This window comes from Diuraphis noxia, unplaced genomic scaffold (genome assembly GCF_037042655.1).
Source record: "Diuraphis noxia isolate RWA-SAM2 unplaced genomic scaffold, SU_Dnox_SAM2 contig0004, whole genome shotgun sequence".
NCBI classification, from domain to species: Eukaryota; Metazoa; Arthropoda; class Insecta; order Hemiptera; family Aphididae; genus Diuraphis; species Diuraphis noxia.
In genome coordinates, this window is record NW_028301714.1 from 56,359,547 (window position 1) to 56,503,725 (window position 144,179).

Consider the following 144,179-nt stretch of genomic DNA (forward strand, 5'->3'; position numbering starts at 1 on the left):
AAATATTCTGAAGATTTTATCAAATATAGAAAATGCCTATATAAACATTCAGTGAAAATTTCAAGTATCTGCGGTCATTTGTTTTAGAGTTACACCAAAATAAAGAAATCGCTAAAAGTGAAAATCCAATGTTGTAAAAATTTAAATTTCAAATGCTCATAAAAATTTAATTTGAATTTCCGGTGGACTTTTTATTTATGATAAAGATTGAAAAACTTTTAAGGAATCTTGTATTAAATTTTCAAATCTTAGAAAAGAAATTTTTTTATGAATTTCTAGCTTAAAATATTTTGCAAATTTTTGTGATTTTTACGTATTTTGTCAAAATTCAAACTTTGAATGCTTATAAAAAAAAATTGTGACTTTGAATTTCTTTTATTTTTCAATTGCTATTGTAACAATATGTTAAGAGCCTTGTATTAAATTTTCAAGTTTTTCTGCCAAACAAATAAATTTTTATCGATATTAATTTTAAAAAAACTAATAATAATCGAAAATTTCAAATGCTTATGAATAGTTAAACTTAAGTCGAAAATTTTTGAAAATTGCATAGTGGATATAATATACTTATGTAAACATTCGGTGAAAATTTCATGTATCTATGGTCATTTGTTTTAAAGTTACATCAAAAACCAAAATCGATTTTGTCGAAAAATGAGTGTGCGTAAAATTTCCCGTTTTTCCCTTAATTTTTAGTTTGTTTTTCTTGATTATTTAGAAAAGTATTAAGAATTTTTTACTTTTGACCCCCCAAAGTACCAACTAGATTCACTTTCTGATCGAACGAGGTATTGAAGTCAAAAATCGAAGCATTTTTACTGCCCCAAAACGTGATGACAGACACACACACACAAAAAAACAAATACACATCATGGTAAAATCAATACATTCATCGCTCCGCTCAGAATCTAAAACTAAGAATATCATTTATTGTACCTAGTAAATCGTATAGAATTTTTTGTATTTCAATTTTAAATAGCAAGTAGGTACCTACTATTAAATTTGCTGATTTTGTTTTCTAATAATGATATTGAATAATGGCATAATCTAAATATTGATGGTAACATGTAATGCTGGGACCTGGGGGTATTGTAGCAATTGTAATTAATAGCACCCCAAGATATTTGAACTCTACTACCTAATTTTACGATAATAGGTATTTACATCATATAGACACTACAGCACACAGACTTTTTCTTTAATAATTTAAAATTTGATTTGAAACTTGACATTTTAATAATTTCAAAATTCAGAATTTGAATAAACGGTGATGCGCATGATTGGTGAATCACCATTTATAAAAAAAAATATTTGAAATGTTTGTTTTTTTTATGAATTTTCTCACAATTTAGTTATTACACAGTTCACACTTTTTAATTGTGTACTTCACAACCAATTTTATATAACATGGTACACATTAAACACAAACAGTGTATTAGTGTAAAAACATGAAGTATACCGTAAAGTCGTTATTACACCTTAAAATAGGATAACATATTATTACAGATATGAGTTTAATATATTTTACCCGATAGATTTTTAACCATTTGTAGCACTGTTTGTTGGCTAAATATTTTAATTTTTGAATAATAGTATAATATGAGAGGGATGTATAGTGTATTGCCTCAGCCACCCTAAGCCTTCCCCCGTATTTCCATCTATGACTACCACCCTTAAAAATTTTTTTATCGTACATTTATAGGTTATTAATTATTATAGCAGGTAAAATATAAATAATTGATAAAGTATTTACATGTATTATAATTATATTAAAAAATTAATAGTTTTCCGTTTTTTTTTCTTTGTATTGGTAACTTTAAAAGTAATTAAGATAGCAAAATTTTAGTGTTATTTATCTTATTCAGCGTAAACATTAAATCAATTTTTTAATTATTATTTTGTGATTACCTACTTCAATAATTTTTTTCCTAGCTTTTTGATACAACTTGCAATGTAAAAAGAGTGACACAATTTTTAATATTACTTTCAGATTCAATAGGTACATTAAAAAACACTTTTTCAAAGAAAAAAATTAAAAATTAAAATATTAGTTGTTAAATATTCAACAATATATCTTCATAATTTATTTTTTATTTTTTGTCCTATAATGAATAAGTATATAGGTACAGTAATATTATAATTTATAATATTCCTGCACGTTATAGTATATATCAACCTAATTGTCATTACAGTTCACGCCCTTCCCTCCCTCTTCACCACGTGCGCTATTCAGAATGTTTCCTGTGGTTTCCCCCTGTAAAGTTATGTTCCCCTTCTTCGCCGCACGAGCGCTCGTCGACCATCAAGGGAAATGGTAAAAACAATAAATTTAAGAAAAAAACATATAGGTAATATAATAAGATACAAGATGAAAAATCTATAAACGCGATGCGTCTGTGGCGCGGACCGGTTGTGTCAGTCGGAGCGTAAACGTTAGATAGATCAGCGTAGACGGTCGAAGTCGTGTCCAGTTTTATTAATATAATAATATGAATAATAAGTTTTACAGTGTATGTACATTACATTATACTTCTCTAGTGTGAAATATTTTTAAAAATAAAATAATATAATACATCAGTGTGTGCTGTTCGACATCAACAGGCGCTTCGGCGAACGGTTATTTATTCATCATATCGATATAACATAATATAATACAATATAATATTATTAATACATAATTATTATATTTATGTTTGTGTTTGTGTGTGCGTGTGATACCATTGACCGGGGACGACGACGATGATTATTGCGATTCACTGCCGGTATAGCTACCCTACGCCGTCCACGTGTTACAATTAGGTACGTACAATTCGAGGACGAGTTTTATTATATTTTTACGTCACTAGACCTATACAGTTGTACCGTTAATATATATTATTATATTTAACCTAAGGTTGATTAGTGCCGAGTAACCATTTTAGGTGTATATAAAATATAAATACTACAATGATACAATATGATATTTGTCCTAATATATATTTTATCAATTATTATTAGAAATACCTATATTAATAATTTACGAATTTACGATGATTAAAGCTTACTTATTTTCAAATTTATTCTATGTGAACTGAACAATAAATGTTTATCTATATATATTATAATTGACTCAAGCGATCCATATAAAATAAAAATTAAAAATATTAAAAATATAATTTATGACTATTTTATGTGTATTTTTGATTTATCTCAATTAATATTAATTGTTTTATCTCTAGAAAAAAAAAAGATAGATGCTACATTATTAGAGATTTTTAATTTTGACCCCCTCCGGTTTATATTTCTGCGGGAGCCTTTACTATAAAATTATTTTATCTAAATATAAAATTGATAAAATATTGTGAATTTATTATACTCGAACAATTTTATATATTATAAAATGTTGATGGATTATAGAATCAGTTCGTAAAATGTTCAAATTATCATAGATTCCATCTTTCTAACTATTATAAATCCATCATAAATACAAAACATCTATAAAAGGACGTTTGTCATTAAAAAAAAGTAATTATCATACGAATCAATTAAATTGTATTTTGAAACTATTTGAAAATTTGGTCCTTATAGCTAATATGTTTACAAATTAAAAAATTATTATTTTGAATAATTTCGTTACTTCCCGAAAAAAATTGGGACGAGAATGCTTGGCGAATCACTTTAACATGGTACCTAATGTAATTTGTTACATGGAGTCGTTGTTACGAAAATAAGCAAGATTATTCAATGTACAGAATAAATGTGAATATAACTAATAAAATAATGTAAAAAAAAAAATAATAATAATAACACTAATAAATTTAATGTTAAAAAAAAAATGATTAGACTATTACTGGTAAACTTTTATTTTTGTTAAGGGAGGGAAAACTTATGGGGAATTTTGTAGATCTTTTTTAAATCTTTAATATAAATAGATAATATTTTTTCAATTTTTAACTCAAAATAATGTGCAAATTTTAGTAACTTTTAAAACTTTAGTCAAAATTCTAATCACAAAAGCTAATAAAAAAATGTAAGTTTACGCTCAACTTTTTTTAAATTTTCACTAAAAACTTATGAGAAACTTTTTATTATGTATTTTATTTTCAAATTTTTATCGACAATACTATTGAGTATAAGACATAAGTAGTATTATCAATGTGTTATGACAATACTTAACAAATAATATACCTATTAATAAAAAAAGATTTCTTTTGATCAAGAAGAGTCGAAATATATTCAAAACGGTATATTGGTATGGCGTATAGAAATTGCTAATAAAAACATGTTGTGAAAATGTTATATATCTGCGTTTACTTTTGTTTAGTGTTAATCCAAACACTAAAGTCGATTTTATTGATACGTACCTATAAAATTTATGTTTTCCTTTGCACATAGCCACAAAAAAAAAAAAAAACAATTATTATAAAATCAATACAGTTATAACTCCCTTCAAGAGAAACTCCCTTAATTTGTGTGTAATATAAATGTAGATTAAAGAGATCAAAATATATTTGACGAAAACTTTATTAATATTATAGTAGGTATTTAATTTACTGAACATTAAACGCAATTTTTGTAAAAGCTTGTATTTTTATTGTTATTTATGGTAATTAAATCTACATTTTTTAAAATCTAATTTCTAAGTTTTGAATATCTTAATCACCGTAGGTACTACAGACTACAGTAGAAGATATGGATCGGTATTATGTGTTATTAGATAATATGTCAAATATACGACTAATATTGATCGTTAAGATCTTTTGAACGATGGCATTTATACGGCATGTTTAATGTCAAGTTACGTGCCTGTAATTGTCTACTAAACAGTTAAAGATCATATAATATAATATGCAATAAAGTAGATCAATTACGAAAGTGATATCACATATGTCGAGCAAATAATACACTTAACACCGTGAGTTACATTAGAGATTGTCTTCTAAAATATACAGTTTAAGTAATAGTGTATTTAGTGCCTACTGTAACAATGTAGTTGTGTCACCGCATTCGTGTACATATTGTGGTATGTCTATATGTAATTTATTAGACCGTACTTCTAATCTACGTTTGGCCACCATCACTTTTAATAGAGTTAAATTATCAACGTGTTATTTAAGCTCATTATCTTATAAACTCCAGACATTATATTAAAATCAACAGTTAATAAAATACATTTAACCTATATTATGTTTTGCATGTCTTATACTCGAAAATGTTTGAGTTAGTCCAACATCAAAATAGACTTGGAACCAGTGCCGCAATAACCGGGTGTGTTGCGTGTGTCAAACACAAGGCCCCAACCCACAATGGGGGGCCAATGATAAAAATTAAAAAATATATAGAAATAAATAAAATAAAACTATTTTGTTATAATAATAATTAATAATACAGATTGAGCAATAGATCGGTTTTGTTCTGTACACAACATTATCGTACATTAACGTTTCTTATGCAGCTTGAATAACCGAAATTAAAAATAGTTTGGTAGTTTGGTTGCAATTGATTAAAGCGCATCATGCGAAGGAGTATTGAGTATTAATAGTAATAACTCAAAATTTCAAAGTATGTTTTCAAATTTGGAAAAATTAATTTTATAATAGTCAATAGGTTAATTTTTCAATTTTTAAGAGGGGTGAGGGCCCATTCATTTATTTACTTACAGGCCCAAAATGGTGTAGTTGCGGCGCTGCTTGGAACCATGGTGTAGTTTCTGAATATGTTTTAAAATCTAAGTTATTAAAATACATAATATACATTTGTAATATGTATATTGCATTCAGTTAAAATTAGTACTTAGTAGGTATAGGTATCAAATTGTACAGTGCTAGGTATACATTTTTGTGACACTTTTGTCGAGAAATGAGATTGAGGCAAAATTAATTTAATAGTTAGATACCTAGGTAGATCAAGATTATGACAATTCAAATGAAGAGATTGCAAATTAAAATTCAATTAGTGACAATTAACTTTGATACATTTGATTACCTAGAAAAAGTTATTATATAATATGTATTAGGTACCTACTAAACCTACTTATAATTGACGTTACTGGAGAGTGCACAGCCACATAGGAAACTTGCACACGCTTAGAAAATAAAAGCCTTTTTTCTATTTTATTTTGATTAAGTATGGAGTACTTAAGTATTATCAATAATTTTATCATAAGCCATTACTTACTGTATCTACTGCAAGAATATTGAGGAATCCTGCAGGTCGCAGGATATGTACTTTTTGTGTTACCAGGCTCCCAGCTAATAGCTATTACATAGGTAACATATAGATGTTCTATAATTAATAATGTTAAAGTTAATCAATAATAACTTTTAAGATTTTAAGATGTGAATTAAAAAAAATAAATAAAACAAATTCTCTCAAATTTTTCATTTTGTCACTCCTGAGAAATGATATAATGTTTTCTGATCGACAGTCGGCGGTCCGATTATTTCATATAGGTTCGTTGGTATTTTATGTTTTTCTCTTTCTTCATCATTTTATCTACATTCTGTCATTCAATGTTATACTTTAAGGGTAACCCCGCATGGCGCATGAGATGCATTATGTTAGCGGTTGTGGTCGATTTTCAATCGATTATTATTATTGCTGTTCTCCTTGAAGTTCTAAGTTGTAGTCCGCTCAATTTATAAAGTCCTTAGCAGAATAAATATAATATTTTAATGGCATAATTGATTTGTATAACCCAGAGAGTGGATCACGTTGTCTCGAACTACGAAAACAATGTTAAAATAGTTGTAACAATTTTATTTTGTTGTTCTGTAGCTGTTTTACTCATATTAATACAGTACATAAATAAATATTTGAAACATTGTTTATATATAAATACACTAATAAAATGGGTGGTGGTGGAGTCTAGAAATTGTTTACATTTATTCTTCAGCAATATTAATTTATATATCTATAACAGAATTAAAACCGACTGAACTTCAAAATAACTGTATATTATAATGCATTTTTTAGTATTATGCATTGTTTTAAAATAAGACGTAATATGATTATAAACAATTATAACAAATTAAGAATGACTGTATCAAAACAAAAAAAGTGAAGAATATAATATTATCAAGTTATGTCAAATGTGTGTATAGCACAATTGCATAAAGTTAAATTTATTAAGCTCTCTTGTCTTATAATTATAAACTAAAACGACCAAATATCGATTAACATTTGATTACAAGGACGGTATTTTGAGAAAAACGATATTGTAAATGTGTTAATTGCAGGAGTCGAAAGTAAAAAAAATCTATTTCGAATAAGATATGTCAGAAACGATGCATCTAATATAGTTATGTATTAATAATACACTACTATTATATTTTACCTATTATTAAAATTAAAATACTTTGGCACATAAAAATAAAACTATGTCGATGCACAGGCCATTGGAAATTGTTGTTGACGAATATTCAATTAAATGTATTATACTCGAAGAAGTCAAATGCAATATTATTTCAATTATTTGTTCATAGAGTTTGGTCCAATGGAATGTCGTGACGACCGGTTGTTAAAATTAAGCCGGAGTCGACGAGAAAAAGATATTAAGTTTGTTATGCCATTATAATTTATGATATATTTCCGCGTGTTTGTTGTTGAAAATAACATCTTTAGGTTGTATTATAATATAATATAGGTACCGGCTAAGACGTGTTCTGTACTATTTAAAATATGTAGACTACCGCATTAACATGCTTATTATACCTATCTAAATAAACTCGTATAAGTGTATAACCCCAGTGACCCACATTCGAATCATCTGGTCCATTGAAAACAGTATTATAGTATACCTATATACGTATAATTAAACACATAAAATATATTACCTACTACTATTACAGTGACTTGTACCGAATCCAGTGGTTCCAATACTGGTTACAACTCTGAACTCATATCAGTATAATAATTTTATATTATTATTAGCTGAGGCCAGGTACAGGTTTCGTTTATGTTCTGTAAGTTGGCTGTTGCAGAGCTTAACGCTTAACGTTTAAAATATATTAGACATGGGTTAGGTTTGCTATAGCTATAGATAAGTATTTCATATGCGAACTACTATTCATAATATTATATTAATATTACCTATTGTCAATTTGTCATACAATGGATAAAATCATACTTATGTGTTATGTTGTAATACTGCTGTCTTGTAAAAAATACTTTTAAAATCGTATTTAAATTTGGATACAAATTAAGATACACATAAATCTGTTCAGAAAATATTTAAAATACTTTTAAGAAAGTTTTAATGGAACAACTACAAATACAGGAAATACTTGACAAGTATTAAAATACTTTCAAACAATTGGGTTTACTTAATTGATTGTAAAAGTATGACCGTATGGGTAAGAAATATGATTTAATAATAATTATAACAATATTAATAATTTAAAGCTGCATTTTCGTGTTTATCCATTATTATAATTTTTTACTACCTACTTCATTTAATACCAAATAATGAAAAAAACATAAATTATATTTTAATTTTAAAACACTTTGTAATTAATTTAACAATAAATTATTTCCAATAAAATACAAAATAAATAATTGAAATTCAAATACATTTTTGATCATTTTATTTTAATTATAAATAAAATATTATTATAATTAGGTACCAAAATACAATTCGAAATGTGATGAATATAATTCTTTTGAATTTTGGAAAGTATTTTTATAAAAGTATTTGATTTTCAAATATAATCACATCCAACATGGTATACTTTAACATACTTAATTTTAAAAGTATTGTTAATAGTGCTCTAAATGTATTTAAATACATTTACTGAAATACTTTACAAGACATCTGTAGGGCTCATACAGCAATACGGATAGTTTCACGGAATTGCCTCTAAGTAAATAATTGTATAAAGTATATAAAATGTATAGGTATAATATTACGACTGCAACAATGATGATACGTGTGATGGGTACCGTTAGTGCTCTAAGCTATATTAAGTGAACGCGTGTGTATAATATGTCATTCTGTGCGACTGTACCTACGTCAGACATACGTCTATACCTTCTAGAGTTTTAGCTATAGTAATAATATTATTATACGGATATAAAAGGTATATAAAGGAATATACTCGTAATCCGGTATGAATGTATGATAATATTATGGTATTATGGTAGTTTAGCTGGTCTTGACTGGGTATATTTTGTCTATATAATACATACATTTTATGTACCTACAGTATGCGTACACGAGGATCCGCGATTCGGTGGAAAAACAAATAACAACAAATAAACAAACTTCATAATAAGTACCACCAGGATAATTTTGCTTTATGCCCATTTAAAATTACTTAGTATGGGGTTCATTAACCCCACAAAAAAAATTGCGATCTATTATATAGTTGATGTTTGAGTATAGAGTATAGACAGTAAATAAGTGTCTATATAGGTAGATATATTGTCACCAATTATGTGTTGAGTGACTTACTACTTAGACCTACCACCAGTCATCATCCAAATCAACTAGATATAGGTACATACTAATTGAATACTAATTAAATATCATTTTTTCTACAAGTTTGAAATCAAACCAAAATAACCAAGAGATATTTTTGAAAAAAAAAAATCAATTATTTTAAACACTATTTGAATTGAGTACATAATTGATGCTTAGTTCATTTGATAGGCATATAACTATATAATCTTAAGGAATAGTCAATAGTTATTGAGCAGATCGTATGATCTTCTTTTAAACCTGATAATTTATTTATTAGACTATATATTAACATTAGACTACGGTGCAGATTTTATTTTTATGTAGCCTATACGACCTAAATGTCTGTATCAGCGTATTGACATTTGTCACACACGGTCTTTACTCTTAATTTATAGTTATGAATATCGACAGGTTTTAAAGTATTTTATGAAATAGAATGAACATGTTCAAGATTTAAGAGCAAGTATATTTTACCATTAAAATAAATTAAAGAGCAGTAACACTTGTGGTATGCTTCCACAATTATTTAGACAAATATCACTGTACCATGACCTTAAGTGCCTTCTCCACGGCGGATGATCTCGATAGAAGGCTGCTGACCGCAGCCACCGGTTGAGTCAAATCTCCTTTCGACCAATACGCCATTTTATGGTGAATTACTTGACATAATTATAGCGTAGGTACTGTCAATTCTTTGGCCATTTTTTCATTCTGTTTACTTTTAATGTCACCACTCTACAAACACTCAGATATTTAAAAAAATGTTATCATAATTCGTATCTTCTTAACCTAAAAAAAATATATTATATAAACATAATTATAATAATATATCTATGTGACTATGCGTTCTCATTTAAAAAAAAAAAACAACAGTATTTTCGTACCTCGCATAAAATCATCAGTAATGATATCAAATTCTTGAATTTTGTTTTACATATTTTCTTATTTAGAATTAGTTAGCTCCACACTTGTTAAATCATCCATGCGATAATTACAATTATTAACGAATAATACCTATTATTTGAGCATGTTGTGTGATGTTTATTATTAGTATAATATTTTAATGGCAAGTCGCTTGCAGTTCGTGTATGGATATTAGTGCAAAATGTAAAATCTTTTATCAGGTTAGTTTTTTTTCTGAGTATTATTATTGATTATTGAATATAAATTGTACTACAATTGATACTCAATCGGTTTCAATGGTGTTATACAACAATAAAATAAAAATATAATGATTTTATAAAAGCAGAGAATGATAATTTCGTCGGAAACCGAATAGGAAAAATAAACAACGGAAAAAAATAGCGGGTAAGTGGGTACCGCTGTGTTGTACATTTGGGGTGGGGTGGACCTCTGACTAGGGTAGGTTAAATTTGAATGCAATGATAGGTATCGTTGTATACGAAAAACGATTCTGAACGGAGACGGTTTATCTGTCTAGGATATATTATAAATTATTAAAAATGTTCATATCTTAGATTTAAAAAGACAATTTTTTATGAATTTCTAGCTTAAAATAATTTGCGAATTTTCGTGATTTTTATGTGTGTTGTCAAAATTAAAATGTTTGTAAAAAAAAATGTGACTATGCATTTCTTTTATTTTTCAACTGCTATTGTAAAAATATATTATGAGCCTTGTATTAAATTCTCAAATCTTAGAATTAAAAAGAAAAACTTTAATGAATTTCTATCTAAGATAATTTGAACGTTGCCGTAATATTTTTACGTATTTAGTCAAAATTTGAACTGTAAATGCTTATAAAAAAAAAATCGTGCCTATATGTATTTTTATAATTTTTTAATCACTATAAGAATAACTTATGGGGAACTTTTAAATAAACTTTCAAGTATTTTGATAGGGCCAAAAAAATGTTATCGACACTTCAAAAGAAAATTTTCAGAAAAATTGAAAATTTCAGTTGTCTATAAATAACTCAAAAAAAGTCAAAATATTTTGAAAATTAAATCATGTAAAGAAAATGCCAATCTAAATAACTGGTGAAATTTTCCAGTATCTACGACTTATACTTTTTGAATAATAACAAATATTTAAAATCGTTTGAGGATAAATCGTTATTGTTACGCTATTTCGAAAAAATTTAAAATTCAAACGCACTTAAAATTTTTCCTATAATGATGCTTCGAGTTTTCTCTATAACTACTTGAAGGAAAACTTAGTGTTGTATTTTTAATTCTTAGTTATAAACACAAAAAATGTTATGATTTTTCAACTTCAAAATTACTTGCAAATTTTTGCGTTTTCGACAGATTTCGTAAAAATTAGAAATATAAACGCTTATAAAAAAAAATTGTGACTAACGATTTTTAATTTTTTTTAGCTACAATAAGAACAACTCATAAGGAACCTTGAATTAAATTTTTAAGTTTTTTTGGTCGTCCAACATTTTTTTACCGGCACTTCAAAAAAAAATTCTCAAAAAAATTTAAAATTTCAGTGGTCTATAAATAACTCAAAAAAAAGTCAAAAATTTGTGATTAGTTTTTGAATTACAACCATATCAAAAAATCTATTTGGTCGAAAACTGGTTTTGCGTAAAAATTCCCGTTTTTCTGTCATTTTTTTTTGTTTTTCTCGATTTTTTTGAAAACTGTTGGAAAATGTTTACTTTTGACCTCTATAATGCACCAAGGATATTCACTTTTACATCGGAAACCACCCCTAAAGTTTGAAATCGAAGCATTATTTCGACTAGTTATGCTGTACACAGACACACAAAAAAAAAAAAAAAACACACATCATTGTAAAATCAAGACATTCATTACTTCGTTCAGAATCTAAAAAAGTCAAATTACAATAATTAAATATATAAAAATTAAAATTAATGTATTAAATTAGGTATTATTTAAAAATTTTTTACACATTATTGGTCATATTGTATACTTATAAAATATGCATTATACATAGATATTTATACACAGTTTATATGTTATTATTTATTATTCATAGTAATAAATATATTTTAGATTCTAAACAGCAATGAATGTATTGATTTTATTAAACAAAAAATTTAAATTAAAATTTATTTCAAGATAGCATGCAGTTCATATTGCAACATGTACATTTAAATATAATAATATTTAATTATAATTATTTTTTATATATTTGACCAATAATGAGTAAAAATTTTTTAAATAATACATTAATACCTAATTTAATACTTTAATTTTAATTGTTGTATATTTAATTATTGTAATTTGACTTTTTTCCCGTTGTTGATTTTTCACATGGCTTTTTTTTCTGTGGATTATTTTTCCCGTGGCTTTTTTTCTGACTATCTTGGAAACCATCCAAATCCAATACTTGATTTTTATTTATTTATTAATTTTTTTTTTTTTGGTGGGGGCATGGGAGGACAGTCCTTTTTATTTTTCTTCTTATATTTTTGTGAAATGGAACGTTGGAAAAGCAACAGTTACTAATAAATTAGTAAATTGTCATTTTCCCCGATATAAGATATAATAGTTATTCTTATTATAGTTTTAATTGTACCTACGAAAAAAACGAATAATTAAAATGTCTTATAATTATTATGAAATACAGGGATACAATATTTTATCATGTAAGACGTAATAGTATTCATATCAACATTTATAATGGACCTTGTTGGCTTGTTTAATGCATTATTAATACCTAATTGACCAATTATATATATTTTTTTTTATAAAATAATTGATAAATAGGAGTTTTTTCTTACTTATATATACATATATATTAATATATATTTACAGAACAAATTTAATACTAGCTGTTTTGGTGTGATTATTGCTGGAAAGGGTGTGATGGGGACAAAGCCCCTACTGCGGTAACTTGATGGTTAATTTTGCGTGGAACACTAACATCCAACATCCGCTGAGACAGAGACAGAACATTGTATAGTACAACTACTAGTATGAGCAAGACTATTACGATAATTTACATTATACAGTATACACACTAGCTGTATATAACAATAATATCAACGAACACAGCCGGTCCATTTGCACGGGTACCCACCCATTTACTCACGGCCAATTAGTTCAATTTTCAATGTTCTCAAGACGATACATAGTCAAAATATTTTCCTAGGTATAGTACTATACGTGAACATGATATTTCAAAGGTAAAAACGGTGCATTATAATAATGTACCGATGCTATGGTCTTAGAAATTGTTTCCCTCTAAAATAAAAAAAAAATCCACCGTTTACCAAATAAGTATATATATATATATATATATATATTATGTGTGCGTGCGTGCGTGTGTGTGTGTGTGTGAGTTTGTATATAAATAATATCGTATTTATATGATAACTATATACATATATGATACATCTACTCTATAACGTAACTTTGTGTCCAATGTCTATAGATATAATAATGATAATAATAGTAATAATGATAATGATGATGTACAGTGCGCTGTATCGATATCGGAGACAAGGCCGTGGAAAATGTTTAATATTTTTTTGGTTACAATAAGCGGGTTTTTTTTTAAATTTTTTTTTTTTTTGACACGCATAATGTAACAACCACATAGCATAATATATACATACTATTATTCGCTATACTTACTCGTCCACGTTGTGTTTATTGTATAAACTGGTCAATAACAAATTGGTTAATATATTAATAATATGGTCACATATCGTGTGACATGTATGAAAATGCTGAATTCATAAATATTTTGTAAACGTAATAAGTAATAGTAATATTATAGGTACCGCAGTTAATGAGCTACATATCAGTATGAAAATGACTGTAAAATTATCGGGTAACATGTCGAGAAATAAATACACACCATATAGTAAAGCGGTATTATAGCAGTTGACTATCATTTTCTTTTGACGACTAGCTGTCACATAATATACAGCCCAGGTCCAATTATAGGTAGGTAGTAGGCACTATAATAATTTTAGGTTATTATATTATACGCCGTACAGCATTTGAAATTTTAACGATCATCTTGTCAATGTTGCTGTCACGAGGAATAAAAACGATCTTTGTTTGTATAAGATTTTAAATTCATTATTATTGAAATAAAAACAAATATAGGAATGTGACATATTATTTATTACATAAAAATCGGTATTAAAAACGAACCGGGTTTTAAACAACTTAAAAGTACAAGAAAATTCAAATAATTCTAGATGATATAACTAAATAGTAAATAACTAATGCAGCAAGGATTGCAATAAGCTAGGATTTTATTTTGCAGAGTAATAGGAGATGATCTTATACAACTTTTGTTTGGACTAAAAATTGTTTTCCTCAGTTCTTCAACTATTTTTTATATAATATTTTCCTATAATATAAATCTTAATCACGAGGAATATCTATAAATTAATTTTATAAACAATTACATTTAATATATTAGTTTATATTATTATAGATAGATATTATGTTATTTTAATTATTATATTATGCTTGACAGTTGCTATATAGTGCTGTTAGTTTTGATATTAGAGTAAATTGACCTATTATAAAATTCAAAGATAAGTGTATTATCTACGTCCCAACGTAGATTTTTATTGATAATATTGTTTTTAAGTAAGTATTATGAATTTTTGAAACTATTCATTTTTGATTATCATAACTTACTTAAAAATAAAAATATCAATAAAACTATAAAAGTCTACGTTTGGCCCTAGATAATAATCTTACTTTTAAATGTTATAATAACTAATAAATCAATTCATTCTAATATTAAAACTAACAGCACATTGTTGAAACTTGAAACTAGTGAAAAAAAAATTATAAAAATGAAATAAACATATAATTTAATTAGTAATTAGTAATTAACCAATGAAATTTTAATGTCGTACATTTGTAAGACGGAGACAACAGATGCCGGACCTACGTCTTCTTAAATATGAACCGCATAGATTTTAATAGAGTTATTTGAGATTGAGATGTGTTATGAAATATAAATCCTGGTCTAAACTTAGGTACCTATATCTATTATCTACTTATAATAAGTATTTTTATAATCTGTAACTTATAAGAATAATAAAATATAAATAAAAAATATTTAACAAAATGTCAAGTTTCCTTGTTTTTTTTGGCTTCTTTAAAAATTTATCAATAATACATTGACATGCAACTGAAAAATAATCTATTTATTGGCAAATTCACTAATCAATTAAATCCAGTCCGAGATCAAAAAAAAAAAAAATAATAATAAATTGTAAATAATTATGAATTAAATGAAGTTAAACTTAAAACCCGATTACATACTTTTATAGACTTTAGTATGTTATACAGTTATTATACTACATAACAAAACACAATTAAAATTGTATTTAAACCACTTTAAACTCGAAAATGTATGTTCAGTGGTTCTGTCGTTACACTAGAAGTGCACATAATTATTTTAGAAGGTAATTTATATTCTTTGTTGCAAAGAAAAAGATGTCCATTTCTGTCTTACAATTCAAATTATTTTACGTCACTTTTTCCGAATTTCAACTCTGTTATACCACATTCTTATAGATCTCGAACGAGTAAAACTAAGGATGACCTAATGCTAAATGTATTTACAATTAGTATTGACAATAATTAACTGCGTGAAAAAAATGGTTAGTGTGTACTCAAACTTACCACAAATCACAATTGCCCGCATATGTTGTTGCCTAACTTAACCTAACAAGTGCGTAACATACCAAATTTTACGCTTAGTAGTTCCAATTTAGCTCTGTTAGTTCAAAATTTTGAGTGAATTATACCTCTTACAAAAAGTAAAGGTAATTATTATCTAGGTTATCACAGAGGCTGTGTATTATATTTTTATTTTAAACAGCGCTTATAATTATTGTCTAATAAGTTGTTTTCTGTAGGTCATTTGATTTTCTTAGTTTTAAAAGTATTATTTTCTTATTATAACTAATACATATATTAAAATAATTAGAATTGTTTTATGAATGAAAACTTATGGTTTCATTGAATTAAAACTGTAAATTAATTTATATTTATGGTGCAATTTTGTAGGTTCGAAATCATTACCTTTTTTAAATTTTACAATCATTTTTCATGGTAAACGGCCACTTTGTATGGTCCATTGTTTAAACATGCATAACGCGGACAGTTTTTACTGTTATATACATTAAGTATATATTAAGTATATATAATGTAAATTATTTAAATGTAAAAATAAAATATAAAAAAAGTCAATTTATTAAAAACTTCATAAAATAGTATAGTATATTACTATTAGTCAAAAAAATAAAATTAAAAATGTGTATACTTAAGTAGCCTAGTAGATACTTACTGGTTCTATACGGGTTTTAGACATTTTTCCAATACACATAGTCATAGTAGTAGAACATTTCCAACGTATATCATCTAAATTTTTTCTTAATATTGTGTAGTCAAAACCATCTTTAAAAAGTTTTGGTCTTAATTTAGTAGACTTTGTTGTTGCCATCGTGACGATGTGACAGTCGTCGTCTTAATGAAATGCAGTTCAACGATAAACACAAACGATAATTTGATTAACTTCGAGCTTGGGAAATATATGTATACTTAGAATGTATAAGACACTTAGATTTACCAAATACTATTTAAACTTAAAAACATTTTTTATAAAATTGTATATATAATATATACATATGTATATACTTTCATACTTTATATATATTTATTAGTACAAAGTGTCCGCGTTCTGCAATCTAAAATTTTACCTGACCGTACAAAGTGTCCGCGTTTCGCACTTTTAATGCTCAACCGTACAAAGTGACCTAGAACCATTTTTCATTAGTCCTAAAATACTTTTCTCTGAGTGAAGCAAAAAAGATAATAGGGGATATAACCCTTAACCTCCCCCCTGAGTTCACCACTGGCTACTACCATTGATTGTATATACCTACTATTACTATGGTTAATGGTCTTATAAGTGATAACCAGGACTTATAGCGTTAAAAATCATTAAAATAAGCGCTTAAAAAAGCTCTTAAAAACATCAATAAGCACTCAAATAAGCATTTAAAAAACTTAAATCTTTGCAAAAATATTTATCAAAAAAAAAAAAAAACTAAAAAATCAAACAAAATAAAAATAAATCTTTATCTTTATATTATAAAATAAATTAAACTTCACTTTCAAGACTTTAAGGATTTTATGGATTTTCCGAGGGATTTTCTGAAAAATAAAATGTAAACGATATTTATAATAGTTAAAAATATTATAAAAACGTAGAAAAAGCAAAAATAATCAGAAAAACCGGAAATAAGCATTTCTTTGAAAAATCGCCGAAACAACTGAAAAAAAGCACTTTCAAACTTCATAATTAAACGTTTTATAACATGGCATACACTTCCATAGCACTATGCTACATTTTAAGTCAATCCAGAAATATAAGCAAATGCTTAAAGTCCCGAGTCCTGGTGATAACTTAATAGGTATTTTCAATTTTGTAGGTAGGTTGTAGCTAGGTATCCTACATAAATAGTCATTATATATTTATTATTATGAAGTTGCACGTAGTAAATAGATATATATTAGTATATATTACATTATAATATTATATACACAGTTGTAAATTGGTATGTAACGGAAAAAAAATAATGACAACGATGCATATAATATAATATTGTTTCGGTCACACAATCGTTTACATAAACCACCGGATTTATCCCGACTCCGGAATCTGCACTGCACCGTTATTCACGGACCAAATTCTGGTGGTTACTTAATTCGTACAACATCAAAAGGTTTTTCTAGTATTTTGTTCTTTTTCTCGTGGTATATTGTAATATTATTTTTATTGCATTGATGCAGCGAATAAAATAACGTTTTCTTCTGCATTTGTTCGTAAATGATTCGTTATAGTGATTGATAAAAATAATCTGCGAATAATAGACGATAGTACGTAGGTACGACAATATTATCGCTATAAGTGGCATAATTTACACAGCTGAACATTGTAGTAAATACGTCGTACATATTATATATTATTAAAATAATCATTTGTCTAGCACAGAGTTTAGTTCACATTATTTTTCATAAAATATAAATCGCATTTTAAATAAATAAATAAAATTTAATTCGTAACCACGGATATTACATTTTATTTCACCATCGTTTGTATCGTACATTTTAAATATCAAATTGCAACTATTAAATATATATATACATATATGAAAGTACTAGATACTAGAGGACACTTTGTTTCTGAAACAATTAAACGAATCGTTATAAGAGACTTTCGCCATTTTTTTAGATTTTGTCTGATTATAATGGTTATGACATGTGTCTTTTTTTTTGTCTGTAATCACTATAGGGTGTGGATTTAAATATTTTAAATAAAAAAGAAAAATTTTATTTAATGCATTTATAATAACAAGAGTCAAAAAATATTATTCGTACTTGACACTTTTTGTTTTTACTTCTATTATTATTTAATATTGCCTAAACAAAATACAATTTTTATTTTTCATTTTTTCAGAATAATTAGATTCATTTTCTACTTATATATTTAGTATATATACATACTACGAACCTATTAATATCAATCTACGGTACGAGTGTACGACGGCATTCACTTAGTTAAGAACAGCAATAGTAATATTATTATAATATTACTATATTTTAATACATGATGCTATTTTTATTTATTTTTTTTTTTTTTGGTAAAAAAAGAAAAATCGAAAAATAAATTGCTGATATAATTCTAATGTAAAAATATAAAATAAAATACATACCCTTAAAAATAATATAGGCCGTCTCTGCTCTAAATAAATTTTCATATGTAATGATTTATTATTGAATTCGAATTTTACTCAATATTTGTGATTATTGCTGCTAATTGCTATGATATACTCAATGACGAAGTACACTCGACACCTAGCTACTTTACAGAAGACCAACTTCCTTAGTGACCTTAGTTAAAATACCACTTCAATAAATAAAAACCAATATAAATGTTCAACAATTTTGTGTCATACACAATTAAATAACTATAAATGTAGTAAAATGATGTATTAGAATCATGAACTCCGATACGATAAAAAATAACTAGTTTTTATGTGTTAATTATAACTTGCATTGTAAATAGGTGCATTGAAGTTCACGGGCTTAAATCGGATTATTATAGAAGACGATATTTTTATTACATGTATAATAGGTATAAAAATATATATTTTGTGGATCCCGGAAGCCTCACTTTCTAAAAGATATTCTCGTATTATCCCATATTCCCATTTATATATAATTTCAGTACTTAGTAGTATATATTATAAAATAATTTAGTTGTTTTATTATATGCTATTAAACTTAAATTGTAAACGTAAAAACGGTCAAAGCGCTTTTGTACATTTATATTCATAAAAAAATTACGCTTAAAATATTAAATTTTACCATAATTGAATATTTTACAATCTGTATAGCGGTTATTATATTATGTACCTATTAAAATACTATATTATTAAACAAAAAAATGTATCATCACCTATGTGGCAGCTATGTAGGACCAGTAACTCCAAACTAGTTGTATTCCAACCGTTACTCTAGAAGATTTAATAATTATTACTACCTATTATAAAAGGACAGATGTAATAAATAATGTACCCAATGGTTGACTTGGGGGGGGGGGGGACGCGGGGGACTGAGTACCTCAACCAATTTTTTGGATACGCTAGCGTACCCCTACTTTTTTTTTAAAGGGGAACGCATGGGACGGATTTTTATGTAAACTTTTAACTTACGTATTAATTAAAATTATATACAAAATTGTATTTGAAAATGTGAATTGTAATTTTATTGTATTAATTTCTAATTCTAATATGAAGTATAGACCTTAAGTTACACGGTTACACCTAATAAATTATGATTTAAATGTTATGATTCATTGATACGTGTTTCTTAATAATTTATTATGCTTCTTAAAAGGGACCATAAAGGGAGGTGTGGGGTGACCCCCCACCACCATGGTTATGTAAGTTTTATTAAAATGCTAGAAACGCTACATTTTAAAAGTAGCTTAGGTAGCTAGAGTACTTCTACTACTTTATTTCCAAGTCAACCACTGAATGTACCTATTCTATAAACCAGGGATATACCAAGTAGGTTCTACTTAAAGATTTTGGTAGGTGTTCTGTTACAACAAATTAATATTGAACAATGTGCAATGCAATGGTTATAATATTATTATTTGTTACATATTTCATATAGAATCATTTTATTATCATAGACGTTTTGACTTTTGGTTATACCTTTTACGTATTTTATAAATTATAACAATTAACGGAAATTAAACATGTAAACACGTGTAATAAATTTTCTATACCTACCTAGTACCTATAATTTATTAATATATGTTAATAAAAGACAATGATTGTGTGTGTAAAAGATTCTTGGCCGAGTCTATCGCTGCAGCACTCATAGTAAAGACATTTGGGTAAGTACAATCGTATATGATCACTAATGCGATCGTAAAAAATATAATGTATAATATATAGGTACATAACTTATAATACGTATTCGATTGCCTAAAGCAGCGCCTCATATTAGTCAGATTTTAAACATTTACAAATAGGCGGCTCGTGGAAAACAAATATTTTGTTGTTTTGATAAAGTGGCCATTGGTCACGGAAAATGAAATGGTTATCATAATTAAATATTATTCTAGACCCGTGTTTTAAATTTAGTCAAAACCATACAAATGAACGTATTAACATAACTACATGCAGGTGTATTCAGTGACGTAATTAGGAATTTGGTTTGAGGGGAGGGATTATATGTTTTTAGTAAAATCTGTAAGCCTCATACAGTAAACCTACCCCACCAAATATAGAAGAAGTAAATGTTAGTAGTAAAACAAAAGTTTTGGTGGAATCTATCCCCCTTATCCTCCCTTGATTACGCCCCTGGGTGTAGCTAATATATAACGGATTTGAAATTATTAAATTTGTCACGGGCAACGGTATAATTAATAAATATATTATTATCTACTGTATCTAGTATTTAATATGGTAATTATATAATAAATATAAAGTAATATATCTTTTATAAAGTGAATAAGGACTAAGACGGATGACTCATTTGCAAATCCACAGTTTTGACCGATTTTTATAACATTTCAACAAGATCTGTCATGGTAGTCACAGTGCCATAGTATACCTACTTTTAAGTTTCTAAACATATGTGTAGAATACCTTATATCCCTGTTGTGTCTGTTGGTTAGTTACCAGTACAATCAGTACATAGTTAGATCGCTAAGATATACAGGTTAGATTAGGTATGTTTATATGGAATTACAATTTATTACGCTGTATTAGATTATTAAAATGCGTTTAGAAACTAAAGAATTCTGGAAAATGAGATTTCTTAACTTGTTTATTTTTAAATTTTAGAAATGTATGTATTTTTAAAAAAACAAATTGAAACCATTAATTAAATACACAATTATGAAAGATTGTTAATATTTTAAACAAATTAACTATAGAGCAAAAAGAAATTCAGAAGAAAATTGTAGATGGTGTTTATTTATAATAAATAAGTACGGTACCTGTGCAGTATTTATTGCACTTAAATACTTAAATAAACATCTTTATTGTTTATACACTAGAAAAATTTAAATTTAACAAATTATCACTTTAATTATTAAAGATAATTAAGGAATAAGACTAAAGACAATAATTAAAATATTTTATTTGTGTTAGAGAATCAAAATAGTCTATAAATATCATCAACAAATCTGAAAATATAAAGAATCTGATAATTCACACGATCGTTTTTTTTTTTTTTTTAATTTAAATAAATAAGCCTCTGCATCTATGGCCATTGGCATACAAGGAGCTTAAGGTTAACAATTTTTAAGAATACAGTATTTACATATTAAATAAACAAGAACAGATTATTAACTATTTGTAAGATTAGTTTTAATTAAAAGTGTCATAATGAGACTTATGGTATCTGGATGGAGAGCTTCCGACATGATATTTGATAACCCCAGCTTCTCGTTTGCCCGTTTCATAGAAATGGCATTCGAATACAATGTGTTCGATTGATAGGAGTGTACCGCAACTGTCGCATATGGGTGGGTCTTCTTGCTTCATTAAGAACTTGTGTGTTATCACACGATTGTATTCAGGAATTAATTACGCATTTGGTTTCATTCCGCTAAATTATCAATATTCCAAATACAAAATTGACAGTATTGAATGAGATTCAATAAATTACACCACAAATTCAAATATTAAAAGACTAGGAAATAGTAATTCTAGTTTTGATTGCAAGTACTTACCTCGGCATTAAGTATATCATCACTGTTATGAATGTGTTAATTTTTAATCCGATAATCAATTATTATTGCATGAAAAAATCGATTTATCAGAGGCCAATCTCTATTCCTAAAGATATTTTATAATTTACATATCATTTATTTTTATATTAGTAGTAAGTAGGTACATTGAACGTGTTTATACCAAAAACATCATATATATTATTAATTATAATTTATGAGGCATAATTTATCATAGTATATTGTTGTTATTAACTGTATACCGCATACCATAGAACGGCGTGATAAGTTCGTATTTCTTAGTATAAATATCTTAAAATTAATTAAAATATTTTGAAAATGTTATTGTGTCCCTATAGAAGATAATCATTATATTATACTACCTATCTTTATCATTTTTGACAATCAATAATAATCAGGTAGTTGGGAAATGTTAAAGAACATTTTAATTTTTAAATAAACTAATACTTAATAAAATGTATTACACTATTACCTATATTGTACATTTGTACCCATTTGTATTTTATATACACAATTTTTTAAACAGATTATATACTGTTATTAATCTTTCGGTTATTATTTATTTGAAAATATGATCATTGAAGATCTAACACGATGTGTGTAACAAAGCAAATATTCGAATGTTCAGGCCCTATTATTTGTAAAATGTCGAACTGCGCACTTAATGTTAGGTACTGCTTTAAAAGGAAATTTTATTCTTGCTACTGTCTTAGAATAAGCAATGCATTATATATTATAAATTATTTATGTATATAATAATTTAACAATGCAATAAAATAAAACAACAAAATTCAGGAAATACTAATATTTCCTAGTAGCTGGTATACTATTTAATTTTTGGTTTGTAGACTGTAGTGCACATACGTTAAAATCGTAGTATACACTTGTACATTCGTGGTGCACATAAAAATAGGACCAGCAAATGTGTATTTGAACTCAAAACTACTCGGACAACAGTTACACGGATGAGCCGATAATTATTATTTATTATTATAAGTTATAGCTATATACTATACAATATACATACAGTGCTCTACTTAAAAGTGAGTTATTAATAGAAATCTCGATAAAAGTAATACATTTAATAAGTATGAATGTTCTTTACGACTATGTAATATAATAAACTGCAGTTATATGTTAGGGCTTGATCATCATCATAATATAACCGTAGATCTGAGCTGGTTATAAATGGCGTAGAGGTGCTATAGCTTAGTCCACTCGATATTATAATGTTTTTAAAATTAAAAACCTAAGTTTTTATGGAATAGTTGTTATACATTGTACAGTATTTAGGTATAAGTAGGTAATGACTACTGTTATAGATTTTAATTTCGTAGTCATGAAGTGACTTTATAAAAACAATGCATACATTATTAACTATTAACGATTTATAAATATATTTTTCATGTTTTATTTATTTGGTTATTTTAGTTACCTGCATTTTCTGCTATAGTAATGCTAAATTATATCGATGACGATGCTGAATTTTATAACTGTACTCTAGTAATTAGTATATCATGTAACCACATGCTGGAGTGAAAAGCAGTATTTAAGCAACTTCTTTATCACTTTATTATGAGAAAAATGTCAACATTATTCATTCATTACATTGTATAAAAGCTTTTTGGAATTTATCGAGTAATTTTCAGTGTATTTTAGTAAAAATAAATAACTAGGTACTTAAAATATTTAATTCGTTTAGAATAAAACCAAAACACAAGACAATACTTAATTTTCCCAAAAGTTTTATATTTACAATTATTGCTTTTATTGTAGTAGCAGAACAGAATATATTATAAGTATTATCATTGCATGTACCTATATTGTATAGAATATATTAATATTAATTTAATAATCTTATTATTTAAGTAAATTCATTGTTAAATTCGTAGGTATATAATGTTATTGCCGTTTAACTTAATGATTATTTTTTGGTTAAACAAAATACAATATTTTATCTTATATTATACACTTATAGTAGTTAGGTAGTAATAATTGTTAATATAGGTAAGTAATTAATATTGTGTTTTATTTTTATATTAAATCATAACTATTATCTATATGATATCATTATTAACCAATATATATGTTTTGTATAGCATACTAAGTAATTATAAATTCAACAGGTTCCAAATAATATAATTAATGGTATAACATCTTAGCTTCTTTAATGTTGATAACCATCGCAGTAAATGCTTGTAAATTAATAATATTATAACCTGTTATTCCAACGACCCAAACACGTACGAAAAATGAATAGAATAATCGTTTACTTTTGCTATAAAACTGCAATGACTACTTATATACTACGGTTATATACCTCACGGCTTAAACAATAACGTTAATAATATGCATCATGCTGTCAATGGTTAAGCTTAAGATTTGGCTGCATGTTATTTGCGTCCAATGCGTCCCAAAAAAAGGTATATTTTACAGGTAGTAAATTTGACCGGGAACTTGCGTTATTAGTTGGCTATATAATAACTATCGATATTTACTACTAAAATCACTTAAGTCGAGAGTATCGTGTCACTAAAATCGATATTTTATAAACTATACTATATAATAAATCTCACTATTTGAATTGAATACATGAATTTTTTTATTATGCCAAAATGTAAAAAATAAGAATTGTGGAATTAAAATAAATAAAAAATAAATTTAAAATGTGTTTTTTACTAACTTATTGATATCGATTATATCGAAATTTTCAGGACACAATTAGGTTATAAAAAAGGGTATTACGGGACGCAAATAGGCTATGACCCTTTTTGAATCTTTTTTGCGGGACGCAACTAACCTACCTACTGATAATATTTTTGGACGCAAGTAGAATGCTCCCTAAGATTTACCTAGGTACCTACTATAAAATATGGGTTATCATGATATAATATAGTGTCTTACTGTCTTAGTGACAAGTTTTTTTCATGGTTTTTTAATACTTCAGTGTTATCATACTTTTAGACTTGAGAATGCAATAAAAAAATAAAAATAGTGATAAGAGTTTTATGGCAAGCGCGATTATTTTTATTTTTTTCGAAACTTCACCTCAGGTTATTCTATTTCGGTTGTATTTTATTCAAAAATTACAGTATATTACATAATATTTATGTAGGAATACATTATTTTTTTTTTACTGACACATATTTACCTTCGGCGACATAAGTCATTGGGTTACATTGGGTTATTATTTACAACAACAGATTTATTTTTTATACAGTGTTTATATTTTGTATTGCAGTTCTGCCTCTATGATAAATTTAAAGGTAGCTGAGAGCGATGAACTTTTGAGGTCAATCTTGGTTCGGAGTATAATCGACGTTCGGTCATTATGTGTTTTTTAAGTTTTATTGTGTTAGATCGGCGCCGCATGTTGGACATGCCTATAGGGATATCTGGAGATCATTTTTACTCATTAGATAGCAGCTATGTAGGAATAAATTATGTGGGTCTTACAGGCGACTAATTTAAATAAATTGTATAGAAATTATAAGGTGAATTATAGGTATAGGTATGATAATATAACTATATTAATATAATTCTAAGTTAAAATATTTCTATTAGTCCGGGAAATTATATTGATTAATTTGGTAAATGGCCGGTAGATATTTAAAAACTTGTTTTATAAATATATAATTATTATATTATAATATACAGTCAAGTCGTTGTGAGAAGTAGGTATATTATAATATTATGTTACAGTGTGTTTATAATATTTTCAACATAGTATATATATACGAGTATTATATAATACTGTAGTACGTTTATTTAATTGTTAGTATAAATTATAAATTATAATCTTTTTTTTTTTTTTTTGGACCGAATTTATTCTTTATTCAAACAATAATATTTATTATGTTCGTGCTATTATCCTGTCAATTAAATACCTTTAAATTGTAATCAATAGTTTAAGACTGGAAACTGCTTTATGTTAAAAAAACAAGAAACCTGTGTAAACTGTTTATCACAATAATAGGTATACTACCACCATAACATAATATCTACACATTTTCTAATATAACGCGCAGGTATAATATATGTATTACATTTTGTATAAAAAATAAAAATACTAAAAATAATATTCTTAGCGCATCTTAGACAAATGATTTCGAACAAAACCTCAGTAGCTATTCGATATAGTACAATCGTTAACATATGCATTTAATATATTATACATATATTATACCTATAAATATTATATTATCCATGAAAGTGATCTTTTTTTTTTTAATGCGTTTTATCCATTCGTTTTTTGACGGAAACGTGTTTAAATATCATTTGAAACCATCAAGGCCTGGTTTAATTTTGACAGCAAATTGATTTCATGGTTTAAAAATAATGGTAAATAAACGTACTATAATCAACGACTCGATTAATTCAATGTAATGCATGATGCATTCGAAACGGTTTTGTCTATAAGTAACGCGCTGACTCGTGTCAACGTCTTATTTTTTTATAAACAATGCCCACCGTTCTGCAGTATTCTCTATCTGGCACTATATTATATGTTAGCTCATCACTAACTAGGTAAGCTAATTAACAATATGATTAAAATATTATTGTATCATATTCGATATATTTATATTTCATATACCCATACGTTATATTGTACTACTTTCTAATAATGAAGAATGAGGCTCTGCCCTCTCTGCTCGAATTCTACCCCCTTGTGTTTCGAAATTTCGTATCTATATAATTTCATACTCCATAAATGGCGTTATATTATTTTAATTTACTTCTCTTTTAATCTTCTAATTCGTATAATTTTTAAATTTAATATTTACAGATCCATAGTTAGATCCTAACTTCTAAGTTCCAAGTATGTATATAATGGATACTATTAAAGATTACAACGACTAATTTGTCTTACTATATTACGAATATTTTTGATCTATTTTACAAGTTCAATTTGAAATGAACAAAAATTACAATAAATTATAAATTATTGTTTAAGAGTAATGGTGCCTTCGGAAAGTGCTCTCGATGCCCTCAAGAAGCACAGTTTGGGAACCGCTGTACTATAAAATACTGGTTAGAACTTAAGATGATATAGATCAATATTTAATCATTGTAATCATGTTAAGTTGAAACTTTTTTTTCTGCTTAAACTATTATAGGATAATTAAATATCAATAAAAACAAGTATTATATGGTTACAACTTTACAAGTGGTAATTAGTAGCTAATATATATTATTGATTGAAAGGTACCTACATAGAATTCGTAGGAATACAGTTGACGTAATGGACACCAACAAGTTTTTTTTATTGTTTTAATTACACTCAATAATTATAACGTATCATATTTGTTGTTTGAATTGGAGGATATGAATTGTTTTTTTACACATTATTTATTATAAATGTATTGGTATTTTATGCATCATTGGTATGTAAGACTATTGACCAAAGCAAAAAACTATTATTCTAACTTTCAACTTTTCAATTTTCAAATTTGCGTTATAATACTCATCTATACAGTGTCCCACAGAAAAATTGATAAATTTTTTTTTTGAAATATCCAATATAGTCAATTTGTAAATCTGATTTTTAGAAAAATTTATATGGTAAAAATACTTATTTAAGTCAAATGGCTGATTTTTTACAATTTTTTTAAATATCAATATTTTCGTTAAGTAATTAATTACGATCTAGTTTATGTTAGAAACCTTGTAATTTCAAATAATAATAAAGTTTTTTAAAAATATTTTATAAGAACATTTTTAAATAAGTGCATGTTAAAATCTAATTATTTATTTATTTTAATCATATGTGATGTATAAATTATAAATTACTATAATTTACCTAACCTAACCCTATATTTATAAGTCAATAACTAATAACCATTTCATCTTATACATCATGCACCGCGAATACATAAAATGCATGCGTATTTACTGCGAAGAAGAAAAAGTGACCAGACAAAAATACAATATTATAGTTTTGGCAATACATTATTTATGACAGCTATTATTATATTGTATATTAATTATAAATATAATTATACCTAAAAATATGATATAATATGGTCAATATGAGTGTATATTACAAATTTTTAAATAATAAATAATATTATCAGTTACCGTATCATTATCGTCAAGTTTCTTAACCTAGCTAGTGGAATTTTTTTTATCAATTTGTATTAAAAATAATAATAATAAAATTTCATGCGCCTATAAATACCTTAAAATCTATTAAAATGGCGCAGTGAAAATTTCATTTATAAACTGTTATTTTTTTAGAATGAAGCATAAAAACAAAATCGATTTTTTTCGAAAACTGAGTTTCTGTAAACATTTTAGTTTTTCCTGGAGCTTTTTCAAAAATATCGGGAATTTTTTACATTTGATCCCCTCAAAGTACCTACTAACTAATCACTTTCCAACTAGAAAAGATACTGTTGGAGAAAATTGTTACATTTTTGCAATTAGTACCTTTTATTTTTAACTATTTATAATTAGTAAAAAAACCTATCCTGTCATTACACAGGAAATATCCTTCTTTATAAAATCGTGTATCGGTCTCTTGGCCATATATTGAGCTCTTGCTGTCGTAATCGTGGATTACCTTTGATTCTATATCACATGTGAGAGACGGATAGTGAAAACAATATAAATGTAATGGTGTATTTAACAAAAATAAAAGAATAGCCACAAGACCGTATAATTAGCAAATGAATCCAAGGAGGTTTAGAGTGTAAATACGTTTTTTTAATATCCAATTTTCAAATTTCAAATGTAATTTTTAATTTTTAAAGGAGGCCTGATTATACACACTGGCTTTGACAACAGCTAATATTTTGTCATATTCACTCTCTCTACTCCGTCTATCCATTTTTTTCTTTGATTTTCTTCTTCTACCTCTCCCATCATAATAACCAGTGGCGCCGAAGTTAGTTTTTAGAGGTATTGCAAAGCATACCTGCAAAGCAAGACCCCCATCCACTTACATTAGGTTGAGCGACTGCCCCTAAATTTTTTTCCATTTATCTATCTATAATTTTAACAACTAAGAGTTATAAGTACATTTAAAGATTGCCAGCAGGGCCGTATTAAGGGGGATAGTAGAGTAGGTATATAAACCGGTAGCATAGTGGGCCGAAGCTCCCCCTCCCGGAAATTACTCAATTGTTAGCGTTTAGGTTTATGGTTTATCCTAATTCATAATGTTACCTAGGCATGATGATAAATAAAATAATTTATAACTTTCATAAATTAAAATAATTTTAGCCAGTGTATTTCGTTGGCTATTACACCCACCCACCTTTAATAGGTATTGTAGTTGCAATACCTGGACATAGGGATCGGCGCCACTGATAATAACATTAATAACTACTATCTCAATTATTTAACCATAATGATAATATATTATACGTTATAATCATTTGATAATATAGATATGGAATCTTGTTATTTTCACAGGTGAAATGCGAAATCAGAGCTGAAGTCAACGAAGTATCGACGACAACGACAAGGAGGAAATTTACGAGACATTAGAGAATATGGTATTACGCCCGTGTGAAGAATACGGTAGTTACACGATGGACAACTACCCGCAAAACGGCGGCGGTGGCCATCATTTTTACGAGAGCATCAAAACCGAAATGGAAAGTTTTCGGTTGCGTGGCATGGACGGAGATTTTCCGGCATCGGTGGCTGCGGTGTCCGACACACTGCTCAGTGACGACACTAGCTCGATAGCGTCAAAGAAACGAATAGACAGCATGTTCAAGACGACCGCTTCGGTTGCGGGTGACACAAAGCGAACGTACGGCCACCATGCCGGCCGTCAGACCAAATCGTTGGCCGATGACAACAACCACTACGGCGGCAGTGCAGGCGGTGGCTATTTCAATTACAGTTATACCGCCGGCACCAACGATAGAAACAATAACGGCCACAATAACAACAAGAATACGGTACAAGAGAAAATCGAAAAAATGTTTGCGGAAATCAGTTCTTCGGAACTTGATACGGACGTGTCGATGGACTCCTCAGCGGTGGGAGCGGAAACAACTAGTAGCAACAAATTCCACGTGCAGTACATAGGGTGTGCGGGGCTGTCGGGCAAGATATCCTCGTTGGAGGGTCTTCAGAAGCCCGTCCGAGACATGTACTTCGGTTATAGGGAAAACCAACACCATTACCGCGGCGGCGATATCTCGCACTGTGGTTATTACCGCAACGATAACGACAACGAGATCCGGACCGACGCGCGGCGCGATTTCTCCGGGCTCTTGGAGATATCGGCAGCCGGTCTAACCATCCGGTATAGAAACGAGCTGGGTGAAACGGAGCAGCGGACAAACGCATTCCCGTCGATCGCCGTTTGGGCAGCGCTGAAATACGTGTGCCGTCGCCGATCGCCGACTCCGAATCGGAGAATCGTCGGAGAAGCCGCCACCACTATCTTCGGTTACGAGTACGCTTTCCTGCCGCTGATCGCCGATCCGGATGGTTCAGACAAGGCGCCGTTGTTCCGGGACATGGACGCGGGTGACAGGGCCCGGCTGGACGCAGCAGGTGACCACGCTCCTGTCTTCGCAGTAGTCACGCGCGCGGCCGGAAAGCGGCTAGAATGTCACGGGTTTGCATGCGAGACAGAAAACGACGCGTTGCTCATGGCGGCCAACCTATACGGTGCCCTTGTAACAGCTATGTCTTCGGCCACTGCGGTGGCAGACGAAGGTACACCGACGGCTGGCGAGGTGGGCGAACGACGAGCAGCGCCCTCGGTCAGGCGGGTCATTCGACAGCGGAACGGATTCACGAGCATGAGCAGCACGGCCGGTTCGAGTGTAGCAGGTGGCGGCTTAGGCGAGGAGGCACCCGCGCTGCCACCACCTCGTCCACCACGCAGGAACAAAAAGTCCATATTATCATCCGCTAGCGCTGTGACGTCAGCCGGCGATGATGGTGAATGCGTTCCGTCGGCAATGACGTCAATGAAAACAGACGACTGTAGCGTTGGTGACGTGTGCAGCGGCGCTAAAACGTTCCGGTTGACCGTCAAACAGCCGCCATCGCTCCAGCGTGGTGTGTGTAACAGTAGCAGCGCTGTGGACTCTGCGGAAGTGACTGGCATGCAATCTCGTAGCACTAGAAAGCAACGTTTGGACCGCGGTGGTGACATACTCACCAAAGTGGCCATACCCAGGAGCAGGAGTTTTCTAAACTCCAACGGGTTGGCATCCACTAAATACTCGAGGCGGGCGGCGGGTTGCGGTATCGAGACAGCTGCGGCAGACAGGCGCCGCCGTCGGAGCAATGGTAGCAGTGTTATGGGCTTCTCGGACATGTTCAACGAACTACGCGCGCAAGAGGGCCTGAACAACATGGACGACATACTGAACGCCATCATCAACGTGGAGGGCATGTCATACAACGACCTGAAGCCCATTTACAAGGAGTTTCTTATGAAATTGGCGCTGACGCTTACCAAAGACGAGCTGTACCAGCGTACCAAGGCGATAATGACAGAACAGAAACGCAAGCGGAACAAGCGGCGTCCAGTGGTCACTACTCAGGCGGCGAGTCGAGGGCGTCGTTTCAATGAAAAGCTCCGCGATACGTTCAACTTGCGGGCGGCCAAGTCGAGAATCGGTGCCGTGTTATTGCCGGATTTTTGCAAGCGCAAAAACCGGAACAGAGCATCCCGGAAACAACAACTACTGCAGCAACAGCAACAGCAACAACAACGGCGTCGTCGATGTTCGTGTTTGGTGATCGCAGGATCGTCCGCCGATGCTCGACCACCAAACCGGAAACCGGAACGGAAGTTTCAACGGCGGATCGCTGCGAGCAAACGTTCGGCGGTCACATCGACAAGCAAAGGCCGCCGGACGTCAGCCACGTCGTCGTCGCCTATCTGTAGCACTTCCGACGACAGTGACTTTTTCGCGGCCGCAGTGATGCGGCAACGGCAACATCAACAACTCCAACAACAACTGCTGCAGCAACTGCCGCAGCTTTATAAGAAGACGTCAAAAAAGCGCAGCGATGGCGGACGAGGAACGACTACAACGTCTGAGGCTGGATGTCTGCACCGGGCGTCCAGCGGTTACTTTAGCTGTTCGGAGTGTAGCGCAGGCGGTGCAGCTGACGACGACGGTTGTAGTTGCTTTGGTGACGGTGCAGCGGAACCGACTACGTCGCTGGTATCGTGCAGCTGCGACTCGGACAGCTGTGCAGAGAGTAACAAGTGTTACTGCGGCCGGCCACGGCGCCCACGAAATATTTTTGACGAGCTCAAGAGTCGGGGGTTCGCGGCGTCCGAGTCGAGCGTGTCGAGGGCTGATTCGCCGGGAACTGCATGGAAGAAGAATGAGCTACTCATGCTGCTACAGCAACGACAAGATGGCGGTCCTCGTATTGGAGGCGAATCATCGCGGGCTACTACTAGCGGAGGCAGGTGCGGTATCGAACCATCCAAAAGCATCGAGTATCTACAGATGACGCACCGGCCGTGTGACGCTGGTGCTAACTCTACCGCGGTGGCGGGTTCGTCGTCTTCTCCGTCGTCGTCCTTGTCCGCGGCCACCGTGTACTCGTCGTCGTCCGCGGTACACCAACGTAGGCCACAACCACCCTGCGGTCCCAAACACCACCACCGTCGTTCTGGTTCAAGCGGTTCGGACAACTTTCGTGCTATCGATTACGCGTTATTTGCGGCCACCGCTGACGGTACTGCGGGTCCACGAAAGACACGCGGCTTTGGCGGTAGCAGACAAAATCACCACCGTTTGGATGGCTCTATGGCCGCCTCGTCATCGTCTGTCATGATGGACAGGCGGTCGTATAGTTCCGAAGCAGTGCACATGGCCGGCTGTCGGATACAGTACAGCGGACACACACGACAGCCTGCACTATCGCAGCAGAATAAGCGGACAGCCAGGCGACATTCTGTCCACGACGGAAGCGGCGATGACGTCCTGTCAACTTTTTTTAAATCGGGAATTGAAAATTCGTTGGGCTACTATCCTTGACGAAGCGCACTGCCGCGTTAAAGTGGCGCGGCACACATTCGTATTCGTAAGGTGTGGAGTGGAGGAGGGAGGTCGTTGACATTTTTTAACAAATAAAAATCAACCAAGTCTGCTCAATTATACTTAAACTATAAAGCATACATTATTAATTATATAAAAGCAATTTATTACTACTAATGTAGCGCAAGCAAACCGATTATTTTTAACGTGCATTTTTTCATCTTTATTGGTTTTATAAATTTATAAAATAAATTTCATTGAGTAAGAAAAGTTTAATTAAATCTATAACACTACCCTGTGCATATTTATTTAACAGTTACGCGTAAATTGTTTTTTTTTTGATATATTATGCTTTAAGCATTAAGTTTTGTTAAGCATTTGTCTCGTAGATTACAATATCGTTCTATAATCATATAACGAAGAAATCACATTAACTGAATAATATTCCGTTCAATATATTATGTCGAGTTTACCAGCATATTGTGTTGGTTGTCGTCGTGAATTCGTGAATTCGTGATAACCGATATAAGTACATATTTTCTATATATCATCATTATCATCTCATTAGTCATTATTAAATATTCCATCGGTCAATATTTACTATTTAGCAAACATTCACCACCCATTTCGATAGGCTTGTCATTAGTTGTCACCACTATTAAGATGAGGTTTTGATGCTTCATTGTTATCATCATCAATCATCATTATTATATATATTTATTATTATTAAATTATTGTATTGTTATATTATATTTGTTTCTCCGAGTTTAAATGAACGTTAGCACGTGATCACGAGTTAATTCAGTTTGTTCTCTAACAGCTAGAGTTGGTCAAATTTTTATCAAAATAATTATTGTTTTTTTTTCTTTTATCAGAATATCTAACTCCTTGTATTTTAAAATTATTTGAATAATTTTTATTAGATTAATATTGTATTTGAAATTTGAATAATGCTCTACTCTGTGACTGTAATAATATATATGATATTATAAGACATCCGATGTTAAAATATTATTTTTGTGCAATGTACAAAATGTTTATAATTTAGCAGTAAGTATAGTAAATACGTACCTACGTATATTATTTTGATTCTACGCGATTGTTGTCAAGAATTTCGAGTGCAATATTATAATGTTAATCAATAAACGATATAGGTATATATATAATACACACTATACAAACATATTGTTTTTTAGATAAGGATTAAAATTAGTAAAATATTCATAATTTTTAAATATATTATTTATTGTTCCGAGTATCATTTCTATCTTTTATAAATTATTCTTTTATGTAATATTTAAATAATTTATGATTAAGTTTTGTCGTAATTAATAATTCGTAAGAAATATTTTTTTAGAACTCCAAACATTTTTACTATATTTTAAGAGGACACAACCATTTGTTATTGTCTCCGTCTATGTGCATAACATTGCAAATATACGCTCAGCAGATCACGTTGAGCTCCGGTTAGTTTAAAAATTTTAGTGAATCGAACTATTAAAACATGATGATAAGAACATAATCTGTGTTACGATATTTTACGGATTTTACGATGGTTCAATTTTGTAGCAAGTTATGCCGTTATGCGTGTATAAAAAAGCGTAAATTAAAAATGCTCATAACTCATCTAAAATTTAAGGTATCGTAAAAAACTCAGATAATGTTATAAGTATAACCATCAAGTTTCATAATAGGCAAATTTACTATAATTTTTAAAATATCTGCTAAGCGTAAATTTGCCATGTTACGCACTTGTAAGACAGAGTCAACAAAAATGTGTGTAGCGTCCACTTAAGGTATTCTATTTTACATTATTCAGTATTCTTAAGGTTTTCACGTATAAATTTAAAAAATTTTAACCACCGTATATTTAGTTGTATAATGTGCTTTAAAATTTCGACTTTAAAGCCATTGATATTCTAAATTTCGACAAGAGTTAAGACATATATTATAATGTACTATGATTACCTTAATTCGGTGTTTGTTTTTCTTGAAAGATAACTGCTGATAAGGAACGTGATTCCATAAATTCAAGGAATGATTTATTTTATTAATGTAATAGGTAAACAGTTATTTTTTTTAGTCAATTTGTACGTTGTTGAAATTAATAAAATATAAAATTAAAATAATTTATTAACTTATGAAAATAAAATATTTTTATATACGTAAATTATTACTTTTATAACTTTGACTAATTCAAAGTATTGAATAAGAAGTAGTAGATAGGTACCTATAACCTATATAATATTTTAAAGCGTAACAATTGCTATAGCTATAGTATAATATATATATATAATATATAGCAATTTTTATAGGTGAAGCTTACCTATAATAATGGTAATCGGATAAAAAAGGCATGGACAAAAAAGCCACGGATAAAAAAGTCATGGATAAAAAATACATGGGATAAAAAAGCCACCGATAAAAAGCCATAGATAAAAAAGACACGGATTTATTTTTGTGCTAAAACAATTTAGGTACTACAATACATTATTATTTATTTTAAAATTGAATACAATTAATATAATTTAAAAATGTTATAACCAAAAAAGCGAAATATTTCGAAAATTAAGCTAAGTGAAGAAAATACCAAAATACGTGTATTTTTACTTTTTAATACAAATATATTACACATTTTAAATCCCCTTAAAATTATTAGTAGACTATACACTAAATAAGCTATAATATCGTCTGATTATTTTTCAATAATAATTGGACTAATCTTATCGCCGTATCGTAACGTAAATGTTTGAATGGCAATCGAACAATATATTGTGTAATTGTGTCTATACTCTATAATCCAATATTATATAGGTTTATATTTATATAATATATAATATTAATATAATTTAATATATATATATTATTAGGAATTGGGTAAAATTTTATCTTCTATGCGCTATTTGACATCGTTATACTCAGTCTGTGTCGTGAAAGTGTCGTGAAATAAAATAGTCTAAGGTGTTAAATTTGTGGTAATATATTTATTAGTTTATTACTAGTTTATTAATTATTAGTAATAATAAAGGAGACAATAAAATTTGTTATTAATTTGGTCATATGTACGTCATCAAGCTTTTGGGAAATTTATCTTGATCCTCTCATATGTAATGATGGCTTAACTCTATACGGACAACGGATGAGTATTTAACAGCCATTGCTTACACAATACGATTATTTTAATAGTTTTTTTATTTTTATATTAGCTATATTTTTAAATCCTACATTTTAAATTTTAACTTTTTTAAATAATTTTAAATTATATTGTATTCAATTTTAAAATAAATCCGTGTCTTTTTTATCCATGGCTTTTTTATCAGTGGCTTTTTTATCTAATGTATTTTTTACATAGACATATAAATATATTATATGTAATATATTTATATATGTCTATGATTTTTTATCCCCTAGCTTTTTTATCCATGACTTTTTTATCCGTGGATTTTTTGTCGGTGACTTTTTTATCTTAGATCCTTTAATAATACCAAGGTGGATTTATAAATGGATAAATGGATAAATCCACCTTGAATAATACATACTGTATTACCACAGAATATATGAAATCAGAATGGTCACATCCACAGATATATATTATATATCTGTGGTCACATCTCAAAAAATTACATTATTCTTATGGAAATCTGATAAGAATGTCCACCATATTGAATGCAAGCACCAGTGTTGCCCAAAAAAAAAACTTAAATTTACCTCTTACAATATAATAGTTCAGCTATTGATTAAATATACAATATAATATTAATAGTAAATTTTTGGTTCAGCTAAACATTTTATTTATTTATATTTATATTTTTAATTATAAATACAGTTTATATTGTAAAATAGGCTGAATAATAACATTATTAACTTTGCAGTAACATAAAATAAAACCCTATAGTTTTATATACTGGAAAAAATTCATTTTTTTCAAGAGCCATTATTAATGCCAATAGAATCTCCACAGTCTTGGATTTTTTTGTTTTGTCTCATTAAGTATTTAAAACTAAAACTTCGTTATTTTTAAATCATAGTGTCTAAATATTTATTTTATAGTTTTACTTAATACACTAAAATGTTTGTCTTTGTATTTCTTACTATTTTTACTTGTCTATTGTTTTCATATTGTGCCAATTCATACATGTTTTTCTTTCTTTGTTAAAGTGCTTTGGCTCGTTGATTTTTTATAAATAAATAAATAAATAAAACAGATAGAAACAGTGGTAGAGGTACTTCAACTTGAACATAAATTTAAGGTTTTAATCCTAGAAATAATCAATAAGTATTTATTTATAACAGGTTATTTAGTATTTTTCTTCTGAGCGCTGTTTTTGTTAGTAAAGTCAATTAAATCAATAGAACAACTAATGATTTTTATCAATTTATATAATAAAAATAATTTTCTTATTTAATTTAAAAGAATAATGCAATTCAGCAATTTAGGTACATTTAAAGTTAAGTTTTCACAATATATTCATAAAAAGTTATACCTAATGCAAAACCATATTTGGCAACTTTATTGAGAATTGAAGTAACTCATAAATATCCAACAAGATGTTACAATGATATACCAATTACACATAAATACATAATCTAAATAAATTCAATAGTTTATGAGGTGAAATAATGGTTTTCTTAGTACTTTATTTTGTATAAATACCAAATGTAACAATTTCATATATTCTGTGGTATTACTGTAGGTATTGTGTTTGTCTACTTTTATGTTTTCGGGTTTACCCAATGTGACTTTTAGAATTTTAGATTATATTATTATAATATAGTAATTTGTATTTTCGATCAGATACCTATTCAATAATTATTGTTTGTCAGCTGAGAGTTGTCAGCAGCTATGTATTTTTTAATAACAGTTTGTTATATCTACGTATAATGTATTTATGTAACTGTGGAAACTGTTGCAACGTTAACGCAAGAGTTTTCAAAAAAAAAAAAAATTATTATGTAAATAGTATGTCTAATAACAAAAATTGAAAAATAAAACAATTTACCGGGAAAATAAATGTCTTGAATGTTAAAAAAATTCTACTGTACATATATATTTGACATATTGTATATTTTGAAATTCTATACTATTATTTAAAATATTTTACTATTCGAAATGCTCAAATTGTTTCAAACAACTAAATTTTGTAATTGTACTTTACACCTATAGGCTCTTTTAGCATTTATATGTTTTTATACCTTCCTGCACAAATTGAATTATATAAAATCAAAATTGCTGTAATTATTGTAATTCATATTATTTGTATAAATAATTATTTTTAAATAAAGCAAAAAATTATTATAAACATTTTTTATTGATTTTATTCTTTGTTTTTATTTATGAAATATCGTATTTATTGGAGAAGATACAGCCACTATTCATAATGTGGTCACAATTTTATCTTCAAAGGGAGCACTTTCTAAAAGTTTTTAAGAATTAAATGAATTAATGATACGTATTAGGTAAAATTATTAAACGCTTAATAGTTAGTACACTAGTTAATTTTGCTTTAAAATCAATATTTATAAGAAGAAGGAAAGTAGGTATCGCTTGCCAAGTATACCTTATCACTGAGTCAGTCACTTTAATAGTGTAATATATGTATTAGGTTTGAATTCAATGATAAATCAGTATATTTGAAAACGATTTTAAACGAAGACGCGGTCTGTCAGCGTAATCGCCTATATAACTTAGTTAATTTTTTGATTTTGCTATTATTAAAGCAATTTATTTTTCTATTTTAGTATCTTATGAAAAAAATTCGGCACTATATTATTATAATGTTAACTTTAAAACTTAGTTTTTGACTTTTGGTTACTCACGTATTACGACTTCACGTAATCAATAGGTATTGGTAATAAATAGGGCTCGGATTTATTAAATATTAAAAAAAACCAAAATATGTAAATATATATGTAATAATAAATCATTTTATATGTGATTAAAAAATGAAAATATTGAATACGAAAAAATTACAAAAAAATATAAAAAATAGTTTTATAAATCACACAATTATCTAATTTACTTATTTTAGTATTTTACTACTATTATTCATCATGAAAGCAATGAGATATACATGCTCAAATTGTCAAAGTTAAATGATCTACGGTTTGGTCGTAACACAGATTTGTACCGACTGAAGGAGCGCTCGGATTCCACCGAGGTTATAGGTGCAAAATTCCTATTTGCAATGTCCAAAGCAGTGAGTTCAGCCAGAAATATTACCCCATTCATTTCACAATGTGTATCTCTAATTAATTTTAGGCAGTCTAAGACAGGATTTTATGTAATACGCTGTTTTGGTAATTGGTATTATTTTGTTTACGTACTTTTTGAAACATGGGAAATCGAATACATCGTATACAACTATTAATAAATCGTAAATTGTCGAAGTTTGTAGGGAAAAATGGAATTATTGAGAGATATGTAAAAATATGTAAAATAAAATATAGTTCATTACAATGGAAATCCCTTGAAACGAATTTATAACGCTTACCTAAATTAATTTATCAAGTCACAGTAAAAATATGTATTTACATATAAATCCGAGCCCTAGTAAATAAATGTTTTTAAAATTTAAATTTATTCGAGGTTTACTTAATTGTTTATTATTTAGGTGGATTGTTTTTTAAATTATAAATCATAGTTAAAATCTACAGTACAGAATATATGATCATGATGAATAGATGGACTGTTTCAATTAAATACATAATAATTAGTAAATAGTTAGGTTAGGATGTTATTAGTTTACACGCATAGAAATCTGAGATTAAATCAACTCCTAAAAGTGTCAAAATTATTAACATTTGAGGGTCGTTTTTGAGCTAAGGCTAATCTGTAGTTGATTTAACATTGATTTAGTTTAAAATTATTAACACTCATAAGAAATTACTAATAACATGTTCAATTAGTTGTTATAACATCAAATATTGCCAATTTAACTTCAGTCTATACTTAAAATCACAAACTCTAAGGTAAAATCAACATGACTATGAGTTTAATCAAATTCTTTTTAAGTAGTTGAAATTACTACATCTAGTGTTAAAACTAATACCTAATGATTTCATTCGGACATAAGCAACTTTCAATTTAACAATATTATCTTGTAATTCAAACCATAAGTATTTGCTAATTTAAAATAAAAAACTATTTGAATTGACTAACAATCATTAGCTTGAAACTAGTATTTATTGCTTTTATTTTGACCAAAAATAGTTTTCAAAATTAAAATAATAAATTATTCAAATTAACTAATAATCATTAGTTTGAAACTAGTACTTATTGCATGTAGGTAATTTGACAAAAAATGTATTCAAAATTAAAAAAGTTATTCTTATGTATTGTTGATACATTTTTGATAGGTACCTACCTGGTACATTCAATATTAATTGCCTAGTTACTATTTCATAATATATACACAATAAATAGCAAAATAAGACAATTGTGTTGAATTAATAAATTATTTTTAAAAAAATAAGTAAATAAATAAATACAAAACGCATGTACTAATAATTAAAAGAAAACATTTATTTGTTATAAATATATAGTAATTACATTTACAAATTGTATACATAATATTAATATTGATAATTATTACTTACATAAATATATAAGTTGTAGTACTTTTATATTAAAATATTTTATACTAATATAAACTAAAAAGAAACAATGTTTAGTAACAAATTGTATTTTGTACTTTGAATTTCAGTCATAAATATATTAAAAAATGTATTAATTACTTAAAAAATGGTTAAATTTAATTGTTATAAGGAAATTTAAGAAAAGCATATATACCTAACTTTTAATACATATCAAAGGGCATACCTTAGAGTTGCATATCTTTTATTGTTTCCTATAATACGTAATACTGTAGGTGTAGGATCACACAAATCATGAACATAATATCCAACTAAATTATTATTATCATTAAGGTTATCGCCTCCTATTTCATATGCATGATAATGGAAATCATAACCAATAGTATTTAGGGCTTTAATAAAAAAAAGGGAACTTTACTTTCTCCAACAAGTATAAATACAATTTCACCAAAGATGCTTCCATCCAGGTTTGTTTCCATAACAACCAAAACTTTTTTTTTATAATATATACCTTTAAACTCTAACCATGAAGCTAGAAAACAATTCATTTTTAATTCTTTAGGAAGTTGTGTAAATATTGTTGGAGAAAATTCTGAAGAAGAGTAAATACATTTTCCTAAGCCAAGTTTTAAGTTTTGATCTTTAAATGTATTATTTAATAGTAAACGATTAACCATTTGCAATTGTAATTTATATGCTATAGTATACCCAAGATTAATCCGACAAGTGATAACATTTGCTAATGACTTGAGAATTTTGTGTTTGGCTTCAAACCGAATACTAGATGTTAAAATAATTGGACCATTTTTTCTTAGAATATGACCATAATGAGTAAGCATGACGTGGAATTTAGGTTTTAAAGTACTTTTAGATAAAAGTAAATATAATTTGTTGTGTTCATAAACAATAGAGAATCTAATAAAAATGAACTATCTCTTTGTATTTTAAGAGTACAGCATAAATCAGTTATTCAATATAAAAGGAGGTAGAGTTTCCAAAAGTTTGATGATGTTGATATGGCAGATAGCTGGTCATATTCTGTTTTCAGTCCATAAACATGTTGTTGAAGATTGCGTAGTTTCAGATCAGGAAACTCAGTTTTTCTTATTTCATGGGTTAATATCCATTTTTCTTTTATATCTTCAAACAAAGCAGAACGTCCTTCATTTTTAAGCCACTCCTTTGCTTCTTGAATATCACCTAGGTTATTAAGTACAAAATATACAAAACAATCTCCATATGTGGATTTTTTTTTAAATTCTTAATCAAAATAAATACCGGAAAAAGTAATATTGCATTCAGTATTACGTAATGAATCAGACTTTTTTCTATTCAGATCAATAGCGCCAACACTCCTCAATCTTCTAGACACATTCTTTCATTCTTCTAACTATAGAGGTCTAGTGAGGTTGGTAACAAAACTATGTACCAACTCAGATTAATGATAAAATTAGTGACAATAACGAGGGTGAAAATATTTAAAACAGCGTTAGGTACAAATTATTATTCAATAACGTATGAACAAGTTGTAAATAATTTTATAGTAAATTAATTATTAGTTTACTTTGACGTAGTTTTGGAAATTCCAGAATTTTATTTAAGTTTCTTAAAATATATAAAATTTATCGAAGTTTTTTTCTTAATTGATGAATTCGGTTTTTCCATCTCATATTGCTACTAATTTCAATATCATGAATCTAGATGTTTGAAATTATATTAAATATTTATAAGCATTAATTGCACCTTCATAATTAATGGGTACCTACATCTCAACATTAAACTTTCAAGTCGATCTTGGCGCATAGTTGAACGCAACCTTGATTTAATTATCTTCACCTAAAAAGTAAGGTTAAAAAGTATACCTTAAAAAAAGACCTTTCAACTGATGATGATGAAACTGCTAATGTTCCTAATACCATAAATGCTATGTAAAGATTTTTAAATGCTACCTGTAAATCATAAGTTGATAAAATATATAAGACTTTATCAAATCCAATTTCTTCTTTTAATAATTTGTTTTGTTCAGTTTCGTCATCACTTGTAAGAGATTCGCTTTCAGAATTTGGTTCATTAGGAGATTCTTGATGTAACATTTAATGGTATATTGCCACCAGATATAAGTTCTTTATAAATTTTTGAAAATACTGTATACTTATTTTTTATTTGATCAAAATTAATACAAGATACTCAAGAAGTAAATTTAGAAAAACTATCTTTCGGTAGTGGTTTGTTATTTTCGCTATAATATCCCAACCGTTCTGGAGATAAAAGAGTTAAATCTTTAAGATATTTCTAGCTCCAGAAAATCTACTCTGTATTGATGTATAGACTTTATCTAACACTTTGAAATATGTTTCACATCTATACTTATTACTCAATGAAAGGTGAACTTATCACCTCATCAGCAGTTTCTTCACCAGACAATTTTTTTTTTGTCTAAAATCATTAAAGTATACTTCAGTAAGTTGATTTTCTTTAGCAAAATATTTTGCCTCATTCACTGTTTTTTCAAACTCTGAATCACATCGTAAACTGATTAGCTGTTTTTCTGACACATCAACCAAGCAAACAGCTTCAATAAAATCGAGTTACTTAGATTTTAAGTAATTTGAAAGTGGAAAGTGAAAATTTTCTTTAGTAGAATCATTGTTAAAACAAAATTGGAGTACTACGCAGTACTTTTGTGTACAGTGACCGTCATGAATTTGTATTTTTGTTTTAGTAGGTAATACATTATCTGTTAATTTTAAAGCAAATTGCGGTCGGTTGATGTAGTTGATGATCAAATTCAAAACGATATAATTTCGATTGAACCGGGAAACCGGTCTTAATTTCTACCTCTGCGATTAAAACTGGACAGTGTGTTTAGTCGAATCTAAGGTATATAAGATATAGCGTGGCTTCAATTTATTTCAAAACTACACCATTAGTATTTTACTGACAGACACTATTGAAAACTAAATAACGGACAATGAGGCCGTTACAGGAAATGACATGGTGGGTGGGTGACGGGGGACCACCCGCAAAAGGACAAAAGGACTATTCCTTTGTTGTTACCAATACCATCCATTCGGTTCCTAGAATGTTCTCTTTCAGAGCTACCTGTGGTTTTATTTGGAGTCACATTTATATTATATTGGTTCATGTTTTACCCAGAATATGGCGTTATATATCCTCAATGTATATAGTATATGCAGGGGTGGCCAACTTGCGGCTCACGTCTTATTAATAATAAAAAAACCAACATTTGCTTATTAACGATAAAATAATAAAAATATAAAATGTATTTATAAACATTTTGGCTCTTGATATCATTTTATTTATCCATGTGGACATGTAGTTCGTGGACATATTCATGTTGGCCACCCTTTGTTGCCCCCCCCCCCGCATTAGCCTCTTTTTTAGTCATTCTTTTGAGGCCACTGATGAACTGCTAGTTTCCAGTACATTATATCACAGTTATTACATCGACGGCTATATATATTTGATACTATCTTTACGTGTGGTTATTACTCGATTGCTCGTACGCACGGTAATATATTTCCATAGGTCTAATATTTATTTAATGTTTAATTGGTGTCCATACCAAATTGATATGTTAGGTGCGATATGTGTTCACTGTTCGGTCTGAAGATTAACTTCACAATAGTTATTGTAAATGTACACGCTTGTCGTCTGAAACAGCTTACATCACTGCGAGAAGTTTTTCTGTCACCTGTAACCCTGTTAGCTATAACCTGTAGCTGTACCGGCGTCCGGCTTGTACATTATTATTTATTTTTCAGTCGTCACTCGTCAGTGTTGTCAATTGTCAATAGTCAGTGTGTTGTTAATTGTCAGTACCTAGTCAGTGCTCAGACGAGAAGCATATTATCGCTAAATACCAAACGTTATGACTTGTTAAGTTGTAACCAGTTGTAAGTACCGATGAGTAGACAGAAGTAAATGTTGACAGTATACCACGCAACTCGGTCGTTGATCGTTATTATTCTCCAGGCACGCCGGTTTGATGCAGATCAGCTCCGCGACTCCAATTCGCCCTCGCATGTATACATCGAATGATCAGCACTGACGCCGCTAAACGTCTCCACTGACTTAAACATTGACCCGTCGACGTTCACTCATCAGTCATCAAGATAACCATTAACATGTTCCACTGCTCGTCTGATCCAGCGGCCCAGCCAGCCAATATGTCCAACGGTAAGACGTTCATTTTGGATATTAAAACTTCATGATATAAACAGTGGCGGTTTTGAGTTTCGGTTATGATCGTCTGTCCTTGATTATTTTATATATTTTTTTTTTGAATATCAAACAATTACACCTAATTTATGGCAATCATATTAACAATAGTAAATATTATAAAAGTTTAGTAATAGGTATATTAAGAATAAATAAATGTATGATTGGACAGTGTTCAACAAGAAAATGGTATGGTTGGCATTTATCTAACAATCATTTTTGCCATAAATGTGTGTGAGTGTTCAAGCTAAATAGCCAGATCGACTGCCTTGTAATAGTCAAGTCTGAACTAATTAGGGGGATTAATAAAAATCACACTTTTTTTTAGTTATTATTTTTCTGCATTTAGTTAAGAATTTGATGACATTCTTTAGGCCTAATATCATAATCAAAAACCAAGCAAATTGTTACCTATCTCACACTTCACAGTTGTACTCGTGTAATTGACAGCATGGACACAGCTGTGTATTTGTGTACGGCAATATGTAATATTGTTATTGTTTGGTACACAAGTTTTTTTTTTTAATAATTAAATTTATAAATTAGATAAATTTAATAAAAATCTGTTATTAGTACTTTAAATATTAAAATTAAAATTTGGATTGACCAGAAATGTTTATAGTTTAAAATGCCTGTAAGCCTGTTTTAACCTATTCAATTTTATATAAAATATAGTATCACATATCATATATTTTTCAGGTACAAATTCTAACGAGTATGAAGTGGAAAAAATAATCTTCCATCAAATATTAAATAAAAAAATTCTGTATTTTATTAAATGGAAAAACTGGGGGTTGAATGAGAATACATGGGAACCTGAAGAGAATCTGGTTAATTGTCCTAAGATTCTGAATGATTACAAGGCTAAAAATAATTTGTTTAAAAAAGAAAAATGATATATCTCTATTAAAATTGTGTTTTTAATGTTTTGAGAAATTTAAAAATGATGTATTACATTATATCAACATTCATTATATTTAATGTTACTACTAATTATATGATTTACCATTACATTTTAAAATAAACATTTATATGTATTTTATTATTTTGTACTTGTTATTAATATTTATAATTTAGTTCAAGTTATTCTACACACTTTTTTTTTCTTATAATTATTGATTTTAAGCATTGGCTAATATGACCATTAGCATTTTATATGGTGGCCATGGTTAGTTGAGGAACACTTGTATGTGGGGTAAGGAAGGTCACTAAAACCCACGTAGTCATTTATCTAGAATCTAGAGATTTTGGTCGATGCTTAACATCAGAACACATTTGTGACTGAGCAATGAGGCTAACCACTGAGTCATACTAGGCCTGTGCACAAATTTAAATACCTATCTAATTGATATTTTATGTATGCAGTGTATATTATTATGCAATGAAAGGCTTTTTGGGTTACATGGTATACTGTCACTGTACAACCAATTCACTTCTAGTTATTTAACATCTCAATTTTTAGTGATAGATTATTAATGATATGCATCATGCATTAAGTTACTTGTAGCCAATATTTAATAGAACACCATATAACTTACCTAAAAAATATTATTATATTATTCATAATATAGTTCTAAATAAAGTTTGTTAACACTTAATAGGTAATCAATTATCAGATACAGGTTGATCTTAGTATAAGGATAAACCGTTTTCTTTTTAATAATTATTTATAATCATTTCCTATTGTGCATGGTAAATTTAAGTATGGTTTAAGAATTTGAGACCACAGGTTTATCATTTCCAGAGCCTTCAATATGAAGAAAAAATTGTCTAAAATAATCTTTTATTCGCTGCGTCTAGACATCCGAGGCTCGACTATAGTTATAGTAAGATAAGGAATGCCTGTCCATAGTAACTTATGATGGAAGTTTTTTTCTCTTAATTATCTTAGTACTTTTTAGTTGATCACTTTTTATTTTCAAAAAATATTTATACTAATATAAGTAAGTATAATTAAAAAATATGTCCAGCTTGCTGAAGATCATTTTTGTATTATATCATTTAAATGTATATACTTTGAAAATTGATACAACTATTTATTTTTAAATTAAAATTATGAAAACCATATAAAACCAAATTGGTATTAACTATAAAACATAATGAGGAATACTCATTTTATACATCAAATAATATTTTATTGGATTGACCAAGTACAGAAGCCCCGAAATTTGATTTTTTTTTATATATTTACATGAATGGCTAAGTCCAGTCTGAAAGGTGGTATTATGCTCTTTATCTCTATATTTTAGAACTGAAATATTGTATAATATAAACATATATGACACTGTGTAGCTTTTTCACGTATTTTTAACCTATTATCAAAGATATGTTATTCAATATCTACTTCAATTAATTTTATTTAGTTTTTTTGACATTCTCGTCAATGAAACATTTGTTTCAATAGTTAGGTAATTATAATTACATATACATAGTGTTTAGTGTATATTAATATTTTATATTAGGTATTGAGAGATGTGTTAATTTAATTAATGACTGCTTTTAGATTAATTGAAATACACCATGAGACTAAAAGAACAAACAACCAACCGAACACCACTACAATAAGACTTATAAGTCTAGGACTTATGTTTTCATAATCTTGGCTTTGTCAAAATCTAGCTGATCAAATAATTACTAATTTTTCATTAACCATTCTTAATAGTAAGAAAAACTATTTGATACATTTTTTTAAGTTATGGAACACTAGAGCAAACATTTAATGGTCATAGAATATTTTGTCATAAAACCAATGAGGCAAGATCTAACTGGGATCCATTCTGCCCGATATTTGGAAAAAAAAATCAGCATTATACTATTACAAGATAACCTCAACTTTCAGACAGCACATTTGACTTATGACTACTCACAATTCACCAGTAATTATAACCAATAGGCTGATTATTTTTTATGAATTAATTTGAGGTTATATTATTATATTAATGGTTTGTTGTTTATATTTTACTTTAAATCACTAATCAAAGGTAAAACCTAGATCATAATATAATAGATAAATGAATTATTTTTAATTAATTTAATTTTAGTATAACATTCAAAATTATATGCATTATTAAATTAATAATTTAAGGAATAATTTATTGATCAATAACTAATAACTAATAAGTAAGTCTAACTCTTAGTAGATCTATTTACAGCTTTATTTATTTTTTGGTTACACTTGAGGCAACCCATCTTAATGATGATAGTTTTAGTCATTGGCAACAGCCATACATTTTTTTCTCAAATATTCAAGTGACAAATTTTATTTTTAATATTTGTAACCTTTTCATTTTGATAACTAGGGTTAGGATATTTATGACCTTATAAACAATAAAAATGCATTCAAATAAGCCCTAGAAAAATTAAATAAGTCATAAAATTGTATTACCTACTAATCAAAAATGTATTCTTAATCAATAAACCACTTTTTTTATTTACAAAACTATGAGATTGATCATATAATGAATCATTAAAAATATAGGTACTTACAGTAAATGAATAAAAAATTTTGTTTTTATCTAAAAGATACAAATAGGTTAGGTTAAGTTCGAGAGGCACCCTTCAAAAAACTACAAGTGGACTTTGATAACAGATAATTATGTACAGCACCAGGGGATTCGATCTACCAGGTGCTGACAGAAGTAGGTGGATCCGAGGTAAAATACGGCACCAGCGGAACGGGCCCACTTCGGTCGTCATCATAAAACTATGAAAGTGCAGGGGTGGACAGTCAGGCCCCTGTTACTTTACCAATTACTAGTGTTGAAACAGTTGGAACGCAAGTCTCCGATTGTCACCCTGCCCAAAACAGTAATGATGAGTCCAAACTTAAAGCTAAACTTGCATCCTTGAAGAAGAGAATGAAAGAGCCCGGCCTCATTTTCGGCGATGTCAAACATGAAGAACTTGGTTAAACAATTAACCAAAATACTAAACGTGCTTCTAGAGAGTAATTACTATTTTCAGGCAGTGAAGGAGAAATCTAAGTCACCGTGGGTGAGTGAAGCAATAATAGACGCAGTTGCCGAAGCTGTGGAAACATTAAGAATGAACAAGAATAGCCTCAACGTAGCCTTTAACGAAGTGGAAAAGGTGCAAGTCAAGGCAAGCACGGAACGTGGTCCAACCTTGCGAAACAAGAAACGATCCTGAAAGTCTGCTAGGGACTTAAGTTCTCTTTCGCTAAACAACAAGAGGACATCAAGCTGTTGAAGTCATCATTAGTCCCTTCTTACGCTTCACAGGCTAAAATGCAAACATCCACGTCGTGGGAATCGCCTTATTGCAACAAACCAGACGTCATGGAAGACACACATGGACTTTGACGGCGTGGACTTTCCAACTCCAAGCCGGACAAAAATGGAGAGAGAAAAAGCCAAAGGAAAGCTGTGGAAAAAAGAAGTAGGAGGAAGACCAAAAGACCACTCCCAAACTCCATCGCGGTTAAGCTCGGAAACGGCGAACCTAACCATGATATCCTGAGGGAAATTAAGCAGAGCGTCAATATAGAGGCTATCGGGGATCAGATGTCTTCCATCACCGAAAGCCGAAACAAGGGGATACTGATCAGGCTAAGCCACGAATACATGAAGAAAGCCGAGGAGCTGAATACAAAAATAGGAAGCAGCGTAGCTATACGGGACCTTGTTAATTATGACAACATCAGTATCCAAGATCTGGACAGTGTTATATCATATCGGATGCCGATGTTGAACTAAGCGTCTGAAACGCTCTAGGATTCACTCCTGACGATTAGTCAGTCAAGGTGAAAAATATCTGGCAGTCCATTTTGGGGACCCAACGAGCCACTGTCGGGCTGAAGAGCATTGATGCGCTTCACTTGGTCAAAACAGACGATTAAAGATTGGTTGGATCAACGCAAGAGTTTAAGCTAAAAGACACTGTTCCTAGATGCTTCCGTTATCTGGGGTACAGACTCACAAGTCATAAATGTGAAGGACCCGACCACAATAACGCTTGCAGCCTCTGTGCTTTGATAGCCCACATGGCATCCGACTGCAAACGCTCTCCAAATTGCTCTGCCTTCATTGATCTAAAGGAGGCATCCAACCACTACCAGGGCAGCAGAAAATGCCCAGCGTATCAGCTCACAAAGGTTAAGGGGAGACCGACTATAAACAGAGAGAATTAATCAGTAAAGGTCACTGACACCAAATACTCCAAAAAAATGACTAAATTTATCGAGATAAACCTGAACTGCTGTGAAGCGAGTCAGACCCTGATGCACCAGACTGCAGCATAAAAATCTGCAGACTGTGCTTGCCAGCGAATTCAACAGAGCGGAAGGCCCAAACTGGTACGCTGACTTTGGAATTGCTCTTCTGGACTTCCTGGCTAGAGACAGGAAACAGCTTTATGACGCATGACGAAACCTTAGTCTCCTCCCCCAAGAGAAGTGTGCGCCTCACAGTAGAGTGGAAAATCAGCTAGAGCGGTAGATGGACCCACCGCTTAATACTGAAATCGGACGATTGATCAGCCACAGACATGGAGAGGTAAACTTCCACCGAACCAAGGTACCAAGTGGGCATGATTACTATACAGATTACCTAAAGCTCGATACTTCCGAGTGCTAGTACTATAAGAACCTATGGACAACGCATTCTACATAGTATTTATATGTGACGCATGTCACAGCTGGAGAACACCGCCGAGAAGCCCTAGGCAAAAGTCTAGAACCAGAGACCATTATTGAAACCATGCTGACTTCTAGGAAAAACTGGGACATCGTTAACGACTATAATATACCAGATACGAAGTCGCAAAGAAGCAGAGAAGTGCAGAAGAAAAGCTACCCCACAACAACAACGACTTCATCAAACAAATAGTTAAGTTAATATATTGTATGTCCGAGTGCACCCCAGGGCAGTTAAAAGCCCCCAAATGTGTGTATAATACTATATAATGTTTTTAATTTGTAAAATATTGTAATTTTTTTATCAATAAATGATGGCAGCCAAGGGGTGAAATGACTGAAAAATTGGTCCCACACTTATTTTCCGATACCTTTGAAAAAAAAGATTAGGTTAGCAATGCGAAAGTAATTCCCGCGGCGTTGTCAGTTAGAAATTGAAAAAAAAAGGTTAGGTTAGATACAAAAAAAGTATTTTGTATGTAAAAAAGAACATGAGGTTTGTTCTTTTGAATGTGGACTGTATTGTGTAAAGATAAAAAAAAACATAACATCAAATCAAAATGAGCGTGTAATAACACAGAACGTCCGAACGTGTTAGCCATGACGTGTTGTACTGTGTAAGTTGTTGTTGTTATGAGTGGAATTGCAGATTAACAGTGTAGCCACAAACCACAGAAAACTTAAAATTAAGGGAATTTCTCGGTACGTGGCAGCACGTTTGAAATCTAGAAATGTCAGACGGTTTTTCGATGAGCCTTAGGATTCCCTTCTATTTGTTCTGTGGTAATAAATCACGAAAAAAATATAAACATAACCTTAAAAGATATACATGGTTAATAAGCTAATATCACAGAACAAACAGAAGGGAATCCTAAGGCTCATTGAAAAACCGTCCGACATCTCTAGATTTTAAACGTGCTGCCACGTACCGAGAAATTCCCTTAATTTTAAGTTTTCTGTGGTTTGTGGCTTCACTGTTAATCTGCAATTCCACTCATAACAAAAACAACTTCCACAGTACAACACGTCATGGCTAACACGTTCTGATGTTCTGTCGATTTTCGAATAAACAGTGTTGCACGGTATATAGAAAAAAAGGGAAATTCCCGGTACGTGGCAGCACGTTTAAATTCTAGAAATGTCTAGTTTTATCATCTCCCATAAGAGCCTATGTTAAATGAAATATGATTCCCTTCTGTTTGTTCTGTGCTAATATTAAGGTATATGATAAGATATGATAATAACAAATTATTCAAACATCGCCCACCTTGAGCACTAGTCTCAAAACGATAAAAATATAAAATATAAACATTATAAAATGAGCGTTATAAAGGAAAATTATAAAATATTAAAATTATAAAAGAAAATTTAACTAAAACATAATACTTTATATAAATTTAGGAACTCAATGTTCAGTAGGTAGGAAGTTTGACTAGTTTAGTAATAGAACGTTTAAGTTCAGTTTTTGAGGTGCGTATGCGTACAACTCGTACATGATTGTCCGCGGGATTGGTGAATACTTTGACGACACGCGCCATGGGCCATTGAGTAGAAGGTGTTCCAGTGTCACGTAGTATAACTATATCTCCGACAGCCAAATCATCTCGAGGTTTGCGCCATTTGGATCGTTGTTGCAGATTATTCAGATTAGTATTTGACCACTGTTTTCAATAAGTCTGGGTGATTCTTTGTAAAATGTTCCAGCACTTCCGATGGTTGACAATACGCCCAGTGTCATCATCAGGAACAGCTAACAGTGGAGTTCAATAATGAAGTCGCCTGGTGTCAATACAGTACCGTCATCAAGTGCACACAACGGTCGACTATAATATAGCTTCTATTTGACAACATTTGTATTTTCTTCAAAGGTAAATACAATGGTTCCCATGTTTTTGTAGAGAATGACTTTAGTACTCTTTATATTAGCTTCCCATAAACCACCATGATGTGGGGATGCTGGTGGGTTGAAATGCAAATTTATGTTAATAGAAACACAATGTATGGTTATTCATTTTTGAAATTCATTATTGGAAAGACAAAAAACCTTTAATTTATTATTTGCACCCACAAAGTTAGTGCCGTTCGTTGTCAGAATAGATATCAGATGGACATCTACGACGACTAACAAGGCATTTTAGAGTGGCAATAAATCCATCTGTAGTTAGATCATTCACCACCTCCAAGTGTATGGATTTTGTAGTCATACACACAAATAAAGCAATGTATGATTTTTTAATTGTGCGTGTACAGATCCCAACAGGTTTGGTTGTTATTGGCCCAGCAAAGCCAACTCCAACTTGAGCGAAACAGAAGCCATGGTAACACGAGCTGCAGGGAGATCAGTCATTATTTGTTGACACAATTCCTTTTGAGAACGTGCACATGGTATACAGCCATGTATAACCTTCTTGATAGTACTGTGACACTGAATTAACCAATATTTTTGTCAAATAACTAACATAGTTACTTCAAGAATGGAATGTAAGTAATATAAATGAACATGTTTTATAATTAAATATATATATATATGGATGATTTTTAGGTAACAAAATTGGATACTTCTGACCATAGGATATGTTAGCATGCCGAGGTCTTCCACCAACGCGTAGCAAACCTTTATTATCAATGAAAGGATCAAGACTACCTAACACACTATTATAGTTGCAATTGGTTTTATTTCATCGCTAAATACAGAGTGTTGTGCGATACGGATCCAGAAAAGTACACCTCGGTTATATTCTGGTGCAGTAATATGTCCTGACAGTCGCCTTGGTGTTTTGCAATTGTAACAGAATCGATAGATGTAAGCAGCGATGTGGTTGAGGCGTTCATAATTTGAGTATTTCATCAATAAGTCTTGCCCTATTGGATCAATATTGCTTAACAATGATACAGTAACAGTAGGTGGATGTCTTAACTTTTCAGTTGTATCTGAAACCGTTGTAGTTTTTAAATAATTTATGTCTGGCCATTTATCCTTTTCAGAGAGTCAGCTGGGTCTATGCCACCACAAATGGTTATTTATGATCTGATCACCTGAAGCTCCTCTGGACGCCAGGTCAGCAGGGTTGTCTGCAGAACGTACATGTCGCCATTCAGCTCTTGGAACTAATGACTGTATTAGACATTCGGTTTGATACAAAAGTGATCCATTTGTTGGCGTCACCTTGAATCCATTGTAGTGTTACCGTGGAGTCTGTCCACATTGTTATTGTATCCGTTTGTAATTGGAGTGATTCCATCAATGAGTGCATCATTTGTGCTCAGTATAGCACCACATAATTCCAGCCTAGGTATAGTGATCCTTTTCAGTGGTGCAACCCTAGTTTTTGATACCAATAAATGTCCAGTGTTATTTGAAATGATATGGATAGCTGCACGTTCGAAGCTGTCGGAATATCCATGTAACATTCGTTTAACCTTTAGTGACGCGCGCGGTATCAGACCATATAGTTGCGCGCGTGGGGTAATTATTTTCCGTTAATATAAAAACACTTTTTTCTTTACATTATTAGATAATGTAAAGAAATATATTATAAGATGTACCACCCCACAATTCCTCGTCACTTATGTCATCCAATAGGCATGCAATACGCCGGCGTTCTAATTCGTCCATACTTACAAAAAACGACTATAATTTAATAAAAATAAGCGCGCGCGGGGTAAATTTTTACCGAACTACAAACACAACCAATTTAGTCAACGATTACTCACGTACTGATTGTAATTAAATCCAGATTGTTACGTTTTTATGATTGTATGATAGTGACTATAAGATAGCATGACCCGCATGAGTGTGGAAAACCCAAAGAATATTTGATAGCATTTTAAAAATAGACTGGGGTAAATAATTACCCCGCGCGCGTCACTAAAGGTTAAATACAGTCATACGACTATGTTGTGCAGTGCATAATTTATATTATTACCTATCAGTGATATCGTATTATGCCTAGTATCTTATAAATTATCTTTTTTCTTTTTTATCATTATTATTATGTCTTCAACAATGCAAGATCAATTGGATTCTATATTAAAATCTTTAAATGAAGTAAAGTCTACACAAAATAAAATGATCACTTCAATGAATGAACAAAATAAAACTTTAAAAAGTTTTGATAAACGATTTGATGATTTATCTACTGAAATAAATAAACTAGCTACTGAAAATTCATTTTTAAAAACTAAAATTTCTGAACTTGAGAACAGATTAATAGAAATTGAAAAAACTACTTTAACCACTCAATTGGATGAATTAAATATATTAAATGAATTAGCTGATACACAATCAAGAGCTCAAAATATAATCTTGTATAACTTACCAGAAAATTTAAATATCACACAAAATCCGATGGTGAAAATTTGAAACTTATATTCAAAGAAATTAAGGTAGACTATAGTCCTATACTTTTCAACCGTTTAGGAAAACCTTCAGATCGAACACGCCCGTTAAAAATAACTCTTACGGATACAAAATCTATCTTTGAAGCATTACGTGCACAATCAATTCTACGTCATTCTCCAGATTTTAAAGACCTACGTTTTTCATCACATCGAACTATCAAACAAAGAGAACAAATGGCACTACTTCGGAAAGAACTCGAATCACGTCGCGAAAAAGGAGAAACTAATATTATAATTAAATACATAAAAGGTAATCCACAAATTATTAATTCAAAAAACATGTTAAGTCAAATACATTTACTATTTCAATCTATTATCAAAATGTACGTGGTTTAAACACAAAAACCCATATGTTAAACTCCCGCATTCCCTTATCTTGCTTCAACGTCTATGCTTTTGCTGAAACCTGGTTATCTAAAAATATAAATAGTTCAGAATTAGGTTTTAATGAATATAATATTTATCGATGTGATAGAAAATTGAAATACTTACAATTAGTAATCTTACTAGAGGTGGCGGAGTACTTATCGCTGTTGATAACAAATTATATTCTCGATGTATTAATATATCCGATAATACGTTAGAAATGGTTATTGTATTAATAAAATTTGAAGATAAAACCGTTATTATAAGCTCAATTTATATTCCTAACAGAGCAGCTATAGAAGTATACTCAAAATATTTTAAAATAATAAACGATATATATTATAACTATCCCAACTCAGATATCATTTTAGTTGGCGATTTTAATATTCCCTCAGCCACTTTAACAAATACAAAAAATTTCTTTTTCGACAACATTTCCTTCTTAAATATTTTTCAATTTAATAATATTTGCAATTCAAAAAATGATATTCTTGACTATGTTATATCAAATAATAAATCTAATAATGTAATTTTAAATAAGTTTCCTGTAGTAAATGTTGATTTATATCACCTTCCTCTTGAAATAAGTTGTGTTGTTTCACTTTTAAAAATAAAAGATTTAAAATATAATGAAATTTTATATGATTGGGAAAAAGCAAATTACTATCAAATACATTTATCACTGGCGTCGATTAATTGGTGGAAATATTTTTAGAAAATAATATAAAATCAAATATTTCATTATTCTAATCGTTATTATCTAACATAATTAATAGCTTTGTGCCAACTTACATTAAACGCAACTCTTCATATCCTATATGGTTTAGTAATGAACTTAAATCACTAATTAATCAAAAAAAAAGCTCGTTATAATTTTAAATATTTAAAATCTTATTCAAATTACATAAAATTTTCAAATCTAAGAACTAAATGCAAAAATTAAGACATATAGACTATTCTACATATTTAAGAAATGTTCAATATAATGTAATATCAAATCCCAAATACTTCTGTAAATTTTTTAACGATAAAAAACCTAAAAATCACCTTCCAAATTTAATTAAATGACAAAGAGGCAAGCGATGGACAATCCATAGTAGACATGTTTAAAGAATATTTTTCATACACATCACCTTTAACAAATCCAAATTACAAACATAACTTTCCAAATTCAATACCAAATATTTGCAATATATTGACATTTCTTTAATGGATATTTTCAACGAATTAGACAATCTAAATATAAATCTATGTCCAGGTCCAGATGATATATCTCCTAAATTTCTTTATAATTGCCGCTTCATATTATCATATCCAATTCACTACTTATTCAAACAGTCGTTATCATCTGGAATTTTTCCATCATTTTTTAAAATAGTTTATATTTCCGCGTTATTTAAAAAAGGAGATCGTTCATCCGTTTTAAATTATCGTCCTATCTCAAAAATATCAATCATACCTAAGATATTTACAAAATTAATAAATGACAAACTATTCCCTATATTAAAAAACATTATTATCAAAGAACAACATGGTTTTCTTCATTTTTAACAGAAATATTTCAAATTGTAAAATATAATGATTTTTTCTCAAATCCGATTTCTATAACTTCCGAGGTACCACAAGGAGACCACATTTCTCCACTTTCTGTTATACATAAATGATATTTTTTCTTCACTAAAACATACAAATATTCTACTTTTTGCTGATGACGCTAAATTATATAAAACTATTTGCTCCGTTTCTGATGCCTTGAAGTTACACTCAGATTTAGACGCATTTTGCGATTGGTGCACAAATAACGGCATGGAACTAAATATAAATAAATGTTCAATTATCTCATTCTCTCAAAAAAAAACCATTCTTGATTTTAATTACAAATTTTTAAACCTTGAAATCCAACGTGTATATTTAAAAAATGATTTAGGTGTATTTTTCGACACAAAAATTAATTTTAAACAACATATCAATAAAATAAAAAAATAAAGCATCTTCAAAGTTAGGATTCTTGAAACGACAATGTTCAAATTTTAACAATCATTTCGCATTAAAAAACATTTATTTTTCTATTGTACATTCTCAACTAGAATATGCTACTTTTATTTGGTCTCCTAATTCCTTAATTCTAAATCAAACTCTTGATTCCCTTCAAAATTCTTTTTTACGTTTAGAATCCTTCTAATGTAATGTAGAATGCCTTTCACATTCAGGTTATGAGGGAATATCTGGTTTTTTCAACATACCTACTTTGAGAAATCGTAGAAAATATCTAGCTTACATTTTTTTTTAAATTTATTAAATAACAAAATTGAATGCCAAGAAATACTAGAAAGACTAAATTTTAAAGCAAACATTAATTTAACTAGAAATAACGATTTATTCACTTTGAAAAATATACGAACCAATTATTCTTTTTCCTCCCCAATAAATTCACTGATGTCTATTGCAAATTCAGTTAACTTAGATTTGTTTTTTTTAATATAAATAATATTAAATCAGCATTTAATGTTTGATTATTTAAAATGTATTTTTTGTTTTGTTTCAATGTTTTTAATTGTTCACTGTTAATTCAGTCTAAATATAATTATATTTAATATATTGTAAACTATACTTATACTATATCTAGGTTTAAATAATATGTAATCACTAAACTAAATATTCATCATATGTTTTGTTATACTATACACTATATATTAATATTGTAAATGGATTTATTCCGTAAATAAATAAATAAAGATGCAACCTTGTTGGTAATCTAAGATGCTCCCAACATGGCGTGGTATTTCAAATTGCAGTTAATGTTTGTATGATGTTCGATGAGCAATCCAATGTTCAAGTTGGTTTGGCACAGGATCATCCCACTCGGATGACACAGTTGCCACAGTTGCTGCATGAGTATCTTGGCGACTATTATGAGTGGTGCCAGCCATCCACATGGGTCATAAGTGCGTGCAATTTCACCTAATAACTCACGTTTAGTAATGCGTTCCAAACATGGTGTAGGTTCTACTTTAAACGAAAAGGTATCTCTTGTAGTATTCTATGAAACACCTAACACAGCTACACTGTTTTGATCAGACATTGACATTTGCAACGTTTGGAGTTCAACTGGAATGTTTTCTAAAAGAATTGGTGTATTACTGGCCCACTTTCTCAAATCAAATCCACCTTGTTGAATATCAATCAACTGCTGTATTTGGGCTTTAGCATAATTGATGTCGTTAGATCCTGACATGACTTCATCAACGTAGAAGCCATTCTTAAGTATTGTGGATCCTTCTGGATAATTCACTTGTTCATCAACAGCAAGGTGAGCTAGTGTTCGGAGAGCATGAAACGGTGAAGTTATTAAGCCATAGGTGACAGTGTTTAGTTTGAACTGTTTTATTGGTTCTGATGGGTGATTCGCCACACATTGCCTTGATAACACTGGTCATCGGTATGTATATTAATTTGTCGAAACATTTGACATATGTCAGCAGTGTAAACATATCTATGCATTCGAAATATTGTAATAATTCTTACTATGTCTCGTTGTAGCTTATGATCTCGATGTAACGTATCGTTTAATGATTTTCCATTACAGATAAGAGCAGATCTATCAAACACAATTCTCAATTTGGTAGTGACGCTTGAAAGACGTGAAACATGATGATGAGGAAAAAAAATGACCGGACTGTCTTCAGTGGGTTGCACAAGTTCCATATGGTTCTGTTGAAGATGGTCATACATGAACTCACGATACTGGTTGTACACAGATGGATTTCGAAGAAGAGGACTTCTCCACCTGAGCGAGTCTTCGTGCAGCAACGTCATATGAACTGTTCACTGCATGTGTAGTCTCCTTAAACGGCAATCGAACTATATAACGCCTTTTTTCATTTCGTTTAAATGTTTTAAGAAAGTGCTCTTCATAGAGTGAATCTTGCTTTGACATAATTGTCACTCTAGACAATTCTTCAATATTCCAGAAATTTTCAATTTGTTTCCCAAGTTGCATTTGTTTACATTTATAGTGATATGTGCGAGATCATTTTTTATGATGTTGTTACTGCAACCCGCCACGATCCAACTAAACCTTGAATTTTGTAGTATAGGAGTACCCTTTGGTCCAAAATGTTTGTCATCCTGTAGAATGTCATAAAAGAGTTCAGCTCTTGTGAGCATGTCAATTTTTCCTGGTAAATGGAATGTAGGGTCGGCCAATTGTATGCCTAGTGAATGGTGCCAGTTTGATGTGTCCAGTTTGTCGACAGGTAAGTCAACAGTAATACGTGGTGTTACCAAGCCAGTAATTTTATACTGCTTATGGTTTAAGCGTGACGTCACCGTGAACTCGGCCATCTCGGTAATAGTTGTCTTTGCTGACGAGATACCGTTGACGATCACACATGTTTTTATTCTGTTAATACCTAGTTCTGTTATCAAAGACGATGTAACAAAATGCGATTGTGATCCAGAATCTAGTAGTGCTTGGCATAACACTGTTCGGCCATTCTTGCCACTCACATGTAATAATACTGTTGATGGTATGACGTTCCGAGATTTGGTAGGGTATGCCGCTCCTAGATGAGACATCGTACTTTGAAAACCATGCTCCTTCACCTGGTCACTTGAAGTATTTTCACCCTCTGGTGTGCTAACCTTTCTCATGTCCAAATGTAATAGTATATGGTATTTTAAACCACAGTTTTTACAAGTCTTTTCATTTGTGAATTGATTCGCACTATGTGTTGTGCGCAAACAATTAAAACATACTTTTGCCCTTTTAGCTAAATTCAATCGTTCACTGGGTTTTGATTTTATAAACGTATTGCACTTGTAAATGATGTGGTTCTGCGTACATATTGAACTCTGATTGTTGGTTTGACTATCAGTCGCCAAATGCGCTGTGGTTCTAACAAACTGTTTTGTCTTGCCAGCATTAATTACATTATTTATAGTGCTTGGTTTATATTGTAACATATTCAATGCTTATAATCGATTCTCGATAAATCGCTTAAGTTTCGTCTATGTAGGTATTTCAGGATGAGAAGCGGACTCGACTTCCCAACATCTTCTTACTTCTGTCGGCAAACGTGTAGCAACGATTCCGATGATGATAGCGATATTGCTCTTAGATGTTTGTTTGTGCCATCAAGTAATGACTTTAGGCCCATGGTGGTTTCCGTTTGATAAACGGTTTGTATCAATAGGTAGTTGTTGAAAATGACTCTATGTATACAATAAGACGTTCGTTGTCGTATCTATTTAGTAAGTGTCCATGCTTCTAGGTAATTGTCACCATTATATGTCATTGATTCAATGATTTGAGATGCTGATCCTTTCAAGCTCGACTTGAGGTAATACATCTTACGTGTGTTGTCGATAGAGGTGTTAGAATGAATGATGGATATAAATTGGTCTTTAAATGGATACCAATCATCGAAATCTCCTTCAAAGGTAGGTATATTAATCGGTGGCAATCTGGATGTATTATTAGTGTTTTGACATTTGTCAGACATGCATGTCACAGCTGTCCGTTCATGTAACCGACCTGTTAATTTACCCTTGGCTTTAATATAGTAGTCACTGACCGTTTCTAAATCTGCTATGAGCTTGTCGATCTCCTCATCGTTGGCTTCCACTGATTTCACATCGTAGGCTTCGTTGTACTTAGTGAAAACATCTTCCAATAAGTTCAACTGGAGTTGAGCTTCCTCATCTGTATAACGATTGACCCCGTCATCGGTCAGCTTCTCTCGCTTTCTCAGAATGAGTTTGCCTTTGTTTTTGAGCGTCTTAAAATCCATTGTGAATGTATGATATTACCACGATGCGAATGTATTATAGGCGAAGGAACGATAACTACGCGAGCGTAACTACACGTACCGAACTAAACATTTCGAGCGACGTATGTAAATTTACTTGTGAAATTCTGCAGCTATCGAACGCACTTGTGTACGAGTCGATGCGAATGGATGTAAAAAACTGATGTATCCGGTTCGTGAGGACCATTAATGTTTATAGAAAAGTATTTTGGATGTAAAAAAGATCATGAGGTTTGTTCTCTTGAATGTGGACTGTATTGTTGTAAAGAAAAAAAACATAACATCAAATCAAAATGATCGCGTAATAAATCATGATAAAATATAAACATAACCTTAAAAGATAACATGGTTAATAAGCTAATAATAATAAGGTATATGATAAGAAATGGTACTAACAAGTCTTATCAAACAATACTACTTACTTTTTAATACATATATTATTCAGGAAATTATGAAAAATTATGAATTTTAAAGAGTAGTTTAAAACAAAAGTAACTCTTTAGAATTTATTACTTACATGAATTTGGATTTGAAATTTAACAGCATAAAGAAAAATCCATTGACTGAAGTCTGTGTTAAAATGTCTACAGCATCCAATTACTAATCTGTTCATATTTTGACACAAAACAGAGAAAAGTGATATAAATGTGATATCTGTGATAAAGTTTTCTCAAACATTTGATTCTAAAAGTGCATACAAGGATAAATACTGAAAAAGCCATATGATATCTGTAATAAAAAATAAAAGGTTTTCAACAATATCGAATTTAACAAAACATACAAGAACACGTCATACTACCAAAAATTCATATTAATGTGATTATCTTTGATAACTGATAGGTTTTAAATAACACAAAATTTAAAAATTCATACAGGCTACAAGGTTAGGTTAGTAGGTCCCGAAGAAACCCATGCATATAAATATGATATAGATAAATATGATACGATTTTTTGTAACATCAAATTTAACAAGGACACATCAGAAAAAAAAGCCTTAATTTATAGAAGATTCTGAAAACTAACTGCAAGAAAATAATTTCAATTATGAGATTGGTAATGTCCCTGTTTAGGGTTTTGTCTTCGTCACAATGTTCCCTTTAATGAGAACAATAATTTATAGAAGTGATTGATGTGAGTAGGTGTGTCGCTGTGGCTGTAATTAGTCTCGTAACGTGATTGAGAGTACGGTGCGCCCACTGACATTAGTCCCTGAATATGTGACCCAGGTGCTTAGTGGCAAAAACCTTGACAAATATAAACGTGTATCCAACTCACAGTAACAACCGTACTAATCCCTACCGTTAACCCTTTACCTTACCTGATGGTCATAGTTGCTGAGATTAAGATCAATAAAAAAACCTACTTTCCGACATTATACTTTTATACATTTCAGGTAGATCGGAGGATTACAGCTTGAGTAATATGTAATATATATATATATGTATTATATACCCCTTATCCCATTCCGAAGAGAATGACCGTTAAACCAAACATTTTTCATAAGAGGGGGTGGGGTCCAACAAAATAAACATTTTTAATTTGTATAAACAATAAGTAAATGTTTTAACCCGCACATAGGCGAGGAACTTATATGTCTCCCCACTATACACTGACCCATTCCGGTTATCCAAAATCGCCGAGAGATATACCTATCATCCGTGTATAGTAGTTACATTTACGGCCGTATCAAGAGTGGGCACAGAACGATATTTTTACCTGTGTTTTGATAGAACAATTGATATTTGGGAACACATTTAGGTATAGGTACACATTTTTTCAGATTAGGTTAGATTAAGTTCAACCAAAGCCGGATTAATGAAATTAGTTGACCTGGGCTAATTTATTTTGAGAGACCCTAATTTGACAAAAAAAAATATAGATATCCCCCTGGATAGAATATACTTATATAAACATTAGGTGAAAATTTCATGTATCTATGGTCATTTGTTTTAAAGTTACATCAAAAACCAAAATCGATTTTGTCGAAAAATGAGTGTGCGTAAAATTTCCCGTTTTCCCCTTAATTTTTAGTTTGTTTTTCTCAATTATTTAGAAAAGTATTAAGAATTTTTTACTTTTGACCCCCCAAAGTACCAACTAGATTCACTTTCTGATCGAACGAGGTACTGAAGTCAAAAATCGAAGCATATGACGTGATGACAGACACAAAAAAAAAAACACACACATCATGGTAAAATCAATACATTCATCGCTCCGCTCAGAATCTAAAATATATATTTTTTATAATTATATAACCTATATGTCAATTGATATTTATTAGTTAAATAAGAAAAATATATTCCCTTAGAGAGCAAATTCACATTACATAATTTAATCAAGTGTTAAGATATAAAATATATGGTAATAATACAAAAACACAATTAAATGGTTAATTAAAATATTTTATTCTAAATTCACTTAATACAAAAGTATGTATAAAACGAGTGTTTTTACATATTATGTATATTATTTTCAATTAACATAATATTGTTAACACACTCGATCTATCTACAATCTATGTAGATCTTAGTCGATTTTTAATTAAGCCCCACTTAGAAAATGAACGTTCTGCAGTAAAAACTCAGGTTAACACACATTAGGGACGCGGCCAACTACCACACCACACCTGGTCCTAAATCCTAATTGTATTCTTAATCTTGGTGAATGGTGAAATTAGGGTGGGTATGAGTAACACCTGGGTTTGTGCTATGTGATTCGAGGATTCGTCAATAAAAACTTGGGTGGTCATCATAAGAGAACTAGCGATTCCGGATGATGTTTGACACACATAGACACAACACACATAGTAGGGACTGAGGCCAATCGCAGTGTCACACCAGGTTCGTTTTAATAATTAATATTAAGTGGACGCTACATCCGCATATTGTGTCGTTTCTGTCTTACAAATGTAAAACATTGCGAAAACTGTTTTACGCGGGAAAGAACCACTCAAGCTGTAATCTAAGCTACAACCAAATTTTCACACTACAAATAGGAGAATATTTACTATGCATCGTTGTCTTTAATTTTTAAATTTCATAAAAAAAAGTTCTTATTTTTTAAAATTCATTATTTTTGAGTTTTTCAAACTAGAATAACTTTTTTTTTAGTTTCTGGTATCATAACGAAACTTCAACATAATTTATTATAATAGCAAACATAAATTTAAACCATGTTTTTAAATTATTATTTCGTGTTATAAGTAGTATTTCAAAATTGTAAACTTTTTGCACATCTTAAAATATTTATAACTCGTTTCTAGATTAAAATATGGTAAAAAGCAATGTAAGGCGTCCAAATAATAATCTTACCTTTAAATTTTTTGAGAGATAAGTTCACTCTAATTCTTCTTGCTATGTTGCGCACTTGTAAGATGCAGACTAAAAATGCGGTTATCATGACCTCTTGATAAGTAAATGTACTACCATTTTATTTAGGTATGATCATGAAGATTAGAGATAAGGAGACCAAACTCCTATGAGCCGCCAGTTTATAAAGTGGCCCGACAAAAGTCGCACGGTTATTCTGCCACCAGGAGCGCGTCGTTCGATTAGAGGGCTACATTTTACAATTATAGCATGTACTATAATAGGAATTATGTATGTTTTTCGAATTAAACATGATTTATTATTCCTTGCAAATAATGTATTGCTATTTGCTTTATGATTTAGATCAGATCTAAAACATATATACAGAATAAGGGGGATATTGGTTAAAATTGGTTCAATAATAAAAAACAAATATATTATTATAATTAACTATTAAACACATGGGCATGGATGATTTCCATATGATTATTTATTGAATCCATCAAAATATTAAATTTATAAATAGACAATGTATACAATGATAAGGTTTCAAATAATTTTTATTATTATTTTGTATTAGTTTGATTATTTAAATACAATAATTATACATAAAACCAGAGTAATTTGTATTTTTTATTTTTTTTACCTAAACATTAAAAAATAAAAATGGTTAAGTGCTGTTTTGTACCAGGGTGTAATACTGGTTATGCTTTAGATGTAAAACAACAAAAATCAATTGGATTAAAAAATAAAAGTTTATTTAAAGCACCCAAAGTAAAAAAAAAAAAAACAAAATATCTTAACCTTATTTATGAATAATAATTTTCCTATTTAATTATTTGTTACATAATATGTTATTTAGAACACAGAGCTTTTAGCAAGATGGCATAGAGCTATACCTAGAAGAGACAAAATGCTTACGGAAAAGTGCTATATATGTGAATTGCATTTCGAAGAGAATGATATTCTACTTTTTGACGAGACTATCTTAAATGATGGAACAGTCAATAAAATTAAAAGAATTAGACCCATATTAAAAGCAGGGGCAGTTCCTTCTATATTTCCAAACTTGCCATTTTATCTAACGAAGCATACAATGAATAGAAAACCTCCTCTTAAAAGGTCTATAAATATTGATAAAAAGATATCTAAACCAAGTCAGGCATGTTTAAATACAGTTGAAAATTCCCACGAAGAATTTTCTTTTCAGTATTTAAAAGAAAATCTGAATATGTTAGAAAAACCAGATAATAAATGGATGTTTGGATTAACTGATGATGAAGTAGTGCTTGCAATATGGACTAGTGATTCTGAAAAAAGAATAGTAATTTCAAATAATTTAATAGTAAAAGTAAGCAATTAATTAGTCAAAAATAAAATAAATAACTGTACAAACCTATAATCGTATTTTATATTAATTCATATTATTCCAATTCTTTATACATTAAATATTGACAGATTTTTTTGAATGGTATTGAAATTTTATTTGACTGCAACATTATTAATACAATTTTATTGAGTATGAATGATACAAATAAGTTATTGAAATATATACATTCTTTAATAGCATGTAAAGGGATTACATCAGCAAATAACATTAACAGGTAAAAAATGTGATGTAATTATTATATAATTTAACTAATATATTATAATTAATATATACAAATAAATAGTAATAGGTATTAATTTAGTTAATAAATAATGTTTCATACCTATATTTATGTTTCTATCAGGTCTATTACATGCAAAGGTTATGTTGAAAAACGTCTAGGGCAACGTGGACCACTGAGTAGTTATTGTTTTGACTGTAGGATAGAACGAAAAAAAATGGCTGATAGAATAAGAAAAAAAGTTACCAATCCTCATGGTAAAATTAGAAATAAAACTCAGAAATCAGCTAAACAGTTAAAAAGAAAAGTGTCTAGGCTTAGAAATAAGGTTAGTTAACAATACTTTAAATAAATCAAACATATTACATCTATGTCACAATAGGTTATTGAGTTAAGAAGAAAAATGAATAAGATAAAAGAGTTGTGTGCTTCCACAAATGAGGAATTACTAATTAAGACAATCCAAAAACTGCCAAAAAATCAGCAGGAAGCAGTAAAAACATGTTTTGAAGCTTCTAAAGTAGCAAGTTCTAATGGCCGTCGTTATACACTTAATTGGATATATGAGTGTATGCTTATAAGAATAAAAAGCAGAAAAACTTATGAACATATACGAATACATAATATCCTGGCACTTCCCTCTGTAGAAACTATTAGAAAGTACTTAAAACACACTAAAGGCGTTTATGGTTTTCAGCCCAGTACTTTTACATGTTTAAAGGAGAAATCAAAACATATAAATATAAATGAAAGAAGAGGTAAAATTTTTTTTATTGTTTATTTATTGAAAAAAATGCAATTAATTTTTTATTTAATTTATAAAAAGGTACTCTATTGCTGGATGAAATGAAAGTTTCAGAACAATTAGTATTTGATAAGGAAACTTTAAAAGTAAATGGATTTACAGATTTGGGAAAATATACTCCACTTGATCAAAAACAAAAAAAGGGAGACCATGCTTTGGTATTAATGTTTCAGCCATTTAGAGGACAGTGGGTCCAAGCAGTTGCATGTTTCCTTAGTAGAGGAGCAGCAAACAGTGCAGTGCTTCATCAAATAGTTATAGAAGCAATTATATTAATTGAAAAATCAGGTTTTTTTGTGGATGTGGTAACTACTGATGGAGCTGCTTGGAATAGAGGAATGTGGAATAAATTTGGAATAAGTGAAAATGTTGTGAGCTGTGAACATATTTTTGATAATAATAGAAGACTATGGTTTATGTCAGATTTCCCACACCTGATAAAAAATTTGAGAAATTCCTTGATTAAACAAAACGAAACATGGGTAAATATAATCTCTTTTTAACATAAGAAATTACTATTTATATAATAGAAACATAATATATAATATACTTACTTTGAGAAAATATTTTTTTATTGATTTGTTTTTGAACCCAATTAGACACCTGAAGGAGGAATACAAATAAAACATTGGGATGCTGTTGTAGATGAAGAGAAATTACAAGAATACTCTTTGAAAATTTCAAAGTTACAAACGGAAGATGTGCATCCAAAATTTTACCAAAAAATGAATGTTGGCCGTGCATTTAGAGTAATTTAAGACATAGATATTTTCATACAAAACATTTAATAATTATAGTAAAGTTATTTTTATTTATTAAAAATGTTGTTTTTATGAATAGTTCTTTAGTGAAGATACTGCCATAGCGATGGAGTTGTATAAATCCAACAATACAAAATTAGAGGGATGTGAAAATAGTATTAGTCTTATAAAAAGAGTACACAACTTAATAAAAACAATGAACTCTCGAACACAAAACGGAGCCCTTAGAATAAATTCACCAGAAGAAAATGTAAGAATTTTTAATACATATAAAAAAAAAATTGTATGCAAACTTTTAAGATAAGTTGAGCATTATATATTACATAAAATTTTTTTTTTGTTTTTGTTATAGTGTATCAAAGAATTTCTTGTATATTTAATTGATTGGGAGTCAAGAGCCAAAAGTTTAGGTTATGGTTTCATAACTGATAATACATGTTATGGCTTAAAAGTAACTTTAAAAGCTACATTAGAACTTTTATCCTTTCTCTGTGCTGAATGTGATTATTATTTTCTAATGACATCACGCTTAAACCAGGATAGTTTAGAGGTAATTTAACCTACCATATTCATCAACAATATAATAACTTATATATTTAAAAATAAAAATTTCTTTTAGAGATTTTTTGGAATGATGCGTTCAGCTTGTGGTTCAAATGATCATCCGGATGCTATTCTTTTTATTCAAATGTTCAGGTTACTAAGCACATATTCACTTGTAAAGCCTCCAAAGGGTTCCAATGTTTCTGGTGGAGATATGATAAATACTCTCTTGAATATTAAAGATATAACCAACACTAATGAACGAGCCCAAAGAATAAACCAAGAACTAGATCAAATTTTAGACAAAGGACATTCTGAAAAAATTGAATTTGCATCATATATTCATGATCATGATTATAGTTTGCCTGATACTTCAAGTTTAATTTTATCTTACTTAGCTGGATACATTGCTCGAAAATCAACCAGATTTACCAAGTGCCAAAGATGTCTTTTAACTTTAAAAAACGAACTTATTTCATCTAGAGACAAACTTATTGACATGCGTTCCAAAGGATATTTGATTCATCCATCAGATTGTCTTTTTGTTCTCATTTCAACACTAGAAAAAATTACATTACAGACTTTAATTTCTGAAGAATTAAATGTAGACACAATTTTTTCTATAACTTCTAACTTATGGACGGACACCGACAGAGCATCTTTACCATTTGTTGGTTGTGAAGAACACAATAAGGATCTGACAAAAAGTATTGTACGCTTTTTCATTACAATGCGTATGCATTTCATTGTAAGACGCTCAAACTACAATGAAACCACAAAAAAAAAGGAAAAAACCAAGTGTAGTAGAAAATTATCAAAACTTTAGTTCATGTATAATATGTATAAATAATATACATACCATTTTTCATTAAACTTGTAGTCATTATAGAATATTTTGAATTTTAAACTTTTTTTACAGGAAACACCTTTTGAACTTTAATTATATATTTAAGTACACTTTAATATAAGCAGGTAATAAGTAATGAATGATAATTTATATTTCATTCAAATACAAAAAAAAACGTACATTTATAGTAAAATACGTATAATATGTGGTAAAACATAGCCCTCTAATCGAACGACGCGCTCCTGGTGGCAGAATAACCGTGCGACTTTTGTCGGGCCATATTTTGTATACGGAGTTTGGTCTCCTTATCTCTAATCTTCATGGGTATGATTATCACTATACAGGGTGTAACAGATAGAACTGACTTTCAGAATAACTTTTGTTCTAATTAATATTTTTTTTATTTTTTTATTTTTTTGTTTATTACTAAGAGACCCTTGCGCTACACGTACAATATAAAAAAAATTTAAATTTGATTAAATTTTTGTTGTAAAAATTCAAAATAGCCAATTTGTAAATTTAATTAAAATAAATATTTTGATGGTAAAAATATTTATCTAAACAATTAGTTTATTTTTTAGAATTTTTTAAAATATCAATATTTTTTTGCATAAATTACTTTGGAGCGTTATAACTTCTTTCAAATATTATTTCTGAAATGAGTATATTTCTTAAATTAGTTATTAATTATATAATTTTCACAATTTTTGTTGTACGTTTAATTAGCATAATTTTTTTTTTTTAGTCAGTTTTATCTGATACACCCTGTATAAGGGTGTTGTTAAATGAACTATGTGTAGCCTAATTTTAACCCGTCCGAGTCTTTTTTTCCTCATACAATAAAATATAACCTTGTACACCTTTTATACCTATGGAATTGCGATAGGGATAATGGTTGTAAATTAATAATTTATATTTCCTATCAATGTAGCTGCCAATGGCGATCATTTATACGCTGTTGTAAAATATATAATTCGCAACAAACTTTCATCCCTTATTTCGCATAAAAAAATAGCTTATATCCTTTCCCAAAGTCTAAAAATCTATACCTACAAATTTTATCAAAATTGGTTCTGCAGTTTAGGTGTGAAATCCTAACAGATAGACAGAGTTGCTTTTGTATTTTTATATTAGTATAAATCACGATTAAAGATAATATGGTTGCCCAACGAACTATGATAAGAAACAATTTAATGGAGCTCATAAATTCTTTTATTATCAACGATACCCTAGAAACTTTCACTAGCGCTCATAGAATATGAATTAAGTACTAGGCATCTGAATTCAATAATGTTCTGTGATAACAGTGATAATATGCACAATGCACAATATTTACCCGCGAAAATATGAAAAAGTAAACGTGATTAAAAATACGAACTTTTCAACGATTTTTACAATTGTGATTTCGTGATTCGTAATTTTAGTGTTAATTGTACTTCTAGTAAAGAAATATCTACTTTTGGTGTTTTACTTTGACATTTGAATGTAACGTGCATCAAACTGATATGCTAACTGATATATGTAGTACGTTTGTCATAATGAGAATGAGACAGTATACATATATTAAAAATCAGATGAATAAAAAACAAAATAAAACTAAAAAAAAATTATCAAAACTCGTAGGTAGTTAGCTAAAATTATAATTTACATTACATACAGAAAGTGACGTACCTAAGTACTTTATTAATTAATCGTTAAAAATATATTGTTTTTAATTTGTGTCAAAACATAATATAAATAAAATATAAATGTGTTACAGACTTACAGTATCCATCATTCTGTGTTTTTAATACTTTTTATAACATACATAAATTACTAAATTAGTAATATGAAGATAATATGATGAAAGGTAGTATAATATTATCAATTAAAATTATTCAAATTTGTGATTCAATATTTTAACGTTTGGAGCGCCAGTTCTCGGTTCTACTTGTTGTGATAACAAGGAATATCGAAGAGTCACTTTATTATGCTTCGTTGTGCAACCATATTATCTTTAATCGTGGTATAAATTATGCAAAGTATAAACCTGCCTAATGAAAAACCCTGCTAGTGCCACTATTAGGTTCTCTCGAATGTTACCATCTTATAGAAAATTGGGTATTCATTTTTTAATTCTAAAATTAATCATTAAAAAATATAATATAGTTTGTAATGTGTGCAATCAATAATTTAGAAATAAAATAAAATTAGAAATATTATGCTATTATTACATAAAATCAAATACATACATCTAGAAAACTAAAATATATTAACACATATATTGAAATTATGTTGGAATTATAATGTCAACTTAAATAAGCTTCATCCATTTTTTTAAATTTTTCTATTAAATCTTCTGGTACATCTATGTCATGGAAGTTATCTGTTCCTATTTCATCTTCAGTTCTAGAAAAATAAAAAGCAAATTAAGCAATTCAATATTTGCTAAACACAATATAATTTAAAATTGAGAATAATATGTTAGATTTAATTAAGTTAATATCATACAATATAGCCTTAACTTTATTTTTAGGTTTTGAGCAGAGCAAAAAGCATATTGATTTTAACAGTATGTGAATTTTTTTTATGTATACACAATTTATAGTAGAAAAAATGTAGTCTATGCAATATAACAATTGAGAAGAGGGTTTCATAGAAATGTTAGATACAGTTGGTGTGTTCAAGAAGTGTGCAAAATTGAAAAAAAAAAAATTAGAAATTTGTACACAAAACTAGTTTTTAATAGTCACTATAGTTCAAAAATAAATAACTCTAGAATTGAAATGTTCACAAAATTTACTAGATATAAAATTTTGAATTTTTTTCCTGCTTTGGACGTTTGAAATTTTTGTTTGTAGCTAACATTTTTTAGATGTTAAATACTCACTTAAAATAATGATTTCTCATTCAAAACATTTTTCATATTTTGTTTTAACTCAAAAAATATTCATCACAGAAACTTGAACCTTCCACTCATAGATAAATTATAATTGTCTAAGCTCAATGGCATCTTTAAAATGTTAAGATCAAGTTTAAACTAGGTTTATAAAATGTTTAATTTTTTTTTCTACTAACGGTGATATAGCATATTAACATTGTTCAAAAAACATAAAAAAATGAATAAGTCACTAGATCTCACATAATTAGTTCTTATAAGCAATTATATTATATAATATTCAAAAATATCAAAAATACAAGAGCTAAAGTATTTATGAAGTTAAAAATTAATAAGATTGAAAAATTACGATTTTTATTGTTTTAATTACATTAAAACAATAATATTTGTAGAAACTTTATTAATGCTTGTAATTTATATAATTATTACATAGAAAGATTTTCCAAAATATTTAGATTAAAGTTAAGATATTGTATAATTATACTCATTTATGGCAAATAGATTAGATATTGACTCATAAGTTAATTATAGATATATGATATAAATATATATACACTATTATAATTAATAATATGTTAAAAATGCAATTATATTTTTTAGCATAAATTAATCTAAGCTAAATAATTATATTAAAAAATAAAATATACTTCATAATACATACAGACAGACCAATCCCACTCTGAATAGTTTTTAGTATACAATGATTTATTATTGTATTCAAATTTAACAGATCTGTTGCAGTGATCTACTCCGGTGGTGCGCAACCTTTTTTGATCCACGACCCCCGAAAATAATTTATTTTTTAATATGACCTCCCTTCTTACCAACATTATGTAAGTGTGTAATATAAATTTACTTAATAGTCTTAATGTAAACACACATTTTATTCATATACATTGAATTGTGAATTTTAGAGCAATTTTAATATTTCTCTAATTTAATTAATCAAAAACATGAAAAAAAAAAAAAATACAAAATTAGAGTTTTATAAAATCTAAAGTTAAAAAATGTATCATTATAATGATAATCAAAAATTTTAATATTTTTAAAATTATAAAATGACTATTTAATTATTTTGATGAGAGACCTGAGCTTGCATTGTAGACATGATTGATTCTATGTTTGGTTTGATATTTGACACTGCCACTCTTAAATCAGCTTCAACATTTAATCTGGAGCGATATTTGTTTTTAATGATCGTTAGTGTTGAAAATGCTATTTTGCATAAATAAGTTGATGCAAAAGGAAGTAAAATTGATATGGCTTGTTTTGATAATTCTGGATATTCAGATTTGATGGAAATCCAAAATGTGTTACATGCATTTTCTTGAAATCGAAAACGTAGATTTTCATCTGATGACAAGTCAATAAGTTCTTCGCTTATTTTTAAATTTCCTAACTTTATTTCATTGATATTAAAATGAAATGGATTTCTTATCCAACCTAGACTTTCTTCTGGGATATCTTCAAACCGTGCATTAAAGTTTGTTTGTAAACTTATTAGATGAGTAGTTATAATTTCTTTTATCATATTAATATCCACATCATTATCACTGAGGAATTCTGATAAACATGAAAACATTTAAAATTTGTCATCGTCGATATAATTTTTCCACAAAAGTTTTTTTTTTAAAAGCATTGATTTTATCAGAAAGAAATAACCCAGAATTGCAAGCCATTGCTCGTCCAAAAAATGTTCCGAAAGTTTATTATTACGTTCCAGAAGAAAAATTTGTGCTTCATCTCTGAGTTCAAAAAGGCGTGATAATATTTTACCACGAGACAACCACCTTACTTCAGTATGAAGAAGCAATTTTTCATGGTCAGAACTCATTTCATTGCGAAGTATAAAAAAAAGTCTGGAATTTAATGACTGATTTTATAAAATTTATTACACTTATAGCATTAAGGAGTACTTTATTAAGATCTGTTTGAAGTTTTTTGGAGGCTATGAATCATACAATGGTTAAACATTATACTTGAAGACATTTCTAGAACTTTAGCTTTAAAACCTTTTTTTGAACCAGTAAGGGCAGCTGCGCCCAGGGCCGGCTCTAGTTTTTTCAGCGCCCAGTGCAAGTATTATTTCGGCGCCTTTCGCCCTGTTTTTAAATATATAAATAGGCAACCGTATGCCCCCTTGATTTTGGCGCCCCTGTGCCATCGCACACGTCGATCGTGTATAAAGCCGGCCCTGGCTGCGCCATCAGTGCATATTGACACACACATTGACCAGGGAATTTCATTACTTTCTAAAAAATTGTTTATAAGAACAAAAATATAATTTCCAGTCGTACGTCCTTCTAATGGTTGACAAAATAAAGTCTTCTTCAATTTTATCTTTATAAATATATCTAACATATACAAGAAGTTGAGCAAGATTAGTTATATCCGTAGATTCATCTAATTGCATTGCATAATAATTTCCTCGTAATTTATTTAGGAGTTGTGATTTTATATTATCAGACATATTTTCAATTCGACGTGACAGTATCTCTTGATAAGGGAATCATTTTTAATTCATTTGCATATGATTCGCCATGCATAATTGAATAATTGATACTATTTTTATAGCGGCTGGCAAAACGAGAGATTCACCAATAGAGTGTGGTTTTTTGGTTTTAGCAACCCCCAGGTTGCGCACCACTGATCTACTCAATGACAAAGTTTATTCGACACCTTATGTATTTCAGAGGGAGTATCTACTTGTCATTTTTTAATTATTGATGTACAATGTTATGCTACTATATAAAGTGTATCACATCTGAATATATTCTCTACCTGATGAATGTTTTAAACTATTCAAAATATATCAAAGTTGAAATTAATAATATAGACTATTAAATAATGAAATGTAAAATTGAATCAGCATTAGATATTTGTTTTATGTTTTATTTATTTGATAGTTACAACTAATTAATATGCAAGTTTAATTATATTATAATTTAAATTAAGTATATACTCTATTTAGAATAAGAATGGAAATCGGCGGAAACATCATGCTTCTCATACCAAGTTAACGCTCAAAGCCAATGCTTTAGAATAAAGCCACGTCTCCACACATAAGGTATAAGGAATAAAGTATAAATATTTAGTACATAAAATAAGCGATAGCATATTGTAATGGTTAACCTTTTGAGTGGTTGGCTATACAAATTAAGAGAACAAACAATTAAAAACATTATATACTGACTTGATTAAAATGTCCACTAAATTTTCACATACTAATTTCAATTCCATATTGGGTTCCCATTTGTGAAATTCTCTTAAGATAAGATAAGTTCCTTGATCTCTGATTATTTCTCTGCAATTTCTTTTAGCACTCAACTTTAAGCATAATAAATTATATCAATAATCAGTTAAAGGATTTCTTATCATTTCAAATTTGTTCATATAACAATTAACCTGAGTCAAAGCTTGTAACAATGCCAGACGTAAATCTGAATCTGGTTCACGTTCTTTATCATCAGAAAGATATTGTAAATCTAATGGTAGTTTTTCATTGTCCTCTTCATCAAACTGCTCAGGGCCAGCTAGTGGTAAGAGAAGGCGAGGTAACAAATCTAGATCTTCACTTAACAACCATTCATGTCTTTCTAAACAAATCAAAAAAAATTAAATAGATACTAAAATTGTTTATGATATGACATGTAACTTTAGATAAGAAATTACCTAATTCAAAGCAACAGTTTTTTATAGTCATGATAACACCAGCTCTTCGAAGTGAATTGTTTCCATTTAAAAATGGAAATAATTTTTGAAAATTATCAGTATTCATTAACCACCTAAATACAAAGAAATTAATAAAAATTATAAATTGAATAGGTACATATGTTTAACATAAGATATCTACTTACATCCTTACTTCATGTAACTGACATAAATTAGATAATAAATATGAAATATAATCATAATTTGTTTCATGTTCTGCATCTCGAGTGATAAATAGCTTCATAAAAGATTCTAATGCTGTAGTTTGATCTCCAAATGCTTCATATACTTGAATAGCATGATTTTTTTCACGAGTCAGGTTGCACAATAGCTTCAGTACTGAACTTGCAATTTCTGGCGTCTTTTGATCAATATATTGTATAATTTTTGATATGATTCCCTGACAAAACATTCAAATTAAAAATTACTGACATAAGTTTCCTTTTAATCCATAATATACCAAATTGTTTGAATTGTTGTTACTGTTTAAAAATGACATTATTTTTTTCAGACCATTTTCTCTTGACGAAATATTGACCAAACACAAACACGCCACGTTGGCATTGGCTCTATCAGTTTCCAAAACTTTGAATAGACCTTTGAGCAATTCGTCAATATTATCAATGATTATTTTATTTTCTTTGTGTTTGTCAGCCGTCACCACTTAAAATAAAAAACAGTAACATTTTTATAACGGTTTTTAAGAAACCCAAATACCACTATACTTACATAGTAGATATTGTAGAACGTCACTTTTTAATTTGGGGTCGCCACCATCCACCGTCAATGAGTGGACCATAACAAGCAATAAATGATGGGGTATCTCCGAATCCATAACCGATGTTGTTTTTAAAAATAAAAATATATTTTTGTCGGCGTCAAATCAAAGTAGGTAGTCGAAACACAATTAACAGGTGTGCCGGTGTGAGACTGTTAGATTATACTATTTATTACAGTATATTAGTGCATCAGCCATCAGGATAATAATCGTCTGAATAAAATTAACCGACGGAAGTAAAAAGAAAAAGATGACGTGAACCGAAACCTGTTAACTGTAAGTTGTAACTTGTATAGAATATAGCTAAAATAACTTATAAGCAGTAACAACCGTCGACAACACTACACTACAACGACTAAGTAATTTGCTGTAAATCTATAAGACTGTATAACAACATTAACAACTATAACACTCATAAATCATAAAACCTCTAACTTATAAGTTATAAGAACTAAGAAATAAAGCCGTGTGCCGTGGTCCGTGGACCGTGGTGAACTTACCTTTTGTTTATGATAACGTTACACGTGCTCGTTATCAGCGTTTACAAATTATTCCATGAGATATCGTAGGCGCGATTCGTTTCCATAATTTTATTATTCTTATCGGACTCACGGAAGATAACCGCTATCGATCGATTGGTTTTAGAGTTCAACAGTAATAAACTAATAACTACATGTCAACATTTCATAATTCCATCCAACGTTGTTAGTTGTTACTCAACTCTAGTCTTTTACTCTCGTCTCACTAGTGAACTGCACTATAATATCTTAAGATGGAAAATATGTTTAGTACGTCCGGAGAAAAAGAGACTGATGAAGTGAGTTTGAATATTTTATGCATACGTACCGTATTAATATCCGTGCATCTTTTTCTGTTTGGTGTCGACTGTTGTGCTGTTGAACGACTACCTAATTATATAATATATTATATAATTAATTTTATATTTTTTACGCCTGTCGAAGTGTCGACGATATATTTTTAATGAATATTATTTTGAATAATGTCAGTGTCCAAATTGTCTTTGTATATTGTTTAACGAGATTTTCGTCAAACTGTTGTTTGAAATGTTTGAACATCATTGCGATTTGTATTTGGTCGTAAATCAGAAAATATATAATAAATGATATCCATTTCTCTTACTTTTCTTCAAACTTTTATTATGCACTTTTTGTATTGAACAACTTGTAATTATATATGCAATTATATCGCACAAATGACCAATTATTTAAATGATTATAAAGCGGAGAACCTTTTGCATTATATATGTATATATTTTTAAAAACTATTCATATTATTGTTAATACATATATTATGCTTATAAATTTTTTTTGTAATTTTTTTATTTAAAATATCTATTTGCATAATTTTCGTTTTGTCTAAATACATTTATTGAATGTTCTATACAATATTATTTTTCCTAAGAGTATGTCAGCGCTCAGTTTGTTTTCTCTCTGGGCCATACGCAACATAGATGAAACTCATTTACGAATTCATTAATTTTTTTAATGGTTTTGAGTAAAATCAATCATTAAAAAAACAATAGAGAACAATATTTTTAAGGTATTGACTATTGACATATCGATTTGTCTAAATATTGTCTCAAAATAATTAAATATAATTTTAAATTTTCAAACATTTTATTTTATGTTTTGAAAATCGAATAATAAGTCAAAAAATAATAATTATAAAACTGGTTATGACGTCATACCCTTAAAAATATTATCCTCTATAACTTGTTTAATAGGTAACTTTACTCTAAGATTTCTCAAAAACCATGGAAAAAGGTTTTTGATGAAAGCGTTTTATCCATGTTACGCGTGGGTCTAAAAAAGAAAACAAATATTGCGCTGACATCCTTTTATGATACGCTTATAAATTATAAAATATTTAATAATACTAGGTAGTAGGTATTACACAGGTTATTTCATTAATAGATTATTAATATTTCATAGACAATTTGTATTTGATTATGAATCATAATAAATTGATTGTGGTGTTTTTTTTTAAAGTATGTAACAATGTAGGTACTGGGACGTTTACCTTGAAAAATTGATTTTAGGTTTGTAAGATATATGTTATTGAAAACGATTGCATAACAGTTAATAACGTTTACTCTTCCTCAACAATAATATACCTAAACCTAAACATATCAAAATACACCTATACTTACCCTACTTATAGTATTGAGTTATTCACAATTGTTTACGTAAGCCTGGACAGTTTATAAACATTTTTAAAAAGATTTGGTAATAATTTCTAATATTTTGATTTTATATTGAATAAACAAAAATAACTACTAGAAAAAGAAAAGAAAACTCTGTTTTCGCGATTTAGAGCGATAATAGTGTCGACGAACAAGGGTTAGTGTAAAACCGAATACATTAAGAATTTAAGACTATTAAAAGACATTCAAAAAGAGGTTTTTATATTTAAGATTATTTTTGAAAATTTAGTAATTACAGAATATATTAACTACTTACAGTTCGAATTTTAGTTTTGATGTAATTCTTAAAATAAATTGTAAAGTTTAAACACATAATGTTAAAAAAAAAAAAATTGTCACTTTAATACGCCCAACTAGGTACAGTCAAATTTTCAGAGGAAGCTTATCCATAGTATAATTATTATTACATATTTTTTTAAAAATAATATTGATGTATATTATTATAAAATGTTTGAAAAGCTTTGCTTCTAATAATCATTTCTCTCTTTTAAATTATGTACTTTTATATACTTGACGATGTTGGCAAGAAATATGTCTCGGGCGAACATAGATTTCCGAAAATATTTTAGCATTCGCGATGGTGGAAGGTGAACTAAATGATTTTTAGTTTATAACATTTTATAACATACCTGTAAATTCTAAACACTAATATACAATTTATTTGAAAAACTTGGATCGTAAATCGATCGAATAATGTCAATGGTGATATTTTCGAATATATTCGTAAAACCATGCCACGATTTCAACACATTTATTAGAACAATTTATTATAATAGTTCATAGTCAAAATTCAAGATTAAATATTACCATACTATGAGTTCATTGTGCAAAAATCGTTTATAATATACCTATTCTTTTATAGTTTTATAGTATACATAGATTCTTAAAATACGTTATAGGACAATATAATAATAATGTATCTATCGATTCGCTTACAAGTAATACAATTGTAAATTTCGTAAAAAAAAATATTGTTTCTATGAAATAAAAATTCAGTGGAAGTTGACCGATGATTTTTTTATTCGTACAAAAATATTTTACCTATTTTTTTATTGATTAGTTACTTCCAATGGTGGATTTAAGAGCTGGTCAGAGCTGCATGTCTCTCTATCACTGTAGTCCATTATAGTCTTACGCCTACAGGTTTAAATAAGCTAGACCATTTTTTAAGAGTTTTGACGTAAATCCAATTTTATATAATTTATAAACGCATACATCGCAGACGTAAGTCATATAACTAGAATAATTAGGATGTTAGTTTATGATCTTAAAAACATCAACGTATCAAACAAATTTTTGTTAAAATAATAAAATATCTAATTATATTTTAAAAATTTAAATCAATCAAATATTGTATAATGTATTTAAAATGTATTTAAAATGTTATTATTCATTTATTCAATCAAAACATATACTTAACCTATGAGCTGTGGGTGTGTATTTATAAAACCTCTGTACGCAATAAGTCTAATGAACATTTTTTATTTTTAAAAATTTCCTACGATGTATAAAAATAAAATATCGTTAAAAACAAAAAATATGCTGAATAAAATCCATACAACTGTGATAATGCGTCATACCATCATACCTAACAGATTTATAATTTGATTTGCAATGTACACGACTAAATAAAAAAATATATTACAGAGTGTAACAGAAAGACCTGACCAAAATAAAAATTATGCTCATTCAACGTATGACAAAAATTGTTAATATTTTATGATATAAGTAAATAATTTAGGAAATTAATTTAACCAAAATATTCTAAAAAATAAACTACTTGACTTAGATAAATATTCTTACCATCAAAATTATTCTTAGAATCAGATTCACAAATAGGCTATTTTGAATTTATAAAAAATAGTTTACTTAAATTTAAATTTTTTATTTTAAGTTCTGAAAAATAAATTCAAAGTAGCATATTTGTGAATCTGATTATAAGAACGATTTTGTTGGTAAAAAGATTTATCTAAGTCAAGTAGTTTATTTTTTTGAATTGTTTGATATTCAATATTTTTTTTTGGTTAAATTAATATGGAACGTACCTAGTAACTTTTTTAAAAATGTAACACAAATATATCTATAGTTTGGTAAAGGGATTGGAATCAGAGATTTTCTGTTTTTGTGCAACCATTTGAAACATTTAGATGTGTTTTAATTCTTACGTATCGACTGATGTAGTGAAATTATAAGAATTCTGAAAACCTATTTGAATTTTGTCGTCAAGTCCAATTGAGAATGATTTGTCTACAATTTTACTATTTTATTTTAAGTTTTATAAAAATTTAAGTATAACATATTTTTATCAATTAGGAAGTCCATTTTTAGTATGACTTAGCTTGGGGTTTAAGGATAAAAGATTTGAGGGTGTGTTTATTATTGCATAATACAGTTTTTATCATGCGTAAGCGATTATTCAGAGCAAGTCTTTTTATTCTTATATGGTGGGCCCAAGTAAGTAACCAGTTTTCCATAACGACAAGGTGATTTCGCAGATTTTGCAGATGCAGTGAGGGGATCATTGTTGGTGAAATCGCTTTATCGTCAGCATAGTCTGTTACTGAGGTGTTAATAAGAGTAGTTGATTTGTCTGATGTATAAATGTTATACAGAATAAGGGATAAAATGCCACCTCGTGTTTTCACCGGCGTTTATAGCTGCTATGTCAGAGAGAGTAGAGCTGTAGCAAATATGAAAATTACGTTCTGTGAGATACAATTTTATGATTAGATAGTAAGCAGGTGGAAGAAATCTTTTAGTTTATACAGGAGGCCATCATGCTAAACTCGATCAAACGCTTGCGAGATATCTAAAAACACGCACGTGTAATGTAATTTTTGTTCCATTGAATAGGAAATAGCGTCTACTAATCTATGCACTTGATGTAAAGTTGAGTGGGAAGCACGAAACCCTAGTTGGGTATCAGGCAGTACGTTATTATCAATAATGATGGGCAGTATACGTTTAAGAATTACCTACTAGTAACGATCTGCAGAAGCTTCCTTTGGTTTAGGGACTAATATTATAGTTGACAATTTCCAGAGTAGTGGGAAATACGAAAGTCTAAGATTTGCATTGTATATGTGTTATATATGGACGATGGCTCTTTTTCAGACACTTCTAGCAACTTCGGAAGTAATAAGATCGAAGCCAGGTGATTTATTGACGATAAATTTAAATCTATTTAAGAATTATCAACGCTTCACTAGATCAATAGCCAATATGTACGTTGGAATTAAAACATGTCTTAGAAGAATCATGCCTATACTAATTAATCCCCTTAATATTTTTAATTTTTACTCAAATATTTATTATTTTTTTTTAATGATAAATTAATTTTTTGGTAATTAGTTTTGTGATAAATCAGAGTTAATAATAACATACTTATTTACTTTATGAGCTCGTTTTTGACTTATTGTTTGAGTTTGAACCTTTAATTATAGAACGTGTTCCTTATAATATGCTTTTAAAATTATAATTAGGTACACGGTAATAATTATTATACCATTTATTATATGTCATATGATGATAGTGGGTACTTAAAATATATTGTTAGGTTTAATTTACACGTTTTTCTAAGTTCTTAGAAGTGTAATATATATTATTGAATGAATTACATTTTTATACCAACTAATAATAATTAATTTAATCAATGTTCAATGCACATATTTAAAATTGTAATAGGACTTACATCCGTATAATTGAATAAATAAATAACGATAAATAAATAAATAGTTATAAGATATCCGTTTTATTAATGACCTTAACAAGTTATAATGAAACTATTATTTCTAAATTTTAAAATATTAATTATTTCATTAAATAAACTATGTTTGATAATTTTAATACATATTATTGTGTACAAACTATTTATCATAATTCGAAATACTAACGTTTATTTACTTTAAATAATATTAAATTTATTTATTAATGAATTCAATTAAAATTATTAAAATAATATATTGTTTTCGTTAACTTTAGATGATTCTATTTCAATTAATTATAAGCAACTAGTTTTAATGAAATCCATTATTAATTGAAGCAATATCGAACATCAAAAAGTAATATATTAATGAACATTTTGATTTTAAGAAATGTTTTTTTCTGAGTGTCAATTTAACTATTTACCTGTAGAGTGTAGGCTATAGGCTGTATATGCTAATAAATATATATATCACTCTATAACTAAATTAAACAATTTAAAATGGATTATTAATATGAACAAGCGGTACCTTTTCTAATACATTAAAAATCAATAAATGGGCTCAATTTTTCCTTCTAAAAAACAAAAGTACTCTATGTACCTATAGGTACTATCTACCATTAATTAAATTCGATTTTACGATATCTACTTAAACTTGCTATGGCCGTGTAAATAAAATACGACTGACTCATTCTTAGTACTTACCATAAAAAGGTCAATTTAGGTCGAAGCTAATTCACTTTGTTTTTCATTGCGTATTGTAGTCCGCATCGTTTTTCGTCGGATTCAATATATACTTAATGTTTTGTATTTGAGTGGTTATATATTATTATATGCTAGGCATTGATTTTATAATATAAAATCAATGGCCGGACACACTAGAGTACGAAAGTTCGAAGTCCACACAGTGATACGAAACGGACGGCCAGGTTATTGGTTATTGGTGTGCATTGCTATACACGCGCGAGTACAGGATGGATGTGAACATGACGTTAAACGCCGCGTTTTTTATAAGTACGTGGTAAAAAATCCCGACATTCCACGGTTTTGCCGGAAGAGTTAACTAATAAGGCTAACTCCTTATAATTTTACATGTTGAGATGAGCTTATACACAATACACTGTCATATCTAATGTAGTTAAAAACGGTGCGTACGAAACGTGAAGGAAAACGTTATGCCTGCAACTTACAAAAAGCCTTGTGGGCCGTTGATTTTCAATTTTCCTTTAACCATATTAATAAATAATTTCTAGAAATTAAAAAATATTGATACACTTGTAATGTATATATATTATATTAAATATATATATATAAATTTCATATAATATATAACAATTAGTATTACACTTCACAATTCACATCATCGCTATTTAAAAACTGATAACCAAGTTGAATTTATGTCTAAAATTATAATACATTAATAAAAACTGTACCTACTCGTATTTTAAAAAAAAAAAAGCGGTGGTAAGTCGTGGATGTCGCTCTGCTGTACAGTAGGTTACAAGTGTGTTACTGTACTGGATGGAATTAAATTTGAATTCAATGATATTATATCATTGTATACGAAAAACAATTCTGAGCGGAGGCGGTTTATCTGTCTAGGATATATTATAGATTATTTTTATTAACAAAATAACATTTACAATCTGTACATAATAAAATACAATAAGCAAGTATGTTTACAATTATAATAGTTACTTTGGATACATGAGAAGGGAAGCTATCCAGTGATAGGACGCTTTTGAGTTGAGACGTTTAGGACATGGAGTGGTGTTTCAGTTTAGGACGTCGCGACACCAACGTCTTTTGAGGCGACGAGGGGGGTGACCTGAAATTGTGGCTGATAATAGATTATTAAAAATTTTCAAATCTTAGATTTAAAAGAAAATTTTTTATGAATTTCTAGCTTAAAATAATTTGCAAATTTTCGTGATTTTACGTATGTTGTCAAAATTCAAACTTGCTTGTAAAAAAAAAATTGTGACTATGTATTTCTTTTATTTTTCAACTGCTATTGTAACAATATGTTAAATGGCCTGATTTAAATTTTCAAGTTTTTCTACCCAACAAATACATTTTTATCGATATTAATTTAAAAAAAACTAATAATGATCGAAAATTGCATATGCCTATAAATAGTTCAATTTAAGTCGAAAATTTTTGAATATTAAACATATAACATATAAACATTTGGTGAAAATTTCATGTATCTATGGTCATTTGTTTTAAAGTTACATCAAAAACCAAAATCTATTTCGTCGAAAACTGATTGTGCGTAAAATATCCTGTTTTTCCCTTAATTTTTAGTTTGTTTATACCGATTATTTAGAAAATATTGAGAATTATTTATTTTTGACCTCCCAAAGTACCAAATAGATTCACTTTCTGATCTAACAAAGTACTGAAGTCGAAAATCGAAGCATTTTTATTGCCCAAAAACGTGATGACAGACACAAAAAAAAAACATCTTGATAAAATCAATACATTCCTCGCTCCGCTCAGAATCTAAAATTATAAATATTTTGATTTTGATATGCCTACCTTAAATTAGTTAGATTAATGATTTACAACAATTATACTCGTATATTTTGTATGTATAACGTATGCTTGTCATAAGGTTTTAATTTTAAATTAAAAGTTGTATAATATGTCAATTTTGATTTAATGTATCTTTTTTTAGAAACTCTTGCAGCCTTTCACATATATTATGCAAGTGCCTGGCAAACAAATCAGAGCTAAACTTGCTCATGCATTTAATTATTGGTTGAAAATACCATCCGACAAATTGGCAGTTATTGGAGATATAGTACAGATGTTGCATAATTCTAGTCTTTTGTACGTATTCACTTATAGAGTAGAAAAAAGTTTAACTGTAATTAAAAATAATTTGAATACATTATACATGTTGTGTAATATTTGTGTTTATTAGTTATCTAAAAACCTAAGTGAAGGCTAATGTATGAATTGCATGTATAATTTTAAGTTAAAATATGTATTAGTAATTAACCATTTTAATTATTTCAATTTAAAAATTATGAATTGAATAAATTAATTTTTGTAACTTGATGTAGTCCTGTGTTTACATTGTGTTTGGTATGCACTCTGAGCGTGTTGACCACTCAACATTTTTAGTAACAAAATTATTGCCATACTTAGGTACAATTCATGTTCCAAATCAACCGTTCTCCTCTATAAACAGCTAATGGCCATAGTTACCAGGTTAAGGATAAAAAAAAAAAAAAAGTTTTAAAATTGTATAGTGTGATAGTTTAACCAATGAAAATGTAATTTATTACATTTACAAATGATACCTTCTATATTATGGTTGTGTATCTGCATTAGTATAATTAATCATTAAAATAGTTATGAATAAATATTTTCCATAAATCGGTTAATAAATGTTTTTTATTTTACATAAGTCTCCGAAGATAATTATTACTTATTACAGTATTACTTACTCATTAATGATTACTGTACTTACATACATTTTAAAGTAAATCATGACTTACATAGGTATAAAGAAATATTTAGATATCGTAAAAATGTTATATAAGTTTCTTAATTAACTTGATATGTTGTAATTAGATTCTTATATACCTATATTATATATATTGCTCTAATATCATAAATCAATGTAACTAATTAATTGTCTTGATCAAAAAGAAAATATAATTTTATTTATAGTTGTATAATTATGTTTATTATTTTATCATTATATAATAATAAATATCAAGATCAAATTTTCTGTAATACCATAGAAGTATATAATATTGTAAATATCTAAATGTTTAACATCTTATAATTTATTATCAATTTGAATTTACTCATTACTATAACCATTGATTATATAATAATAAATATTATAATATTATAATAATGAAAAATATATATATATCATAATCATGAATATTACATAACTGAAAAATTTAAAATAAATATCCAATTAGTTTTGGTAATTTTTTATTCAATTATTATATGAATCATTGAGAAATTATTAAAAACCTATACATCTTAGTTAATTTTGTTCAGTATTTAGTTTGTTTTACTTTATTTATTAATTGTCAATGTTTCAAGTTGATGAAATACAAATACTTATACATTTAACATTATTAAAAAGTTATGATAATTAGTTTAATAGTTATTAAACAAAATTAATATTTGCTTATATTTATTATTTTAGAACTGATGATATTCAAGATAATTCAGTCTTGAGACGTGGGATACCTGTGGCACATTCAATCTATGGTGTTGCTAGTACAATCAATGCTGCAAACTATATGTCATTTGTTGCATTAGAACGAACTCTGAGCCTAGGACATCCAATGGTGCATATTTCTTTCATTTTTTTTTTAAATAAATACTTTTGGATTGCTGTTAAAGGAGAATAAGTTGTAAATATATTTTTAGGCTACCACTGTATACACTGAACAGGTGTTAGAACTTCATCGAGGTCAAGGAATGGAAATTTATTGGCGAGATAATTATACATGTCCAACTGAAGAAGAATATAAAAAAATGACAATCAGAAGTAATTAAACTGTATATTAATTTATTTATATGTGTTAGTTTTTTAGTATTCATTATTTTTAATTAATACTTAAAATCGACTTGAGATATTTAAAAATATAAGTAATGTGTAAAATATTCTTACACTATACCTACATACTTATAAAAATGTATTTTTTAAATATTTTTGCATATTTCATTTTCAAGAAACTGGTGGTTTATTCATGCTTGCTATCAGACTCATGCAGTTATTCAGTGACAGTACTAATGACTTCACAAAACTTACTGGAATATTAGGATTATATTTCCAGATTCGAGATGATTATTGTAACTTGTGTTTGCAAGAAGTAAGAAGTATTGCATGTTTATTGTAATGAATTAATTATTAATTATCATGTTTAAATTCTTTTCATGAAGATGCTGTATTTTGGTTTATACTGTTATATACATCTGATGAATACAAAATATAGTTTGTATATACCGTGTGTTCAATTTTAAAGGTAACAGGAAATATTTCGAAAGCATGACCTTGAATTTGATTCGGGTTTTTTTTGCAGGATACAGAACATATAATTACATATTTTTTTGATAAATTTAAATTTTTACTTTTTTTTTATTTGCGCATGCGCAGTAAAATAAAAATGTCTTAAATAGAAACCATTATTTTTGACACTGGATTTGGATTGCTCTATTTTTGTTGAGCAACTTTGATCTTTACAGTTTATTGATATCTTCAAAATTGCCATTTTTATGATGACGGTCGAAAATGTTAAATCAGTTAATTCGTAAATATCGCATTTTTCAACACTCTATCTTAATTACACATTTATAGGTATTATTAAAACAATTTTTTTTATTAAAACTACAATGTGTATTTATTATTACATAGAATTTATAAAAAAATATCATTATAATTTATTCGTTGAAAAATGCGATATTTACGAATAAACTGATTTAAAATTTTCGACCTTCATAAAAATGGCAATTTTGAAGATATCAACAAACTGTAAAGATCAAAGTTGCTCAAAAAAAATAGAGCAATCCAAATCCAGTGCCAAAAATGATGGTTCCTATTTAAGAAATTTTTATTTTACTGCACATGCGCAGATAAAAAAAAGTTAAAAATTTAAATTTATCAAAAAAATATGTATTTATATGTCCTGTATCCTGTAAAAAAACCCGAATCAAATTCAAGGTCATGCGTTCGAAATATTTTCTGTTACCTTTAAAATTGAACACACGGTATATTCAGTATTATAATTTTTAATATTAAATTGAATAACTGTTACCACAGATTTTCTGGTATTTTACAAGATTAGGAACTCTGAATAAGACAAATACAGAATTATATTCATCATATGTGTTAGATATATCAATTTGTCAACTGAGAAAATAGTGAAATAAGTTGCATTTGATGAAGCAAATTTCTGATTTAGTGTAGTATAGATGAGAGAAGTGTTTGATTATAAATGATATTATATTAACGAAAATCAAATCTTTATCTGTGGTATATTATTATATTTATTACAATCAAACAGTTTATCAGAACATTTTTTTTTTTTATCCTTTATTATATCATACTGAAACTTGATAAAATTATTTTTCGGTTATTAATCTAACATTAAAAGATTAAAATATTTGTATTGATTGTGTAGATCATTAAATTTTTATGGTAGTTGGAAATAAAAATTTATTTTAAATTTCAAAGTTCTTACAAACAAACAATCAACTTAATATGTTTTTAAAATGTTTAAACATAAGATAAAATTCATAATAAAATGGTTTATTGAAACATACATTTGAAATATTATTTATAAAGTAACAAATATTGAAATATCATACTCATTGCTTAAAAATGTGTTTAATAACCAAGACCTTATTTTACTTTAGTATTCCGAAAACAAAAGCTATTGTGAAGATTTAACAGAAGGAAAGTTTAGTTTCCCTATTATACATGCAATACATACTCACCCTGAAGACAAACAAGTGATTCGTATCCTTTATCTATAATTATGACTAACCATGCAATTTTCTTTAAATATTTCATTATTCTGTCAATATGTTAAACGTTTTTTTTAAATTTAAATTAACATGAAATACCAAAATTATTATAATTGTAATGTTGGACTTAAATCATAAAATTATTAGATATTTTGCGACAGCGAACAAGAAATGTTGACGTGAAAAAGTACTGCGTGAAGTTGTTGGATAATTATGGTTCATTTGAACATACAAGGAAGGTATTGACACAATTAGATGCAGATGCTCGTAAGGAAGTGGAAAATCTTGGTGGTAATCCGTTAATGATTAAAATATTAGACGGGCTTAGAACCTGGTCATATAATTTTGATGAAAAGACAAACAATTAAATGTTTGTCGTGAAGTAGTTTTTTTATGTGATCTGTCATATTTTTAGTTTTGTATTAAATATTTTGTTTTACCAAAATATGTAATGGGGACCCTTTTTTGTATATTTACTAATAATTAGTTGAGTTTATTATAGTTAAAGTGTTGCTGTATTCTATCAATCAAGTACTATTAAATTTACTTTTAAATCCTATTGGCCTTATCATTAATCTTAAAAAAGTTCTTAATTTTTTTTTTAATTGTAATATTGTTATGTGGTAATCAATGACTGTAAACAAAGATTAAAAAAAGTTCATAATAAAACACATTTGGCCAATTGAATATCTAAGTACTTAAATGTTAAATATTGCCAAAATCTCAAGCATTTTAGCAAAATATGATAATATAGTCTTCCAAATGAATATTATAATATGTAAAAAAAAAAATTAACATTGTATTTTTTGTAATTTAATATTATTATTTATGGATTATTATTATACATTTTTCACTTTTTTAAACCATCATTAAATTTCTTTTATACTATTTTATTTTGCTTACATAATCTTATAAAAATAATCTGCTCATAGCCGTTTTTTTTAACGTCTTCGATAATTAGCATCTAAGATTTACCAATGTTTCTAATTATAAGTACTTATAAACATATGTATGATAAATAATTATAATGAATAGCGATACATTTTAGTGAGATATTAATTTATACTTAACATTATTTTATATTATATGTAAATGTTGTATACGTATAAAAATTAGTTACATAAAATAAATGTCACTTGATTAAAATTTATTTGTATGCTATTATTTGTAAGTTTTATATCCAATGATTGTACATTTTATACACGTATGGATAACAATATGATTATTATTTTAAATGCCTAACCTTTGCTTATGCTGTTTAAAAGTTATGTTTGGATGGCTAACTTAGTAACTTCCATGACCAAATGATTGACTTGTTATTTCTATTAATTATTATTGATGAAATGGTACAGTCATAAATTATTACATTAAATTACCGTAAGGAAAAGTTGAAAAAATAAAAAAAAAGTTAGGGAAGCAAATGCAACCATGTAATTGTACATTTTTTTAGGTGGTATTCATTGATGAAATAATATATCTTGTGTGTTATACGAAAGCTATAAACATGGATGTAATATACAGGCATGCTTGAAATAGGCACTTTGTAACAGCCCATAGACACGTTTGTGACACGAGAGTATGCCGCTACAGCCATTGCAGGATAACAAGCTGTTCAAAATAATTGAGTTAAAACGGCCGTTTTACTGAGCGTGACGCTTGATTTTTAAAACATAAATTGTACCTATCATCTACTAAGTACCTAGATAATACGGTCCAATGATCGAGAGTTGCAGAGTGCAACTTATTGCTTGATATTCTAAAGGTTTATGGTTTACCGAGAGAATGTCTCGGACCAGTCGGAGCTTGTCCGAAACATATATTTAAAAATTTTATTATATACAGATCCAATGGATATTTTATTGGCAATTGGAAGTTTGGCATACATACTGCACTATAATTCATTTGACAAATAATGCATTAATAAAATTATTTTAAGATGGTATTTGAGAAAATTAATATAATATAATAATATTATGGAACTATATTATGGTTATTGTTATATATAGATATTTGAGACTATAAAATATATTATGACGATGATGCTATAAATTGGTTTTTAGACTTTATTATAGTGTTGTACGACGCATGTGTGTGCCTTGCTGGGCTTGCTGCAGTGGCGACTGGCCGAACCATTTTCAAATACGGAGCGTCGAGACTAGAGATATATTTATTTTTACCCATACCCATCCACCCACACACGACCCACCTTTGTATGCAAGTGTTTTCTCATCTTACCTACTGATATCGGTCGCGAAAATAACTATTATATACCTAATCATATTAAATATATTAACAAAAAGCTAACGGTGTATTAGGTTTAAAGGTATTAAATTACGTGTTGTAGTAATATATAAAAGCCATTTCGGCATAAATTTGACTTTATTTGCAGTGGTGCATATAAATATTTTTACATAACTTCCTCTTGCTAATACGATCAAGGTGCAGTCAAGGTTGTCAAAGGTGCCACTTATTACAACTAACGATCACTACGAAGTCGGTAGGTTGTGATTATTAAAATTTGAACTGACGAGATAAAATCGGAAGGAGTATGAGTTTTCAACATATCGATTCGATTTTAGAGATAATTTGAGTATAGGTACTTACTGAACAGTCGATAGAATATTATATTATGCGAACGTTCGATGACTTGAATTAGAAATGGCTAAAATTTGGGAAAACGATTTATTGTGATGAAAATTAATTACAATAAATAGGTAAAAAAGTATATATATATATAGCTTGTGAAACATGTATTAATGATATCTATACAATATTAGTATTCTCTTATTGAAATATCCGTCGCTCACAGAGATACCCATGTACCCACAACCCACCCACTCGCCCAGCCGGACTTTTAGGCGCCGGTGGGTTGGTGACTTGGCGTCACTCCTATATAATATATGCATCACATCGAAATCGTCCCTGCAGTGGCTGCGCGCCACTGAAGCACCACTGATACAGTGCCAGTGGTTTTGTTGTACACAACAAAATTATATATAAATAACCTACAGTGTCCGTCAAAAATTGTAAGTCATTTTCATATTAATTGAGCACGCCACTGGCCGGGCCGTGGCCACTATATTATTATAATATTATTATTTGCGTAGATATTAACGTTCATCGGGACGCGCTTGTCGCGAAAATCACGAAATATACGACTGGTTTCGCCCAAGAATAGACTGTGGCGATCGTATTTTTAACCCGCAGCACCTCAGTGGCGTTATTATTATTGTTGTTATTATTACTACCGTGAAACGCCAGTTTTCGACTCAAAATATTATTATTATATTATTGTGTATATTTATGCCTGGTGACGCGTCGTCGTTTTCAAGTGGGTAGGGTAGTAGGTAGGTACCTAACATGAATAATGACATGAAACGCGCGTGAGTGCGTGACTATGCATTATTATTACGAGATTTTTAAGGAGATGAATTAAAAACACCGAATAAATAAACTACAGATTACTATAATAAATATATACAGATTGTCTAACAAGCACCAGCGCCCATCCACATTTTTCCACTTATCATAATGTATTTATTTAAATTTTGGTTTTTGGAATTTTTAATAGTAGCTAGGTCAACTAGCCACTAAGTACCTACCTATATAAAATACTTAAATTAAATACATATTTATATCATAAATAATAACCTAACCTAACCTATAATTTTTTTTTTTTTAAAGACCTTCTGTAACATGGATTATTATTGGGTGTTTTTATTAATTACTATACAATTATATAATATACCAAAGGTGGTCAATTTCAGCTCGCGAGCCGCGGTTGGATCGTGTCTTATTTACAAAAGTCAAAAACCGAAATTTTAATTTTTTGTTGGTACCTATATATTTAATATTTACAGAAAAAAATGTTATTATTATATTGATATATAACTCTATAGAATACAGATTAATAAACAAAAATAAAAAGTAAATACATATTTATGAAATAAAATTATAAGATGTATTTACAAATATTTTGGTTCTTATTATCGCATTTATATATATGTGGCTCGCGAACATATTTATAATTATGTTGGCCACCTAGCATATATATGGCATGACTATATGGCTATTGGCTAGGTAATATAGGTATACTTAAGAGAACGTGATATTAGCATCTGTTGTCTTCGACCTTCGTCTTACAAGTGCATAACAAAGCAAAAACTGTTTCGAGCAGGAAAGAACCAGAAAGTCTACAGTTATAACTAAAAAATCAAATTATCACCATTAAATAAAGAGAATTTTAATTGTGTTGATAAGACCAATATATCAAAAGTTACTGAAATTTGAAAAAACTTAAAACTATCAGATTTTTAAAAGTACCTATTATTAATTTATAATTTTTAAAGACATCAAACAACTAACAACACTACCACACAGAAAATATTATCTTCTATATTGTGTTAACTTTTGGCGTTTCTACTAAGAGTATGACTGAGTGGTTCTATCCCGTGCTAAACAGTTTTTGCAATGTTACGCATTTGTAAGACGTCCTCTTAAAAACTTTATTTTCAGAAATACAGAAATTAATATATTTTGTGGTGTTACAAACTTCTTTTTTCCAATGAGAACAATATTACTTTTCGCCTATAGTCAAAAACTTGAAATTTTTGTACAAGGTTTCTCAATTTCTCATAAGCTGTAATTATAGGTTTAATTTTTAAAAAAAATTCAGAGGAAATTCATAGTATTTATTTATGGTCGTTATAATTTATAATTTTATGTTTATAATTTCCTTAGTAAATGAGATTGTTGGTTATACTGTTTTGAGTTTGCCACTGTTACAACTTATAATAATAATTATAAGATTTATGATCAAAAACGAAAATAGGCTGCTGTTGAGTTGGTTGTGTCGAGGCCTATTTAATTCGATAAATATCGTATAGCTCCAATGATCGATATTCCATTAAGTTCTACTTAAATATATATCTTGGATCATGCGGTTCAGTGCCGTATAGCTAGATACTTGTGTGCCCCGGTGCAAATTGGTGTAGGTGCCCCATAATTTTCTTTTTTCTTTTATATTTATATTTTGGGTCACATTATATCAGATAATCGGTAAGGGCGTAGGGCCCTTTCAAGATCAAGTGCCCCGTTGCATTGCACCGCCTGCACCGGTGGTTTCTACGGCACTGATGCGGTTGCTGTATCTATTATAGGTTCATACACGTGTGTACTGCCGAATACAGTTAATGGCAAAAATATGTCAAATATAGATAACAAACTATTAGTTATTACGATTACTTATCGGCTATCATAACTTATTATCTATATTTCTGTTGTTAACGGTTATCTATCTTATAGATATCCGCGATATGTACAATTAATGTTCCCGAAATCACTTCGAAGTTCTGTGTTTACCTCAGAAAATATTATATTATATACGAGATTTAAATCTTTGTCAAATGGTCAAAAAGCTAACTGTCGGAACTCACAAAAACACAATTCTACGGAAGACGCTTTATTAGACTTAGATATTAACCAACATATAATATCAGTGTTATAGTGTAATAAGTAATAACCTTACCTATTATAGTATTTTTTTTTATTCCGTGGTAAATGATGAATCAACGATCTTAAATAATTGAGTTGGGTTGTTGGGTATTATTCCATATAGTCGATATTTACATAATTTGACCAAAAGCCATATAATAATCGGGGTTGGTAAATTGAGTCCCAAATGACCCTAACTCGGTAAATTGAGTCCCGGAGAAAAGTAGGTAGTAGGTAAGTCGAGTCCCAGAAAAAATAAGGTAGTATAGGTAATTTGAGTCCCAGGGAAAAACGATTTATTTGCATTTAAAATTTAAAAATATGCACTATAAAATTGTTATTTGTGATTTGTGGACATTCATTGACTGCACGTATATGATTTTGAAAATAGCAACATGCATTTTTATTAATTATATAATTATTTTTTATGCAATCAAAATGCATGTTGCTATTTTCAAAATCATATAGGTACATGCAGTCAACGAATTGTTCACAAATCATAAATACAAATTTTATAGTGCACATTTTTAAATTTTAAATGCATATAAATCGTTTTTCCTTGGGACTCAAATTACCTATACTACCTATTTTTCCCCGGGACTCAATTTACCGCTTTCAAAATGTCCCAAACTTATCTCGGACTCAATTTACCTAGCCCCATAATAATTATGACGATTTGTATTAGGGTAAAAAGTTTGATATTAAAATTTAAAATTGCATTTTCAAAGTATTATTTTAATTAAACCATATATGGAGTATATACATTTTGTTTAGTTATGAATCATTTATCTTGAAACGTTTTAAAATGCGATACTAACAAAACATTCTACTTGATAGCAACTATACGATAATAACGATAATAATATTTCGATGTGGCTTCCATGTTCACATTATATTTTTTATGTATATAGGACATATATAGGTATAGTGAGGCTTACAACGTTTGCCGCTATTCAATATACCTTACAAATTACAAATTCATCTATCACTGGATATTGCAATATGTCGTTCGAATTGAGGAAAAATAGGAAAATGAGGTGGTAAAAGTTTAAAAAAATTGTGGGATACGAGTAAAAAACACTTATAAAACCACAAAAATGGATTTGTATGTTGATGAAATCTCGTTTTCGAACAAGATTATGGTTACGAGTGGTGGCAATAATATTATAAATTTTCCTTTTGAAGTTTTTACCATCAATAATTTAATTGGTCTATATACGTATTATATACGACTCGAACACTGCAGATTTACCGATGATGTCTCCGCTGAAGATCACTACAAGAGTGCAGTATACGATATGTTTGATCGTGCATAAAAGACTTTTGATATATATATAAGTATATAATATATATGTGTATGTACATATGATGTTATAGGTAGGTACGATGGATTTAATAGTTTCGCTGGGCAGGCGGACGGGTGGTCGGTCTGACGGACCATAAATATTCATTTAAAACCGTACTCTGTACACGCGCAGGCTTAACTGCCAAGCTGTTATATTATCCACGTTTGTACACGTAATATATATTTTTGCACTGTATCGCGCCCGTATTCAATTTTGTTTTTACACCCTCGCGCGATTCCCCCCTCGTCGGCCCAGCAAAGTCCGCAGGGACTGGGTTTACGCAAACGCGCACGCACACGACACGACTGGTGCACACAATGCCTTTTATGCCAACGTACCCACCACCCACGCGTACGTATATATATATATATATATATATATATAGCTAATATGTATAATATGCACGTCGAGATCGCATATTATAATACAATGTCACCGTGCAGTACATAATATTATGTATGTACCTATATATATATATAATTTTGTGTACGATTGATTTTTTATCATCCGTAACTAAACCATAAACAACAACAACAATAATGGCAATAACAAGGGAGAAGAAAAATTACAGATAATTATTTTTTTTTGTAATTAATTATTATTATACATATACAACTATACGAGTGCTTATGTCATAATAATAATATACAGCCGCGATTTCTATTCGTTTTCAAACGACGCAAAGTCGTGTGATTGAAACGTAATTATATTATACCGTCACATGGGAACACATAGGTAGAACATTTTAGATGAGGAGGGGAAATAAAAAATCTCTAAAATATAAAAATGTATGCTAAATAAGGGCTTAATGTTATTTCAAAATATAAACGTGAATATTTTTGATTACAATAATTAATATTTGTATAATTGTTAAAAATAATATAATACGACAATAATTACCTATATAATTAAATATTTTAATTTATTTATATTTCATGCATATTATACCTACATAATATAATATAGGTATTCATCTATTTTCTATTAGAAAAAAAAAAAACATAAATAACTATTTATAGTAAATTTTTACAGTAGATGTAGACCTTATTTCTTACGAATATATTTAGTATATTTTTATACACTGTGTCAAATCTTTTGTACACTTCCGGTATCAACGGCAACACCAGAAAGAATGTTTTCATGTCTTAAACGGCTGAAAACATATTTAAGAAATACAATGGTCGAGGTAAATATGCTGTACTATTATACAACCTCTAGACTGGAATAAAATATTTGTATATTGGTATTTGGTTATTGGAATACCGAATAAGTATTTAATTAACAGTTCAAACATAAAATACTAAAATATTAATTGAAACCAACTTTTTAGGTTTTTTTCATTTCATTTATAGTTTAATTATACGAATTTATGAAATGTAAATTTAGTACTTAATGCTTAACATAATATACCATATTATTATATGAATTATGCAATTATATTATTTTAGAGTCGCCTCAATGGTTTAGCCACTATGGCTGTTCATCGTGGGGTTGTCAATATAACTGCAGATGAAGTACTGGGCGAATTGGCAAAAAAAAAAAAACAGAAAAATAGATTTAATAATATAAATATTATTAATATAATATAATTTTCATGTTTTAGAATAAAGATTTTTATAAATAGTGTTTGTTATAAAATCAGTTACATCCCCCCCCCCTCACAAAATCATTTGACCACCACTGGCGTTGTAATAACCTGTTAATATTTTACTATAGATTTAGATATATACTATATATAGGTATAGGTATGTAGGTATAGTAGCCAGGTACTTATAGATTATTGATGTATGACATGCCGCATGTGTATAATAGTGTTTGAATTGGCACCAAGGAGGGGAGGGTAAATATTATGTGTTGTGTTATCATAGATTTTTGACTTTGCCTCCCTCCCGGCTTATATTTCTGCGGAAGTCGACGAGTGTTATAATTCAACTTCTTTCTCCGTTTGCTTATACGTTATGTGGACAGGGGCGTGTTCACAAGGGGGATGAGGGTGTTCTCCCTTTCTAAAAATTTGAGTACACTACTGAACGTGGATATATAAATTGTAAATGATGTATACTTAATTTATGTATAGTTGGAACCCCGGGGCACGAGGCTACGACCTGGGTTTTAGATTCTGAACGAAGTGATGAATGTATTGATTTTACAATGATGTGTATTTTTTTTTTTTTGTTTTTTTGTCTGTGTACACTGTACAGCATAACTATAGTCGAAATAATGCTTCAATTTCGAACTTTTGGGATGTTTTCTGATGTAAAAGTGAATATCCTTGGTGCATCATACAGGTAAATATTTTCCAACAGTTTTCAAAAAAATCGAGAAAAACAAAAAAAAAAATGACAGAAAAACGGGAATTTTTACGCAAAACCAGTTTTCGACCAAATCGATTTTTTTATATGGTTGCTGTAATTCAAAAACTAATCTTATACTAATACTTGAAATTTTCACCAAATGTTTATGTTAGTGTTATCTATAAACAGTTTAATTTTCAAAAATTTTTGACTTTTTTTGAGTTATTTATAGACCACTGAAATTTTCGATTTTATGAGAATTTTTGTTTTGAAGTGTCGGTAAAAAAATGTTGGATGACAAAAAAAACTTAAAAATTTAATACAAGGTTCCTTATGAGTTGTTCTTATTGTAGCTAAAAAAAATTAAAAATCGTCAGTCACAATTTTTTTTTATAGTTAAAATTTTTACGAAATCTGTCGAAAACGCGAAAATTTGCAAGTAATTTTGAAGTTGAAAAATCATAAAATTTTTGTGCTTATAACTAAGGATTAAAAATCTAACACTAAGTTTTCCATAAGTTTTCCTTCAAGTAGGTATAGAGAAAACTCGATGCATCATTATAGGAAAAATATTTTGAGCGTTTGAGTTTTAAATTTTTATGAAATCGCTTAACGATAATGATTTATCCTCAAACCAGGTATATGTATATCTATGATAATATAAGACAGGGTGGTCCAACCTTTTGTAGTTGGCGGGCCAATTTACACTTTCATAAAAACACCGGGGGCCGCCAGAAGAAAAAAATTATATTATTACCTATTTATATTTTATTTTATATAATGCACAAATTATTAATTATTATTATTATTTAATGTTTTCACGTTTAAAATTATCAAAAAATTACTAAAAAAATAAATTAGGCTAGGAATGCGTTTATAACAATAAAAAAAAAAAAACTATTTATGTGATGATTGACATTGTTTTTAACACACGGGGTCGACTGGTTAATGATTACTGATAAGATTTAGATTTAGTTTAGAGAAATATTTAATGCTCGAAATTGTGCGATTGTGAATAACATTCACGCCGTTCATCGCATCTTATCGCGATATGATCGACACCCGGGAACTCCCGCCGTATAACAATAAAATGTAAAATTTAAAGTATAAATTCGTAATAAGATGGTATAAATTGTATATCTTCTTATTACGATTTTGTTATAATATTATTGTGATTTAAAATTTAAATTTAAAATTGTTGGAGGGGCCAAAAAAAAAGCTTCGCGGGCCGTGGGTTGAACCACCCTGATATAAGGTATTATGAATTATGATAACTACATGCAATGTTTTTGGAAAAATTGATTAACCATGCCTTATGCAAAATGCGTCCTAATTGAAAAATAAAATATTTGTTTGAAAATAGAATATAATATGACAATATTTAAATATAATATAATATCCTAGACTGACAAATCATCTCCGTTTAGAATTGTTTTTCGTATACAATGATACCTATCATTGCATTCAAATCTAACCTACCCTAGTCAGAGGTCCACACCACCACCCAATGAACAGCAGAGCGACATCCTTTTTACCAGCTTTTTTTTTTTTAATGATTATGATACGAATCTGTATAGATATGTTCAATAAAAAAGGCACACCCTCCTAAAAATATATATTATTTGAGTCAATATATGCATATTTTTAGTAGGTAACTTTTGGTAGCTATAAGTACCTATATAATATTTTATAACGACGAGAAAATTATTAGCTATACGACATTACGACGTGACTCATCTGCGACATAAAATGTTATACGGCGTGTTCTAAAGAAGCTCGCTGGCAACGTATAGAAAGGCTCTTGCGGTCGAATCTGTTTTTTAGTGTAAAAATTAATTTTTAATGAGAAAAACTCGCACACATTTCAAGAAAACGGGTCAATCCTAGTGGGACGGACTGCAGCCACGCGATTCATTACGTATAGCACAATATAACGAGGGAGACTGTGTGTATACCAATATGACCGTGGCCACAAGCATTATTTTTAGACGTGTGTCATATTCTATAAGCGTATTAATATACACACAGTTTGGCGAGTATGGATCTATTTCCGAGTTAGATATTTCCAGTTGCCATCACGCCCGCGAGTGTATATAAGGCGACCACGGTGTCGAGCGGTTTTCAATTTTAGTCCGTCTGCCGAAGCTCGCGCAAACGAATACTGCCGTCCACTTGTTCCCACGCGATTACGCATATTTTCATTGTTTTCGTGTCTCTGTTACAACGTGTGTATCCTCGTAATACTCATGTCTTTGGAACGTGCAGTTCGCGCTAAAGTAAGTCGTCTGAGATGCCAGTTATATTTGCATAATAATATCGTCGTCAGCGTTATTATACACACAATATTATTACTATATCATACATGTAGTGAATATCGCCGGCGGTTTTCTTAAATTTTAAATAGGTACGCTATAATATTGTGTAAAATCATTTTTGTTTTTTGTTTTACCCGACATAGCTCGCTTCCAAGCGAGACCCACAACAAGAGAAGGAAGCCCAGGAATGGATGGAAGCAGTATTGGGATATAAATTCCCCAAGAACTTCCCATTGGAGGAATACATCAAGGACGGCCAAGTACTTTGCAAGCTCATCAATATCATCAGCCCAGGAAGTGTACCAAAATTCAACACCACCGGAGGACAGTTCAAAATGATGGAAAACATTAACCTGTAAGTCATGCATCTACAATTTTCAAACCTTTTATTTATCATTCAAACATTATTTTATCGTCACTAGACTGTTGGTTGATAAAAGTTAGAAACAGATTATATATATAATGTGCCTATATATCCGATATAAGAGCATCGCGACGTGTTACAGCTTACCTTGCATACGCCGAGAAAAATATTTTATTTTAACTTTTCAATTTTATTCCTACAATTGAATATCATCATAATATGATACACTTGGATCAATAATAAAGCTCATTGAATGATTCGTCGCTACAGCACACGATTTTTTTCCGTTGTGTATATAATATAAAATATTGTATATAAAGACATAATATTCGAATTAGAACAGTGTCCCACGGGTCTCGGCTTATTTTTCCTCATAAAGCTAACACGACAGAAAAGCCCCATCCAAGCCTGTATATTATACATTATATGTATACACCATAAATACGCCAATTAATCGAAAATCGTGTACTGTGAAAAAGACAGGGAACGCAATACATTAAGAACAAACTTTTTCAGCGCATTCTTGCTGTATATATCATGAGTATTATTGTGTATTATATTTGAAAACAACCATGTACACATGTTCCTGGGACGACGATGGCGACCATCAATAACTATTAAACGGTATAGACTATTCGCTTAACTTTTGGCGTCTTGTCGTGTGTGCCTGCTCTGAATGAGGGGTAATCATAACGTTGATGGGGGGGGGGGGGGGGGTTAGGGTGATGTATAATCCTTTGAACCACCCCCACTATGACCTTTTTTACTGCAGAAAATTTAATATACCATTGTTATAATATACACAGTACACACATATGTAGGTGTTACCTATATATTATAATATATTATACGGCAATGAGACCGGTATAGACATACGATAATATTGTTTAAAATTGTATGTTATTTAGATATTGAGTATTGAAAGATTTGCAAAGGCAATAAAAAAAATCTTAATCAACCCTACACTGCTGCTTTTTATATAGCACATACTATTATACCCATATTTGTCATTTTTTTACTGAGAGTCTTGCAAGTCTTCGATTTCTTTGTTGGAATTCCGTTTTTATATTTTTAAATGATTCTTTAATAGGTACAAAAATAACGATTTATTTTCGAAGACTGTTTGGTAAGAGAACTCGTGATCCTAATAACTATACCCACACTTCAAACACATTTTGGACGGATAGAAAGCATTGTCCAACATTATATTTGTATTTGTTTTCATTATGTACAGATAAGTGTTATAAAATATTTTAACATACATCCATATGATATTATTTTATACCTACACTGAATACCTACGAACCAAACATAACCAGGATGGTTTAAACAATAATCTTATGAGTCGTTATTTATCTTGAAACCACGTGTGCATATATAATTTCAGGGGCGTCGTGTCACGCTAAGTAAATTTTAACATTTAGAGTTCTCGCGGAGGCACAAACTTTTATACATGTATATTGTATACACGCGGTGAAATAAACTTTAAAGCGCGTCGTTGCAAAACGGAGTTCCGCATGAAAGTTTTTTGACTCATAAATCATAAAATGCAGCGCGTATAATAATAATATATAACATTATAATATGAAAATTTCGCGCAGGGGTGGCGGATTAGGAAAGTTCCTACTTCAAGTTTGGCAAGATATAGGTGCGAAATCTGTCATATAAATATATATATATACACATCAAAAACTAACGAGTATTGTGTGCATATTTATATGGCTATATATTGTAGCAAAGTCTATATATATATATATATATTATATTATATGTATCGATTTTATCTATTTCAGCATTGTTATAACTCGTATTATAATCATTTATCGATGATAATATAAAGCCATAGAGGTAGTGTATGAACTTACGCGATCTTTACACATATCTCAACATCCGTATAATATATATAATATATCATATTCATATGTGTGTTTATAAAGAGTTATTACTTACGTTACCCGTGACAACGGTGCACAATGGTTATGACGCGCGTAAAGGCGTAAACGATTTGCTTATGGGTGGGTATATATATACACTGCACAATCGTCCACAGGAGTGACACAGATATTGTATCAAAATACAATAATATTTAGTATTTTATTTTTTGCCTGCGTGTATAATATATATAATATCATTAATATCATAATAATTTATAATATACGTTATTGCACTTACAGTTTCCAAAAAGCCATCAAAGCGTACGGAGTCGCCGACATTGACGTTTTTCAGACCGTCGACCTGTGGGAATGCAAAGACTTCTCTCAAGTGGTGATGACACTGTTCGCTCTTGGCCGCGAGGTGAGAAACTTTATAATTATTATGTCATGTAAAAAATTGTCACCTTAATAATATTCAAAACCCGTCTTTACTCGCAGATTAGATTAAAAAAATATTACATTATATAATGCACGTTTGATGACCACAGTACTTATAACACTGTTGATTGTAAAATTATGTAGACATACAGACACCCAGAATGGAAGGGACCTTACTTGGGACCCAAACCCTCCGACGAGGCTAAACGAGAGTTCTCTGAGGAAACATTGAAGGCTGGTCAAACCATCATCGGGCTGCAAGCTGGGCAAAACAAGGGCGCCACGCAAGCGGGTCAAAACATTGGCGCTGGCAGGAAGATCATCATCGGCAAATAATCACGCCCAACACCATGCACAAACCGACGAGAACCATTTAATATAATATAATATTATAATAATATATGATATATTATGTTATTATATGTACACACATTTATAAATAGAGAGGTGCGTTGCGATTTATCATCTGAAACTCTATAGTTTGTATGGACGCGGTGTAAGGTTGTAACATGTAAGCGGTTATTATATAATTGTTAATATTATAATGATGTGTGTGTGTCATATTATCTTAATTATATTATTATAATATTATCCGAGCGGTATGTATATGTAAATGGTTTTAAATTTACACACAAATTATGTCTATAATTATATATATATTTATATGTATTGTTTCCACGTGGCATTATTATTAAATATCCTACTTGTTTTTTTTTAAATCGATAATCGTTTTTTACCTATATATACCTATCATATTTTTTTTAATAAAAAAATAAAAGAGTATGCATAATAAAACAAAAGACGATCAATGTAAGATTCAAGTCTACTATACATTTATTATACCTATACCTATTAAAATTCTGTGCCCTGAAATGCTTAATGTGTGCTTTATAATTAAAATATAATATGTAGGTACATATTATGGAAGTTTATCGACTCCGCCGTTTTTAATATCAATTCCGCTAAATGATATTATTTATGTTGATTCCGCCGGAAATATTTTTTTATATTGATTCGACTGTGTATTAAACAGTAACCGATAAAAACATTTTAAAAAACAATTCAAACATTTTTGTCTAAAAAGGGCAATATTCATTAAAATAATATAACTCAAATACCTCATATTTTTAAATAGACTGATGTAACATAATATTCAAAATAATAAGAAAACAGTTAATTTCATGTACCTAATTTAAATGATTATCAATGATTGTCGTAAATAGTAATATAAATAAAATATATAGGTATATGGTAAAAAAAATAGTGGTTTAATGCCAGTTTTGTACGAGAAAATCTATATTGGTCATATTTGGTCATTTATTTCATATATTCTACTTTAACTTATTTTGTTACGAGTGACTATTGTATTTTACAAATATTCAGCGGATTGATAGTCAGCGCCCAGCGGAATCAATGCTGGAATTCCAGCATATTGATTAATCAATATTTAAAAAAGTTTGACGGAGTCGATACGGGGTGCAAACAATAGATTTTTTAAAGATAAAAAGGCAATTTCGGCGCAATTGATATATGCTCCATATATGATATCTATATTTGGTACCTACTCAAAGAAAAACAATAACTGTTGATTTTCCATTTTCGTCGTTGAAAATTGAAATATTATCTACAGTCATAACTAATATACGTATATACAACAAAATAATCTATGATAATTAATGTCTGTTTATAATCCGATCGTATAATATAATCATATTAATAAAAGGCAATGCTAGTGTGTGGCTGTATCCACAGGCCACAGCCAAGCTTGTCGCATTTCATGGTTATGAAATTTGGTATCTAGGTAATCCTATACCCGAGGATGAGCTTATTTTACAGAATTCGTATTTTTAGAAGAGTTTTAACAGAGATTTATTGACTCACAAAAAACAAATATATTTTGATTGTTTAGGGTTACCATCGGCTACAAAAGAAAATTAGTTATTTTAATTAGATATAATTTTAAACTACTCTAAATTATTGAGTTAAAAATATGTATAGCTTACATTTAACCGAGTTTAAGACAATATAAATTCACTGGAGTTGTTTAATTTATTATGGGCAACGCCATTCAGGATAAGCTGTAGCAGCTAACATTATACTATACGATTTATTTTTTTAAATATTATTGAGTCACACCACATTACATATATTGATTTATTATGCATTAAACTATTTTAGTATTTTAACAATAATAATATTGTCCAATATATTTTAATTATTTATGTAAAATATGATATTCGTGTATTGAATGACACATCACACGTCGGCGGTGGTGACTGGTGAGTGCGTGTCAACAATTCTATTCACGCTTAAATTTAGAACCATCTGGACGTTTGCGATGAAGAAAACGTAATGAAAAAGTCGACGACTGTCGACAGGACTGCTTCTGTCTTTACAGTTGGCATCCGAATGAGAACATTGTAGATTTTTTGGCAATCGTCAAAAAAATAATATTTATTCCACTATAATTATTTTTTCTCTTTCATTATATAGTAAATAAACTAAATAAAGACATTTATAATGTATAAAAAGATTTTCAAGAAGAAGAATTCGATATGTATCGACTACAATAGTCAAAGCCCGATACAGGTCGGTACGTATCGCTTGTATATTGAACGTGTAACTTCGGGAACACTAAAAATTAAATCGATACGTATTGATATGTGTATATCGTTTCTATATATAGTTTATTAATTTCTTCCTTGAAAATCTTGATATGTAATGACGTCTTATATGCATAAAATATAAAAACGTGTTGCATGTTATATTAAATTATTAATAATACCGGTCGTGTGAATTTGATTTTCTCGCTAAAAGTCAAAATAAGTATATATAATTGAAACGAAAACTTCGTTAAAATTACATTTAACATACCTAATTTATTAAAGTGGCTTTCAATTTAGTTTTTCACGCGTCGATGAGTGGAACGTTTTAAGCAGGCTTGACCATCTATGCATGTCAACCATTAGACCATATTTTGCTACTAACCTAGCTAATGTGTTATGATTAATGAGTGTACCTAGGTAGGCACATAAATTACCATACATTATAAATATTTATGATTTATGATTGTTTGATCACAAACGAGGAGGTAAACGTATAGTCCCGGACGCTTTCCCAATTTCCCATGACATGCCTACAACAATAGATGCTCGTTAATCAGTGACGGACCATGTTTGCGTTTGCAAAAAGTTGGCAAATGGATGTAAATAAATGCCAACTTGTATATGTAGTTGGTAATATTTGAGTAGTATAAAAAATTCAATCGTTTTTCGTTAAAATATTGGGCATAACATATGAATGTACATATTAATATATATATACTTACTTACTTAATTAATGATTGTTAAAACCATCTATTACAACACTGATTTTTGATAATACAAGTTACTGCAGCCTGCAGGGAATTAATACCGTTTATAAATTGCAATTTTAGTTATAATAATCGGTGACCAATATCTGAAGGAAAAAAATAAAAACATACCAATATCAAATCCGTGATGGAGAAACGAAACTACCTAGCTACATAATAATTGTGTCTCCTCTTTTAATAAAAATAAAATATTTACTTGGCTTATTTTTATGTTATATATGTTATATTATACATTTTTATGGTTCTGATTTATATAAAACTATCAACACTATTGAACGATTAATTTGTATGTTATTATTTATTAGTCATTAACCAAACCTAACCATGATCAATATTATGCCATAACTAAAGAAAACAAAGTTATAGAAAAAATTCAACTGTTGCACAGATTTGAATTTATATAAAGTGTATCGCTGAAGATTTTACTGACGTAATTCATTAAATTTATTTCTTATTTTTAACAATTTAATTCTATAATATTAATCAAACCATTTAAATGGTACGAAAACCATTTGTGACGTCAAAATTTCAATGGAGAGGGGAGCTGAAATATCCGACACATTGAGTACGCCACAGCTGAGTTAATATAAAATAGCAAGTAAGTGGTTCTAGGACATTTTGTACGGTTGAGCATTAAAAGTGCGAAACGCGGACACTTTGTACAGTACCTAACCTTCGTACAGTCAGGTAAAATTTTAGATTACAGAACGCGGACACTTTGTACTAATAAATATATACATATGTATATGTTATATACAATTTTATTAAAAATGTTATTAAGTTTAAATATTATTTGGTAAATCCAAGTGTCTTATACATTCTAAGTATACATATATTTCCCAAGCTCGAAGTTAATCAAATTATCGTTTGTGTTTATCGTTGAACTGCATTTCACTAAGACGACGACTGTCACACCGTCACGATGGCAACAACAAAGTCTACTAAATTAAGACCAAAACTTTTTAAAGATGGTTTTGACTACACAATATTAAGAAAAAATTTAGATGATATACGTTGGAAATGTTCTATTACTATGTGTATTGGAAAAATGTCTAAAACCCGTATAGAACCAGTAAGTATCTACTAGGCTACTTTAGTATACACATACATTTTTAATTTTATTTTTTTGACTAATAGTAAATACTATACTTTATGAAGTTTTTAATAAATTGACTTTTTTATATTTAATTTTTTCATTTAAATAATTTAAATAATATATACTTAATATATACTTTATGTATATAACAGTACAGACTGTCCGCGTTCTGCAATCTAAAGTTTTACCTTACCGTACAAAGTGTCCACGTTATGCAGTTTAAACAATGGACCGTACAAAGTGACCGTTTGGCTTTAACCCAAGTAAGTACTTACTATGTATATATATACATAGACACTCATTATTTCAGAAAATATGCACTAATATTTTTTTAAATATTTCTTTTACTTACATTTCGAGACGTTACAAAACAACGTTTTTTAAGTTTTTACTCTTTGAATGACTATACATACAAAATAGATTTAAATTTAAATTTCATATTCCGAAGTCGAAAATTGTTCGGAGTGTTTTGATCTATAAAATTCAAATTTTAAACAAGTAGTTTATTAATCTTATAAATATTTGAAGTTTAGACAAGCCATAGTGGACTAACATTTTGCGGTTACTCCTGTACTATTACATATTTACATCACTTTGCTTATTAAAATTTTAAATACATAAGTACTTAACTTTTAAACTACTTGTCTGAAATCCGATTTTTATACATAAAAGTACTAAAAAAAATAGTTTTTTTTGGAATAAGAAATTGATAAATGTATGTTATCATTAAAAAAAAATGTTAATCATAAAATTCGTAAGAAATATAATTTTTTGTATAAATTTTCTATTTTATTGACTTCAAATTATGCTTAAGTAATCTTTTCAAACACCAAAATTTTTAAAATAAAGTGTCTCATGGATGGAGAATATATAATATAATGAATACAAATATCGCATAGATCACTTGGTATAAAACTAAAATTATATTACCTAGCCATGTAGATGATATATGACTAATATGTATTTTTATATCCAATACATATGAAAGTGATTGAATATTTGTGGATATTTTTGTTTGGCTACATTTTATTATTTTTTAATTTTAGCAATCGCTGAAGAAAGTATATATAATATGTATATATATATTATGCGCTGTGTGTATACCTACACCATCGTATTACAGTATAAAGGCGTTGTAATAATTTATTATTGCATGCATAAATGAACGAAGGATAACGAAACATAAAAAACTACCCAAACACTGAGTTAATCATACGATATTTTCCCATTTTCTCGCGGCCCGGGTATAAATGTTAATTATTATACACACAAACACACGGACGCGCGAGCTTCGTGCTTTTGCCTACACAAATATAGGGTGCATATGGCTTGCTGCAATGCCGCCGAAGCTAAGGATGGGTAAATTAAAAATTTTGATTAATATGCATTATATGTATATATGTGTGCAATTCAAATGCATAGGTAAGTATATGCTTTATTATTTGCATACACTTAAAAAGGAGTTTGTCGTTCTTCAAGGGGCTGATACATGATTGAGCATAAAACACCTTCTTTTGCGACACGATTGGTCAAATTTTTCGGCGTATCTAAGGAAATCGAAATAAGAAATAAAATCAACATGATTGAACATAAAACCTGTGCAACGTTGCCATTTTCTATTTTGAACTTTATCATACAAAAAATGTATTTAAACAATAATTATAATAATTCTAAATATAACATGTCAAAAAAATAATAATAAAATAAAGTAATCGTCAAATTTAAATTGATAATAATAAATTAAATTGATATACCTTGGTATTTATTTCTAAGTTGATTTAAATATATTAAGAGGGCGCAGCACCCATATTAGTTGTCTCAGTCTTAACGCGTATAACATAGCAAATTCACGCTCAGCAGTTCACGTTTTACTCCGTCAGCTTAACAATAATTAGAGTGAATAAACCTATTATGAAACTTGATGGTAAGAACATTATCTGTATTTGTTGGAAATATTTTTACGTTAATACAGTTTTTAAGTGAGTTATGCGCGTATAATAATTAATAAATTGTAAAATAAAAATGCTCATAACTCACTTAAAAATTGAACCATCTTAAAAATACTTCCAACAAAACACAGATAACGTTCTTATACCATCAAGTTTCATAATATTCTTACAATTTAAATACTGGTCAAAAGCTTTTATATTAAATTCTATTTTTTTTCATTTCTTTAGCAGATTGTAATTATTGATAGGCTTAGTTTGAATTGAATTAATCCTAGTCAACGTTTCTGCCTGTGTTTCGAGCAATACCTTAACGCATAAACATGAGGATGAGGTGAATATAACTGCGCATTATACGTACGATGAAAGCTTCCGACTGCATTGGTTGTGGTTGTTCTACAAAATTAAATAAAACAACAGAAATTAATATCAAAGTTTTTATAATAATAATTTAAAAAATATATTGTGATAACCTCGAAATTATTATTAAAATAATAATAATAAAACGTGAAAATAATAAACTATACAATTTCAGCAACGTCGCATAAAATATTCTATGCTCAACCGTGTTGCTAAAAAGTTATATGCTCAATCGTGCTTTACCACTTCAAGGGATCGTATCTATTAACTACCTAGGTAATATAGGTTAATGGTTTACGTCCTCTATCGATCATCCATTACGACCCTGATAATTAGTATGTTAGTTTAAGTATGGATTTAAAAATTCTATAATATTATTCATTTATAGGTACGTAAATATTGTATTTTAGATTCTGAGCGGAGCGATGAATGTCTTGATTTTACAGTGATGTGTGTTTTTATATAGTATATGTATTTATTTTTTTGTGTACACGATGAGTTTTCGAAATAATGCTTCGATTTTCAACTTCTAGAAGCTTTTCCGGTTGGAGGTATTGAGAAGGAAACTACCTACTATAAAATAGAAAACAGGCACACTTAGCATTTTCGGTAATGAACCATTCAAATGTTATTTGTGCCATGACAATTACGAATATTATTCACGGTTTGCTGATGAATCGGTTTGATGCAATGTGTAATTTAAAGATCGCAGTAATAATGACAGACAATCACAATGGGATCGTCTTTCGTTGTTTGTCTGTATGTTTGTGGATTTCCGATTAAAAAATAAATAAAAATAATTTCCTGAAAAAAAACCAAACAGATGAATAAATGTGCAGTGACTTCGTCCGACGATAGCAATAAGTATGTACATCTTATTTACTTATAAATCGTTTTGAAATATCTTTAAATGAATCGTAATTTTTATTGTTGTATATCTAATTGGTATATTATATTAATATAATACCTAATACGCAGGTAAGACAATTGACTAAAAACGCATATAATTATAATATAATAAACATAAATTAGTCACGTATTGCACTCACTGCAGTAATCCCTGATTATAATATAAAATATTACCATTGAGTATAGATGGTATAAATGCTATCTATACTCAATGATATTACGTAAAAGCTGCAGGACACCATGGTATTATAATTTAAAACCGACGAATGACTTTGTCGGAGTCGAATTACCCACAGTCGTACTATATAGATTTTTTTTGTTTCTTTGGAAGTTTGCCACCTACACACAGTAGATATTCATTGTTGTGTGACCAATCGTCTAGTGACGAGTGGTTTAATGGAAAAACTATAAACTAAGCTAAACTATTAAACCACGGTAACATCATAGATAATTTTTAGTATAAAAGCAATTATTTGACGAATAACGGAATAGCTTGTACCCTTATTAAGAGTTTTAACCAGGCAACCAGCACAATCTTAAGAATTTGTTAAGCATATAAAAATATAATGCATTTCGACTCCGCATATTATATTATATTATTTTTAAAATCCAACGACAAAAATCTTCAGACAATACATATTTTTTTGCAATATAGATTATTTTATAATTAATATATTCTCATATTATATGCCATGGTTATAATAATTGTTTTAAAAGTGTGCAAAAATTAATCAATAAATAATTGTTCATACTTAAACTTTAAGTTAGTTATCATGAAAATTTACTGTAAATAAAAATTTTCCAACCGAAAGTTTTATCTTAATTTGATACTATAGTTTCTTATATAGGCAATAAAGAAATATCTACACGGTGGGGTCATAAAACTGTAAAGTCGAATTATACACTGTCTGAGATGCAATATACAAAATTTACTTTTGTACATAAATATTAATTTACTATAAATCTATACGTACACGTAATGAATTAGATTTATCACATAATATCAATGTCATATTTTGATTGAAAAATGTGGATATTGTCGCTGGTCATCGTTTGTGCATCGTCTGTTTACCTGTTGCCAAATATTGTCCATATGGCGTTTATGCATCGGACGAATATAAACTCCGCTGATTTTTGGATATCTTGATGAATTAAAAAGACTCTACAGTATATAACGATTGAGAATAGTATCCCTTTTTATCTAAACTATTAGGAAAACTTAAAATTCACAAAAAACTCTATTGGACCAGAATATTATAAACCTAATTAAGTATGCGCAAGTGCATGTCCTGAGAATTAATCCTATGAAGTAATTTTTTTTTTTTTTATGATACACCATATTTGCAATTCCTCTAAATAGGTATTGGTTATTAGATTAGTGGCAAAATATTATAATTATGTTAGTAACTAAAATATCAAATATAATTTTCAAGTTTTATAAAATTATGGGCAATTTGAAAAATCGACATCATGCGCTTTTACCAAATAATAACCAGAATACAGTCCAAAAGCTATTAAGCACATGATGTATAAGGACCTATATTAAGTTCTAGAAACATTTATTTTTACGTAATTTTAATTTGATAAAAAATTATATCTTTTAAAATAGTTTAATTGTTATAATACTTCAGGAGCATTGTGTAGCTTTATGAATTTATGATAAACATGCATTTAAAGTTATATAATATACTAGTCTACAATCCAAATCTAACTATGTAAATTGATTTTTACCATTAAATAAAAAAAAAATGTATGGACATAAAATATGGGACTATATCCAGCAAATTAAACCCTATGTATAAGGTACTCCTCAAACCTATCTAGTCCTATGGAATTCAACTCAGGGGATTAGCTAAAGACTTTAATATAAACCGAATCCAAACATTTCAATCCAAATGCTTCCGGCAGATAACTAAATCTCTTTTTTATGTATTTAATGATACTCTCCACAGGTACCTGCTCATTCCAACACTTGATAACGTCACTAAAACCCTGTACAAACGTTTCCACCTTAAACTTTCAAATCACCGAAACCCTCTTATCCAAAACTCCTCTGCTCGAATAATCCCGGGCGACCCTAGCCGACGTTTAAAGTGTAGTTGGTGGCGCTGGTGCCGTGACCTACTAGGCAACTAGTTGATTAGTCCGCTATAAACACTACTATCCCGCCATGAAGTGTTATTATTGAATATCTTCTTAAACCAAGGTAATCATGACCTATTATGAGTATTATGTACATTGTAGTTATTGTAAATATCTTTCTTACAGATTGTACAAATTAAATAAATATGACAAAAAAATAAAATATCCAGCAAATCTCGGTTTTAATCGATATCATACATACAACAAAATAAAAACAACGTTGCACAGTAAATATTATTCTCCTCTTAATATAGTGTGGAAATTCCGTTTCTTAACTTACTAAGAGTGCAGCTTTCTCGGTTTTTTGCCACGCAAAACAATTTTATTGATATATTATATACATTCGTCAGACGGAGACTACACGTTAGGATATAAACCGAAACTTTTATTAAAATATTATTGATATTGATATAACCATTGGGTATAAATGGTATAATATTAAATGGTTCAGCAACTAATTTGTAGTTATTTAAATATAATTTTAAATCACGATAATACATCGTATTTATTGTTATTGCTTTAAAAAATTATATTTTTGTTTTAAAATATAGCCAAAAATAGATGGGCATGGAAAACGTTTAAATTGTTTTTCAACACAAATCATGTCAAGGATTTGGCAGCTTCTTTGTAAATTCCGACGGACATATTATGCAGCGGGGTCCTAAAGTTTTATCGTTGAAATAAAAAACATACACTCCACATTTTTCAGCGGGAGAAGAAAAGCTATAAATCATTACGACGTGTTGTCGATGTGTATTCTTGTAAAAACAACAATTAATTAAATTTAAAGAAAAAAAAAACGAAAAAGAAAACTGCCGTATTCACACATAAAATGTAATCGTGTAAAAAAATTGATAATTTTACAGTATTATATGAATAAAAAACCACGATTTTCAATTATGACTTTTTTTATTGTACGTTATTCGGTTCACAAATTTTTCATCAAAAACATATTACATAATGTTATATTATTTTTATATTTAGTATATTTACAATAATCCTGCAAGTGTAAACACAAAATAAAAAAATGTAATTAACATAATATACTTTATAATATTATTATCTATATATACTCGTACACATATTAAACATATTTATACATTATACATTTATTCTTTAAAATTATTTTTCTATTTTTCGGACGAATAAAAATTTCAATATAAATAATAAAAATAATAGTAATAAAATAATAATAGTAGTCATAATAGTAATATATTATACACTATAATATACTATGCATTCAATATAATATTTCTATATAATTAATTATTTTATCTACGAAAAACGGGAAGATAAAAAAAAAATCAAACCGTTATTTAAAAATGTTATAATATTATGATGATCAGTTACATTGATGAGGAAGATACGACAAAATGTGTACCTAGGTATATGCTTTTATTAGTCACTAATCAGTAAACCGTATCGTAAATTCGTATAATATTTTATGATCCATATATTTGTTTGTGGCATATTTTAGATGAAATCATAAACGTACAATATTATGTATTTATAACTGCCTACGATATAATATTTTCCCAAATGATTTTGTTTTGCAGTCGATTGTGTGGTTCACTCCGAGCTTGACCCTCTCAACAGTTAGGTACCTATTTTCTAGTGTAATATTATATTCATATTAATAATAATTTAATATGTCCATGTCTGTGGTAAAGTGACATTTGTCCATACGATACGAAGAGCTCAGACTCGGATTAAGACCTATACGGTGGCCGTCGGCTGTAAACAATTTGGTGTCCCGATATTTTACTGTAGTACTTTGCAAAAATATTTTTTAACGTTCAATTTGTATTTATGTATTTTATTTGTTCAAACATTTTACTTTACTCAATCAATCGAACCCATAATTATTCAACTTGAAAAAATAATAAAATCATATTTTTAACTAATATTATACATACCTATTGGCTATTGTAGCTATATTATGTAGAAACAGTGAGACAATAATTATAAAATAAAATAACATGGGATTTATTTTATTAATTAACGAGTAATGTGTATTATATAATACATAAACTGCTGTAGTCCGACTGCAGATGTGAACAATTTAAATTAAATGAAAGTAGGTACAATGATTACACAGTAGTAAGATTACAGGTACATTCTAACCTATAAATTTATAATAGTATCGTATATAAACTTGTAACTTAATCATAAAAACTTTTTTTATATGTTTTGCATTTTGGATGAAAAAAATATTGTCTTATTTAAAAAATCAAAACTTTGTTGTTAAATCGATGGTCAACCACGATTCTATACACTGTAGCCTGTAACACTATACTGTTTATGCCTTAACCCGGGCCTGAACAAAGTCTTTATCATCCAATTTAATCACAGCAGCTGTATCGAAAAAACGATCAAGGCTTGAAAAAGCCTATATAACTCAACACCATAGCCGATGATTAATATGAAAAAAATCGTCGTACACCGCGTCGCAGCTATACCACGAAAAAAGATCTGACACCTTTATCGTGTAGAATATTATACTGTGGATATTTTGTACGTATTTTTAGACGCATTTCCTAATCCTATCGCGTCTTAAAAATAATAATAATAACAGAAATAATATGACGACACGGTTCGTTGTACTCGTATGAAATTGGGTATTAATAAAAAGATGAGTAAAAAATAAATAAAAGAAGAATTCCAAAAATATCCAACGATACCTATATTCTCGCCACTCTCGTCTTGGCAACACTAATACTACTGGCCACTATGATATTTAAACGCATCATCGGTGTTTTAAGATGTTTTTTGCGTGCGTGATCACGGTTTTTTGTGTTTTTTAACGTGACAGTACAAAATTCAGATTAATAATAAAACCGTGGGTGATTAACCATCTCTGGATAGGTTGTACAAGGATAATACACACATTTTAAATCACCAATGAGAAATCACCGGACTGTTAAATTTGTGGTGTTAACCTAATACAAAGAAAAATTATAAACAGAATGCCACCAATATGATCATCAACAACCTCATAAATGTTATGAACAATTTCTTAAGAGACTCTGACATATAAAATACAATTTAACATCGTACAAATAATTATGTATTATTATATAATTATTCTAAAATATTGTAAGGCTATATTATTGTTTTTTTTAAAGTTTTCAAAAATTTGCAATATTTGTTTTTCAAAGATCAATACTGAAAAAAAGCTGTACCTAAACCTAACAGTTCGTATCATACGAGCCAATCGGATAAGGACGCGATACGCGAGAACCTAATGTCATAGGTGTATATGCTGTGAGTCAGAGCTTTTTCGAAGGATTCGATTTCAAAATTGTAGGTTATTATCGATTGATTATCGCCGAAATAAAGTCCATACGGTTAGTGTGAATAGTATAGTATACAACACGGAAACGTTATTTCAAAAATAACAACAATAACTCGATCTGTCCATAATATTATACCTATGGTATTATATATTGGGCCTTGGATATTCCCATACTGTACCGGTGTAATAACCAATTTGCCATACCCGTTAGAAAATTCGACGGTGGTTGCCATTCGTTATCAATAATTGATTCACTGCAAACAAGCGAATGAAGTAAAAACTTTAAACTAAAACATTTTTTCCCATTTAATTATGTTGGTTCTTATAATTATTGTAAGACGTATCGCTATAAAAACGCACTCGAACACGTCATATACGATACACATCACATGCTAAATATTACGTCGGTGCCTCCAAAAGAATTGATACTTAGGGCAACTACCTTTTTCTCTGACCATCCCTCCCTCGCTTAATGTGACATTGCAGACGATGGCTGAGCGGTTACAGCAGTTACATAATATGTACAAATACACTCGAACGATTAACCCCACAAAACGATAGATATTATACGCGGGTGGTGTAGTATTATCGACCATCGAAGTGCACTTTGATGTGCGTCGTTTTCTCCTACACTTAAACATAACAGGAAATTCGAGGGGCGTGTTTATATATACTTTTTGGGGTTGGCCGTAAGGTACCCGCCCCGTGTCCATATAATATATTATATACCTATATATATCTATAATACATAGATACACACACATATAGTATAAATGGTTGTCGCGTTGCACAATACCGACCGAAAACTGTCGGGCTACAAACAAACCATAATAAATTAATAAATATGGACACGTGTGAAAGTATGCGATGGACTATGGAGGGTGTTAATATTTTCGGATATTATCGTGCGCGCGATTTCTGTCAAAACCGACGACCATCACCTCTCTTCAGCAACACAAAGATATTCGAAATGGATGGGTGGGCTACAAGACAACCGTTCATAGATCCACTTCCGGGCAACATCTCGGACATCGCCCACTACAGCGACGGATACGATAGTATAGCATAAACTTATAAGCTATACAACTGTTGGCAGCAGAGGAGTAGTATTGTGCAAACAGATCCTCCTCTGTTGTCGGTTCTAATTTGAAAAAAAAAGCTATACAATTGTATAATAACATCACGCGATGACTTATGACGGTTTTTGATGTTGTATGCGCCTATACTCTTTCCTGCTATTATATATTATTTATAGGGATATAATTACCTATAATGAATCTCAACATATCATATACTATTAACACTTACTTGAAAAATTATCATATTCGATGAGAGGAAAACAAAATATAAATTAAAAAGATAAAAATAAAAGTTTACAATAAAATAAAATTTATGGTATAAATCTTCCCAACGCGTAAGACAATACTTTGCTTACATTATCTATTAACAACACTGTATACAATATATAAATGATTTTCGCATATTATATGATTTATAATAATATTATTATGTACAAAATGGTGAAATGCGATTGTTGATAATCGTACGTCATGTGTATATGTGGGCACCGCTATTGTGGCGGAGAAGTGTTCTGAAGTTTCAGTGTATACTAATGCTTTTGTATCTATTTTTTATTGTTATGGCTTAATAATATTATACCTAATATTATTGTAATTGTAGTAACCAAGTTTGCCCGCGGTTCAATGTAGCGCAGTTCAGAACAAAACGTGATTGGATCCGGCTGGTCCACCGCCTGCACCGCCGCCGGTAACCTTGAGCGAGTCGGAACCGAGCAGGTAGCCGGCCGGACCAGCAGCGCCCAACAGGCTGAACGGGTGGTGTGCGAATTGTTGGTGATGCGACGTCGGTGAGTGGTGGTGATGGTGGTGATTGTGATTGTGTGTGCCGCCACCGCCACCGTTCATCTTGTGAGCCGGCGAATTGTTTCCCGGTGAACCGTTTCCGCCTCCTCCACCACCGCCACCGCCTCCACCGCCACCGCCGCCAGTGCCTCCACCGCACTGTTGCTGAAGCTGGTGATGGAGCTGCGTGTAATTCTGGCCCTGGCCCAACAGCCATTTGTTGTTGTTCACCCCTTCCGACTGCTCCGACATTTTTATCGCTGCAAAACGAAAAACAAAAACATGCTATAATATAAAGAATGCTTAATTAAACATTTTTTTTTTTTACTAATTAAATAATAGGTTTAAGTATATTTCAAAGTGCAAATATCCTTAAAACTGTTCATCCTATTTCGTTATATAGGTAGTTACCTATGTTACAAGATAATATAGAAGCAGGTATATGTGATGGGTATGTAGGTACAGAGCGCTAAACAATTTTTAAACATGATCAATAGGGCAAAAAATAAAGGTTCAAATCTATCCTATAGACGAAATATGGATATTATATTAAATTATTGTATTTTAGAATCGGAGCAGAATGATGTATTGATCTCACAATGGTGTGTATTATCTTAATTTTTTTATTTTTTTTTTAACCAAGAGTGGTTACCAGACAATCATTTCATTTATAATAGGTATTACTATTTTAACATATTAGTATTTTTTCCCTAATTATTTCAAAAACATTGAGAAGTGTCTACTTTTGACCCACCAAAATATTGTTTATTCATAATAATTTATATACGTATTTTTTACAAAAGTATCATACAATTCTTAGAATTTAGCCCATGTCATATTATTAACGTATATAATATGTGAGTATATTATTTGCATAAGATGAGTTATTAAATATTGAAAAAAAAAATGTAAAACATTATCATATATAAAATAAATATTGTAATGAGTAGGCATAACATATAACCATAAAATGGTGATAACGTAAATACAATATACAATATATGTATATACTTTATACATAATACATATATGCACATAAAATACAGTATATTATGTGTTTAATAAAAATGTTAGCCTCAGAAAATGGTTGGTTTCGCTCATGTTTGGTTCAATGTGATGCATACGTAGCTACAAGCTATATAACATGTAAGCCACCCGATTAAAATTGGATAAGCGCACAGTTTATAAAACGGAAAATTACAATGTTTCACGTTATTACAAGCCAATAAAACTTTTTGAATTTTTAATATTGATTAACGTGCGTTCATAAAAAAATATATACGCACTATACGTCTATATATACGTATGTTCTGCACTGACTTTTTATACCGAATAAAACATTATACGTACGACGAATTTTTTTGGCCGTGTACCGTGTACGTAATGTTTAAAATACATATTACTCTTTTTATAAAACACACAACGAATAACGTGTCGTTATTACTTTTTTACTATTATTGTGTAGCGTTAAATAAATTAAATTAAAGATTCACACTTCAACGTGGCGTTAAATTACGGGGAAAAAAACTCGAGTGAGTTGACGTAATAAGATGAATGAATGATATCAGTAGATTATGATATAAAAATATACTATTATACTCTATCGACCATGTGAACATATAAATAATTGTTAAGTGCTTCAGTTTATTAGTTTATCACATTTTGTTGATGATTTTTTAGACATTTTAATTATCCTTCTTTGTCATATTCATTTGTCATGTACCAAGTACATTATACGTTGTACAACCTATTTCACAGTAAAAAGTGGTACCTACAACTATTACGTATAAATATAAATATTATTTCCCTGGTGCCACCAATGACTTTTGGATTCAAACCAAGAGTTTTCGTTACGATCACTTTTATTTACATTTGTTATGATGCACCATACAAAATATGCTTTATCAACATATCCAGACGTATGTGTCATCTCACGTTTATCTGGTATTACCTCAGAGTGGCAAAGTCTCAAACTCCCACCACACCAAACTATTTTTATTGCTTATATAATTTACAATAATCATTTTTTGTCAGCAATAAATATGTACTACGATGCAGTTTATTCTGTCATAGCTGGTTTCGACTCGGATGTTGCTACCACACCAATATATTAATATACAATTATTTACTGTAAGGTGTTTTTCCTATTACCAATAGACGAGATTTAGACTTTAGTCATCAACACATTTGAACTTTGATATTACTACGAGTATAATATGAACTTTGTATGACTACGATACTTATACAATCAACAAACTGTTGTATAACTTGATTTACCAACTTTGTAGGTAAGTAATAATATTCGTGAGTATATAGTAGGCAAAAAAACCTAATAGAAAGTAACTGAAATCGAGCCTTGATTATTTATACAAGTTTTGCTAATAACACTTTTCAAATGTATTCAGAATACGTATTTAAATACTTGGTGACATTTAAATTTAAAATACTCAAATACGTATTCCAATACTTTCTTTCAAAAGTATTTTAATATACATACAAATACATTTTAAGAGTATTTAAAAGTACTTTTTTGTAGTATGATAAAATACTTTTAGGTTTATCGAAAATGTAATAAATATTTAAATTTAACAATTAGTAAATAATATGTTTTTTAATTGATTAACGAATTTTAAGTATTATTTCATGCTTAATGAAATCTTAAAAATACATAAAAGCCTTATGAAATATTATTTGAGGACTAATTTTTAACATATAACAAAACAAAAATATTGATCATTGAAATACGACGATGAAAAAAGTATTTAGTATCTTTGAATAGTTTGAATATGATACAAAGAATAAGTACTTTGAAAGTATTTAAATACAAGTATTCGATTGTATAATTAACAAGACTGGCTTATTTAAAGAAATTTAACATCTATACACCTATCTGCTCCTGATTACGGTTGTAATATCTACAGAGCCTCAAGACCCTACTCAGCTGTTTTATATTTTACTGGTTAGCTCCTGACGATATTGCAATATGTTAATACTAAACGACCATATTTTACTCGATCATATAATAAAATTGTATACTTGTATAAATTGTCCTGTTTGTCTTGGATCCACTCGATAATCGTTTAAAAATCCAACGATTTTTAAAATCCAGTGGTCCAAAAACTATATTGTATTATATAGAAAATATAGATTTTAGACCACAGTTTTTTTAATTTTATCAATTTATTGCTGGGAGCCAATATGAATTGAACGGTTTATACGCCTTTTTATACCTAATACTATTATATATTTTTTTTCTTTAATTCGCGCACATTTTACTTAGGCCTTAATAAGGGAAAAAAGTGGACTGTGTATTTTTCTTTTCTTTTCTCGATTAAAAATGAATACTGCACCAGGCGCAAAATCCTTTGCCTGTAAAAACACGATAACCCGTTAGTGCATCTTTATAGTTGGTTCATACTGATATAACGAATATTATATGATAATATTATGATTTGTATATTATTTGTTAACGTTATATTATAACCACATAATTTTAATAAGATACGCATTTATGGTCACGATTATGTAAATATCATGCTATATTATTCAGAGAAATTATCCTGTGAGGTCATAAACTTACGCGGCCGCAGTGGTCTACCTAGCTGTTCGAATGCAAATGACTAACTGCGGTATATTATAAACATGAATTAAGATACCTTAATACCTATATCATTATTCGTGATTATAAACGGTCGTATATCATTTGCGCGTCGTCTGTTTACCTGTCCAAAAATATCGTGCATTGTTTGCGCATCATCGATAGATAATCGTCTGCACATTGTCTATTTATCAGTACTTAATATAATCGTGCATCAAATGATCAATATAAAGGGTATAAAAAATGGTATTAAATGATGTATAATAATTAATATTATTTATTGAGAATGAATATAATTTAAGATTTTTAAACTTAAAATAAAAATTATAAACATTATACATAAATATTTTAAGTTCAAATTTCGACAAAATTCATCAAAAATCGAAAATTTAATTATACAACATTACATTTATACTTGGTATAGCATTATATCTATGCGATATTTGAAAATTATTTAGATATTTTAAGACCAAAGTTAGAAAACAACTTACGCTTTGGGTGTACACCTTTGTTAATTTATATTGTTAAATAATAATGATGTAGGACCTTTTAAACGGTCGATGCGCATATACGATGTATAACCCAAAAATCAAACGATAAGTAATTGTCTTACAAAAGAGGTCAAAATTAACAATAATGATGCGCTAACGACAACCGACGTTATAATCTCTACCGTTACTACCGCTGCCGTCCTTATTGTAATAAATAATAATTTTATTCATTGTATACCACAATAGGTATTTCCCGTTATTCAGTTATAGAAAATGAGTGAAAAAGTATTTGTTGTCGTCCGGCCTATTCTCAATTAGATTAGGGCCCAATAATTAGATATTTGTGACACACCATCGCTGGTTATATGCAAGTATACGGGAAATTATTTAAAATTTTTAAAATTTGGTTTTTTTTGTTGAGTTTTTTCCTTTACATCGCCCTCTCGACACACTCGTCAGATTGCTATACAACTGACCATATCTAAGTGTTAAACAGTAAAAATAAAAGAGCATTATTGTGTTATTCGTGTCATTCGTGAAAGTATAGGAGTGAAGTGTACCTAGTTATTGATTTAAGAAAGACTTGGTCATAATGCAGATATCACAACAGTGATAGACTGACTTTTTTTTTGTTAATTGGACTTTTCTAACGGTTAGGTTTTATGTTGTGGATTTGAAGGATTTCATTACTTTTGTTGACTTCAGAATCATGGGGTAGTGTCTTTGTTCTTTAACTAGACGCTTTGAACGCCAAAGAGCTTGGTATCAGTGACAATTATGTGAAATAATATTGCAGACAAACGCCAAACAGCACGTCTAGCTTACTGATGCGGTATACGGTATCCAATGTATTTCAACGATATGTAAACAATTAAAGGATATTCAAATTATGTAAAATAAACCGACCTGAGGGTGTCCTCGTAAATACACCACCGTCGTCGTCTATAATGAATCCATCACCAGCTACTCGGTAATTGGTAGGCCCCATGGCCAGTTATTTTTAGTTGAAAATAAAACAATTTTATTGCAATGTATTAAAAACGATTAAATTTGTTTTAAATGTTTTATGGAGCCTATCGAAAGTTACTAGGCCAGAAGCTTATACATGAACCAGATCTACGCTGTCCGTCTCTGATATATATATATAACACTGCATTGGCACTTGTATTTGTTTCGAATTTTGTTTGTAGGACAAACATTTTCGTAAATAGGTTCGTCAGTTGTCGTGGTCGGCCTTAGCTCTAATGTAACGTTGTGCAGTGATTTATCAACGCGTTCTTAAAGGCACGGCTGTAGTTTCAGCGCGCCTCGCCCGCGTGTTCGCCTCATTCGGCCGGTGACGATAAAATATATGGAACCATTCTACAGGGCTCGAGCGCGTGATTTAAAGCGTTCGGATTGTGAGGGGGGTTGTTGGGATTAATCGCACCCGTCCGTGATGTTCGGGGAGAAAAATCTATTATCATAGTTAACTTTTAATCGCCACCGTTACACCGCCGCCGGATTGTTGTTGTTCGCTGTCAAAGTGGATCATCGACGACCGCCGCCGTGGCACCGGCCACACACACACACACACACATATCTGTACAGTTTTTGCTCCCCAACCCCCTTTGCATTGTCTTCGTAACAGTTTTTCTTTCTTTCACCCTACCCTTCCCCGACGGCATGTAGCCCACCTACCCGCCAACCAGAACAAATTATCGTCTGCACTCCTCTTCGCCGAACGATCTGCCGCATCATCTCTCTCACTCGCTGTCTCGAACGTACCTCCCACGTATATATGTGTGCGTGTGTGTGTGTGTGTACAGTACATATGTGTCCTTCGGGTCGTCTGACACTAATGGAAACGAACGACGTAACCAACAGCAATTTTCTAGATTAAACGTCACGGCGCTATAGAAATAGCGTCTCTCCGACACTGCACGCGCGCCACGGCCGATCGTACGTTTTAATGTGAATGCGACGCGCTGGCCGGGTGGGCAAAGGCGGCAGAGGGCGAATTGAGCCGCAGCAGTAGCAGCAGCCATACCGTGTAATGTATAAAAGTGTGGGTGTGGCCTAGGGGGGTTCGTGAGAAGAGATGTCTGGACGGGTGGAGGCCCTAGTGAGGTCGGTCGGCGCAGACTTTACTTGTATATATATATATGTGTGTATGTGATCGGCTCGCGTTTCTTTTGGATTTATATACCACACCGTCTCTCGTCCTGCTATTCCCCACCACCATATACCACTTCCCCGTCGCCGACGCGTTCGCTTCTCGCGTTCTCGACGTCTTTATATACTACTTTTCAGATTTATTCCGTCGGTCTCACGAAAATAATCAGTCATCTGCGCCGGAGTAGTCAGACCCAAACCCTCGAGAAACGATTTTTTTCCACTCTATTCGCTTTCGTGGTCCAATCGTCCCCCGTCTGACTTCTGCTACGGCGATACCGCGAAAATATCGTAGAATAATGATATATTATAAACAACATTTTGTACATTTTCGATCTTCTGCCACGACCGTGTCCATTTGTCATAACCCTGTTGCTGCGTCTCGTCCTTTACCCTCGATATCGCATTATTCCGACGTCTATATAATATATTATAATATACACTGCAGCTGCAGAAGTATACGGCCACGCGCAACCAGTAGCCGATTTAAAAATGCAGTATATTTGCCACCTGATTGCATGCTTTTGGTTTTTAATACATATAAAACTCCTATAAGCTTTTCAATAAATTACATAGCTCAATTTGGTCGCGGACCTGAAAAACATCTTACCGAAATCCCGAAACCATAAACATTAAAACCTTCTTATAATGGCCCTCCTATAAGACGGAAATCTTTTATCATTTAAGAATAATAACAGTCCTATACGACCTATCCAATTAGTTGTCATATAACAGAAACTCCTTTAGTAGGTACAACCGAAAAATCAGTAAGTACGTGGTATCGTAGTATTTCATTATAAGGAGTTATTAAATATTTTAATGTATAGGTAATAGGTATAATATAATATATAACTATTGTATATACAATTATGGTTATAATTAATATATAATTAATTAATATATATATAATTATAATTATATATACCCAAATACCCAATATAGATATATTATCTCAGCATGCTAATATGTTAATTGTTTACTATAGACATACGATATGTTCTACGTCTTCGTTTTGTTTGTTTTTTTATGAACTCATCTGCAGGATGGCTTTTTTTTATTTATTGTGAGCTGGCTGATAGGGTTTGCACACTCCAATGGCCTGGTTATACATTGAATAATTAAATTCTAACATCATATTATGTGTCAAATCATCGCGACACAGGTATCTTATATTCTTATATAATATAAGATTAAGATAATGCGTGGTATAATTGTATTACATCGATATATAGTCTGTTTTTCGAATTTTTGATTCGAATATAATATTTTCTGAAAATCACAATATGATAGGTTATACTATAATATATTATAACCACATCACGGAGACGACGAAAGACGTAACGCTGTTACGGCGCTATTTTAATTATTTATCATCATCATAATATAAATTTTACTTTGAATTTATTTTGTTACTCTTATTCAGAGTCTTTCTATTGGTACCAAATTTAATTTAAATACATCTTTCCATTCATTTAAATTAACCAATGTCTACAAATTTATAATTTTTTTTATCTCAAACATTTCATATTAATTAATTCCCTCGTTCTTGGTTTACCAACTCTTGATTCTAATTTCTACCACTTTAAAACATATAATATACAATAAAAGAATTCACAAGGCTTTGGGTTTAGGAACCCTATATAGCTCAGTTCGTGGTTAGAGACCTAACCGAAAAAGTCTGGGTGACTATCGATGTATCGAACGTTATAGATGCCTTAGTAAAGTAAAATATAATGTAGTCTCACATTCATTTATAAAATATTTTTAAAAAAGTTCGTAGAGTAGTCTTCACATATTATTATTATTATAGACAGTTATTACACGTTTTCTTTGTTTTAATTTCTATTTTTTATGAATACAATCAATTTATATATATAATATATATGTATATTATAAATTAATGTGTATATTTTTGTCAATACGTAATTGACGTTTTTCTTCTATGTATTATCCTACCTATAGTGTTTAATGATGAAATTTTTAATATGTAATTTTACGCTAAAAATATTATCCGTTTTTAAAATTTACCTGATCCGTTGACTGATTTCATATCCGAAGAACCGTTGTTCGAAGATATGCTGCCCGGTGTGGACGGTGTTCCAGGCTTGCCGTCTTTTGATTGACCGCATTGTTTAGGCTCGGTTTTTATGCTAGTCGCGTCTACCGTGCTACTGCTGCTGGATTGCGACGATTTTTGCTGAGCCAGCCTTTCCTGTTTTCGGAATTTTGCCCGACGATTTTGAAACCACACCTTTAAAAATAATTTCATTTAGTTTTACAATAACCAACTGTCCAGCTGTAAGTCTATAATATATTATTCAAGAGGTTTAATAATATGGTAAGTTTATGAGCGTACGGCACTATGACATGACATATATTATTATAATTGCGACCCTCGACTAATTTTGAGTATCAAACTGATATGATAGGATTCGTAATCCCTTAAAAAAAGAAAAAGAAAAAATACAAGCCTTATAAATCAGGCATCACTATATATCTATAAGTTATATAATATTATCCTATATATACATATACATGATATAGCCATATAGGGCATAGGCATTACCTAGTCCTAGTGCATTCCAATCATAGAGAAGATATTTCGTGGTTTTAAATCGAAATCCGTTTACTTAATTATGCATAGGTTATTATTTTGTATCATTCTTCGTTATACTTGTCCCCACTTATCATTAAGGCTTATTTAAAGTATGTATAATGTATATGCTATACGAACACAATACTACAATAGTACAATACCTATATAAAGTTAAGTGACTTCAAAACATCCGTATAGTACCTACATTATGCATACATATATTCACATGTATTATGTATGTATAATATATTGCTTATAATAGTAGAACAGCGTCAGTAAAATTCCGTCTGTATACACACCCACTACCCACAACCAACAACCGCATCACTCTTCACCCACTGTTAATCAACGGGAGCGCGGACGCTAGTATTTGGTCCGTTTTTAAAAGGTTATCTTTTTCGTCCTAAACAAACAGCGCAAAACCCCTTGGCGGATAAACTTCGCACAAAAGTCCGTAGGTCTTGTGTATACTTATGACTGCTGTTGCTGCTATACTGTTGTGCAAAGAGAGTGTACGTCATACTACTAGAGATGCACGGGTATATATTGTTTTTCTCTCGTTTATCCCCTTTTTTTGTTTTTCCATCTCCCCCTCCCCCCTCTGAATCTTGTGTATACACCACCGCACTATACTCTATATACTCTTAGTGTTGTTCAGCCTTGCATCACAAAAACCTACTGCTTATACTATATATAGAGAAGTTTGACTTTGGATATATATATATATATATGTGTGTGTGTGTGTGTATAAATGTAAACGTGATGTTTACTTTCCACCTCTTAAATCCAATAAAGTTCGGTTCCGTTTAAACACGCGCGCATGCAGGACCTTTGATTCGTTGATGGAGGTGGCATCGGCCTTTTATTTAAAAGGCACGTTCAAAAGGCCGACAGCGACGTGTCTATTTACTTCTCTTTTTACCTTTTTTTTAAACTTCCACCCCTCTTAACCTGCACCCTTCTCACATGCATGATGGTTATTATCATTCAGTCTATATGTATAAAAATGTGTTTAATAATTATGACGGTATTTACTATTTAGGTATATACCTATTATACAGCGTATACTAACCGTAAAGTTGAAATATTTGTATAATTTTTTCATTCGATTTCCTTTTCATATTCGAGTTTAATATTCTTAATCATGCATAAAATTTAAGTTACCCCAACAAGACTACACGAGCACAAACAGACATAGTTATTTTATTTAAGCTGCTGAATTAAAAATGCTTATACATTTAATCTAAACAAAGTATTTTAAATCATTAAATATCTTATATCTTATGAATTAAACTAAATGTACGTTATTTATTTTAATTCTTAAATATTATAATATACTATTATTATATTGGTCAATTTCTTTTAAAATTAATAAATTATATTCTACAGTTGTAGAGTGTTATTTTTATATTTGTCGTGGTTGTTTATATTTATACATATTTATATAGGTATATTATGAATTAATAAATACGTTTAAATATGAAATTATTGACTTTTTTAAACGCTTTAGAATAAATATACTGAATTTCAAAAGTAAATAGTAATTTGTAATTTAAATCAAAATGTAGGGATGAAAATTTATTTTTATTTTTATAGTAAAGTTTCAAATTAAGCTATTCAATTTTTTATCCACGAAGAAGATTATATTATAATATGATGACCGTTAATACATTTTAATAAATTCTTATAATTAAACGTGATGAAGTAATTCGATGAAATTATAACACAAAATGTATAAGACTGAAAGTGGAAAAGGCTATTATTATTTAAGATAAAAAGTACTATGATGATCTTACTTATCATACTAATAATGTAAAATATACGCTGTAAAAACTTATATACATTTATTTTTTTGTTTACTGCTGCTGGTGTACATATTGCCACATGGGTACCTAATAATTTAGGCAATGCAGTTAATTTAGGTACATGAGATTTTTCTAAATAATTTTACAATAGAAAAATATAATATCATTCCGTGGTATATAATATACTGACAAAATTTGAAAACAACTATCATCTTTAAATTGAAAAATTATTTCTTGTTTTGTAATACTAAATACAGTGAAACCTCTAAATACCGGACACTCTCGGTCGCTTAAACGTCGTCCGCTATCGAGAGGTGTCCATTAAAAGAGGTTTCACTGTACCACATTATCTCTATTACCGAATAGGCCAGGAGTGTACTGCGAGACTCACTCAAAATATATCGTGTTACCAGTGATGTATTTGTAATTTTTTCTAAGGTACCTATGATACGAATCAGCACATAGACGTTTATGGCAGGGGGGCGGGGGGTTTAACCCTATCACAAAAAAAAAATGTCTAACTTAACCTAATATTAGTAATATTAACTTATGGTGTTAATGCGGAGATTCCCCTTATTGAAAGTAATTAATATTTTATTTTTGATTTATTTTGAAGGTATACGTGGGCAATGGATAAACGTTAAATCAGCAAATTGGTGCCAGGGTATACCCGTGTATACCCTCCTATACATTACTGTATTATCACACTGTGTTACCTATGTTACTACTGTTAAGTGAATGATCTATTTCAATACGTCTGAATGAGAACAGACTTGATTCAAAGTATAATGAGTAATGACGACTGCAGCATATGTGAAGAGTATACAAAACGGACGCATCATATTTGTTATTCTTTCCTCCGACGCGGTTCGGTCTATAACCGTATAGGGCGTATAACTCAACAGATGTGTTTCGCCTGCAACTTTACATCGGATGGCCAATGTACCGTGTAGACCTTTGCCGGGTTTTTCGGCGGGATTAATTGACCGTATCTCTTCGTCTCTCTCTTTGTCTCTCACTATCACTGTTTCTATGAATGCCCCTAGGCGTATTCGTGAGGGTTACCCGCGATCAAAATCCCGTCTGAAGTTAATTGAATATAAATAAATATCATTGCTTTTGCGTGTGTATGTTGTGTATGTTTATAATATTATATAATATATTGTGCAATGTACTGATGTAGTGTCTCTTTTTGGTGTGTCATCGTTACCGGTCGTATCATCAAACAGTGTTTAACATGGTGTTTTTCCATTGTTCAGACGAGTGTCAATAAATTTATAATAATAAAATAAGCCGGTCCCCCGCGGTCGTCACACCATTGTCGCTGTATTACATTTAAAGCATACGACGGGCATGTTTTTTATTATTTCAAGTTCATCCAACCCTGATGTAAACCTGCTAAATCATCCGATTTCGCATTGTCAATCGCGTCCGGACAAAAAACAGCATAGTACCTAGCAAGTGTTTACGAATTATTAAATATATGATAATGAATATCCTATGGATATAAAAACGGGTAGGTAGTAGGTACCCATAATAATGACATGTCTCGCGATCAGGGGTGAAGTATTATACCGTATATTATTTAACATTTCTAGACGGGTCTATATACTGAAATGATAATTACACAATACATGTGACTGCAGTTATTTATTAGGCTACCTATATGAAGCTCTCAATAAATTATTATTATAATAAAGCTAATAAAAACCTTTAAATGGTGACATACATATTATAGAGATACTAAAATATTTAAGTGGCGCCAAAAATACCTATTTGGAAATATTGTCAATTTAATGTAGTATCTATACCATATAATTTTATTCTAATTTTTTTTAAATTATTTTAGTATGATATTTAATTATTTCCATCTAAAACATTATACGTTATTGCATATATCCTATAGGTAGGTCGGTAGGAGGAAATTATTTATTGTTTTAATTTTATTTTATGAGCCCAAGTGTTAGGTTAAGTACTTGAGTGGTTTAACCTTCCCAGCTCTACTACAATGTATCTATATTTTATTTCTTAAATCACCAAAACACGAGGGATATTCACTATTATTAAGATTATATAACCAATACCCTATCACCTATCACCAAATAGAGTCTAAAAATATGTATCAGATAAGTTAAACTAAACGTTTACATTGTAGGTAAATACTAAATGTCAGTACCTACTACCTACTTACAAATATATATGAAGTAACTGCAAACTTCAATATGGTTAATAATATCAACTATAGGTACCTACTAAATTTCAAAATGTAAACGAAAATTAATTTAAAATAAAAATGCACTGATAGCAATACGAGTATTTGCTTATTATTGTTCATCAGTGGATCCAGTTTTTACGTTTATTTTAGTTACATTTTTAATATTTCAAATGGTTTAATTCTATATAAAGTTATCAATGATATTAAATGAGTAGATACCAAAGTGAACTCAAATTTTATAATTAATTAACTTTTTGTTATATAATGTCTAATGAACAGATTACAGCGCAACCAGTGGAGAGGTTTTAGGGTTGTGACCCCCTCCCCCCCCCCCAAAAAAAATGTTTTTAAAAGTCAAATATTTCAAAGTGAAGACCTTTTTTTTGTTAATTTATTTTTTTTATATGAATTAACCCCCTCCCCTCAAAAATAAAATAAAAATAGATCTTAATTACGCCATTGCCATAATCATAAACCATAATTACATATGATACTAATTAATAAGTATACTATAATTATTATAAATTATAATACTATAGAGTATACCTACTGTATACCTAGACATTTTTAGGTTATAAAAAACTGGGTACTCATAATGGGATAAATTTAACTGGCACTGAGCCGAAGAGAGTATTACGTCTGAATTCAATTTTGATTTTGGCAACTACAAGTTTCGGAAAATGAATAATTTTACCGAGGATTAGTGACACATGTAATTGTTTCTATACCTCTATAAATTGGCAGTGGCGCAAAGACTAAGTTGAAGAGGGGTATACATCTAAATTATCAATGTAATTGATATGTAATACTGAGATCATGGTTTTTCAAAGGCATTACAGCATATTTTTTCATGACATTTTAAAGTATAGTAATATATATTATAGTCTATAATTGACTATTTATGCGAATTTTAAATTACTTTTTAGGTCATTGTCGGCGAATGATGGCGTGTGGTGACGTATATAATATTTTGGGGATTAACATCTGTTCAATGCTCGAGGGATTCGAGTTTTTTTTTATTTTCAATTTGCCAAAAACAAACGAAACTCAATGTAATAAAATGCGTAAACAAATCTTCTGTCCGGTCACAGTTGTTTTCATGCGACGACTGGCGCAAAGGTAAATATATATATATATATATATATATATATATATATATTATTTTCTGCTGCGGAAAGTAATCGTGGGGGGCCAATTGGTTGCCTTCGTTCTCCCACCCGATTTATGCACGTCCTACCAAAAATACGCCAATAAATCCTCAAGGGAAAAACTATCAAAACGGCCACTGCTTGGGAAACCATCACGAGTCAGCATTTAACCTACACTACGGCACATAATATTGTATATTATATTATAGATATATATTATGCACAGTAGAATATTATTTACTATTAATCTAGTATGTACCTAGCTACTATAAATTATACATAAAATACCCATGTGTAGTATGTACAGTGTACACATATGCTGCAATACATTTAAAATATTCACACCGGGAACGTGTCTACCATAATACCCCTTATATATACGAACAACGATTTCATTTTAACCGGCTATTTTTATTTATGTACGGAAACCACGTACGTAATATATTATAAACTCATAGGTACTTGGTACATAATAAACACCGACAAGCCGGATGATTGACGTGCATTTTTCATAATAAAATTAAATATTGCAGTGAGTATATCTAAATAATATATATACGATGTATTACATATATATTGTGTGTAAAAACACCAAACACATACACATGTTGGAAGCTTTCGAATTTATCTCAAAACCGCTAAATACTTAAACTCGTTAATTCTTAATAGTTTTCGCCGAGGAGACTTTAGATACAGCTACTTGTATTGATTTTATTTCGAATGTCCATCTGCATTTTACGCTTTTCCGCGCGCGGCTATCGAAAGTGTGGTTTATGTTATATTGTTATTACGCACTACCTTAATACTATCAATATTCTATAATACTTGTAAAGCTGCATAATTAGTAAATATGTAAAAATTTTTTGACTAGATATAAAATATATAATATACTATGTGTATTAAATGTTGTATGAATCGTATTGGACATCTGTAGTATCTGTAGTATAATATTATTTTCACTTAGTGAATTTGTCTTATATAATTATGATGAAAACGAAAAAAATATCTTAATTTAAATAATTTTAGTAGGCATTAATCTATTATTACCTATTTTACTCTAACAATATTTTCAGACATAATGTTTAAAAAATATCTATAGATATGTCTATGGTTATTAAATAGGTATATTATGTAGTCACTTGAATATTATGACGAATTAATCATTTTACAGATTAATTATTTAATTATACGACAATGTTGTGCATTTAAAAAAGCAACATTATTAAAATGAACACAATCAAAAAAATTCAGTAAGGTACATGATTTAAAAAATTCGAATATAGTGATTATAAATCTGTAATAACATTATTCCTAAAATAGTCAAACATTTATAGAATATCGAAAATTTTATGTTAAATCAACATCACATCTAGATAAAAATACATTCACAATTTAGATTTTATTTTACTTAAACAGGTACCTACTGTAAAAAAACATCTTACTTGCATATATCATCAATATTTTTCAGAAACTCAATGCAATTAAAATTTTTAGTGTTTGATATTTCTATATCTCTATGTATAATAAAAAAAGTCGTAATACCTAACATATACATATTTCACAACTCTGCAGACCGATAAACTTTTATGTTTTCGTTTTTCAACAATCATATATGATACGAAATTCTAGTGTTAAACTGTTAACAATATTGAGACTAGAAAAACAATATGTAATACCTATACTATACGCGTTGCGTTTACATAAATCAAGAGACATACCTACATACATAAATACTTAAGGGAAACATAAATCAATGAAATTCGGATGTTTGATATTATGGTTTAAAACTGAAAACTGTACCGCTGTTAAACTAAAAATGGAATGAAGATACGCATTAAATCCGTTTACAGTTTCAATAACTTTGATTGACAAAATATCTTGTTACCTACTTATTTTATTTTTGTTTAAGCATTTCCAAATTTGAAAATCAGTAAGTATAATCAGTAAGTATATAATATGTGTAATGAACGTTTTATTGAAAATTTCAATCGTATTAATTTTTTCATTGTAGTGTTACTAACGTCTAGATAAAAAAAAAAAAAAAACAGATAATATTAGTGCCACAATTTTAAAGAGTCATGCCTAGAGACACATTTATTTAAACTGCGGGTCAGAATAGTAAGGCCAGAGTCTTATCTAATAGTAACTGAATATCATATTGACTTATATAGAATCTTAAATCAAAATTAATTTTTTTTTTTACCTATATTAAAATAGAATTTTTTTTAAATTCATCATCTTTTAGTTTCACTTATTATAGTCATATAACAAAAAAATAGAAGTCAATAAAGATTGGTAGAGAGCATTGTTGGAACACACTGCAGCATCATATACTTAAGCCGTAAATTAAACGTAGTAGAATATAAAAAGAGAAATATCAGAAAATTATAATGTAAAAAAATTCTATTGTCTTACTGTAATAGAACAGCATGTTACATTAAGCACTGGGTACCAGCACTACATCGATTATTGGCTTAAACTAAACACACGCACCTGTACATAATATTTTACTCGTCCAAAGACAAAGCTGCCTTATCATTATAGAGTGATTCAACGTGCATACTCATTTTATTTACTTTTTTTAAAATTATTTATTTATTCAAATTCTGATTTATAGAATTTTTAAATATATTTATAATGACTATATTTTCTTTTAATTTTTGAGATTCGTCGCGTACTACTTAAGAAGTTTCCTGTGGCGATACAAGCTTCTGTTTTTCAAATGAGATTCCCTCATTTTACAATAAATTTATTATTAACTGGATAATTGATGCACCTAGTTTTAAATTTAAACGAGTAGTTTATGTTCATTATTCAAAAATTTATTCTAAGGATAGTGACTAATCCTTAAAAATTATTTAACAAAAACATAAAATAGTTGTAAAATTGAATCTAGTATTTACATATATATTGTACTTATACTTGGACTTTTTTTAAGAATTGTAACTGTTGATAGATAAACATTAATTATTAAAATGTTCGAATCACCTTTTTAACTATTTAGAGTCCATATCATACACTTATTATACTTAGTACCTAAACAATGTTAAACTCAAAAACTTATGGTTTGAATTTTGATTTTAATACTTCAAAATTTTCAGAAAAATCTTCTACTAAAAATTGTTTATTCGAAACAGTAGAAAAGGGGTTGTTTCTGCACTTGTGTCTTCACAGGGCACACTTTAACAGAACGAAAAACCTAGAGACATTGAAAACATGATCAATAAATTATAAGTACCTATATTTAAAAATTTCAAGAATAAAATTTTAAATAACTTAATTATTGAAGAAAAGGGCGGTTGGACGAGTCACCCTTAACAGTATAATATTGAGTAAGTATACCTGAAGCACCAATAGGCAATAACAAGTACAGTTATTACACGGCTATTGATAACACAGGCACGCGTGAACAATTTGCCACGAAATGTTTTGTTGTGCCCATTGCAAAAAACCGACGGACCGGGTAGGTACAGTGCGTGATGTGTTTATTATACTTGCCTAACAACAGTATTATATACATTGTGACATTATCTCGCACGACGCCAAAACGCTGGAGAATTGACACCACCACCGGCGGCGGCGGTGGTTCTTCCGGTCCGCTGGGCCGTTATTAATTTAATATTTTGTTATATTATATATAACGCGTTCTTTTCCGTAGTATCGTGTCATCATGTTGTATTCCCCGCTGTCTGCAAACGCGCGGGCACACGTCTTATTTCAATCAACCGCACCCCACCAGCTGCAAAGTCCCGTTTTATATTCTTCCAGTGCGACGTCCACATGCATGATGCATGTAAATAATTTATATTTATATAATGTATATACTTTGGGGCACATATACTTGTCATACGTATATATATATAATATAGTAGCCGGGATGATGTGCAGCGCGGCAGAATGGCGGCGAAAGATGACAATGTGCAAAATGCGACAGCGATGATCGTCGTTTTTATTCACCACCACCGCGGCACAACTGATAAATTATGACGGTTATTTTGTGCTTTTTGGCCAAACGACAATAATTATAATTATAACTTATTACTGCGAGACTTGAGCATTTGCATAATTTTTTCTGGAACTTGGAATATTAAGGTTATTATTAAGCTATACATTTATTTTATACTATAAGAGGATTTCAGAAACAAACATTTGAAGAACTTTTTTCATATTTTAGGATTTCGGGCATGTTTTTCGTATTTTTGTGATAATTTCGATGTTTTCGCTAAATTGGGAAATTTCAATTATAATTCCTATTTATTTATGATCATACCTTAAAAATGTCGGTTTATACATCGTTACGTGGCCGCCTTACAGTTGTAAATGTATAAATTATTTCCATGTATTTTTATGTGGTTGCCATGAAATTATATAGATGTGTTTTCCAAATATCTACAGATGAACATGTCCTACTTGAGCTACTTCTTTAACTGAAGCAGCGTTTTACACTTTAAAATCGGCTACCACGCTTACCTAAAGCACAATATACGAAAAAGATCCATGTTACACGTATGTGTTAAATTTTCTTCATATATAAGGTGGGAGAAGTTAGAGGGTGATATAAATTCGTCAATAAAGTTATATCTAATGTGAGAAAAACTTTTTAAAATGCTCCAAGTCGTTTGATATTTTCAAATCTGATGCCCTACATTATATATTTTCATCCAGAATCTACAGTCGTTACCCGTTTGGGGTGCATAATATGAATTAAGATGGTAAATTATATTTTGTAACTTTTTTGTTTTTATTGTGCATTATAATGCATATTTTACGGTTTTTTTTTTTTGACTATATTATTATAGCGCATATTTACTTGTTTTATAGTGTGCTATAATTCTCGAGCCCTACTAATATATAAGCGTTTATAGTAAGGGATTAATGGGTGGGCAAAGCCACTATAAATACGTATTAGCAGTGTGTTTAGTATATTATAATAATTGCATGAGTAAAAATGTGTTTCGATCCGTATAAAAAAAAAAAATACTTTGAGCAATAATAGGTTAATATAATAATACTGATATATACTTAAAATCAATAATAATAGGTACGATCAGCAGACTAAAATTGCTGTCGACTGTTGCGGTAGGAATACGATAACTTTAGGGTGCGCTGTAGATACTTACTACAGCACTAGTCGCACAATTGGATATAATACAGTTACGAAATTTTAATATTTAAATTGATAAATACATATAGTACTTAATAGTAGGTGTTAAATCGAATAACAAGTGAGCCTTAGTTTATGCTTCAGACTTTATGGGGATTCAAATTTCAATATCTATATGTATATATTATTTATGCAATACAATCGATTTCTGCATTTTTACATATTTTAACTTGCAGTAGCTACTGCGCCTGAAAATTAAGATGTATTATAACATCATTTACTATGTATCTCGTTTTTGACAGCATTTTAATGTGTTTAATAATAATAATAAAATGTACATCGTGTTTTTGTTATGGTTTCGTATAAACCTCACTATTTCGCTTTGCACGGCAGTCGTGCGATGATTTGTGATCGTCGTCCCGCTATATTTATTATATGTACTCGTAACGGTTCATGAAATTCGGACAATACGACACGCCTATAGCTGCTAAAGCCCTTTGACGATGATTGAATGATGATGTGTACAACGGTTATTCCGTGCAGTATTACATCAGCACTATAGTACGTGTATATATAATTATATGTAAGGTGCACAAGTTGAATATAATATCATGTAGGTATATAATATAAATGACACATTGAAAATGCTTCGTGTATAATATTATAAAATACACGTATAGGATCATCCATAGGAGAGGCTCAGAGTGAAAACAATTTTTCTATTATTTTTTTCAAACTCTAGTCCTATAAGTATATTTTTCATGTTAATATGCGAATTTTGTAAATTGTGGGAATGGAAAGTTCATGAACATCGTCAGTGACTTGTAGTATGCTACGCGGGCGTATAAGTACCTATATATATTATATATATATAATGTATAATACTGTAGCGGACTGCGCCACGACGATGTTACACAAAGGCGGTGGAAGAGGGGATATATTATATTATGTATTGTAGTATAATAGACATCACAATCGAACCCTTTACTATAACTGAAACTTACGAACACGTTCACTAGCTGTCCCCACGCGTGTACAGTTCATTAAACCGGTAACAATAACGTCACAATGTATGTGTATATAGGGTTATATATTATTATGTATATATATGTAGTGAGGTGCACCCTGGATCATGAACGTCATCCTGTACGGATCCGAAAAATCTCTGTAATATAAGGTACACCTATACATATACTACATCGTATGTACAGTCCTGGTCTGCCAAGCAAACGAAGGGCAGCCGGTGCAGACTTGTATTATAATAGTATATAATATATTATGTACTGCGACTGCATTAACAACTTACAACTATATAATGATGTATACACATCAATATTATACCTACCCCTCGTGCATGGTGTTTAATAGCGTTTATTGTTATGCCCGATGTCTAGCTGCAATACGGTGACGTGTAAAACATAATAATATATACGACAATACATATACATTATACACGTATATGTATATGTAAGCATGGCCACGATACGACAGAAGGCTAAATACTTATTTAACACACGTTAATGTTATTATTATTTTTTTTTCCAACACTCCCCCGCCGCTTGGGCGACCTTTTGCGAGCAACTGAGCAAACAGAATAAATTCACCCCACCAATGTAATAGACGGACGGGACGAGACGTGCCACGTACAAATATATACACAGGGATTATGGCGCCAGATTCGCGCTGCGTTTACAATAAATCAACGCAATATTGTCCCTTCATTACCCGTCGCTGGTGCGCGCGCTGTATGTCTGCATATTATTATACACATATATATATTATAATATTATGTTGATGTGTGTGTTTGGGGTTTCGTTTTTTTTTTTCGTTTTGTACGATTGATTTTGTTTTATTGTCATACTACGACTTTTCGACCTGACGAAAAAACATGTAATAATATTTTGTGAAAGATATTAGTATTATCGAATAAATGCGCAAAAGTATCAGATTATAATGTTTCTTTTATGCGAATGTCTTTGCATTTATGTAACTGAGAATATTCGTAGTATAGTAGTGAGTTATGCTAATGATATAAACAAATTAAACTGACAAATTTTGAAAAATTAAAATAAGTGAAGATATTAATATTTATATACCTAATGAATATCGATATTTACATGATTTTTTTGGTGCATGTTAAAATATATTATGAATGACAAGGGTCAATGTTTTATTTTAGTTTTAATATCTATTAGAACACTTTGTAGTGTAGGCGTTATAACGCCTCAACCTAAGTAATATTTCATTTAATTCTCTAAATCAGTCTCAGATAATGTTCAATAATATAATAATATTAGGTGTTACCTATGTACTATAATTGACATACAATTGGTGCGAAAACTTTTATTTTTATTTTAGTTTCGAAATATAAAATGTTTTCTTTCAAATATTTAAATGTTAAACAGTTGTATATATTGTTAATGTGTTCATGTTTCGGATCAACAAAGCATTAATGATGAAGAATAATAAATAAAAATGATTAGGTACCTATATAATACACTGCTGAGAGCCTACTGCAGTTGTCATAAACCATATAATATAGGGATGGGGCGAAACGACCATTTATGTATTATATGAATAAGTTGTCAGTGTTTATGAAATAAACGAATCCCCGTGGTGCATAATAATATATCGGTGACAGTTTAGCTGAACATGCCGGGCTACTGAGACCATTATAAGTGTTAAAAATGAACGATGATGATCTCCACGCCGTTTTATAAAAATGAATACAACATAAAATACTTTTCCATGATTAATATTCACTTAACTGAAATTCAACAACTATTAAAATAATGTAGGTAGCCATTTCCAACATGTGCATAAGCACGCCATACATAATAATAATACATGTTTAATGTTAAGGAAAAAAGGCTAAGTTAAATTTTAGGGAAAAGGTGTTTATTTGTGAAAAAAGCTAGGTAATTTATTTTTTTTCATTATTAATAGATCATTAGATCATAGTAATAATTTAATGATAAATAATAAACATATAAAATAGGCATATATTATAATACGTTTGCACGTTATCTGTCAAGCAATTTTTTAGTGTATATGTATGCTCCAAAGGATAGGTTCATTTATAAATTTGAAAATTTCTAAACATAAGTTTATCCTGTTGCCATTGTATCCGTCCGACCGTTAGTTGTCAGTGCGCAGTATCACAATTATGATTTGTTGATAGATATGAAAATATTTATCAATTGTCCTTATATTACTGAATAGATTGTAATGATTGTATTAAGATTTTATAACGGTTCTATTAATCTATTCAAAATAATTTTATACTATTCAGTATTAATAAATGATTATAATATAAATTCATACCACACCAAAATTTAAAAAAAAAATTGATATAAAAATATAAAAGTTACCAAATTATTTTTAAATATTATTATATACAATATATACATATTAGGTATATTCAATATTATGGAATTATAGTTTCTTGTGTTGGATTCAATTACGTGGGTAAATACAGTGATAATTCTATGTATATATTATAAACAAAAAAATATTTTATTTGCATGAACAAAAACGAAAATCCTGAGTGAGACACCAGACACCTTATAGCAACCTATACTAGTTGAAAACTATATAATATATAATATATACAACATATACATAATTGACACTAAGTCAATTACTAATTACCCAGTAAAGTACGTAGTTTTCAAGCTTAATGGATAATTACAAACTTTTTAAATTATTTTTATATATAAACAAGACTATTGCTACATCATTAGCATACATTCCTTGATCATTAAAAAAATAAAAATAAACATGGGATGTGGCCTAATTTCTGCCTTTAATATTATTTATGATACAATTAAGTTATATAATTGAATAAAACAATTAATTTTAATTTTTTATTCGTTTAATTGAGTGGTTTTTGCTGTAGCCGTTGCACTTTGTAGTACCTACGATGATTTTATTAAATACATTCTTGGATATTTTATACATTTATGGAGTTACAATATAACTACTAATAACATAATTATACGAGATACAACTACATTTTTGACACGTTTGATATAGTTATCAAAAAAATGACAGTGAATATAATGATATTATATCATGTTTTATTGTGTTTTTATACTTATTGTTGTTATTGTAATAATATCCGGCCATCCGTGTTCGCGTTTAATAGCTGCGAACAATACAGAACAATGATGATAAACCGGACGACGAATAATTAGGGTTCCGGTCGCTCGTGTCGTCGTCAAGTGGCCGACGTGTGCCGAACAAAAAAAAAACGAACACACCACTTACACACCTTCACACCCTCTCACTATCTCACACACACACACATACACACAAGAGTATCTCATTTCGTGGACGTTCAGGACAGCCAATAGTAAGTACGACGTGCTGCACGCTTGCACGGGAGCCGAGAGTCAACGATAATGCGGGTGGGCAGTGGCGGGTGCGACGATTACGACGATAATATAGAGACGTGCACGCGCCTCGGAACTGACTAGTTTTCCTTTTGGACGGACAACAACAACGGCGCCCGGGCCTCGGATTAAGCTCGCGAGTTGTTGTAATTCGATACGCTTGAATTGTATGATATAATATTTTTATTAGAGACGGTCGTCGTTCGCGTGGATAATATTATATTTTGCTATTGTTACAGTCATCGATTTTTATCGTTATTATCACGATGATTCCGCCCAACACGACTGATGAACACAAAATATTATAATATAGTATACCTAATAATACTGCTGTAATGTTTGTCACTTTTCTACCCTAAATTGTCGTGTTTGTGTTTTGAAAGTGTGGGAAAACTTCTGTTTCTCGTAACGACGGCTCACCCTCACCAACCTGCCAAGTAGCGTCTTGTTTAAGTTTCGCGAAGATTGGTTCGGTAGTTTTGGAGGAGATAACACTCCATCTAAGACGACTGTGGGATAGAAGGGCCCCTCTAATAATTAAAAATGTATGTATACATTTATTTAAAATTAGAACAATTAAATCACATTCTTTTCTCATATTCATGACTTATGGATGTTGAAAAATCTAATATACCTAAGATTTGAGTTATAGTGGATAATGTGAGATATGACCGATATACGTATAAGGGCATTTTATATTGCCCTATATTCTCTAACAAAACGTTTGCACATGTCAAGAGACACCCCACAGAAAGAGCTGCATAATATAATTATAGGATATAGTATAACCATGGCTGAAGAGAAGAGAACTCCGGGGCGTCCTCGTAACTAGAATTAAACATAGGACGAATAACGAATTAAAAAATGGTGCAAGAGCCAAAACTTTTAAGGAACTAAAAGAAAAGGTGACCAATTGACTTAAATGAAGAATTATAGTTGTAGACCGACCTATGAGTTGTAAAAAAAAGTAATTAATTATTATGTATGATTTAGTGTGAACAATCCTGTTTAATGGCCCTAATACTTTAGCCAATGGCTAATAGCCATATATAACAAAGCTGTGTACTTTGATATGCTTTACATATTTAATATTTATAATTTATTCCAAAAAGCGTAAAATTTAACTATTTAACAACTAATAAATTTAATTGAATATTATATATTCAGATAAATACGCACCTATTTAATATGAAATAGGGTATTATAAATTATAATAAAATTAAAGCACGCTTGATGACTTATATAATTTAAATAATTGGTGGTGATTTTGTTTTAATTTAAAACTATTTGATATTGTTTACAATAATTTTGTTATTTAATAGTGAATCTAAATTATTAATTAAAAATCAAAATATGAAATTAATAATTAATAATTTATTTAGACGATGTCAGTACACTACTTTTTTTAACTGCTTCATATAATTACAAGTCATTGATCACATTATGCGAAATCGTCTATTATAGTTTTTGTGTACTTTTCTATAGTTGAAATAAATCGCCTATTAAAAATATTAAAGAAAATAATATATTTAAGGGTTTAACATAATATAATTTTATTTAAGTACTATTTTAAATGTCTTAATATCCACTTAAATATATATACGTTTTTTAGTCATTTGTTTTAATTTCATAATACAATTATTTATTTATTGAAACAAAATTCAAAACAAATATTTCTAACCTTCCAAAATAAATTTATGTAATAAATGCTTTTCTGAGATTAGGTAATCAAGAACCAAGAAAGCGATTATTTTGTGTGGAACGCTTGTCTGTGTGTGAGTGATGGGCAGAGACAAAAAACAAATAGTGCGCTGACAAATTGACATTCTATCAAGTCTGAAAAGTAATATTTGTCCACTTAATACAATATTTATATTGTGTATCATACTTATTTTGTTTGTATTAGAATAAACTTAAATAATTTATGGCTGAACGCTGTTAACATTTGTCTGTTATTTCACTTTGCATTTTAAATTGTTGATTTTTTTTTCATTTTAAAGATTCGTTAAAAATATATAACAGTCTACAATAGATTAAAATTCAACGCACTTAATTCTAAAGTATTTAACCAAAATATATATTGTTCGATATTTTAAAAAATATGTGGATAATGTAGAACGATGTTATGAAGTTGTTAATAGTTAATGAAATT

General features: G+C 29.7%; 7 protein-coding genes and 1 long non-coding RNA gene across 9 annotated transcripts in view; 4 read left to right on the plus strand and 4 right to left on the minus strand.

Annotated features, from left to right (window-relative positions):
• Positions 1-2,397: 2,397 nt before the first annotated feature.
• Positions 2,398-38,977, plus strand: LOC107161349 (uncharacterized). Its single transcript, XM_089226445.1, has 2 exons — positions 2,398-2,799; positions 30,113-38,977. Exon 2 carries the CDS (start codon positions 30,193-30,195, stop codon positions 33,673-33,675), a length of 3,483 nt encoding a protein of 1,160 aa, XP_089082571.1. The 5' UTR covers positions 2,398-2,799; positions 30,113-30,192; the 3' UTR covers positions 33,676-38,977.
• Positions 38,978-42,187: 3,210 nt separating this feature from the next.
• LOC149056221 (uncharacterized) lies at positions 42,188-44,949 on the minus strand. The gene is made up of 2 exons (XR_016191656.1): positions 42,547-44,949; positions 42,188-42,468 (listed from the first exon to the last, which is right to left on the minus strand). It is a non-coding gene; the product is annotated as an uncharacterized LOC149056221 (long non-coding RNA).
• Positions 44,950-45,040: 91 nt separating this feature from the next.
• Positions 45,041-46,555, plus strand: LOC107161333 (chromobox protein homolog 3-like). The gene is made up of 3 exons (XM_015507696.2): positions 45,041-45,185; positions 45,265-45,468; positions 46,210-46,555. The coding sequence occupies exons 2-3, from the start codon at positions 45,417-45,419 to the stop codon at positions 46,404-46,406; spliced, it is 249 nt and encodes an 82-aa protein (XP_015363182.2). The 5' UTR covers positions 45,041-45,185; positions 45,265-45,416; the 3' UTR covers positions 46,407-46,555.
• A 13,317-nt stretch (positions 46,556-59,872) lies between these two features.
• On the minus strand, positions 59,873-60,895 carry LOC149056222 (uncharacterized). Its single transcript, XM_089227044.1, has one exon. The coding sequence runs from the start codon at positions 60,893-60,895 to the stop codon at positions 59,873-59,875; it is 1,023 nt and encodes a 340-aa protein (XP_089083170.1).
• A 4,889-nt stretch (positions 60,896-65,784) lies between these two features.
• Positions 65,785-77,487, minus strand: LOC107161328 (co-chaperone protein HGH1 homolog). 2 transcript variants are annotated; one of them, XR_016191655.1, is made up of 13 exons: positions 76,933-77,487; positions 76,664-76,866; positions 76,350-76,603; positions 76,165-76,277; positions 75,898-76,088; positions 75,686-75,819; positions 71,846-72,002; positions 69,627-71,731; positions 69,433-69,529; positions 69,162-69,326; positions 68,018-69,081; positions 66,445-66,538; positions 65,785-66,358 (listed from the first exon to the last, which is right to left on the minus strand). XR_016191655.1 is itself a non-coding variant. In XM_015507691.2 (7 exons), the coding sequence occupies exons 1-7, from the start codon at positions 77,036-77,038 to the stop codon at positions 71,903-71,905; spliced, it is 1,101 nt and encodes a 366-aa protein (XP_015363177.1). In that variant the 5' UTR covers positions 77,039-77,487; the 3' UTR covers positions 71,799-71,902. The 2 variants fall into 2 exon arrangements, 1 of the variants encoding a protein (XP_015363177.1); XM_015507691.2 differs by lacking the exons at positions 65,785-66,358; positions 66,445-66,538; positions 68,018-69,081; ... (1 more) ...; positions 69,433-69,529; positions 69,627-71,731 and having other exon boundaries at positions 71,799-72,002.
• A 131-nt stretch (positions 77,488-77,618) lies between these two features.
• qm (geranylgeranyl pyrophosphate synthase quemao) lies at positions 77,619-90,565 on the plus strand. Its single transcript, XM_089227381.1, has 7 exons — positions 77,619-77,798; positions 85,589-85,743; positions 87,089-87,233; positions 87,316-87,436; positions 87,622-87,761; positions 89,305-89,407; positions 89,563-90,565. Exons 1-7 carry the CDS (start codon positions 77,754-77,756, stop codon positions 89,781-89,783), a joined length of 930 nt encoding a protein of 309 aa, XP_089083507.1. The 5' UTR covers positions 77,619-77,753; the 3' UTR covers positions 89,784-90,565.
• A 10,095-nt stretch (positions 90,566-100,660) lies between these two features.
• Positions 100,661-104,258, plus strand: Mp20 (muscle-specific protein 20 transgelin). Its single transcript, XM_015507684.2, has 4 exons — positions 100,661-100,824; positions 101,007-101,218; positions 103,402-103,522; positions 103,684-104,258. The coding sequence occupies exons 1-4, from the start codon at positions 100,795-100,797 to the stop codon at positions 103,873-103,875; spliced, it is 555 nt and encodes a 184-aa protein (XP_015363170.2). The 5' UTR covers positions 100,661-100,794; the 3' UTR covers positions 103,876-104,258.
• A 9,997-nt stretch (positions 104,259-114,255) lies between these two features.
• The window catches only part of LOC107161323 (uncharacterized), a 44,225-nt gene continuing 14,301 nt past the window's right edge, over positions 114,256-144,179 (minus strand). The window contains exons 3-4 of the mRNA XM_089226829.1: positions 126,794-127,016; positions 114,256-118,782 (exon numbers count right to left, since the gene is read on the minus strand). Of these exons, the coding sequence (XP_089082955.1) occupies positions 118,376-118,782; positions 126,794-127,016 (630 nt within the window). The 3' untranslated portion in view covers positions 114,256-118,375. The remainder of the gene's footprint in view (positions 118,783-126,793; positions 127,017-144,179) is intronic.

Coding starts and splice junctions, on each gene's coding strand:
- LOC107161349 (XM_089226445.1), top strand. CDS start 30,193: ATGGTATTACGCCCGTGTGAAGAATACGGTAGTTACACGATGGACAAC.
- LOC107161333 (XM_015507696.2), top strand. CDS start 45,417: ATGTTCCACTGCTCGTCTGATCCAGCGGCCCAGCCAGCCAATATGTCC. Junction 45,469..46,209: donor GCCAGCCAATATGTCCAACG/GTAAGACGTTCA, acceptor TATATTTTTCAG/GTACAAATTCTAACGAGTAT.
- LOC149056222 (XM_089227044.1), bottom strand. CDS start 60,895: ATGTTACAATATAAACCAAGCACTATAAATAATGTAATTAATGCTGGC.
- LOC107161328 (XM_015507691.2), bottom strand. CDS start 77,038: ATGGATTCGGAGATACCCCATCATTTATTGCTTGTTATGGTCCACTCA. Junction 76,604..76,663: donor ACAACAATTCAAACAATTTG/GTATATTATGGA, acceptor ATGTTTTGTCAG/GGAATCATATCAAAAATTAT. Junction 76,089..76,164: donor AAACTGTTGCTTTGAATTAG/GTAATTTCTTAT, acceptor TGATTTGTTTAG/AAAGACATGAATGGTTGTTA.
- qm (XM_089227381.1), top strand. CDS start 77,754: ATGGAAAATATGTTTAGTACGTCCGGAGAAAAAGAGACTGATGAA. Junction 87,234..87,315: donor TGAGCCTAGGACATCCAATG/GTGCATATTTCT, acceptor ATATATTTTTAG/GCTACCACTGTATACACTGA. Junction 89,408..89,562: donor TGAAGACAAACAAGTGATTC/GTATCCTTTATC, acceptor TAAAATTATTAG/ATATTTTGCGACAGCGAACA.
- Mp20 (XM_015507684.2), top strand. CDS start 100,795: ATGTCTTTGGAACGTGCAGTTCGCGCTAAA. Junction 100,825..101,006: donor AACGTGCAGTTCGCGCTAAA/GTAAGTCGTCTG, acceptor TACCCGACATAG/CTCGCTTCCAAGCGAGACCC. Junction 101,219..103,401: donor ATGATGGAAAACATTAACCT/GTAAGTCATGCA, acceptor TTGCACTTACAG/TTTCCAAAAAGCCATCAAAG.